This window comes from Canis lupus, chromosome 16 (assembly GCF_011100685.1).
Source record: "Canis lupus familiaris isolate Mischka breed German Shepherd chromosome 16, alternate assembly UU_Cfam_GSD_1.0, whole genome shotgun sequence".
Taxonomy (NCBI): domain Eukaryota; kingdom Metazoa; phylum Chordata; class Mammalia; order Carnivora; family Canidae; genus Canis; species Canis lupus.
In genome coordinates, this window is record NC_049237.1 from 13,295,235 (window position 1) to 13,417,130 (window position 121,896).

A 121,896-nucleotide genomic window follows, 5' to 3' on the forward strand; every position below is an offset into this window, starting at 1 on the left:
AAGTTAGGGATCTCTTGTCTCTCACCGCTTTAAGGATTTTCTCTTTATCTTTGGAATTTGCAAGTTTCACTATTAAATGTTGAGGTGTTGAATGGTTTTTATTGATTTGGAGGAGGACCTCTCTATCTCCTGGATCTGAATGCTTATTTCCCTCCCCAAATTAGGGAAGTTCTCAGCTATGATTTGTTCACATATGCTTTCTGGCCCTCTGTCCCTTTCAGCGCTCTCTGGAACCCCAATTTTTAAAAATATTTTATGTATTTATTCAGGAGAGACAGAGAGAGAGGCAGAGACACACGCAGAGGCAAGAGCAGGTTCCATGCAGGGAGCCCGATGCAGGACTTGATCCCGGGACTCTAAGATCATGCCCTGGGGCTGAAGGCAGGCACTAAACCACTAAACCACCCAGGGATCCCCTGGAACCCCAATTATACATAGATTTTTCCTTCTGAGGCTATCATTTATTTCCCTTAAACTTTCCTCATGGTCTTTTATTTGTTTTTCTTTTTCCTCAGCTTCCTTCCTTACCATCAACTGGTCTTTTTTGTCACTCACTCACTCTTTCTTCCACCTCATTAACCCTCATCATTAGGACCTCCAGTTTGGATTGCATCTCATTTAATTGATTTTTAATTTGGCCTGATTAGATCTAAATTCTGCAGTCATGAAGTCTCTTGAATCCTTTATGCATTTTTCCAGGGCCACGAGTAGCTTTATAATTGTGCTTTTGAATTGGCTTTCTGACATCGAATTGTAATCCAAATTCTGTAACTCTGTGGCAGACAGTACTGTTTCCGATTCTTTTGTGGTGAGTTTTTCCTTCTAGTCATTTTGATCAGTACAGAGTGGCTGTATGAGCAGGCTGCATCAAGAATATCAACCACAACCTATGTAAATTTCACCCTAGATGATTCTGACAGGTCAGAGACCAAAAATTGAAAACAAAGATCAGAACGAAATAAAAGATAAGGACCACTAAAGTGAAAAACAAAATTTAAAACAAAGTAGTAATAAATAAAAGGCCAAGAATCCCAAAGGAGAAGATAAAAGAAAAGAGAAAAAAGCAAAAGTAAAGAGGGGGGAAAAATGAAAAAAAGGTGAAGAAAAAAAAGAGGGGGGACTGGGAGATGGTGTTGGTGAGAAGTTGTAATGGAGGGAGAATGTAGTCTACCTGAGGCATCTTAGGGGGTGATCCTCTTGGCTCTGAGTGTATTTTTAGTTCTGTATGTTAGAAGACGCTCAGTCCCAAATTTATATAAACCAGAAACACTTGTAGAGGGTCCCAACATTGACCACCAAAACATAAACGAGATAAAAGAGGGGGACAGAATGGGAATGAAGAGAGAATATAATCTCACAGAATGAACCAGCACGGTATTCCACTTGGTTCTGGGTGCGTGCTGGTCATGTTTTATTTTTTTAATAATAAATTTATTTTTTATTGGTGTTCAATTTGCCAACATACAGAATAACACCCAGTGCTTATCCCGTCAAGTGCCCCCCTCAGTGCCCGTCACCCATTCATCCCTGTGCCCCATCCTCCTCCCCTTCCACCACCCCTAGTTCGTTTCCCAGAGTTAGGAGTCTTTATGTTCTGTCTCCCTTTATGATATTTCCTACCCATTTCTTCTCCCTTCGCTTCTATTCCCTTTCACTATTATTTATATTCCCCAAATGAATGAGAACATATAATGTTTGTCCTTCTCCAATTGACTCATTTCACTCAGCATAATACCCTCCAGCTCTATCCACGTTGAAGCAAATGGTGGGTATTTGTCGTTTCTAATGGCTGAGGAATATTCCATTGTATACGTAAACCACATCTTCTTTATCCATTCACCTTTCTATGGACACCGAGGCTCCTTCCACAGTTTGGCTATTGTGGATATTGCTGCTAGAAACATCGGGGTGCAGGTGTCCCGGCATTTCATTGCATCTGTATCTTTGGGGTAAATCCCCAACAGGGTCATGGTTTAGAAGGTATTTCCTTCCACCATTGTAGAATGAAACAAGGCAGAGAAAACAAAAAACACAAAACAAAAACTTATATCTTGTATATCTCCCAAAACTAAATTGAGTATGTTGAAGGGAATCCAGAAGTGGAAAGTATACCTAAGACATATAATAGTAGAAATATGAAAGTCAAAAAGGAAGAAACTTAAAAATGAAGAGGTGGTAAAATATTGTGGTTAAGGTGGCAAAAGAGAAAAAAAATGGAAATTTATAGTCTGATATAAAAACGACTTGTATGGAAAAAGGAAAAAAAAAGGAGGGGTACCCTCTGGTTCTATATACTGTAAATCCCTCGACTTCCCCTGGAGCTTTCCAGGGCTACTCGGTCCAGAACTTGCTCTTCCCCTGTCCTTCCAGCTGGTCTCTGGGGGAGGGGTTGCTGTGCTCTCAGGTGTGTGCACCTGGGGGAGCTGCCCTCCCCCCGTTGGGTGCTGGGCTCAATGGGAGTTGTTTATCCCGTGAGGCCCCTGTTCCCTGGTGGCACCCAGTCTCCCAGGCACAGGGTGACACCAGGAGGGACAACCACACTGGTGGCGGTCAGGTCCCCAGCCCTGAAGTCAGCTCCTGCAGTAACTACCACATCTCCTAGTCTACAGGGGCCTGGATGCTCCAGGGGCGGGGGGCGCTGACCTGCACAGCTCGGGGCCACCCGGTGGCAGGAGCGTCCTGGCTGTCCTGGGCCCTCCCACCTCGGCCTGTCCCCAGGGGGAGTGCAGGATCCTGGGCTGTATCCCCCGGCGCCCTGGGCTCCGGGGCCTGCGCGCTGGAATCACGCTCCCAGGGCCAAGGCTCCCAAAGGCAGCAGGGTGCAGCCCCCTCTGCCTGGAGCCCCCGCCTGACCCACAGCTTCTCCCGAGGCCCCGCCAGGTGGGCTCCAGCCCCTTTACCGATCTCGGCCCTCCATGCGTGGTGCACTCTCCCTTGGGTACCCCTCCTCTGTTAGTGACCCCGGGAGACTGGGGGCTCCACTGCCCCCCTTGCGATCCTGCCCCAGTTCCTTACTGAGCACCTTTCCGTCCTGGAAGAATCTGGTGCAGATTTTTTTAAAGTTCCTGCATCTCTGGGAAGGGGCTTTCCTGCTCCCTTAGCCTGGCTCCTCGGGGCCCCTCCCCCACTTGATTCTTTTTTTTTTTTCCACCCTCCTACCTTGTTAGAAGCAAAAACCCTTCTCTCTGTAGCATTCCAGCTGTTCTCTCTTTAAATCTCAGGTCGAATTTGAAGGTTTTCAGGATGGTTTGAAAGTTACCTAGGTAAGTTGGTGGGGACAGGTGAGGTGAGGACCCGACTCCTCCGGTGCTCTGACTCCCACCTTATCCTTTCTGAAAGCAGATTTTCAGGAAATGACAAAACCTAATTTCACACTCTGAATTCCAGGTCACCTTTTCCATAAGTAACCATGAGCTAACCCAGTATCAGAGACAGAAATATATATATATACTTAGGCATCACATATGATAACATATATATACACATATACATACGTATATATGTATGTGTGTGTGTGTGTGTGTGTGTGTGTATATATATATATATATATACATACTCTAGATGATTCTGACAGGAAACTGTCAGAAACTTGTGCCCAGGTTCACACAGCACTCGCCCACAGAGCTGGGAAATGCAGAGCAGGAGATTATATATATATAATATATACATATATATTATATATATATAATCTGTCCATTGCTGTGAGTGAGGTGTTAAATCCCCTATATTATTGTTGATGTGTTTCTTTAATTTTGTTATTAATTCATTCAACATCTGCCAATCAATCAATGTGATACCTCACATTAATAAAGCACAGAACAGAAGATGGCAGAAGAAGAGGGGCCTCTCATTTCATTTGGTCTCTTGAAGTGAACTAGATATCTACCAAATTATTCTGAACACTTGTGAATTCAACCTGTGATCTAAGAAAAGAATTGCAGCAATTCTTCAAATAGAAAGTAAACCATTTTTTTGCAAGGTAGGAGGTGCAGGGGAGTGAATCTGAGGGCCTATATCAGAAAATAAGTCTAGGGTGGGAGGGAACCTCCTTAGCCAGCTACCAGGAAGTGATATAGCAGTGGAGTGCAAAATTGGAACTTTTAGAAGTCTGCTCTCATGAGGGATGTCCCTGCCTGAAAGGTGATCAAATGTGGAAGTGGTGGGGATCCTAGGTGGGACACTGTGATCTCAGGATCCCTGAGGTCACAGAAAGAACAGGGGGTACCTGAGTGTGGTTGAGTTCCCAAGCATTGGAATGGGGAAGCCGCTGCAATTAGTCAGCCCGGAGTGGCCTCTCAGCTAGGTGTTACATAAAATGTGAACCACAGCACCATCTGGGGACCACTCCCCAAGCAGAGGACCATTGAGCAGTATGGCAGAGGTGAAACCACCCTTCCTCCCCTGGGATGATTGATGCAGGTGGGTGCTGCAAGAGTCTGTGCAGTTTGGCACACCCAGAACTGACTGACTACATTACCCTGAGTGTGTACTGAAAAGTGGGGGCCAGAATCACTCAGCTCCAGGGCTGGAGATCGGGGCTCTACCATTTTAATTTTTTTCATCCTCTAAAGTGTAGAAAAAAGTCTTCAGGTAACAAAAGCCACATGGAGCAACTTGAAGCAGCTTACACTGAGCCAAGGGCCCCTGACAAGGGGCACAGCAACTCTGCAAAAAGGACAACTGAGAATCAGTGCAATAAGCTCCTCTCTCAGAAGACCAGCAGGAGGATCAGGCTAATACCAAGTTTACAGATCACACAGAACTGAAAAACTCTGCATTATGGGAAAATAATATATAGAATTTGAGGGGTTTTTTTCTCATGATTCTTTATTCTTTCAGTTGAAAATTTTCTGTTTTTTTATTTTTTCCTTTTATCAACTCTTGTCTTTTTAAGTCTTTATTAAATTTTCATTTTGACATTTACATTTTATAGATATATTCATTGTTGGCTTCTTTTCACTGAATTCAAATTTATTTTTGTATATATAAGTTTTTCATTCTTTTCAATCTGGGGATCTAGTGTCTGATAGATTACGTTCTTTCTTTCTCCCTTCTTCTTTTTCCTTTTTTTTTTTTTTTTGGTTTCTGATCTCTTTGGATTTGTCTAGTGTATATTTCACTGGAGTCATAGTTGAAATTTTTAATTTATTTCTTTTGTTCATCTATTCTTCTCTGGACAAAATGACTAGAAGGAGATATTTACAACAAAAGAAAGAACCAAAAGTAATACTCTCTGACATAGATTTAATCGATATGATTATAAGTAAAATGTCAGACTTAGAATTTAGAATAACAATTGTAAATATACTAGCTGGGCTTAAAAATGCATAAAAAAACACTATAGAATCCCTTAGTGCAGAAATAAAAGACCTAAAATCTAATTAGGCTAAAATTAAAAATATTTTAACTGATATGCAGTCTAAAAAGGACATGCTAACAGCTAGAGTAAGAGGCAGAAGAGAGAGTCAGCAACAGACAAAATGATGGAAAGTAAGGAAGCTGAGGAAAAGAGATAAAAACAACTAATGGATCATGAGGGGAGGCTTTGAGAAAACATCAATGCCATAAAGCAAAACAATATTAGAACTATTGATTCCAAGAGGAAGAAGAAAAAGAAAGGGGGACAGAAGGTATCCTGGAGCAAATCATAGTTGATAACATTGTTACAGTGGTAAAAGAAACAAACATCTAAGACCAGGAGGCACAGAGAACCCTACTAAAAATCAATAAAAGATAGAACATTGGGCAGCCTGCATGACTCAGTGGTTTAGCACTGCCTTCAGCCCAGGGTGTGATCCTGGAGACCAGAGATCGAGTCCCATGCTAGGTTCCCTGCATGGAGCCTGCTTCTCCCTCTGCCTGTGTCTCTGACTTACTCTCTCTCTCTCTCTATCTCTATCTCATGAATAAATAAATCTTAAAAAAAAAGATAGAACAACACCCCAACATATAAAAGTAAAGCATGCATATCTAAGAGATAAAGAGAAAATCCTGAAAGCAGCTTGAGAGACAAGAGGTCCTTAACCTACAAGGGTAGAAACATTAGACGGGCAGAAGACCAAACCACTGACAAGGGGCACAGAAACTCTGTGCAAAATGGACAACTGAGAATCAGGGCAATAAGCTCCTCTCTCAGAATACCAGCAGGAGGATCAGGATCAGAGACCTGGCTGGCCAGAAAGGACTGGCATGATATATTCAGAGTATTAATGAGAAAAAAAATGGAATCAAGAATACTTTATCCAGCAAGCTGTCACTCAGAATGGAAGATGAAACTAAAAGCTTCCAGGAAAAACAGAAACTAAGAGAATTCATGATGACTAAACAAGCCCTGCAAGAAATCTTAAAGGGGATCCAAAAAGCAAAGAGAAAGCCCAAAAGTAACATAGACCACAAAGAAACAAAGACAATCTACAGAAACAAGGACTTTATAGGTAATACAATGGCACTAAGTGCATACCTTTCAATAGTTACTCTAAGTAACTATTGTAAATGGGCTAAATGCTCCAATCAAAGCACACAGGGTATCAGATTGGATAAAAAAGCAAGACCCATCCATATGCTGTCTACAAAAGACTCATTCTAGACCCAAAGACACCTCCAGATTGAAAAGGGGGGATAGAGAACCATTTATAATGGCTAATGAACATCAAAAGACAGCTGAGGTAACAATCCTTATATCAGACAAATTAGATTTTAAAACAAAGACTGTAGTATGGGATGAAGGGGAACACTGTATAATACTTAAAGCATCTATCCAACAAGAAGATCTAACAATTGAAAATATTTTTGCTCCTAGCTTGGGAGCAGCCAATAATGTAAACCAATTAATAATCAAAATAAAGAAACACACTGATAATAATACAAGAACGGTAAGGGACTTCAACACTCCACTCACAGCAATGGACAGATAATCTAAGCAGAAGAGCAAAAAGGAAACCAGGGTTGTTGTTTTTTTTAATTTTATTTATTTATTTATTTATTTATGAAAGTCACACATAGAGAGAGAGGCAGAGACACAGGCAGAGGGAGAGGGAGAAGCAGGCTCCATGCACCGGGAGCCCGACGTGGGATTCGATCCCGGCTCTCCAGGATCGCGCCCTGGGCCAAAGGCAGGCGCCAAACCGCTGCGCCACCCAGGGATCCCGAAACCAGGGTTTTGAATGACACACTGAACCAGATGGACTTCATAGATGTATATAGATTATTCTGTTCTAATGCAACAGAATACACACTTCTCTTGAGTGCATATGGAACTTTCTACAGATTACATACATACTGGGCCACAAACCAAGTCTCAATTGGTACCAAAAGACAGGGATTATTCCCTGCATATTTTCAGACCACAATAATTTAAAATTTGAACTCAATCACAAGAAAGCAGTTGGAAGGAGCACAGATACTTGGAGGTTAAAGAATATCCTACTAAAAAATAAATGGGACAACCAGGAAATTAAAGAAGAATTTTTTAAAATTCATGGAAATGAAGATCAAGGTAAGATGGTGAAAGAGTAGGGGTCCTCAACTCATCTGATCCCACAAACTTACCTAGGTAACTTTCAAAACATCATGAACACCTACAGATTTGACCTGAGATATAAAGAGGTTAGCTGGAATGCTACAGAGAGAAAAGTTTTTTGCTTGTAACAAGGTGGGGCCTTGTTACAAAGATCTCATAGGATAAAGACCTCATACTGAGCCCAGCACCCAGGCAAAGACACATGAGAATCAGCACAGCAGACCTCTCTGCCAGAATAAATGCTGGAAGAACAAGGGAAAAGCAAGTTTACTGAAAAAGCAGCACTGGAGAGTTACAGGACTGAGGGAAAATAATATATAGAACTAAAGGGTTGTTTTTGGTTTTGTTTTTTGTTTTTGTTTTTGTTTTCATTACAACTCGTTTTTATATCAGGTAATAATTTCCAATATTTTTTCTCTTTTCCTGCCTTAACTACAATGTTTTAACAACTCTTTGTTTTTAAGCTTTTTTCTTTTTGACTTTCATATTTCTATAATTACATGTCTTAGATATATTTTTCACTTTTGTTTTTTTATTATTTTTTTATTGGAGTTCAATTTGCCAACATATAGCATAACACCTAGTGCTCATCCTGCCAAGTGCCCCCCTCAGTGCCAGTTATTTTTCACTTTTGGATTCCCTTCAATATATTCAATTTAATTTTGGTAGATACATGAAATATGGGTTTTTGCTTTTTTGTTTTTTTCTGAATCGTTTTGTTTTACAATGGTGGAAGTTAGTACCTTCTAACACATGGACAAAAATACACCCAGAACAAAGTGGAACACCATGTCGGTTCATTTTGTGAAACTATATATTCCCGTCCTTCCCATTCTGCCCCCTTCTTTTATCTTCTTTATGTTTGGGGGTTATGTTGAGTCTTTATATAAGTTTTGCTGGTTTATATATAAATTTCGAATTGAGCATCTTCTAACATACAAAACAAAATACACAGGAACCAAGAGGATCACCCTCTAGGTCCCTTCAGAGACTATATTCTCTCTCCACCACCACTTCCTTACCACCACCAACACACTTTTTTTTTCCTTGTTTTTTATTTATTTTTTTTTATTTTTACTATATTGTTTAAATTTTGATTTTCATTGTAGTGGTCCTTTTGTTTTATTTTGTTCTATTCTGCTTTTTCTTTTATATTCTGGTCTCTGACCTTTTCAGAATCATCTAGGGTATATTTTACTTAAGTCATGGATGATATTTTTGACTCTTATCACTTATACAGCCACTGTGCACTGGACAAAATGACTAGAAGGAAAAATTCACCACAAAAGAAAGAACTGGAAGCAAATAATCTCTGCCACAGAATTGCTGAATGTGGATTTAAATACCATGTCAAAAATTCAATTCAGAAGTACAATTATAAAGTTACTGGTGGCAATGGGAAAAGCATAAAGGACTCTAGAGACTCTCTTACTGCAGAAATGAGATCTAATCAGGCCAAAATGAAAAATACTTTAACTGAGATGCAGTCCAAATTGGATGCTCTAACTGCTAAGGTTAATGAGGTAGAAGAGAGACTGAGTGACAAAAGACAAGTTGTTGGAAAGGAAGGATACTGAGGAAAAAAGAGAAAAACAATTAAGAACCCATGAAGAAAGGCTTAAGGAAATAAATGATAGCTTGAGAGGAAAGAATATATGTCTAATTGGGATTCCAGAAGAGGCTGAGAGAGAGAGAGAGAGGACCACAAAGTGTATTTGCACAAATCATAGCTGAGAACTTCTCTAATCTGGGAAAGGAAACAGGCATTCAGATCCAGGAGATAGAGAGGTTCCCCCCACCCAAAAAATAAATAAAAACCATTCAACACCTCGACATTTAATAGTGAAACTTGCAAATTTTAAAAATAAACAATTCTTAAAGCAGCTCGAGATAAGAGATTCTTAACTTATATGGGAAAAAATGTCAGATTAACAGCAGACCTCTCCACAGAATCAGGACAGAAAGGGCCGGCATGCTATATGAAGGGCACTAAATTAGAAAAACATGCAGCCAAGAATACTTTATCCAGCAAGGCTCTCAGTCAGAATAGGAGAGATAAAGAGCTTCCAAGATAGGCAGAAACTAAAAGAATGTGTGACAACCAAACCAGCTCTGCAAGAAATATTAAGGGGGACCGTGTAAAAGAAAGATGAAGCCCAAAGAATCAATCCACAAAAATAGGAACTGAATAGGTAATATATGACACTAAATTCATATCTTTCAATAGTTACTCTGAATGTGAACAGGCTAAATGATCACATCAAAAGATGCAGGGTATTGGACTGGATAAAAAAAGTAAGACCATCTATATGCAGTCTACAAGAGACTCATTTTAGACCTAAGGACACATGAAGCCTGAAAATGAAGGTGTGGAGAACCTTTTACCATTCAAATGGTCTATCCAAGGGTCTATCCAACAAGAAGACCTAATAATTATGAATATTTATGCCTCTCAATGTGGGAGCAGCCAAATATATCAATCAATTAATAACTAAAGTAAAGACATACTTAGATAATACACTAATAGTAGACTTCACCACAGCACTCTCAGCAAAAGACAGACCTAAGATGTCTTTAAGACATCTTAAGACATCAAAAGACAGACCTAAGACTGTCTTTAGACAGTCTTCTAAGCAGAACATCAAGAAAGAAACAAGGACCTTGAATGATACACTGGACCAAATAGATTTCACAGATATATACAAAACATGCCATCATAATGCCACTGAATACACGTTCTTCTCAAGTGCACATAGAACTTTCTCCAGGATAGATCACATACTGGGTCACAAATACGGTATCAACTGATACCAAAAGACTGAGATTGTCCCTTGCATATTTTCAGACAACAATGCTTTGAAACTAGAACTCAATCACAAGAAGAAACTTGGAAGAAGCTCAAACACATGGAGGTTAAAGTGCATCCTGCTAAAAGATGAATGGGTCAACCAATAAATTAGAGAAGAATTTAAAAGATTCATGGAAATTAATGAAAATGAAAATACAACTGTTAAAAATCTTTGGGATATAGCAAAAGTGATCCTAAGAGGGAAATACATTGCAATACAATGTATTTCTCCTCAAAAATTGGAAAGAACTCAAATACACAAACTATCCTTGCACCTAAAGGAATTGAAGAAAGAATAGCAAATAAAGTCTAAACCAAGCAGGAGAAGAGAGATAATAAAAATCAGAATGGAACTCAATGAAATAGAGACCAGAAGAACTGTGGAACAGATCAACAAAATCGGGAGCTTGTTCTTAGAATTTATAAGATAGATAAACCATTAGCCAGCCTTATTAAAAATAAAAAAGACTGGGATCCCTGGGTGGTGCAGCGGTTTGGCACCTGCCTTTGGCCCAGGGTGTGATCCTGGAGACCTGGGATCGAATCCCACATCAGGCTCCCAGTGCATGGAGTCTGCTTCTCCCTCTGCCTATGTCTCTGCCTCTCTCTCTCTCTCTCTCTCTCTGTGACTATCATAAATAAATAAAATAAATAGGGATCCCTGGGTGGCGCAGCGGTTTGGCGCCTGCCTTTGGCCCAGGGCGCGATCCTGGAGACCCGGGATCGAATCCCACGTCGGGCTCCCGGTGCATGGAGCCTGCTTCTCGCTCTGCTTCTCTCTCTCTCTCTCTCTCTCTCTCTGTGACTATCATGAATAAACAAATAAAATCTTTAAAAAAAATAAATAAATAAATAAAATAAATAAATAAAAAATGAAAAAGACTGAAATTAATAAAATCATGAATGAAAGAGGAGAGATCACAGACAACACCAAGGAAATACAAACTATTAAAAAAAAACATATTATGAGCAACTATATGCCAATAAATTTGGCAATCTAGAAAAAATGGATGCATTTCTGGAAAACCACAAATTACCAAAACTGGAACAGGAAGAAATGGAAAACATGAACAGGCCAATAATCAGTGAATAAATTGAAACAGTCATCAAAAACCTCCCAAGACACAAAAGTCTAGGGCCAGATGGCTTCCCAGGGGAATTCTATCAAACGTTTAAAGAGGAAATAATACCTATTCTACTAAAGCCACTTCAAGGATAGAAAGGGAGGGAATACTTTCAAACTCATTCTATGAGGTCATCACCTTGATCCCCAAACCAGACAAAGACCCCACTAAAAAGGAGAATTACAGCCCAATATCCCTGATTAACATGGGTGCAAAAATTCTCACCAAGATACTAGCCAATAGGATCCAACAGTATATTAAGAGGATTATTCACCATGATCAAGTGGGATTTACCCCCACAATGCAAGGGTGTTTCAACATTCATAAATCAATCAACGTGATAGATCACATCACTAAGAGGAAAAAAAAAGAACCATATGATCTTCTCAATAGATGCAGAGAAAGCATCTGTTCAAAATACAGCATCCTTTCTTGATTAAAACTCTCCATTGTAGGAATAGAGGAAATATACCTCAATATCATAAAAGCCCAAGAAAATACCATTCTCAATGGAAAAAAACTGAAACCTTTTCTCATAAGGTCAGGAACACAACAGAAATACCAACATTCAATAGTACTAGAAGGCTTGGCTTCAGCAAACAACAAAAAGAAATAAAAAGAATTCAAGTTGGCAAAGAAGTCAAACTCTCACTCTTCACAGATGACATGATACTTTATATGGAAACCCAAAAGACTCCACCCTAAGATTGCTAAAACATACAGCAATTCAGTCATGTTACAGGATACAAAATCAATTCACAGAAGTCAATTGCATTTCTATACTCTAACAATGAGACAGAAGAAAGAGAAATTAAGGTATTGTTCCGATTTAGAATTGCACCAAAAGCTACAAGATACCTAGAAATAAACCTAACCAAAGTGGTAAAGGATTTGTTCTAAAAACTACAGAACACTTATGAAGGAAATTGAGGAAAATACAAAGACATGACAAAACGTTCCATGTTCATGAATTGGAAGAATAAATATTGTGAAAATATCTATGCTACTCAGAGCAATCTACACATTCAATGTAATTCCTATCAAAATGCCATTGACATTTTTCACTAAGCAGGAACAAATAATCCTAAAATCTGTATGAAATCAGAAAAGACCCTGACTAGCCAGAGGAATGTTGAAAAAGAAAACCAAAGCTGGTGCCATCACAATGGCGGACTTCAGTATGGTACTGGCATAGAAACCGACACATAGATCAATGAAACAGAATAGAGAACCCAGAAATGGACCCTCAGTTCTAGGGTCAATTAATCCTCAACAAAGCAGGAAAGAATATCCAATGGAAAAAAGTCTCTTCAACAAATAGTATTGGGAAAATTGGACAGCCACATGTAGAAGAATGAAACTGGACCATTTTCCATCAAACACAAAGATAAAATAGATGAAATGCCTAAATGTGAGACAGGAATCAATCAAAGTCCTATAGGAGAACACAGGCAGCAAACTCTGTGACCTCAGCCATGGGAACTTCTTGCTAGACACATCTCCAAAAGCAAAGGAAACAAAAGTAAAAATGAACTATTGGGACTTCATCAAGATAAAAACTTCAGCACCGCAAAGAAAACTGTCAACAAAACTGAAAGACAACCTATGGAATGGAAGAAGGTGTTTACAAATGACATATCTGATAAAGGGCTAGTATCAAAATTAGCAAAGAATTTATCAAACTCACATCCAAAAAGCATGCAGTCAAGAAATGGGTAGAAAATATGAACAGACACCTCTCCAAAGAAAAAGAGATAGAAATGACCAACAGACACATGAGAAAATGTTCCTCATCACTTGGCCTCAGGGAAATACAAATCAAAACCACAACGAGTTACCACCTCACACCAGTCAGAATGGCTAAAATTAATAAGTCAGGAAATGACAGATGTTGGTGAGGATGAGGAGAAAGGGAAACCTTCTTACACTGTTGGTGGGAATGCAAGGTGGTACAGTCACTCTGGAAAACAGCATGGAGTGTCTTCAAGAAGTTACAGTAGAACTATCCTATGACCCAGCAAATACAATACTAAGTATTTACTCCAAGGATACAAATATAATTATCTGAAGAGGCACATGCACCCCATTGTTTTTTTTTAAGATTTTATTTATTTATTCATGAGAGACAGAGAGAGAGGCAAAGACACAGGCAGAGGAAGAAGCAGGCCCCATGCAGGGAGCCCAACATGGGACTCGATCCCATGCTCCAGGACTATGCCCTGGGCCAAAGGCAGGCACTAAACCACTGAGCCACCCAGGGATCCCCAGCACCTCAATGTTTATAGCAGCAATGTCCACAATAACCAAATTATGGAAAGAGTTGAGATGTCTATCAACACATGAATGGATAAAGAAAATGATTATATATATATATATATATATATAATACCTCAAATGGAATATTACTCAGCCAATAGAAAGGATGAATACTTACCATTTACATCGACATGAATGGAGCTGGAGGTTATTATGCTGAGTGAAATAAATCAGTTAGAGAAAGACAACTATTATATTGCTTCGCTCATATTTGGAATGTAAGAAACAGTGCAGAAGAAGATCATAGGGTAAGGGAGGGAAAACCAAATGGAAAGTCATCAGAGAGGGAGAAAAACCATGACAAACTCTTAATTATGGGAAATAAACTGAGTTTTACTAGAGGGGAGGTGGATGGGGGAATAGCGTAATTGGGTGATGGGTCTTAAGGAGAGCATGTGATGTGATGAGCACTGGGTGATATATGCAACTGATAGATTATTGAAAACTACATCTGAAACTAATGATGTGCTATATGTTGGCAAATTGAATTTAAATTTAAAAAACAAAAAATGAATAACACTTATGAAAGAAATTGAAGAGGACACAAAGAAATGGAAAAGTATTCCATGCTCATGGACTGGAAAAAAAATATTGTTAAAATGTCTATGTTACACAAAGAAATCTACAGGTTCATTGCAATCGCTCTCAAAATACCACCAGCACTTTTCACAGAGCTAGAATAAATAATCCCAAAATTTATATGGAATGGCAAAAGACTCTGAATAGTAAAAAAAAAAAAAAAAAAAAAAAAAAAAAATCTTGAAAAGGGAAAGTAAATCTGAAGGCATCAATATTCTGGACATCAAGCTATATTACAAAGCTGTAGTCATGAAGACAGTATGGTACTGGCACAAAAACAGACACATTGATCAATGGAACAGAATAAAAAACCCAAAAAGAAACCCACAGCTGTATGGCCAATTAATCTTCAACAAAGTAGGAAACAATACCCAGTGGAAAAAAGGACAGTCTCTTCAACAATAGTGTTTGTAAAAATGGGCAGTAACGTGCAAAAGTAAGAAACTGGACCACTTTCTTATACTATACAATGGAACAGAATAGAAAACCCGGAAATGGACCCACAGCTCTATGGTCAACTAATCCTCAACAAAGCAGGAAAGAATTCTCAGTGGAAAAAAAAGAAAATCTCTTCAACAAATGGTGCTGAAAGAACTGACAGCAATATGCAGAAGATGAAACTGGGCCACTTTCTTACACCATACCCAAAAATAAGTTCAAATGTATGAAAGACCTAAATGTGAGACAGGAAACTATCAAAATCCTAGAGGAGAACACAGCCAGCAGCCTCTTTGACCTTGGTCTTAAAAACTTCTTACTAGACACATCTCTGGAGGCAAGGGAAACAAAAGCAAAAATGAACTTTATAAAGATAAAAAGCTTCTACACAGTGAAGGAAGCAATTAACAAACTGAAAGGCAATCTAAGAAATAGGAGAATATGTTTGCAAGTAATATATCTGATAAAGGGTTAGTATCAAAATCTACAAAGAACTTATCAAACTCAACACCCACAAAACAAATAATCCAGTTAAGAAATGGGCAGAAGCCATGTGTATTAACCATCTGGATATCTTCTTGGGAACAAGATATATCCAGATGACTAACAGACATATGAAAAGTTGCTCACCATCACTCATCACCAGGGAAAAGCAAATCAAAACCACAATGAGATTACCACCTCACACCTGTCAGAATGACTAAAAATAGCAACACGTCAATCAACAGTGAGGCTGCAGAGAAAGGGGAAACCTCATACTGTTTGTGGGAATGCAAACTTGTGCAACCACTGTGGAAAAGAGTATGAAGTTTCCTCAAAAAGTCAAAAAATAGAACTGCTCTATGATTTAGTAATTGCACTACTAGGTATTTCCCCCCAAATACAAAAATATTAATTCAAAAAGGCGCATGTACTCCAATATTTTTAGAAGCATTGTCCACAATAGCTTAATTATAGAAATATTCTAAGTGTTCGTTGATTGATGATTGGACTAAGAAGATGTGGTATATGTATGTACAATGGAATATTACTCCTCCGTAAGAATGAAATCTTGCCATTTGCAATGACATGGATGGAGCTAGACATATTATGCTATGTGAGATAAGTCAGTCAGTGGGGAATCCTGAAAATGCCTCTATTCTGTGAAATCAGTGTCTATGGCAAACTGATGGGGATGAAAAGGCAGGCATCATCTGTACAGTCTGCAGTGAAATGCCCTCGGTGCTTCACTTACTGTGCAGAACTTTGGAAATCTGCTTTTAGCTGACTTTGTTTCTTCTGTTCTTTTCTTTTATCTCTAGATGTATAATGTAATAATCATTTTAAAGACTTGTATTGAAATACGAATCATATATCATATAATTCACCCATTTAAAATATATAATTCAGGGATTTTTTCGTGTACAATCATCACTGCAATCAACTTTAGAACATCTCCACTAACCCAGAAAGAAACCATGTACTCCTTAGCTATCACCACTCAGTCCTCCCACCCTGATGGCCAGCTCTAGACAAACACTGATCTACTTTGTCTCTTTATAGATTTGCCTATTCTGTACATTTTATATGAATGAAATTATATAATTTGTGATTCTTTGTGCCTGGCTTCTTCCACTTAGTATAAAGTTTTCCAGATTCACCCATGTTTGGAACATATCAATACTTCATCTCTTTTTATGACTGAATACTATTTCACTGTATGGATAGACCACATTTCATTTATCCATCAGGTGAGATATAGTTGAATTTTTCCCACTTTTTGAAAATTATAAATGTTATGATGTTATTATGCTGTTATGAACATATACGTACAAGGTTTTTATTGGTGAGCATATGTTTTCAGATCTCTTGAGTATCTACCTAGGAACTGAATTGTTGGGTCATATGTTATCTCTATTTTTGTTTGTGAAATAGCATAGTATTTTCCAATGTGGCTATAGCATTCTATATTCCCACTAGCAGTGTATGAGGGTTATAATTTTTCCACATCCTCACCAACACTTGTTAATATCTGTCTTTTTTATTATAGCCATCCCACTGTATGTGAAGTGGCATCTCATTGTGGTTTGATTTGCATTCCTCTGGTGGCTAATGATATTGAACATCTTTTCATGGCTTATTAGTCATGTGTACACCTTCTTCAGAGAATGTAATAGTCTTTTGTTAACAAATTTTCTCTTTTTCTTTTAGTAGTTAAGCACAATCATGTCCTTTTCAAACCTTATCTGAGAAAGTAATACCCTAAAATAACACATCAATAATGAAATGAAACAAAATTCCAAATAAATCTACTAGTGCTGTTCTTTGCGCTCTGAAGTGCCAGTGTTCTTTGAAGGTTTAGAAACACTATACAGTGAAATGGAAAAAACATGAGAAGAATATGTATTTAAGTCATATTGCATACTCAGTTTTGCAATGGGTGACAAAATAGTTTTTCATCTTCTTGAGGGAAGTATAAAGCAAAAGACAGGCCAGTTTCCCAACAGATTGGCAAGTTGAGCTTGCTTTAGCTGTCAGGTATCGTACAGAACTTTCATAAGAGATTACAGAAAATTACAGTTTCAAAGCCAGCAACGGGAACTATCCACAGCCCTTTTTGGAGAGAAATTTAAGTTTTCCTGTTTGGGCAATCAATTTTTAAAACCGAATAGGTTGCAATACCATATGCATTTTTAAAGGAAAGCTAACTAAGGGCAGTGGAAGAAAAGCCTGGAAAAGAAAGCAAGCAACTGAACAGCATTCTAAAGTAGCTCTTTCTTTTGATGATGTATTTCATAAGAAAATAAATATCCAAAAAATAAATAAATATCCAGAGGACTAAGAATGTATTGAGTGAAATCAAGCATAAGAAACAAGAGAGTTATTTAGTGGTTATAGAGTTTCAGTTTGAGGTGATGAAAAAATTCCAGAGACTGATAGTGGTGACGGTTGCATAACTTTGTTAATATAGTTAGTGCTACTGAATTGTACACTTCAAAGTGGTTGAAATGGGAAAAAAAGTTAATAAATTCTATATTATGTATATTTTACCACAATAAAAAATTTTTGAGAAATAATAGAATGCATTTTAAAAGACAGTGTTAATGCCAGAATTGAGGCTAAAGGAAGAGCTGAAATGCAGCAAAGATGAGATGATGCAAAATGTCCTTCCACTGGAAATGCCTACCATGAACACTAAGCATGACTAAGATGGTCACATTCTTCAGTGTATGATCCTTGATCACAGGCTTTGCACATTGTAAATGGGAAGAAGTGGAACAAACCCAGCCAATTTAACCACAGACCAAAGCTTTTGTGTTGGATGCATCCATTTTTTAAAAAAAATAATTACTTATTTATTTGAGAGAGAGAGATAACAGGGAAGGGGCAGAGGGAGAGAGAGAGAGAGAACCTTAAGCAGGTCTGTGTGACACAGGGGTCCATCTCATGACCCTGAGATCATGACCTGAGGAACAATCAAGAGTTGGATGCTTAACCAGCTGAGCCACCCAGGTGTCCCTGAATATGTTCCTTTTAAAAAGCAGACATTTTTATTTCTGGGGAAGATAGAAGAGTAGGAAGGTCCTAAGCTCAACCCATTCCACAGATAAACCTAGACAACAACCACATCAGCATAAACTAACTCAGAAAGAATCTAGACACAATCCAAAGATTGACAGAACCGGCACCCCATAGCTAATCGGGGAGGAGGTCGCACTGAAAATGGCAAGAAGGGCAGAGACATGTTCAGAACCAAACTAACCTATGAGACTAACCATAAAAGGGAAGGACACTGCACGTGTGCAGAAGGGAGAACAGACCCCACAGCGGGCATCCCAGACACGCTGGAAAGATGAATCCCCATCTGAAAAACAGATGACTCTGTTTGACTCTGAAAAAACAGAGGGGCTTGATTTTGTGAGTTTTTATAGCCAGTGGGGCTTAACACTGGGAAATTCAAAAATTACAGACTCCTCTCTGGGGGAGCCAGAGGGCAAGAGGAAACAATCTCTGTCCTTAAAGAGACAGCATAACAAATAACTCTGCTGAGACACAAAATAGAAACAACTGTTTGAAAAGCACCTGGTATATAAGGGAAGATTTATTTATAAATCCCGGAACATATGAGGGAAGAACAGGGATCTTCAGGAGAGTTCTCCAAGAACAGGAGAGCTGGCAGGTGACTTTTTTTTCTCCGCTAACTCCCCACCAGCCTTGATATGTAGATATCTGTAGGAACCAATTTACTAATACTTTGTGCCTTGTCCCCAAATGCCCTCTGTGGATCCAACCCAGCTGACTTATCAGGAGTTCCTAGGAAGTGGCTGCAGGTCTCTTCATGCAAGCAGACAAGTATATACCTTGCTAAAATAATGCCTTTATTCCATGCTCTCTTATTGATTGCCCCATCCAACCAGCCCCACTTGACCAAAGTCCCCCCAAAATGGCTTCAGGTCACATCCCTCAAGCAGACCTGCACAAACCTAAATAAAATCAGATGCCCTGCTCCCATGTTCTCATGTTCTCCCAACTAAAAAAGAGGATTTAAAATTTTTTAATTTAAATTCAATTTAGTTAACATGTACTGTATTATTATTTTCAGGGGGTAGAATTTAGTGATTCATCAGTTATATATAACACCAGTGTTCGTTAGATCAAGTGCCTTCCTTAATGCCGATCACTCAATTGATGTAAAAAAGAAAATTTCAAAAGCAGCAAGAGAAAACAGTTAAATATAAAGCAAATCCAATAGAACTATCAGCTGATAGCTTTGTGGGCCACAAGAGAGTGGCATGATATATTCAAATGATAAAAAGAAAAAGCTTGTAACCAAGAATACTCTATCCAGCAAGGGTATCATTCAGAATAGAAGGAGGGAGAAAGAGTTTGCCAAACAAATGAAAGTTAAATGAATTTTTTACTGCTAAGTGATCTGTACAAGAAATGTTAAGGGAGATTCTTTGAGTAGGAAAGAAAAAAAACATAAGTAGAAGAAAAGTAGGAAAGAAAAAAATTTCCCAGGTACTATATACATACTAAAACTAGATTAATCACTTATAAAACCAGTACAGATGTTAAAGCACAAAAGCTGTAAAATAAATTATATCTGTAAAAGTCAATCAATGGATTCACAAAATAAAAGGATGTAAAGTATGATGGTATTCACCTAAAATAGGGGAGAGTGTAAAAATTTAGTGCTTTTAGAATGGATTCAAAGTTAACCATCAACTTAATATACCCTGCTATATGCATAGGGTATATAATAGTTATATAAAACCAATGGTAACCACAAACCAAAACCTGTAATATATATGCAAAAAATAAAAAGAAAGGAATCCAAGCATTAAAGAAAGCCATCAAAGCACAAGAGAAGAGAGTAAGAGAAGAGGGCAAAGGGAAGACCTACAAAAACAACCTTACAAGTAACAAAATGGCAATAAGTACATATTTATCAATAATTACTTTGAATGTAAATGTACTAAATGCTCCAATCAAAAGTCATAGTGTTCTGCTGAAAATAATAAGGCACATAGGAACAAATCTAACCAAAGAGATGAAGGACCTGTACTCTGAAAATTATAAAATGCAACTGAAAAAATTAAAGAGGACACAAAGAAATGGGAAGACATTCCATGCTCATGTATTGGATGAACAAACATTGTTAAATCATCTATACTCCCCAAAGTAATGTACACATTTCATGCAATCCCTATCAAAATACCACCAGCATTTTTCACCACAAAAGATCTTGAATAGCCAAAGCAAACCTGAAAAAGAAAAGAAAAACTGGAGGTATCATAAATCCAGATTTTAAGTTATATTACAAAGCTGTAGTAATCAAAACAGTATTGTACTAGCACAAAAATAGACAAGTAGATCAATAGAATGGAATAGAAAAGTCAGAACTAAACCCACAATTATATGGTCAAATAATCTTTGACAAAACAGGAAAGAATATCCAATGGGGAAAAAAGTCTCTTCAACAAACGGTGTTGGGAAAACTAGACAGCAACATGCAAAAGAATGAAACAGGACCACTTTCTTACACCATACCATACACAAACATAATCTCAAAATGGATCAAAGACTTAAGTGTGAGACCTGAAGCCATAAAAATCCTAGCAGAAAGCACAGGAAGTAATGTCTCTAACATGTTACTATATAACATTTTTCTAGATATGTCTCTTGAGATCAGAAAAATAAAATTAAAAAATAAATGATTTAAGCTACATCAAAAATAAAAAGCAAAGCAAAGGAAACAATCAACAAAACTAAAAGGCAACCTACTTGATGGGAGAAGATATTCACAAATAACATATCTGATAAAGGGTTAGTATCCAAAATATGCAAAGAACTGATATAACTCAACACCTAAAAACCAAATAATCCAATTTAAAACTGGGCAGCCTTGTATCTTTTATTAACTTTACTAGTGACAGCACTTTGGGAATATGAGAACCTCTGGAATCACTTGGCTTAGTAGCTGATCTCTCCAGCCTAAGAACAACCATGCCTTGATCCCACTGTCCATCCTGTGTGAGATTTCCTTTCCTCAACCTTCCTTGGTCTGGTGCTCAGTCTACAATCACACTCAGGTGCTTTCGACCCTTAATACCTCAAGACCAGCATCCCTCTCACATCCCACTGGGGCATATTCATTCTTCCAGTTAAAAATGAACATTGATGACAATTACAGTGATTAGTGGGTTTAGCTTTAGTTCAGTTCATATTTCAGATCAAGTATTTGGAGATTTAGTTCAGATCATAATTCAGCCAAGAAGTGCTATATCCAGCCCACAAAGAAGAGAACCCCATACCCTTCTTCCATCTTCCCAGCCAAGGCACTGAGTAGTTGGAAGGGATTGGAGTCTAATGGAAATGGTCCCTTGACCTCCCTTTCAAGGAGCAGACTTGTTGTTGGGAATAGTTGACACCTCAACCCAGAGTCATTGCCCTGCATCCAGGTGGTTAATAAATGCTCAGCTTAATAGAATGTGAGCAGAAGAGCTGCCTGTCACCCCCTGAAGGGAACAGTGGAGATGCAGGTGGATGCCTCAGGTTGGAGTAGGATGGATTATAAGGAATAATAAGGGGAGCTCAGGGGGCCTTACTGGAGGAGAGGGCATGTTTATCAAAATTCATCTGCTTGCATGCATTTTATTATATGTAAATCATATCTGAATAAAGCTGATTATAAATTAAATAAAATAACCTGGCCAAAAACAAAGTTTTACAAACGCTAAAGTGCTATGGAAAGACAAAGCAGTGATTTGAGATCAGTCCAGCTGTACAGTGTGAGTGTAGAATTCTGTAGAGCCTGGAAGAAAGACAGTCTCTTCAATAAATGGTGCTGGGAAAATTGGACATCCACATGCAGAAGAATGAAACTAGACCACTCCCTTTCACCATACACAAAGATAAACTCAAAATGGATGAAAGATCTAAATGTGAGACAAGATTCCATCAAAATCCTAGAGGAGAACACAGGCAACACCCTTTTTGAACTCGGCCACAGTAACTTCTTGCAAGATACATCCACGAAGGCAAAAGAAAAAAAAGCAATAATGAACTATTGGGACTTCATCAAGATAAGAAGCTTTTGCACAGCAAAGGATACAGTCAACAAAACTCAAAGACAACCTACAGAATGGGAGAAGATATTTGCAAATGACGTATCAGATAAAGGGCTAGTTTCCAAGATCTATAAAGAACTTCTTAAACTCAACACCAAAGAAACCAACAATCCAATCATGAAATGGGCAAAAGACATGAACAGAAATCTCACAGAGGAAGACATAGACATGGCCAACATGCACATGAGAAAATGCTCTGCATCACTGGCCATCAGGGAAACACAAATCAAAACCACAATGAGATACCACCTCACACCAGTGAGAATGGGGAAAATTAACAAGGCAGGAAACCACAAATGTTGCAGAGGATGCAGAGAAAAGGGAACCCTCTTACACTGTGGTGGGAATGTGAACTGGTGCAGCCACTCTGGAAAAGTGTGGAGGTTCCTCAAAGAGTTAAAAATAGACCTGCCCTACGACCCAGCAATTGCACTGTTGGGGATTTACCCCAAAGATTCAGATGCAATGAAATGCCGGGACACCTGCATCCCGATGTTTCTAGCAGCAATGTCCACAATAGCCAAACTGTGGAAGGAGCCTCGGTGTCCATCGAAAGATGATGGATAAAGAAGATGTGGTCTATGTATACAATGGAATATTCCTCAGCCATTAGAAACGACAAATACCCACCATTTGCTTCGATGTGGATAGACCTGGAGGGTATTATGCTGAGTGAAGTAAGTCAATCGGAGAAGGACAAACATTATATGTTCTCATTAATTTGGGGAATATCAATAATAGTGAAAGGGAATATAAGGGAAGGGAGAAGAAATGTGTGGGAAATATCAGAAAGGGAGACAACATAGAGACTCCTAACTCTGGGAAACGAACTAGGGGTGGTGGAAGGGGAGGAGGGCGGGGGGTGGGGGTGAATGGGTGACGGGCACTGAGGGGGGCACTTGAGGGGATGAGCACTGGATGTTATTCTGTATGTTGGCAAATTGAACACCAATAAAAAATAAATTTATTATAAAAAAAAAAAAGAATTCTGTGGAGCTTCTCAGACATAGGAGTTTATCCTGGAGCCTAGACCAGCAGCAAAGGGCTTTACCTCAGGAGAAGTCCAAGGCCTAGCCCAGAGGACCAGAGGAATTAAGCATGGACAGTGCGGGGAAGTAAGGTAGACTTTGAGCACAAGTGGTGCTTAGCTCTCTTCCCTTCTCTGGGTGAGAAGTCAGAAGGCGCCAGTGCAAATAGAAGTGTATTTAGGGTGTGGCGTTCTCTCGATTACAGCAGGATAACAGAGTAGCTGCCTGGGTAGGTCTCCACTACCTCTCTATTTAAACTCCCTCCTTGTCCCATCATTCTGCTGTCTTTTCACCTGCACCCTGCAGTCTTGGAGAACCTTCCAGAATGGAAACCTAACCCCAGTCCTACTCATGTGCTTATGCTGTGGCTCTGCTCAGCAGATTCCACCTCAACCAAGCAATCAAGGTTAACACCAGCAGCAATACAACACATAAACATCATATACCTCCTGTAGGACCCACTGAGAAGAACACAATAATGCTGTGGGATTCTTGCCAAAATGTGCAAACTTGACCTTATGATGAGAAGACATCACACAAAGGAAAAATCCCAGGACTGTCACAGATCATAGGAGTCTGAAGAGACATAGCTATTAAATGCAAAGAATTGGTTCCTGGACCAGAAAAAGGACATTAATAAAAATTGGTGAAATGTGAAGATCTATTAGTTAATAGTATTGTGTTAATGCTGATTTCCTGGTTTCAGTAATTGTAGTGTGTTATATAAGATGCAAACACAAGAGGAAAGTGGATGAGGGGGTTCTGGAATTCTCTGTGCTATTTTTGCAACTTTTGGTAAGTCTAAAACTATCTTGAAATATTATGCTGAGTGAAATCAGTCAATCAGAGAAGGATGATTATCATATGGTTTCACTCACATGTGGAATATAAGAAATAGTGCAGAGGACCATAAGAGGAGGGGAAACTGAATGGGGGAAAAAATCAGAGAGGAAGACAAACCATAAGAGACTCTTAACTCTGGGAAACAAACAGCGTTGCTGGAAGGGAGGTGTGGGGTGGGGATAGGGTAACTGGGTGATGAGCGTGAAGGAGGGCACATGATGTGATGAGCACTGGCTGTTGAATGCAACTGATGAATCACTAAACTCTACCTCTGAACTAATTATACACTAGATGTTAATTAATTGATTTTTTTTTTTAAAGAATGAATGTGTTGATGAGGTACCACAAGATGCCTTTCTGGAGGCTTTTCTTTTGATGCATTGTTAGCAAGTCTGGACAATAAAGACACACACTAGTTTATACCTTTAAAATTTTTTATTACAGAAAACTCCATTCTTGCAAGTCCAGCTCAAGGCCCACCTTATTTACCAAACCTGAACTTCTGTGCATGTTGGATTGAATAGCTTTCTTGCTCCTCAGGTCTCTGATATGGAGTCAAAAGCTCTGCTTTCAATTGCAGGTTCTCTGGGAATGGGGACTAGGGTTCCGTAGCTATTTCATTCTGAACAAGGCTATGAGACATCTGGTCAGTGGGAGCACCAAAAGCATTATGTCTCTCCCCAAGAGGTTAGGCAAGGGAGACTGCCAGCCTTCAGCAACCCCTCTGCACCCTTCTTTGGGCCCTGTGGATAATGTCCCTGTTGGACCTGTCACCAGAGCCAGGACAGTCACGGAAGGGTCAACACAGGGCTTTACAGGCACAATTGGGCATGCCCTCAGTATGTGGGTGAGAATGGGGGCGTGTTAGTCCCCAGAAGTGCAGGGCTGTAGGCAGAAAATGCCAACAAGGTGAAAAGGTATGTTTCTCAGAAGTAAGGTGGGCAGAGTTTAGGGGAGTCCTGGGAGCCACACACTAAGGTGCACAGATTTCAAATGCAAGGGACTGGGAAGTGGTGATGGACAGCAGCTCAAAGGAACCTATCAGGACAGACTTGGCCAGCCTTTAATAATGGAGAAAAATGTGGCTGTCACTGAGCTTTGCCAGGAGGGCTGTGGCTGCAATTAACTGAGCAGTTAAATAGGGGGAGGGAGGGGCAGTTGAGGGCAGGATGGGTCTCAGAGCAGCAGCCTCAGCAGGAGGAGGCTGCCAAAGGCTGCAGGAGTGAAGGAGACTCTGGAGCCCGAGTCCAGGCTGGTGGGCTTATTGGAGTTGGGTGCTGAAGAGGTGCTGGAGTTGCTGACAGGAGGGTTGGTTGGGGGGTAATTACGAATGGCAGTTGAGGAGGCGCTGAAACCGTCTACACACTTAAACTTTCGGAAGATGATTCCTCCAATTGTCTGGTTCTCAGCAGACAGGAACTGACAGGTGGAGTTCCTGATTTTGGAACAGCCTTTCAGCACGAGCTTCTTGGTCTCTGTGAATGTAATGCGAACAGTAAGGACTTCACAACACTCTTGCCCTTCCTCCTTAGGCCTGTTTTAGGTCTGGTTCAGCAACCTGTTTTACGTCTGGTTCTAAAACAGGAGCCTGGAGGAAGGAGCCCAGGATCAAGAACACCACACAGTAATGGCAGAGGTACCATGGAGGTCAGCACCCAGACACTCTCCCCGATCTAAACTCAAAAGAAACAGGCTCCAGAAGGTGGATGCAAGCCCGAGCTCACAGATGAAGGCCAGAAATGGGCCTGGGACCCAAGTCTCTGGTGTTTCCCTGAGGGGCTGGCAGGTGATTAAAAACCCAGGAGATGGGCTCAGAGAGCCCTCTCCTCTCAATCCAAGAAGGACTCCTCCCAGGCTCCTGTACTATGAATTCCGTTTTCTATCCTCACTCTTCTCTGGACCTGAGTTCTCTCTGCCTGAGTTTTATCTGAATAGAGGAAAAAAATAGCTGGAGGTGGTCTTCATTCTAAATCTGAATTATATTATGTTTAATTCTGTTAAAAGGTGTAGGTCCTAGGAAAAGGCCAAGAGGATTTGCAAAGAAAATGTGGCTGTGACTGCAGCCACCTTTATTGAGCTGCTACTATGTGCCAATTGCTCTATGACTTAAACAGGTCTGAAGGACAGGCAGTTACACAGGAAGGAAGTGGAGGACAAGTGGCTACTTATCAGAAGGGCTATTAACTTGTTCTGAGAAGGAAAGAGAAATCTCTACATCCCTTGGAAGAAAATAATTAATTCCTTTTTTATAGCAAATAGCAGTGCTGGAGATTGAATTACAGTAAGCTAGAGAAATGTGTTGCTTGGCACATGTCTATAATATTGAAAAAAAAGTGATCTTGGGCAAAAATAAATAAAGGAAAAACCCCCACATGTATGATGGCTTTGATCTATCTGGCTTCAGATTAAATCAAAGGAATATTTTTAAAATTCCATCCTTGACATCAGAAGACACCTGGGAACAAAGTGAGCAGAAAGAGAAATTGTTTCAGATGTTATTGTTAACCTCAGACATAGCTTAAGAATTAAATATCAGAGCTGCGTAGACATCCTAGAGATTTTTTTAATTAAAAAAAACTTTAAGTGCATATAACTAAGTGAAAGAAGTCAATGTGAAAAGGCTACCTTTTTATGATTCCAAATATATGATATTCTGATAAAAGCAAAACTATGGGGAGAGTACAAAGATCAGAGGTTAAAAAACAAAACAAAACAGAAACAAAACAAAACAAAGATCAGAGGTTGCCAGAGGCTACAGATTAATAGTGCATAGAGGATTTTTAAGACAGTGAAGCTATTCTGTGTGATGCTATAATGGTAGATATACTTCATTATACATTTGTTACAACTCATAGAATATGCAACCTAAACAGTAACCCTAATGTAAACCTCGGACTCTGGATGATAATAATGCATCAGTGTAGGTTCATGGATTCATGAGGTACCATTTTGGTGGGGAATGTTGACAGTGGGGGAGGCTGTGTGTGTGGGGACAGAGGTATGTGAGAAATCTCTTTACCTTCCTCCCAGTTTTACTGTGAACCTAAAACTGTTCTAAAAAATAAAATTTATTTTTTTTTAAATAAAAAGAAAAAAATAAAATAAAATAAAAATAAAAATAAAAAGAGGTTCAGGATACTTGTGATGTTTGGCCTCACTTCTCAGCCTGCAATTACAGTTAAGCATGGATTTCCAGTACTATAATTGCCATTAGTAAAAGTTGAAATCAAATTGTACCTGGGTATTGGTGCTCTTAAACTGTTATTAAGCTGAGCCATATTGTGGCAGAGACTGGCTGGCTGTTCATTTTAGCTTCATGTCTCTTCCTTTCTTGCTGGACCACACTAGACACCATGAGACTGCATTTCCCAGCCAACAGAATGTGAGAGAGAGTGATGCATGCACTTCCAGGCTTTGCCTATAGAAATCCTCCTGCCTCCCTCCACTCCCTGTCTTCCCCGAACTGCTGATGAGAGACAAAGAATACAGCAGGGAGCTGCTACGTCCTGGGTGGCTGGGGACCAGATCCTCTAGATGAAAAGGACAACAGGCCCCAGGACTCTGCAATGAACTGCCATATGAGCAAGAAATAAATATCTGTTACATTGATCCTGAGGATTTAGAGGTTGCTTTTTAACAGTAACGAACTTATCCTTGCTAATAAATGTATTATTCTTTAAATATTCAGATGTAACATCTGCCTGAATATTTAAAGCATAATATACGTATCAGTTTTCTATTTATAGTGGTTAATTTGATGGTTAGTATCAAATTACTTCTGTAGGAAAGAACAATTGGTTGGATGTTAAAATCCAATTTGACTCTTCAATCAGGTGACCCAAGTTGTCATAAGGCAGCCCCTCTCAGTGACAGATAGAAAAAAATGTAGGTATAAAAGGAAATAAAAGACAAATCCCACACACACCCACAGAGCAATGCAATCTGGTAAAGAAGTAAATGTCAGGAATAGCATGATGAGCTTAAATGAGTCTGGCTTGATTATGAGCCAGAAGAGAGCAGGGTTCAAGAGATGTACAGCCCAGAAAGAATGGTTCTGGACTAAGGAGGCAAAATAGCAAGCAGCTCAGGGCTACATTAACAGCCTCATTATGTCAAAAGCATTCTGACCTTATTCTTTTAACCTCCCCCAGCCTCCTTTTGTTAACTCAGAACTTATTACCCAAGGCTTAATATGTTTTCAACTCCAGTCCCATAAAAGGGAATTGAAACCCCAAGACAAACCATTCTTAAATTCCGCAACTAGATCGACACACTGTTCTTCTTTATGACATTTCCTGGATTTCACACTACAGGAACTTTCATTAGATCCATAACATGCAGGACATTCTATGTTGCTGGATGAATCTTCTAGTGGAGGAGCTGGATAGAATAAGAGCCATTAATTTAGAACAAGGTTGTAATATAGAACATGGTACTGCCTTGTACTGAAGGGGACAAGCAAACAAAGATGCTAGCCAGAGGGATCTTGAAAATGGGACAATTGCATAAAGACAGCAGTCATCCTAACCTCATATCCCACCAAAATAGTTACAGCACACAACCTCACAGACCTTCCCTTACAAGCCATCCAGTCTTCAAGGACTGTGGTCAGTGGGTGTGTTGGGCTGAGAAGGGAAACATAAGATTTTGATCTAAAACCAAGCAATGTTGGGGCACCTGGGTGCCTCAGTGGTTGAGCGTCTGCCTTTGCTCAGGTCGTGATCCCAGGTCCTGGGATCGAGTCCCACATCAGGGTCCCCACAGGGAGCCTGCTTCTCCCTCTGCCTATGTCTCTGCCTCTCTCTGTGTGTCTCTCATGAATAAATAAATAAAATCTTTTAAAAAAAAAAAAAAGAAAAGAAAACCAAGCAATGTCAACATTAGCCAGCTATTCTGAACATCGGCCAATAGATGTGTAATTATTACTAAATCTTTCTCTGAATAAATGATCGTGCCCCTTTATTTAACATTTAATACAAAATTATATTGAGATACAGCTGTGCTACTAATGACTTATACTCTAGAACGATGCCTTTTTGGCCATGGTTTCTTCTCTTCAAAAAGAGAGCTTTGGTATAAACCAACAATTTTCAATATCAATTTGTGGTCCAGGAACTCCTGGGAATCCCAAAGAACCATTCAGGGAGACCACAAGGTCAAAACCATTTTCATAACAATACTAAGATGTTCCTTGCCTCTTTCACACTCTTTCTTTCATGAATGTACAATGGAGTTTCTGAGAGACCACATGACATAAGAGATTGTAACAGACTAAATGCACAAGCAAATTTGAGAATCCAGTTGTCTTCTATTAAGCCAGAAACTAAAGGGCTTTGAGAAAATATGTAACAATGCCGCTCTTCTCACAAAATATTTTTTTGCTTTGGAAGATATAGTTATTTCTATGCAAAAATGTTATTGTTAACATGTAATGGGTTTATGATTTCTTAGTGAACTATAAATAAAGATTTTAAATTTGTTTAGAAATTCTTTGAATTTTTAAAATTTCTGAGTGTAAATATTGATAGTATGATTCACATAAATCAAATTTCTCTAGTCCTCAATAATTTTTAAGATTTAGAGTCTTAAAAGAGAGCCTGAAACCACAAAGTTGGAGAAATACTAATAAGCCTCTAATTTTATGCAACATGGAGTACTATGATTTCTGTCTGTTCTGATAAAGAGGAAAGCATGAAAGTAGTGATGATTTTCCCATTTGTTTTTCAAGTAATTGCTGTAAGTCAGCTGTTGATGTTACCCAGATATGCAGTGAAGTGCTTGGACTTGAGATGTTCACCAGAAGGTGAGGACTACAGGTGGCAAAGGAAAGGAGAGAGCTGAAAGGCCAGAGGGAGGATGGCACATTGCCAGCACCCACCCTGAGCATTACTGGTGTCATTGCACTTCTTTCCTTGGCAGCACTGGCTTGTAAAATGGAAGTATTCTGTATCGGACACACGGACAATGATGGTTTCAACCATGTCTCTCTCTTTTAGGCAGTTGTCCACAGAGCAGGCCTTATCCTGGTATATGTGGTCTGGATCTATTAAAAGGCAAACAAAGACTGTCAGTCCTGGGTGTAAGGCTTGGGAAAGGGTAGAGACTCTGAATAGTGACTGCTTCAGGCAACAGCAGAAAACACACCCCCAGTTCACTGTGATTTCAGAGACACTGAGGAGGGTTTCCTTGCAAACAGAAAAATCTTCCTCGTGAGGTAGTTCCTTCTTTTAGCAGGAGATGAGCAGAGATGCAGGCTAAATTTCAGATCAAAGATTGATGGGGAGCTTGGAAATGGTGGTTCAGGCCAACATCCAAAGCCACTGATCAGTCTTAGCATCTCTAAAAACAGCCAAGCAGAAGATGGTCCCACGTGCAATAGGATGTTAAATCTGAATACAGTCAAGCTTCTAGATCAGAGCTATCTGATATGGTAGCCAGTAGCTATATGTGGCTATTTAAAATTCAGCTCTTCAGTCATATAACTATATTTCAAGTGGCCAATAGCTACATGTGGCTACTGTACAGGACGGCATTGATATAAACATTTCCATTTTTTGAAAAGATTTTATTTATTTATTCATGAGAGACATGGAGAGAGAGAGAGAGAGAGAGAGAGAGAGAGGCAGAGACACAGGCAGAGGGAGAAGCAGGCTCCATGCAGGGAGCCCAATGTGAGACTCGGTCCCGGGACTCCAGGATCATGCCCTGGGCCAAAGGCAGACACTGAACCACTGAGCCACCCAGGGATCCCCAACATTTCTGTTATTGAAGACAGCTCTATTGAGCAGTATGGGTCCAATTTACAAGGAAACACCAGGAATATGGAAACAAAGAAATGACACCACAAGAAAATAATCAGCCAAAGCCAGAATATGGGATAGCTAGCTATAGGACAATTGGCCCAATTTATCCAACAAATCAATGGGATTGAACCAAAAAAAAAAGTGATGGTAGCTATTATAAAACAAATTTGACTTAATAGACCTAACAGCAAAATGCTATGTGGGGTTTTGTTTGTATCTGAAATCTAACACATTGGCTATAACACAACATCTGAAACAACTAGGATATTTCTAAGATGGCCTGGGTATTAGAAGAAATTAAAGAATCACAGTTAATTTTCTTAGGTATACAGTGGTACGGTAGTTATGTAAAAAAAAAAAAAAGTCCTTATTAAAGATGAATAATGAAGTATTTTCAGGAGAAATTACATGATACCTAAATTTGCTTTAAAATACCATTGCAGGGGATCCCTAGGTGGCTCAGCAGTTTAGCACCTGCCTTCAGCCCAGGGCATGATCCTGGAGTCCCGGGATCGAGTCTCTCATTGGGCTCCCTGTATGGAGCCTACTTCTCCCTCTGCCTGTGTCTCTGCCTCTCTCTCTCTCTCTCTGTGTCTCTCATGAATAAATAAATAAAATATTTTAAATAAATAAATAAATACATACATACATACATACCATTGCAGGAGTGCCTGGGTGGCTCAGTTGGTCAAGCATCAGACTTTGGCTCACATCCTGATCTCCAGATTCTGGGATAGAGTCCTGTATGGGGCTCGACACTCAGAGAAGAGTGTCTGATTCTCTCTCTCCTTCTCCCTCCTCCCCTCCTCCCAGCTTGTGCTCTCTTTCTCTCTCTCAAATAAATAAATAAAATCTCAAAAAATATAAAATACCATTAAAAAAAGCAAAATGATCATTGTTGACACAGGATAGTGGTTACATGGCAATTCATTTTATTCTTCTTGCTTCTGTGCATATTTGAAAATGTCCATTATAAAACGTTAAAAAGAAATCTAAGTGCTGTGGGAAAGAGGTAAAAATCATGCAGCAAATCACCCTGGGTGCAAGCGTGTTGGAGCTCGAAAAGGAAGGAGCAGTGAGGAGAGGAAAGGAAGCCAGAAAAATGGAAGAATGCAAGCACCCAGAGCAAACTGCCTGCTTTGTAATTTAACTAAGAGCTGCCCTTGCTTCTCACATCCACCAATATAGGTCTAGAATGGGATTTTAGACAGGAACAGCAATTCCAAGAAGTCACGAGAGCTTGTCAGCTTGCCCCACATTCTCACCTGACTCCTGCATGTTGCTTTTTCCAGAAGAGTCTTCATAACCCCATCTGTCTCCTTGCACAGCCCAGCCCTTTCTCAGCCTTCCCTTCCTCCCTGGCTACCCTATCCAGCTCCTGCCCTGTGCAAAACCCAGAAATGGGGGTTATGGCATCCCAGGCTCACCTAGAGAAAAGCTGGCCACCAAACTGGTACAGCTGGCATTGGCATTGCCGGGACACTGAGAGACGCTGCTGTTTTCACAAGGGTTTGTCACTGAATTACACTGCACGCAACTTAGGGATTCTGGTGAGACAAGATGGGCAGCACTGTCAACATTCAGGGGACACTTATAGACTGTACTCTGGACAAAGCACCACATCCACACCCTCCAAAGAATAGTGGGGATGGCATCCCTTCCCTCTGGGACCCCCCAAACTTGAGGCTGTGAGATGGAGCCACCTCCATTACTTTCTCCGCACTGTGCACCATTTCCCAGTGGGAAGACCCATAGCACAGAGAGGCTCCTCTGAGGGCAGTGTGCCCAGAGGGGTCTCATATTTTCCACTGACCACACCCTGACATGAAATGCCATGGGACAGGACCCCAGAATACCAAGAGTGAGAAGACTTTGATACAGTGTGTCAGAAAAGGTCTTCATTCCCAAAGGGTGTCAGTGGTTTCTCTCACCTACAGCTGCAACAGCAAATGCTGTGATGATAACAGCAACAAGGATGCCCTTCATGGTGCAGGACCTGGTGTCTCCCAAGGAAGAGGACTGTGGTGCAGAGCCTTATGCCTGAAGAGACACAAAGAAGGCAGTCTGGGGGCTGGCAAGGGTGCTGGGGCACAACATCCCATGTTACAGAAAAAATCAGCATTCTCAGCTGGGAGCACAGAACTGTGATGCAGTTTCTATGCTGCCCTTTCATCTGTGCCAGTCTGAGTTTCCCCCAATCCTGGATGCCTGCACATCTACACACAGCTACAAAACACAGCCTGAACATTCCCCACACCACAGCCACTTCAGATACAACATGGGCAGACAGATGATTGCCAGCCCCACTGGGGATGGGGTCCAAGAATAAAGTATAATGTAGTCCTCTAGCTAATATCTCACCACATTCACATAATTCACTTAGGAGCTCTGTCGTTGTCATCACCACACCTATTGAGCACGTACTCTCTTCCACGCACTTTATGTTCATTAATTCATGTGTTGCCTTCACCCTAACAAGCAGGTGCTATTATTAGCACCACTCTCATTTCATAGGGGAAATCAAGTCCCAGAGAGATCAAATAAACCACTCAAAGTCAAGATCACATTCCTAGGAGGTATTAGAGCTGGGGTTGGCCCAAGCACCTAACCACGACCCACACTGCCTCCAACAGATGGGACTCCCAGAGCCCCAGGCCTGGACACACTCAACCTGCAGGACAGAACCAGAGGCCCCAGCACACCTCCAACTGATGAGTCTCCAAATCTTTCTGTGTCGACAGTCATCTGATAGCTAAGGTTTGCTGTATTCATTAGGATCCCGAATCAGAGCTCCCAGGATTTCAACTTGCCCATGTATCAGAGCAGCAGGGAGTAGAAGTATCTGTCTCTGCCCTGAGTCCTTCCTAATTGTTAGTTCATTGATCCTATAAATGGTAGCCACAAACTGCATGTGGCAGTCATTGAAGGAATGAAAGAAAAAAACATTCTATTTCTAAGACTCACCTGGCTAGCTACTACTTATTGGCCAGCACAACTTTGGAACATTCCCTTCATTACAGAAAGTCCCAGGGCATAGTGTGGCTTACTGTCCCACTCAGCAGGTGAGGAACCTGCCAATGGAGAGATAAGGGAAGCTGCCCAAATTCACCGAGCTCATGAGGCCAAAACTGGGACTTCATTCTGCATCCTTCCAGCTCATGATAGCTGCTACTTACCAAGACAACTGACACCTGAGGCTGCAGTCAGTCCCCCACCTCTCATCTCAGCACACCACAACCACACACACATACCACTGCAACTGTGATCACTTAGTTGACTTATTAGAGGTTGGCAAAAAGGAAGAGACACTAGTTCAATCAGGGTAGGTAGAGGGGTATATCTATTACGTAAGGGCCACATAGTACAGAAATCCAAGGAGAGAAATTAAGTATATCTGGTTTGGAACTTGTGGCAGATGTTCCATACCTTGCACCCAACATGCCCCCACGCCTGATCACCCCTCCAGGCCTGAAACCCCAGTACAGAGACAGGCTCAGAGGTCGAGCCTCCTGGGAAGGGCCTCTCAAGCCTTGTAAGTATGGAGAAGGGAAAAGGAAAGAAAGAGATGAGGGTAAGGAGGTCACAGCAGCCATGTCAGATATATCAACCACTTCTTCTTGTGTTATACCCCTGATTATTAGCCTCATCTTCAGAGGGAAATAAAGGAGGCCCACAGAGATCAGGATCTGACCTAGAGACACACAGCAAAGAGAGCCTAGAAGTGGCCCTGATCACCACCTCTAAAGAGAAACCAGGGAGGTGGCCGTTGGTGCAGGAGGCCTCATCTGCAAAATAAGAACAAGTAGCATCTGAAAAACCCCTTTGAAAATTCCTTCCCACTCATCTATCATTGGATATTTTCTGAGTGCATCCTATTACAACTCCTTTCATGTTATACATAAGCAAGTTCAGAGCAGCTATGAAAAGGACAGCTAAAACAGAGAGCAAACCCCAGGCACAGAGCTCTCCCCTCCAGACTTCCTTCCCCTGAGCACTGCTAAAGGAGCAAGGGCCATGATAATGCCCTGAACTCCAGCCATCCCACATTGGCCTTCTCTTGGTTTGAGCTTTTTAAAGCTGGCGCCCCCACCACAGCTTGGCTTCAGCCCCTCACCTTCAGAGTCTGGCCTGGAGACTGCTCTCCCGAAGGTGGATCCCAGTACAGGATAAGAGCATGTGTGTGAAAGGCCTTATATAGCAGGTGACTGAACAATCAGAAAGCACCACTGCCTGCAGGGAGGGGTTTCTGGATCAGCTCTGCCAAAGCCAAAGAGCCACAGGCAGCTTAACCTTTTGGCAGCTGTGCAGTTGGTCAACTTTCTTAGGCCTCCAAAAATCGGGTGCAACTTTGGTTAAGGCCTGCCTTTGGCAAAACATGCAAGAGAACAAGGTGTGTCCTTGATGTTGTCTCATGTTGGCTATGCACACTGAATGTATTCTAGTATCTATTAATAAATCATAAGCATCACTTTATACCAGCCTGATAAAGAAGTCACCTTGATTAGACCATTTACAAATGAAACCAAGGCACAGAAGAGAAACATATGAGACTTGCCCAAGCTCACACAGCTCGGATAGTCAGAACTCAGAATCATGCCACATGGGGTCCTTGCAGCTCAGGAAAGGGGGTCAGGCCCCCTGGAGCAACTGTCTTAACCAGGATGAGAGTAAACCCACGATACAGCCTCACAGGGCAGAGAGGCCATGAAGCCCCTGCTTGCAGCATGTTCTACATACCAACATGAAGGGCCCACACCATTGCTCCTGCCACCTCCAACACTCCGGGCAGTTCATCTGGCCTGGCTGTCTGGGAAGCTACTGTTGGGGAGAGCCTAGATCAGCCCCTCCCAGCACCTTCACACTAAGCCCTAGGTACCTCTGGCATTGAGTGTAAACTGGACTTCCCTGGCCTTTCCATCTTTCTGCATTCATACACACTCAAACATGTATTCACATACATCATAAAACATACATGCACACACACACACACACACACACGATTGGTGGAGGAGGACCAAGGAAACAGGGGTTGGGGGATATATCAGGCCAGCACCCCCTGCCTGCAGTTAGACTTTGGTTCCCTGCTCTTGAAAATACCCCTTATACACTTGCTGCTACTCTGCCCTAGTCTGTGGCTCAACTCTCCTTCCTTTCCCAAACTCACTCATTCATCCAACAAACATTTGTGAGTTTTTTGTTTTGTTCATGCATTGGGTCTGCCCAGGCATTTGGGAGGTATCTGAGCAAAGAGACAGAGACTGCTCTCCTGGAATGTAGTCCAGAATGGGAGATAGACAACATAAATAAAGTGATAAATAAGCAAATTATAGAGTAGACTGGAATGTGGTAATTACTCTCACAAAAAGAGAAGATGCAAAGGTGAAGGACCAACCATGCTGGGGGAAATAAGATTCAATTTTAAATAGATCTGCATTGGTCTTGTGGAGAAGACGAAATTTGGGTCATTTTATTATAAGCAGAGCCTCTGGCCATCTCTCATTTTCTCTTCATTTCCCCTTCTGTCCTCAGGCTGACAACAGATTTTCCTAAACAAAGGCAATTCCCTCCCTAACAGAATTTTGTTATGTCTTTCTTCCAACCACCTGGGATAGCCCAATGGGAGAAGTGGCAGCAGAAGCCACAACAGGATGTGTGTGAGAGAAAGGTCCCATGCACTGGGCTTTCCCCAGCCAAAGATGGAGGACTTCAAAGACACAGTAACAGCCTCAGGGGCCACTCTGGTAACACACTGAAAATTGACAGTAGACTCAGGCTAATCTTTATTAATCCTTCTCAGAAGGCAAATGGACCAAAGGCAACAACTTCCTGAATCCAGTCTTTGCCCCTCATAAATAAGTCACTTATTAACCTGGCTCACTGGGCCTGAGCTCCCCTCTATAAAATGGGAACATCAGACCCTGAGGAAATGGTTGCTGGTTGTTTATTTCCTCCTGGAGTCTTCACCCCACCTCACTGTATTGTTTCCTAATGTCATGTAACAACAATGGTATGGGAGGTGGGAGTTGATCATGTGTGATGTGGTTGCTATACACAGCCACTCACAGTAATCCTGAATTTGTCCATCCTGAGGTCTAGACAGTGTGCAGATGGGTATCATAAACTCTCCTTGACAGATGAGGAGGCTGACCTCAGAGAATTCTCTCCTCTAGGCCTTAAGACACCTAGGCCAACTTCCTTCCACTCCAACACAATTCATGTAGGGGCCCGCCTCTGTCCAAAGTGTTGGGAATACTGACCCACTTTCCTCCTTCCTGCTCCTCTCTGTAGTCAGCATGGGACTATGGAGCCAGAAGCTGGGATCAGTCATAAGGCATTATAAAAGAAAGTATCCCCTAAAGCAGATTCTCCTTCTCACTAGCCAAGAAGTCCAGGGATCCAAGAGAAGCAGGATCTCAATACACTAAGTTTTGCTCTTAAACTAAGGATACTTGGCACATTTAAGGCACTACGGCTGTATTATCCCCTTATAAGAGAACAAGGATGGCTGTCCCCATGACCATTCAACAGGTGTAAGCTAAAACTTACCCAGATATTGGAGAATCTGGGCTGAAACCCATGCGGGAAATAGGCTTCTCCTGAGTTTCCCTAAACTATCAGTAAAGCTTAGAGGTGAGTTCTCAAAGGAATCCATTCCATTTTGGAATAAATATGCAGAGGTGAGCAGGGTTGGGGCAGGACAGTAAGAGCAGATACTCCAATAAATTCCAATAGGTGTCCAAGCCAAAAACTCAGCTAAGTGTCCCAACTGAGAACATCCCTCCATCTGTGTTTACTTCGGGGAGCTATCCCTGACTGGCTTGTTCTTCCAGCTTGGAAATGTGAAAATAAGCTGAAGATACTGTTCCCAGTATTCCTGACCTGCAGACACCACTCAGGGAAAATGTGAGTGCTCTGAGAGATAAGCCTGCCAATAGTCCATGCCCTGTGCCAGTTAATGAACCTCTGAGTCTTGGGTTCCCCATCTGTCAAATGGAAAAAGCAATGCCACCCACTTCTTAAGAATTGTTCTGAGGGTTAGAGGAGACCACTTAAGCAGACATTAGTATGTACTTATCATATTGTAAGAGCTCCAAAAATAATGGTTCCCACTCTGAGCTTACACCAGTGGCACCACAGCCTGGGGAAATACACAAAGCCCAAGAATTAGGCTAAGAATTTAGCCTAAGAAAATTTAGCTATTTTTACCCTTAACTCAGTCACTGGCAGTTTACCTGGGCTTCCTCTGTGGCAGGGGAGATGTCTAGTACTAAATCAATCATCATCTCAGGAAATTTTAAATATGACCATTTTCCTAAAAACTCTAGGCACTAAATACAAGGCATATTTGAAGAATTGTTGCATCCAACATTATAAAACCAGTTTGTTTGCATGATCTACTATTGTGGACCTTCACTGGATTGGTAAGGAAAAACAAAAACCAACAGACAGGTCTGGCTTGACAGCTGGCTACACCAGTTATTAGCTCTGTAACCTGGTTTAAGATTCTGAGCATCCAGGGGATCCCTGGGTGGCTCAGCAGTTTGGCGCCTGCCTTTGGCCCAGGGCACAATCCTGGAGTCCTGGGATCGAGTCCCGCATCGGGCTCCAGGCATGGAGCCTGCTTATTCCTCTGCCTGTGTCTCTGCCTCTCTCTCTCTCTCTCTCTCTATCATAAATAAATAAATGTTAAAAAAAAAAAAAAAGATTCTGAGCATCTGCATCAAAACAAAAAGAAAACAATGCTATTTCATGCAGATGCTGGCACACAAAAAGCACTCCCTGAAAATGACTATTTCTTTCCCCTCATCCTTTCTCTGCCAATATAGACCTAAATGTCTTCAGGATTCAACAAATATTGTTACTGCCTTTAGGGTAACCTCACTGGGTAGTGGGGTCACAAAGTTAATGAGACAGATGAGTTCCTTGCCCTAAGATTTTAAGCTGACAACTACAAACAAACAAGGAAACATTTTAAAAATACGAGTAAACAGACAAGATAATCGCAAATTGAAGAATTGTAATGGAAACAAAATGGCAGCTGAGAAAGGAAAGAAAGACAGTAAGGCAGGGAGATCTCTCTAAGAGATGAGAAGAGACCAGACAAAGGAAGGAGATCAGATGGCTCCCTGAAGAGGGCAAAAAGCATGAGCAAAAAAGGCTCATTGGTGAAGAACATGCCTTGCTTAAGGAACTGAGTAAAGGAACACCAGTTTATGGGAAAATCACAAGGTCAGTATTCACACCCTCCTCAGCTCATTTCAACATTATGCTGCTATTTCTCACAAGCGGCTTAGGTGAGGTACAAAGAACACTGTGTCTGTTGGCAAAAGTGTTTTAGTTTTGCAATTTACTAGCTTTGTGTTAACTTTTCTCCATGAGTCACAATTTCCTTATCTATAAGATGGTAAAATAGGTAATATTTATCCAGAGAAAATAGGTGGTGACTTCCTGCCCCTTGTCTACAAAACATAATGAGAAATAATCAATTTTCCACTGGTTACATTATTTCTAATGAATGTGATATGTTAGTAGGACTAACCAGTACCCATTAAACATTGTGCCAAGGTTATTTTGTCCATGTGGAGCAGAGTCAAAGTCATGTTGACAGGAAGATGTGCTTTCTTGATATAAGACTGAATTACATATGTTGGGAAAACTATTAACACTCACTTTTGCCTTCTGAGTAATGAGCAAGGTAACCTGCAGGTCTTTTCACTCCTAAGGAGTCTGAATTGAATCTGTTTACTTATCTTCCACTCACCGTCCATTCATCAGATCCACAAACCCTGGACAGAAAACCACCTCCATTAGCAGCTGGTCAGAGCCCAAAGTGCTAGTCCTGGGGAAACTCCAGAAGTAAATAAATGATGAGGCTCTGTGTCCCTTGGGATACAGTGGAGTTGAGTTTCTCTGGGGAATGAGAAGAAGGTAGAGGAGACATAAGAGTGGAGGCTTCAAAAAAAGATACAGAGGGATGGAAATCAGGGAGAACTGGGGCAGAGGAGAGGTAGAAGCAGAAGAAGGAAGGATCTTTTAGGACCTTCCTTCCCTCCTGCTTCCTCTGTGAGACCCAGGACAAGAGTGAGTTGACTCAGTCTCTTTCTTGATATAGTTGTCTGCTCCATCCCACTGACCTGTGACTGAATGCTCTTTCACCAGGAGGCAAGACTGGCCTACCTCAGTGAGGTGCAACAAATAATTTTCAATCACTCTGATGGTGATGATAAACAGTAGTGCTGGTTTTTGCTGGTTTTTGTATGTTTTTCTTTTACTATATTTTTGAAAATAAAATCTAGAAACTATGGAAATTTCAGATATATGTTTGGGAACCCCTAGGGCATAGACCTCATTCTTTTATTCAGTTTGTCCTAAAGACAGAAACTAGAATGGGGAAGAGTTAAGAAAGATTGTCAGGCCTAAAGGAAGAAAAAACAAGAAAAGGCAGCTGAAAACAGACAACTAATGAGACTACTTCCTGCAGGTTGCTTCCAAAGCTCTGTCTATTGGCTCATGGGTATAAGAACAGGCTTCCTGGGACACCTGGGTGACTCAGTGGTTGAGCATCTGCCTTTGGCTCAGGTCATGATCCTGGGGTCCTGAGATCAAGTCCCATATCAGGCTTCCTGCAGGGATCCTGCTTCTCCCTCTACCTATGTCTCTGCCTCTTTCTTTGTGTGTCTCTCATGAATAAATAAATAAATATTAAAAAAAAAAAAACGGATAGGCTTCCTATGTTTCTGTGACTCATTGAAATGGAATTTTCATTTAGAAATATAATGTCAGAGGATCCTTGAGTGGCTCAGCAATTTAGCACCTGCCTTCAGCTCAGGTCGTGATCCTGGAGTCCTGGGATCGAGTGCCGCATCGGGCTCCCTGCATGGAGCCTGCTTCTCCCTCTGCCTGTGTCTCTGCCTCTCTCTCTCTCTCTCTCTCTGTGTGTCTCTCATGAATAAATAAATAAAATCTTTAAAAGAAAAGAAAAATATAACATCATTTCAGACATACTAAATGACTTATTAAAGGGTGAAACCGTTAAGGGCCTATATTGATGCTGGTGGCAATAAAAGATATAGAATATAGAGCTGGTTTTTATTTCTGGTTTTCATAGGCTGTATGACTTTAACCCATATCCTTCCTCTTTTTCTACCCCAGGAAAGACACCATAAGTGCAGAATTCAGTCTAGTTTTAAGTGTATTATTCCAACAGAGCTAACTGCTCTGGGGCTTCAGTCCCAGAGTTCAGGTCTCTTTTCTGAGTCCAAATACAGTCATTAAGATTAGGCAGGGGTGAGGAGCTAAGATAGCAGATCAGCAGGGGGACTCTATGCTTGCCTTGTCCCTCAAAGACAACTAGATAAATATCAAAACATTCTGAACACCCAAGAAATTGACTTGAGGACTGAGAGACCAGACTGCACAACTAGGGACAGTGAAGAGACCACATCATGGAAGGTAGGATGTGCAGAGATGTGATTTGGAGAAGAAAAGAATCATTGGTGCTGAGGAGGGGAGGGAGCCCTGGTCACAGAGAGATGAGGGGGAGAGAGAGAATAAGAGAGAGAGCAAGAGAGCAAGTAGTGCACAGGGGATCACCCAAGAAAAACATTTTCCCAAAACCATTCACCAGGAAACAAGAGAGGTTATCATCAGATTTTACAACCACCAGATGTCAAAGACTAAAGTTTCAGAAGTCCATAGTGTGGCTGTGGCTGGTGTGGAGCCCAGCAAGTGCAGCGGTGCACCTGTGGAGAAAGAGAACAGAAGCCCGAGAGCAGATGGAACAATTTGAAGATCCCCTGAGACCCATGGAGAGAGAAGTCTCCCCCTCCGTGAAGTGCATCTGACAGAGGTGGCACCACCTCTCCAGGGACAACAGAGCTGCAGGCACCAGTGTGCTGACCAGTTCCTTAGCATAGGGACAGAGACACCTGCTGAAGGCAGCTAACCTGGACACCAGTTTTTTGCTGTGCTTTACTCTAAACTCCAAGTTCCTGCTGGTTGGTGCGACTTCCCTTCTGGGACAAACTGGCACCAGTCCCAGCATGATAAGACCCTCTCGCAGAGGATCAACATGAGTCCACTCCTCTCCCAGTCCCTAAAGGTTGGAGTTTTAAAACCCAGCCAGTGTGCCTGATATAAAACACAGGTGCACTGGGGTATGTGGTGAGCACATAGCCTAGATACAGATAAGGTAAAGGCAGGATCTGAGGAACAGAGACACAAGAGGAGAAACTGTTTGCTCTTCTGTGAGGACTTCTCAGATAGTGATAGATATGAACTCCTCTTTCCAGGAACGAGGTAAAGAGCAGGTGCCATTTATCTCCCCCACCCATCAGCATGGACTGACTTCTGTGAGCAGCACAGCACCCACAGGAGAGGCCTGAGCTGCTTACACCAAACCCCAACCACCTATGCTCAGCAGATGATAGATGCTTCTTTCCTAGGGCAAGTATGCCTGAGAACCACAGAAGCAAATCCCTCCCCCAGAAGACCAGCACAAACTCCACATGCACCAAGTGTACTGACCATCCAGTGCTGCAAAGCTTTAGCTCTGGTGGAAATAGGATCAGATCTCTTTAGTGAGCAGACCAGAGCACAGCTGGTTAAAACTTGCCACACACTGGCCAAGGTCCAAGCACTCCTCATTGCAGGAAATGAGAAACTCTGCAGAGGACTGACCTGAGGAAAAGAGCAGCCAAAACAGCAGCAGACAGCATACTCCAGAAACACCTCATGAAATGTTATTCCTCTTCTTTTTTGGGAAGGGGGTAGGGTCAAGGTTCTAATTTTTATTTATTTTTTTTATTGGAGTTCAATTTGCTAACATATAGCATAACACCCAGTGTTCATCCCATCAAGTGCCCGTCTCTGCCCACCCAGTCACCCCTCACCCTCCGCCCACCTCTCTTTCTACCACCCCTTGTTCGTTTCCCAAATTTAGGAGTCTCTCATGTTCTGTCTCCCTTTCTGATATTTCCCACTCATTTTTTCTCCTTTCCCCTTTACTCCTTTTCACTATTTTTTATATTCCCCAAATGAATAGACCATATAATGTTTGTCCTCCTCCGATTGGCTTTTTTTTTTTAATTTTTATTTATTTACGATAGTCACACACAGAGAGAGAGGCAGAGACATAGGCAGAGGGAGAAGCAGGCTCCATGCACCGGGAGCCCGACGTGTGATTCGATCCCGGGTCTCCAGGATCACGCCCTGGGCCAAAGGCAGGCGCCAAACTGCTGCGCCACCCAGGGATCCCCTCTGATTGACTTATTTCACTCAGCATAATACCCTCCAGGTCCATCCACATCGAAGCAAATGGTGGGTATTTGTCATTTCTAATGGCTGAATAGCATTCCATTGTATACATAGACCACATCTTCTTTATTCATTCGTCTTTCGATGGACACCAAGGCTCCTTCCACAGTGTGGCTATGTGGACATTGCTGCTAGAAACATCGGGGTGCAGGTGTCCCGGCGTTTCACTGCATTTGTATCTTTTGGGTAAATCCCCAGAAGTGCAATTGCTGGGTCGTAAGGCAGGTCTATTTTGAACTCTTTGAGGAACCTTCACACAGTTTTCCAGAGTGGCTGCACCAGTTCACATTCCCACCAACAGTGTAAGAGGGTTCCCTTTTCTCTGCATCCTCTCCAACATTTGTGGTTTCCTGCCTTGTTAATTTTCCCCATTCTCACTGGTGTGAGGTGGTATCACATTGTGGTTTTGATTTGTGTTTCCCTGATGGCAAGTGATGCAGAGCATTTTCTCATGTGCTTCTTGGCCATGTCTATGTCTTCCTCTGTGAGATTTCTGTTCATGTCTTTAGCCCATTTCAGGATTGGATTGTTGGTTTCTTTGCTGTTGAGTTTAATAAGTTCTTTATAGATCTTGGATACTAGTCCTTTATCTGATAGGTCATTTACAAATAACTTCTCCCATTCTGTAGGTTGTCTTTTAGTTTTGTTGACTGTTTCTTTGCTGTGCAAAAGCTTCTTATCTTGATGAAGTCCCAATAGTTCTTTTTTGCTTTTGTTTCTCTTGCCTTCCTGGATGTCTTGCAAGAAGTTACTGTGGCCAAGTTCAAAAAGGGTGTTGCGGTTCTAATTTTTAAAGATTTTATTTATTTATTTGAGAGAGAGAGAGTATGTGTGTGCACAAGCAGGGGAGGGGGTTGGGGGTGGAGGGAGGAACCAAGGGAGAGGGAAAAGCAGACTCCCTGATGAGCAGAGAGCCTGAGACATGGGGCTCAATCCCAGGACTCTGAGATCATGACCTGAGCTGAAGGCAGATGTTCAACTGACTGAGTCACCCAGGCACCCCTCAAGTTTCTATTTAAATTCCAATTTGTTACATATAGGGTAATATTCGTTTCAAGAGTAGAATTTACTAAAAAAAAAAAAAAAAAAAAAGAGTAGAATTTACTATTTATCACTTACATCACAAGTGTCCTCCTTAATACCCATCACCCATTTAGTCCATCCCAAGCCCACCTCCCTCAGTTTGTTCTCTATCATCAACAGTCTCACAGGTTTGCTTCTCTCTTTCTTTTTTTGCTCTTTCCCTATATTCATCTATTTGCTTCTTAAATTCCACATATGAATGAAATCATATGATATTTGTCTTTCTCTGACAGACTTATTTCACTAGCATAATGCACTCTAGCTACATCCACGTGTTTGCAAATGGCAAGATTTTATTCTTTTTGATGGCTAACTTATACACACACACACACACATACCACCTCTTCTTTATCTGTTCATTAGTAAATGGACATTTGGGCTCTTTCTATAATTTGGCTATTGTTGATAATGCTGCTAGAAACATCAGGATTCGTGTGCCCCTTCAAATCAGGAATTTTGTATTCTTTGGGTATATAAATAGTAGTGCAATTGCTGGTGTGAACTGTTCTTCATAAAGCCTCAGGATCAGGAAACATAAAGGCTTACCTAACATAGATAAGCAGAAATTTAGACAAAATGCCAAGAGGGAAGAATTCATCCCAGAAGAAAGAAGAAAAGGTCATAGCCAGGGATCTAATCAAAACAGATATAAGTAATATGACTGATCCAATTTTTAAAACAAAAATCATAAGGATACTAGCTGGGCTTAAGAAAAGCATAGAAGACACCAGGGAGTCTTTTCCTGCAGAGATAAAAGACCTAAAAACAAGTCAGGTTAAACAAAAAATGCTATAATTGAGATGCAAAACCAACTGCATGTAATATCCACAAGGATGGAAGAAGCAGAGGCACCTGGGTGGCTCAGTTGGTTAAGCATTTGCCTTCAGCTCGGGTCATGATCCCAGAGTCCAGAGATCCAGCCCTGCATCAGGTTACCTGTTCAGTGGGGAGCCTGCTTCTCCTTCTGCACCTCCCCACTGTTCTCACAGTCTCTTTCTTTCTCTTGCTCTCTCTCAAATAAGTAAGATCTAAAAAAAGAAAGAAAGAAAGAAAGAAAGAAAGAAAGAAAGAAAGAAAGAAAGAAAGAAGAAAGAAAGAAAAGGTTGGAAGGAGCAGAAGAATGAATAAGTGATATAAAAAATAAAATTATGGAAAATAACAAAGCTGAAACATATGAAACATAGAGGGAAAGAAAGATGTTGGATCACATATCTAGAGTTAGGGATCTGAGTGACTCTATAAAGCATAATAATATTCATATCATGGGAGTCCCAGTAGAATAAAAGAGAAAAAAGGAGCAGAAGATTACTTTGAACAAATCATAGCTGAAAACTTTCTTAAACTGTGGAAGGAAACAGACATCCAAATCCAGCATGCACAGAGATCTCCCATCAAAATCGACAAAAGCAGGCCAACACCAAGACATATTATAGTTGAATTAGCAAAACATAGAGATAAAGAAAAAATCCCACAAGCAATAAGACAAAAGAAGTCCCTAACTTATAAGGGAAGACAAATAAAGTTAGCAGGAGACCTATCTGCAGAAACTTGGCAGACCAGAACAGAATGGCATGATATATTTAATGTGCTGAATAGACAAAATCAACAGTCAAAAATACTTTATCCAGCAAGGCTGTCATTCAGAACAGGAGAACTAAAGAGTTTTTCCCAGAGAAACAAAATCTAAGGAGTTTGTGACCACAAACCAGCCCTGCAACAAATATTAAAGTAAATTATTCCGGGGAGGGGTGGGGTAGGGTGAGGGGAGACCAATAGTAACAGAGACTAGAACAAAACAGAAAATCTCCAGAAACAATGACTTTACAAGTAATATAATGTCACTAATTTCCTATCAATAATTATTCTGAATTTAAAAAGACTAAATGCTCTAATCAAAAGGGTATCAGAATGAATATAAAAAACAATATGGCAAATTGAAGACCAATAAAAAAATTATTTTTTCCAATAAAAAATTTTTAAATAAATAAATAAAAGTACCTAAATGTGAAAAAAAAAAACAATATCCATCTATATGCTGCCTACAAGAGTCTCATTTTAGAACTAAAGATACCTGCAAATTGAAAGGGAGGGGATGGAGAACTTTTTTTTTAATAAATTAATTTTTTATTGGTGTTCAATTTACCAACATACAGAATAACACCCAGTGCTCATCCCGTCAAGTGTCCCCCTCAGTGCCTGTCACCCATTCACCCCCACCCCCCGCCCTCCTCCCCTCCCACCACCCCTAGTTCGTTTCCCAGAGTTAGGAGTCTTTATGTTCTGTCGGGGGATGGAGAACTATTGATCACATCAATGAACATAAAAAAAAAAAAAAAAAAAAAACAGACAAGCCATACTTCTATCAGACAACCCAGATTTTATTTTTTTTAATTTATTTTTTATTGGTGTTCAATTTACTAACATACAGAATAACCCCCAGTGCCCGTCACCCATTCACTCCCACCCCCCGCCCTCCTCCCCTTCCACCACCCCTAGTTCGTTTCCCAGAGTTAGCAGTCCTTACATTCTGTCTCCCTTTCTGATATTTCCCACACATTTCTTCCCCCTTCCCTTATATTCCCTGTCACTATTATTTATATTCCCCAAATGAATGAGAACATATAATGTTTGTCCTTCTCCGACGGGCTTACTTCACTCAGCATAATACCCTCCAGTTCCATCCACATTGAAGCAAATGGTGGGTATTTGTCATTTCTAATAGCTGAGTAATATTCCATTGTATACATAAACCACATCTTCTTTATCCATTCATCTTTCGTTGGACACCGAGGCTCCCTCCACAGTTTGGCTATCATGGCCATTGCTGCTATAAACATCGGGGTGCAGGTGTCCCGGCGTTTCATTGCATTTGTATCTTTGGGGTAAATCCCCAGCAGTGCAATTGCTGGGTCATAGGGCAGCTCTATTTTTAACTCTTTGAGGAACCTCCACACAGTTTTCCAGAGTGGCTGCACCAGTTCACATTCCCACCAACAGTGTATGAGGGTTCCCTTTTCTCCGCATCCTCTCCAACATTTGTTGTGTCCTGCCTTGTTAATTTTCCCCATTCTCACTGGTGTGAGGTGGTATCTCATTGTGGTTTTGATTTGTATTTCCCTGATGGCAAGTGATGCAGAGCATTTTCTCATGTGCATGTTGGCCATGTCTATGTCTTCCTCTGTGAGATTTCTGTTCATGTCTTTTGCCCATTTCATGATTGGATTGTTTGTTTCTTTGGTACAACCCAGATTTTAAACCAAAGAATGTAACACTAGCTGAAAGGGGGCATTATATCATAATTAGGGGTCTATCCATCAAGAAGATAATTGTAAATATTTATGGCCCCAACTTGGAAGTACTCAAATATATAAATTGGTTAATGATAAACATAAAGAAACTCATGGATAATAATACAATAATAGTAGAGAATGTTAACATCCCACTTATAACAATGCACAGAATCATCTAAGCAAAAAAATCAACAAGGAAACAAAGGCTTTGAGTGACACACTGGACCTGATGGACTTAAGACATACATTCAGAACATTTCATCACAAAGGGGCAGAACACACATCCTATTCAAGTGCACATTGAACATCCTCCAGAATAGATCACACACTGGGTCACAGATGAGGCCTCAACAAATACAAAAAGATTGAGACCATACCATTCATTTTTTTCAGCCTACAATTTTATGAAACATGAAAAGGTTTCACAAAATTTGTGAACCACAAGAAAAAATTTGGAAAGATCATCAATACAGGGAGGTTAAAGAACATCTTACTAAAGAATGACTGAGTCAACCAGAAAATTAAACAAGAAACTTTTAAAAATAATACATGGAAACAAAAGAAAATGAATACATGATAGTCCAAAGTCTTTGGCATAACAGCAAAGTGATCATAAGAGACCTATATACTGGCCTATCTCGAGAAACAAGAAAAATCTCAAATATATGACCTAACCTTATACCTAAAGGAGCTAGAAAAAGAACAGCAAATGAAGCCTAAAGCCAGTAGAAGGGAAACAATAAAGATTAGAACAGAAATAAGTGGCATAGAAACCAACCAACCAAACAAACAAACAAACAAACTATAGAACAGATTGATGAACTAGGAGCTGATTATTTGAAAGAATTAATAAAATTGATAAGCTCCTAGCCAGACTTATCAAAAAGAAAAGAGAAGGATACAAAATCAGGAATGAGAGAGATCACAACCAACATTGCAGAAATATAAACAATTATAAAAGAATGTTAGAAAAACTGTATGATGATCCAAACTGGGCAATGTGGAAGAAATGAATAAATTCCTAGAAACATATAAACTAGCAAAACTGAACAGAAGAAATAGAAAATATAGGAATAAAGGGGAAAGGAGAAAAAATGAGTGGGAAATATCAGAAAGGGAGACAGAACATGAGAGACTCCTAACTCTGGGAAACAAACTAGGGGTGGTGGAAGGGGAGGTGGGCGGGGGGTGGGGTGACTGGGTTATGGGCACTGAGGGGGGCACTTGATGGGATGAGGACTGGGTGTTATTCTATATGTTGGCAAATTGAACACCAATAAAAAATAAATTTATAAAAAAAATTTTTTAAAAAAGAAAATCTGAACAGACTCATAATCAGCAAAGAAATTACAACAGGAATAAAAAGTTTCCCAAAAAACAAAAGTCCAAGGCCTGATGGCTTCCCAGGGGAATTTAATCAATTTAAAGAATGCCTATTCTTCTCAAGCTGTTCCAAAAAATAGAAATGGGAAGAAAACTCTCAAACTCATTCTATGAAGCCAACATTACCTTAATTTCCAAAATCAGACAAAGACTCCAATAAAAGGAAAATTATAGGCCAATATCCCTTATGAACATGAACGAAACAATTCTCAACAAAATACTAACAAATGAAATCTAACAATACATTAAAAGAATTATTCACCATGATCAAGTAGGATTTATTCCTGGGCTCTAAGAACGGCTCAATATTCACAAATCAATCAAGATGATACACCTCATTAATAAAAGAATGAACAAGTACCATATGATCCTCTCAACAAATACAGAAAAAGCATTTGACAAAGTACAACAACCTTTCTTGATTAAAAAAAAAAAAATCATCCACAAAATTGGGATATAGGGAACATACCTCAACATCATAGAGGCCAGGCTTAAAAGACCCATAACTAATATCATCCTCAATGGGGAAAAACTAAGAGCTTTTCCTCCAGGGTCAGGAACAACAGTGTGGAGGCCAAGAAAAATCAAGGCCATTCCACCTCAAGTTTAGCATTAGCAAAAGTACAGCCATCTTAGGCCCCAGTGAATAAGAGCTGAAATTTGTATTACTTCAGTTACAGGAAGAAAACAGCTAAGAACAGAGCCCAAGCCAAGGGCAGGAAGCCTCCATTAGAATAAGAATAGAGCTCAATACCCTTGAAAGCCCCATATCAAAATGTAAACAGAACTTGAGAAATCCCTCCACCCCTTCTGAAAAATCTCCTAGACCAACCTATAAAAAACTGAGCTGAAACCCACCTCAGGGTCCAAGTCTCTGCTCCGCTGTGTCGGGTATACTTGGACCCAAGCTCGAGCTTGCAAATAAACCCTGGTGCGCTTGCATCCGTGTTGGCTCCTTGGTGGTTTCTCGTATTTGCAATCTTGGGCACAAACACAGGGATGTTAACTCTTACCATTATTATTTAACATAACACTGGAAGTCCATATCTTCAGCAATCACACAACAAAAAGAAATAAAAGGCATCTGAATTGGCAAGGAATAAGTCAAACTTTCACTATTTGCAGATAACATGATATTCTAAAAACAAACAAAAAAGCGCACATGATATTCTATGTAGAAAACCTGAAAAGACTTGTGGAGGCCGAGAAAAATTAAGGCCATCCCACCTAAAGTTTAGCATTAGCACAAGTACAGCATCGTAGGATCATTGTACGTTCATCGTAGGATGAACGTAGCATCGTTCATCCCATAAAGCTGAACTTTATGGGAAAACCTGTAGAATGTCCTCAATGTCCTCGGCAGGTAATCCCATATCAGAAAGACAAGAGAGCCCACACCCCTGGTAGAAAGTCCCATATTAGAATGAGAACAGAGCTCAATGCCCTTAAAAGCCCCATATCAAAATGTAAACAGAACTTAGAAATTCCTCCACCCCTTCTGAAAATCCCCTAGACCAGCCTATAAAAAAACCAGCTGTAACCCACTTCGGGGTCCAAGTCCCTGCTCCGCTGTGTCGGGTATACTTGGACCCAAGCTCGAGCTTGTAAATAAACCCTCGTGTGTTTGCATCAGTGTTGGCTCCTCGGTTCCTCGGTGGTTTCTCAGATTCGCAATCTTGGGCACAACAGACTCCACCAAAAAACTGTTATACAAAAACCTGTTATACAAATTCAGGGAAGTCACAAAAAACAAAATCAACACACAGAAATCTGTTGCATTTCTATATACTAATAATGAAGAAGCAGAAAGAGAAATCAAGGAATTTATCCTACTTACAATTGCACCAAAACCAGTAAGATATCTAGGAATAAACCTAACCAAAGAGGTAAGAGATCTGTACTCTGAAAACTATAGAAATTTATGAAAGAAATTAAAAAGAACACAAAGTAGGAAAATATTTCATTCTCATGGATTGGAAGAACAAATATTATTAAAATATCTATACTACCCCAAGGCAATCTACACATTTCATGCAATCCTTATAAAAATACCATCAACATTTTTCACAGAGCTAGAACAAAAAAAAATCCTAAAATTTGTATGGAATCACAAAAGACTCTGAGTAGCCAAAGCAATCTTTTTTATTTCATTTTACTTAAATTCAATTAATTAACATATAGTGTATTCTTAGTTTCAGAGGTAGAGTTCAGTGATTCATCAGGTGGGTACAATACCCAGTGCTCATTACATCAAGTGCCCTCCTTAATTCCTATCATCGATACCCCACCCCCCCACCCCCTCCAGCAACTTTCAGTTTGTTTACTATAATTAAGATTCTCTTATGGTTTTTGTCTTGCTCTCTGTTTTTACCTTATTTTATTTTTTTCTTCACTTCCCCTATGATCCTGTTTCTTAAATTCCACATTTAAGTGAAATCATATGATAATTATCTTTCTCTGTTTGACTTCTATCACTTAGCATAATAACCTCTAGTTCCATCCATTTCGTTGAAAATAAATAGTAAGATATCATTCTTTTTGATTAGCCAAAGCAATCCTGAAAAAGAAAAGAAAAGCTGGAGGCATCACAATTCCAGACTTCATGTTACATTATTACAAAGTTGTAGTCATCAAGACAGTATGGTACTGAGACATCTGGATGACTCAGTGGTTAAGCATCTGCCTTTAGCTCAGGTTGTGATCCGAGGGTCCTGGGATCAAGTTGGGCATCTGCCTATGTCTCTGCCTCTCTCTGTGTGTCTCTCATGAATAAATAAATAAAACTTAAATAAATAAATAAATAAATAAATAAATAAATAAATAAATAAGACAGGATGGTACTGGCACAAAAACAGACACATAGATTAACAGAACAGAATAGAAAACCCTGAAATGGACCCTCAACTGTATGGTCAACTAATCTTCAACAAGGCAGGAAGGAATATCCAATGGAAAAAAGTCTCTCCAACAAATGGTATTGGGAAAACTGGATAGTAACATGCAGATGAATGAATGAATGAAACTGGACCACTTTCTTACACCATACACAAAAATAAATTCAAAATTGATGAACAACCTAAATGTGAGATAGGAACCATCATAATCCTAGAGGAGAAATAGGCAGCAACCTTTTTGACCTTGGCTATAAAAACTTTTTACTAGACATGTTGCTGGAGGAAAGGGAAACAAAAGCAAAAAGGAACTATTGGGACTTCATCAACATAAAAATCTTCTGCACAGCGAAGGAAACAATCAGCAAAACTAAAAGACAGCTTACAGAATGGGAGAAGATATTTGCAAATCACATACCTGATAAAAAGTTAGTATCCAAAAACTTCAAAGAACTTATTAAACTCAACACCCAAGAAACAAATAATCCACTCAAGATTTTGGCAGAAGATACGAATAGACATTTTACCAAGGAAGATGCAGATGACTGACACATGAAAAGATGCTCAATATCACTCTTCATCAGAGAAATGCAAATAAAAACTACAGTGAGATATCACCTCATACCAGTCAGAATGGCTAAAATTAACAACACAGGAAACAACTGATGCTGGTCAGGATGCAGAGAGAGGGGAACCCGCTTACACTGTTGGTGGAAATGCAAACTGATGCAGCCACTCTGGAAAACAGTATGTAAATTCCTTTAAAAAGTTAAAAACAGGGATCCCTGGGTGTCTCAGCGGTTTAGCGCCTGCCTTTGGCCCAGGGCGCGATCCTGGAGACCTGGGATCCAATCCCACGTCGGGCTCCCGGTGCATGGAGCCTGCTTCTCCCTCTGCCTGTGTCTCTGCCCCTCTCTCTCTCTCTCTCTCTCTGTGACTATCATAAATAAATAAAAATTTAAAAAAATTTAAAAAAAAAAAGTTAAAAACAGACCAGTAATTGCACTACTAGGTGTTTATCTGAAGGAAACAAAAATACTGATCAAAGGGCACATGCACCTTGATGTTTATAGCAACATTATCAACAATAGCCAAATCATAGAAAAAGCCTAATGAATTAATAAAGATGTGATACATATATATATTCATATATATATGAATATTAGCTATCAAAAAAATAAATGAAGATGTGAGATATATATTCATATATTTATTAATTCATATATTTATTAATTATTTTAATAATTTTTTGCCTTTAATTTTAATTTAACTTTTTTTGCCATTTCTTCCACTTTATTTCATATTCCCACCACAATAATGACTCCTTTAATTTAAACTAAAAACCATAGAAGGTTCCTGAAAGGGTGGCAGCAAAGGATTGGAGATGTCAAAGCCTGAGGGACAGGTAGGGTGGGGAATCAGCGAATAGTCTTGACTGGGCTCTTGAAGTTGCTGGTGGCTTGGAGCTGCAGCTGGTAGGCCATTGGATGGCTCTTGAAACCATAGAGCCTGGGCACAAACTGGTTCGCGGGCCGCTTGGGCTGGTACTCGGGGTGCACCATGAAGAGCATGTGAGGGAAACCGGTGCCGAAGTAGGCGCCATCCGTGTGATGGTGCCTCGATGACTTGGGTGTGTACACGTCCATGCACTTGGGGCAGTAGAGCTTCACCATGGCCTCACCTGGGATGTCCGAAAGGCTGATGGAAGCATTGGATGGTTCTCACAGTACACACGGGGACAGTAGCCAAAGTCTGCCTGCTGGTACTTTTCCAACATCTGGGCGATGCCACGTTGGTGAGGATATAGCAGGCGTGGATCAATCCATAAAGCATCTGGGCTGCCTGCTCAATCAGGTCGCTCTGGTTGGGGTTGTCTCCCAACTCTTCATCAGGCTCCAGGTCCAAAATCATGTCTAGAGCTTGTCGAGTTTGTCGTTCCACTGTCAAAAAGAATAAAATCTTGCCATTTGCAGTGATGTAGATGGAGCTAGAATGTATTATACTAAGTGAAACTTGTCAGAGAAAGACAAATACCATATAATTTCACTCATATGTGAAATTTAAGAAACAAAACAGATAGGGGAGAGAAAAAAAGGAAGAGAAAGTGGCAAATCATAAAAGAGACTCCTAACTATATATAACAAACTAAGGGTTGCTGGAAGGGAAGTGAGTGGGAGGATGGGGTAAGTGGGTGCTGGGTATTAAGGATAGAACTGGAGGGTATTATGCTGAGTGAAGTAAGTCAATTGGAGAAGGACAAACATTATATGGTCTCATTCATACAGGGAGTATAAAAAAAATAGTGAAAGGGAATATAGTAGAAAGGAGAGAAAATGAGTGCGAAATATCAGGGAGGGTGACAGAACATGGGAGACTCAACTCTGGGAAACAAACAAGGGGTAGTGGAAAGAGAGGTGGGCGGGGGGATGGGGTGACTGGATGATGGGCACTGAGGGGGGCACTTGACAGGATGAGCACTGGGTGTTGAAATATATGTTGGCAAATCAAACTCTAATAAAAATACATACAAAAAAATAAGGATGCTGTGATGAGCATGGGTGTTATATGTAAATGATGAATCACTTAATTCTACTCCTGAAATTAATATTACACTATATGTTAACTAACTAGAATTTAAATTTAAAAAAAAAAAACTAAAAATAAATAAGAAAACATTAAAAAATAATTCTGGACTAGAAACACATGGTAATTTTTTTTCTCTTTCTTTTAATTACTAAACTTTTATTTTTTACTTTAGTTATTGGGTGTCAAATGTGTTGTTGCTATAAATGATCTAATCTTTTCAAAAAGTATGTGGGGTGTAAATTATATATAAAAATAAAGACTATGATTGTACCTAAAAAGAGAGTGAAAGAGAGAAAGATTAGGCAACCTGGCATTAGTGTAGACCATGTGTGAACCGATCACACAAAGCCTTTTAAAACTATCTCATGGGTTTACCAAAAGACTCCACCCCAAGATTCCTAGAACTCATACAGCAATTTGGCAGTGTGGCAGGATACAAAATCAATGCCCAGAAGTCAGCGGTATTTCTGTACACTAACAATGAGACTGAAGAAAGAGAAATTAAGGAGTCAATCCCATTTACAATTGCACACAAAAGCATAAGATACCTAGGAAGAAACTTAACCAAAGAGGTAAAGGATCTATACCCTAAAAACTACAGAACACTTCTGAGAGAAATTGAGGAGGACACAAAGAGATGGAAAAATATTCCATGCTCATGGATTGGCAGAATTAATATTGTGAAAATGTCAATGCTCCCCAGGGCAATTTACACATTTAATGCAATCCCTATCAAAATACCATGGGCTTTCTTCAGAGAGTTGGAACAAATCATCTGAAGATTTGTGTGGAATCAGAAAAGACCCCAAATAGCCAGGACAATATTGAAAAAAGAAAACCAGAGTTGGGGGCATCACAGTGCCAGATTTCAAGTTGTACTACAGAGCTCTAATCATCAAGACAGTGTGGTTCTGGCACAAAAACAGGTACATAGATCAATGGAACAAAATAGAGAACCCAGAAATGGATCCTCGGCTCTATGATCAACTAATATTCGACAAAGCTATACAGGAAAAAGGAAAGTCTCCTTAATAAATGGTGCTGGGAAAATGGAACATCCACATGCAGAGAAGAATGAAACTAGACCATTCTCTTACACTAGACACCGAGATAAACTCAAAACGGATGAAAGATCTAAATGTGAGACAACAATCCATCAAAATCCTAGAGGAGAACACAGGCAACACACTTTTTGAACTTGGCCACAGCAACTTCTTACAAGTTACACCTATGAAGGCAAGGGAAACAAAAGCAAAAGTTAATTATTGGGACTTCATCAAGATAAGAAGCTTTTGCACAGCAAAAGAAACAGTCAACAAAACTAAAAGACAACCTACAAAATGGGAGAAGATATTTGCAAATGACCTATCAGATAAGGGCTAGTATCCAAGATCTATAAAGAACTTATTAAACTCAATAGCAAAGAAAAAAACAATCCAATCATGAAATGGGCAAAAGACATGAACAGAAATCTCAGAGGAAGACATACACATGGCCAACAAGCACATGAGAAAATACTCCACATCACTTGCCATCAGGAACATACAAATCAAAACCACAATGAGATACCACCTCATACCAGTGAGAATGGGGAAAATTAACAAGGCAGGAAACCACAAATGTTGGAGAGGATGTGGAGAAAGGGGAACACTCTTACACTGTTGGTGGGAATGTGAACTGGTGCAGCCACTCTGGAAAACTGTGTGGAGGTTCCTCAAAGAATTAACAATAGATCTTCCCTATGACCCAGCAATTGCACTACTGGGGATTTACCCCAAAGATACAGATGCAGTGAAACGCCGGGACACCTGCACCCCGATGTTTATAGCAGCAATGTCCACAGTAGCCAAACTGTGGAAGGAGCCTTGGTGTCCATCGAAAGATGAATGGATAAAGAAGATGTGGTCTATGTATACAATGGAATACTACTCAGCCATTAGAAATGACAAACAGGGACAGCCTGGGTGGCTCAGTGGTTTAGTGCTGCCTTCAGCCTGGGGCCTGATCCTGGAGACCAGGAATTGAGTCCCATGTCGGGCTTCCTGCATGTAGCCTGCTTCTCCCTCTGCCTGTGTCTCTGCCTCTCTCTCTCTCTCTCTCTCTCTCTGTCTCTGTCTCTCATGAATAAATAAATAAAATCTGTAAAAAAAATAAAGAAAGAAAAGAAATGACAAATACCCACCATTTGCTTCAACGTGGATGGACTGGAGGGTATTATGCTGAGTGAAGTAAGTCAATCGGAGGAGGACAAACATTATATGGTCTCATTCATTTGGGGAATATAAATAATAGTGAAAGGGAATAGAGGGGAAGGGAGAAGAAATGGGTAGGAAATATCAGAAAGGGAGACAGAACATGAAGACTCCTAACTCTGGGAAACGAACTAGGGGTGGTGGAAGGGGAGGAGGGCGGGGGTGGGGGTGAATGGGTGATGGGCACCCAGGGGGGCACTTGATGGGATGAGCACTGGATGTTTTTCTGTATGTTGGCAAATTGAACACCAATAAAAAATAAATTTATTATTAAAAAAAGAACATTGTATGGTTTCATTCATATGGGGAATATAAAAAATAGTGAAAGGGATTATAGGGGAAAGGAGAGAAAATGAGTGGGAAATATCAGAGAGGGAGACAGAACATGAGAGATTCCTAACTCTGGGAAACAAACCAGGGGTAGTAGAAGGGAGGTGGACAGGGGGTTGGGGTAACTGCAAGACTGGCACTGAGGGGGGCACTTGATGGGATGAGCACTGGGTGTTATACTATATGTTGGCAAATCGCACTCCAATAAAAATATACAAAAAAAACAAAACTCTCTCATGGGTTTAAATGTGCCTAAAAATTTCATAAGGGAAGAATATAGACAGAATTCCTGATCAAAAAATAAAATAAAAAATAAAAAATCCTAGTCATAGAAAATCTCCAAAATATGTTTTACTTCAGGAATGGCAACATTAGGAGGTCTGTGGACCAACACCCCAGTGAAACTGGCAAAAATTCTTTTAAAAACAACCATATAGAAAACATCTGCAATTGTGCTAGGGTCATGCAGCAAGAGACTATTTATTCATGAAAAGCTACCAAAGATGGACCAAATCTACTAATCTACTAAAACCATAAGAATAGCAAATGTCTTCAACATTTGATCTGCAGCATACTTGCTTCCCCCATCCCAAGTTCAGCATGATAGAGACGTTCTTTATAGATCTTGGAAAATAGCCCTTTATCTGATATGTCATTTGCAAATATCGTCTCCCATTCTGTAGGTTGTCTTTTAGTTTTGTTGACTGTATCCTTTGCTGTGCAAAAGCTTCTTATCTTGATGAAGTCCCAATGGTTCATTTTTGCTTTTGTTTCTCTTGCCTTCCTGGACGTCTTGCAAGAAGTTACTGTGGCCGAGCTCAAAAAGGGTGTTGCCTGTGTTCTCCTCTAGGATTTTGATGTAATCTTGTCTCACATTTAGATCTTTCATCCATTTTGAGTTTATCTTTGTGTGAAAGAGAGTTTCATTCTTGTGTATGGTGAAAGAGAGTTTCATTCTTCTGCATGTGGATTTCCAATTTTCCCAGCACCATTTATTGAAGAGACTGTCTTTTTTCCAGTGGATAGTTTTTCCTCCTTTATCAAATATTAGTTGACCATAAAGTTGAGGGTCCACTTCTGGACTCTATTCAAGGTTGGTGTGACCAGAATACAGGGTTTCTATTACCGTCCAGGACCCAGTGGAGGGCTATGGTATCTTTCTGGGAGGGGCTTCTACCAGCATTTCTCATTCCAGGACTAAATTTACCAGGACTAAATTTCAGGCAGATGCAGCCTTTGACCTAGCTACTAGTGTCTACCTAGTGTCTACCTAGTGTCTACTCATGCACCAACAATATCAAGAGTAACATTATATAAACAATCCAATCAAAAGGCAGAGATTTTCATAGTGGAGTAATAAAAATACATCCAAGTATCTGTTGTCTAAAGGAGAAACGCATCAAGTTCAAATATACAAATTGAAAGTAAAGGACAGAAAAATATTTTTATGTAAATAGCAACCATAAGTAAGCTGGAGCTATCCTAATACCAGACAAAAGATACTTAAATTTTTTTAAGTTATATATACACATGTATACTATGGAATATTACTCAGCCATTAGAAATGACAAATACCCACCATTTGCTTCAACGTGGATGGAACTGGAGGGTATTATGCTGAGTGAAGTAAGTCAATCGGAGAAGGACAAACATTATATGTTCTCATTCATTTGGGGAATATAAATAATAGTGAAAGGGAATATAAGGGAAGGGAGAAGAAATGTGTGGGAAATATCAGAAAGGGAGACAGAACATAAAGACTTCTAACTCTGGGAAACGAACTAGGGGTGGTGGAAGGGGAGGAGGGCGGGGGGTGGGGGTGAATGGGTGACGGGCACTGAGGGGGGCACTTGACGGGATGAGCACTGGGTGTTATTCTGTATGTTGGCAAATTGAACACCAATAAAAAATAAATTTATTATTAAAAAATAAAACAAGAAAAAATATAAAGATGAATTAAAATACTTAATGATTCAAAAATTAGTAATATACTTCTAAAGTAACTTTTGAATCAATCCAGTCATTCCATTCCCTAAGTATATATGCTAAAGAAACAAATGCATGTTCATCAGAAATATGTTCATAACAGTTTGTGTATAATAACCTTAAACAAGAAATAAACCAAATTGCCACCAGTAAAAGAGTAAGTAAATCATGATATATTCATATGATGGAATTCCAAACAACAATAAAAAAGAATGAAATATTGTTAAACAGGACATGTATGACTCCTACAGATATTAAAAGTCAAGAAAGTCTGACACATAGAGTACATGCTGGATGATTCTGTTTATACAAATGTAAAACTTGTCTCTGATAATGCAAATCAATCTAGTGGTTATCTCTTGGAAGTGGTATATGATGTGAAGGGGCACAAGAGAACTCTGGGGTGATGTAAATGTTTTATATGTTGATGGTGGTTACACAGACATATGGATATGTAAAATTCATCTAGAGGTATTAAAAGTTGTGCATCTTAGAGTGTATAAGTTAGGCCTTGTTAAAGAAATATTTAAAATAAAGGAACTGAAATAATTCAGTGCCTATAAAAATAAAAAAATGAAATACTTCAAAAACAATTAGGACAAGATCAAATTTATAGCTTTGTATTCTTTCTTTGTTAAGGGGTAATAACTATAAATAAAGGAATTTAATATTGATCTTCAAATGTTGTAAAATGATAAAATAAGAAAAAATTATCAGAGGTAAAAGTTAATAATGATAAAAAGAAATAAAAAGTAAAGGTATAAAAAAAAACCACAATGAGATTTCAATTCACACTCATTGGAACAGTTATTATCAAGAAAACAAGAGATAGGGGGACACCTGGGTGGCTCAGTGGTTGGGCATCTGCCTTCAGCTCAGGAGGTGATCCCGGAGACCTGAGATCATGTCCCACATCAGGCTCCTTGCATGGAGCCTGCTTCTCCCTCTGCCTGTGTCCCTGCCTCTGTGTCTCTCATGAATAAATAAATACAATCTTTAAAGAAAAAAAAGGAAAAGGAAACAAGAAATAACAAGTGCTGGCAAGTATGTGAAGAAAAGGGAACTCCTATACTGTTGGTGGAAATGTAAATTGGTTCAACCACTATGAAAAACAGTATGGAGTTTCCTCAAATGATTAAAAATACACCCACCGTATAATCCAGCAATTCCATTATGGGTCTATACCCAAAGGAAATAAAAACAAGATATTGAATAAATATATAAATTACCCTGTTTATTGGAGCACTATTCACGATAGCCAAGATATAGAAGCAATTTAAGTGTCTAACAACAGATGAATGGATAAAGCAGAGGTTTGAATGTGTGTATGTTCAAATAGTATTTGAAATATTATTTAGCAATGATAAAGAAGGATAGATAACCTGCCATTTGCAACAGGGACAGACCTGAAGAGTGTTATGCTAACTGAAATAAGTCAGAGAGACAAAGACAAGTACTGTATGATATCACTCACATGTGGAATTTTAAAAAGACAAACTTAATTAAAAAAAAAAAAAAGCCAAACTTGTAAAAATAGAAAATAAAATAATGATTACCAGGGAAGAAGGGTGGGGAGACAGGATAGATACTGTTTAAGGGTAAAAATCTACAAGTAGTAAATAACATTAGAAATATAATCCACAATACCATGAATGTAGACAACAATATTGTATTATGATCATCCAACTTGCTAAGATACTAGACCTTAATTATTCCAACTACTAAAAAGAAAGGATAATTATGTAATGTGAGGGGATGGTAATTATCACTACAATGGTCATCATACAATAATATGTAAATGTAACTTATTGTACACCTTAAACTTACACAAGGTTACATATCAATATATTTCAATTAAAATAAATGAGTATCCCAGTTATGTCAGGTGCTAGCTGTGTGACTTAAGGGCTTTGTACCTCAGGCACCTGCTCAGGGGTAGATATGAAGATTAAATGAGGAAATACACAAAGAGCACTTAGACTGAGCTCAACAGTGAGGGATATGTACATGTTTGTACTAATTTGTACTAGCTTTCTCAAAGTTAGTCAAGACACACTATATTGATTTCATGACCCAGTAACAAGTCAAACCCAGCAGTTAAGAAACATAGCTATGCTATAACCTAGACTGTATCCTTCAGATCACAAGCCACACAGCACTCAAAAGGCAAAGTGCCTATAGCCTGTATCAGCAGGCTCTCCAAGCCAGCAGCTGGCACAGCAGGAGCCTGATGCACAGACAGTGATGCCATGATGTCTGCACCCCCACCATAGTACTCTCACCAGGACACCTTAAGAACTGCTGTATCTAAGTGCTTGCCCACAAGGAGTCTGTTCTAGAATGGAAAAGACGCATCCATGAGAAATATGTTGCTCCTATGACAACATAAAAGGGGTTATGTTGATGGTAAGATTTCCTTCTTCTGCCAATTATGGCCAGAGACAGGGAATTGGGAGCCTGTTGCCAGGGGAGAAGAGGTCTGCTGAAATGCTCCCCCTTTCTTTCTAAGAAGAGTGCCTAAACACAATGGGAAAAGAGGGCCATCCTGCAAAGATTCCCTGATCAAACTCCAGCCAGGTTATTCTGAGCCCTCTTCTGGACTGACCTCAGCCCTGGCCTATAAAGACTTGAACAAAACATGAACATAATCCCTAAAAATTCAAGCCTGTATTGCTAGAATAACCCCAAGCCCCTTAAAATGCCTTCCTGAGAAAACTTAAGGCTGCAAAGGAGTTGATGGTTTGTGGCAGTCAGCCAGCCTGAAGCTAGGGCCACTATCCCCTCACCTCTATGGGAGAAGCCTTTGCCACATGCACTAGTTAGCAAACTCAGGTGGCTTTAATGTGGATCAATGCCCTCTTCCCTATTTGTGTAAGTTTTCACTTCCCTGACTCTGTTCAAGTCCCCCATTTCCCCTCCGTACTCCTTCAATTCTGTTTTCAAAATGCCCAGTCACCTCTGCACAAATCAAACTTGAGTTCAGTTCATACCGGACTATTCCCTATTGCAATAGAATATTACTGATTGAAATCTGTCCTTACCACTTTAACCAATATCCAGTTTTCTTTAATTTTGACATCCCTACCTCCTGGGAATCAAATCAGGGCCCTTGCTAATTGCAATAAAATACTAGGAAGGTTCTAGGGCATTTAACTCTGCTACCAGATCAGGTTTCCATATCATATTGATCAGGCCCTTGAATACACAATGCTGGCCAGGAGAACACAGCTGGGGGAAAAACATTGTAAAACAAACAATGAGAACAGCGTGGATTTTAAAAGTCTTACTGAAATGCATCTAGTGGAGATCACCTATAGAAAATGATCCCAGAAATGAACAAGGGGTAATGGAAGGGGAGGTGGGCAGGGAGATGGGGTGACTGGGTGATAGGCACGGAGGAGGCACTTGGTGGGATGAGCACTGGGTGTTATACTATATGTTGGAAAATCTAACTCCAATAAAAAAAATATAGAAGCAAGCAAGCAAGAAAGAAAATGATCCCAGGACTATAGCTATTACATAGGATGCTCTTTCTGCTTTAAAAGGTCTGTAAGATTATAGTACGATGGGGAAGAGCAAGAATAGTGGAATTCCTAAGAACTGAGAGAGGCAAACCCTATGAAAAAGTAAACAGTTGTCAATCACTTGCATTAGAACAGTCGGAAGTGCTGCTGTCTCCATGCTGGTGAGCTTTGTAATCCTGGAAAATGCTGTGTGCCTTCTTAGTGCACTAAAAGATTAAAGTATTTCATGAGAAGCTGATACATCCAGGCATTAATTCTAATTCAATATTTAGAGGTGCTTCGTTAATTTTACAATTGGAAAAAATATTCCATGCTCATGGACTGGAAGAATTAATATTGTGAAAATGTCAATGTTACCCAGGGCAATTTACACATTTAATGCAATCCCTATCAAAATACTATGGATTTTCTTCAGAGAGTTGGAACAAATCATCTTAAGATTTGTGCGGAATCAGAAAAGACCCCGAATAGCCAGGGGAATATTAAAAAAGAAAATCATATCTGGGGGCATCACAATGCCAGATTTCAAGTTGTACTACAGAGCTGTGATCATTAAGACAGTGTGGTACTGGCACCAAAACAGACACATAGATCAATGGAACAGAATAGAGCATCCAGAAGTGGACCCTCAACTTTATGGTCAACTAATATTTGACAAAGCAGGAAAGAGAAAGAGTATCCACTGGAAGAAAAGACAGTCTCTTCAATAAATGGTGCTGGGAAAATTGGACATCCACATGCAGAATAAAGAAACTGGATCATTCTCTTACACCAGACAACAAGATAAACTCAAAATGGATGAAAGATCTAAATGTGAGACAAGAATCCATCAAAATCCTAGAGGAGAACACAGGCAACACCCTTTTTGAACTTGGCCACAGCAATTTCTTGCAAGATATATCCATGAAGGCAAGAGAAACAAAAGCCAAAATGAATTATTGGGACTTCACCTAGGTAAAAAGCTTCTGCACGGCAAAAGAAAGAGTCAACAAAACTAAAAGACAACCTACAGAATGGGAGAAGATATTTGCAAATGACCTATCAGATAAAGGATTGGTATCCAAGGTCTATACAGAACTTCTTAAACTCAATAGCAAAGAAAAAAAAACAATCCAATCATGAAATGGGCAAAAGACATGAACAGAAATCTCACAGAGGAAGACATACACATGGCCAACATGCACATGAGAAAATGCTCTGCATCACTGGCCATCAGGGAAATACAAATCAAAACCACAATGAGATACACCTGTGAGAATGGTGAACATTAACAAGACAGGAAACCACAAATGTTGGAGAGGATGTGGAGAAAGGGGAACCCTCTCACACTGTTGGTGGGAGTGTGAACTGGTGCAGCCACTCTGGAAAACTGTGTGGAGGTTCCTCAAAGAGTTAAAAATAGATCTTCCCTATGACCCAGCAATTGCACTGCTGGGGATTTACCCCAAAGATATAGATGCAGTGAAACGCCGGGACACCTGCACCCCGATGTTTCTAGCAGCAATGTCCACAATAGCTAAACTGTGGAAGGAGCCTCAGTGTCCATCGAAAGATGAATGGATAAAGAAGATGTGGTCTATGTATACAATGGAATATTACTCAGCCATTAGAAATGACAAATACCCACCATTTGCTGCGACGTGGATGGAACTGGAGGGTATTATGCTGAGTGAAATAAGTCAATCGGAGAAGGACAAACATTATATGTTCTCATTCATTTGGGGAATATAAATAATAGTGAAAGGGAATAGAGGGGAAGGGAGAAGAAATGGGTAGGAAATATCAGAAAGGGAGACAGAACATGAAGACTCCTAACTCTGGGAAACGAACTAGGGGTGGTGGAAGGGGAGGAGGGCGGGGGGTGGGGGTGACTGGGTGACGGGCACTGAGGGGGGCACTTGACGGGATGAGCACTGGGTGTTATTCTATATGTTGGCAAATTGAACACCAATAAAAAATTTATTATTAAAAAAATAAATAAATAAAATAAATAAATACAAATAAAAATTAGTGAAAGGGAATAAAGGGTAAAGGAGAAAAAAAATGAGTGGGAAATATCAGAAAGGGAGACAGAACATGAAGGACTCCTAACTCTGGGAAAAGAATTACGGGTGGTGGAAGGGGTGGTGGGCGGGGGATAGGAGTGACTGGGTGACCTGCACGGCGGTGGGCACTTGACGGGATGAGCACTGGGTGTTATTCTATATGTTGGCAAATTGAACACCAATAAAAGATAAATTTATTTTTAAAAAATGTAGGGTTGTTTGTTCCAGCTCTATAAAAAACGCTAATGCGGGCAGCCCGGGTGGCTCAGCGGTTTAGCGCTGCCTTCAGCCCAGGGCCAGATCCTGGAGATTCGGGATCGAGTCCCACATCGGGCTCCCAGTGTGGAGCCTGCTTCTCCCTCAGCCTGTGTCTCTGCCTCTCTCTCTCCCTCTCTGTGTATCTGTCATGAATAAATAAATAAAACCTTTTTAAAAATGCTAATGGTATTTTGATAGAGATTGCACTGAATGTGTAGGTTGCTCTGGGTAGCAATAGACAATTTTGGGGGTAGCATTAACAATATTTGTTCTTCCAATGTATGAGAATGGAATGTTTTTCCTTTTCTTTATGTCTTCCTCAATTTCTTTCATAAGCATTCCATAGTATCCAGAGTACAGATCCTTTACCTCTTTGGTTTATTCCTAGGTGTCTTATGGTTTGGGGGACAATTGTAAGTGGGATCCATTCCTTGATTTCTTTCATCTGTTCATTGATAGTGTATAGAAATGCAACTGACTTCTGTGCATTGATTTTATATTCTGCGATTTTGCTGAATTCCTACATCAGTTCTAGCAATTTGGGGATGGAATCTTTTGGGTTTTCTATATAAAGTATCATGTCTACAAATAGTGAAAGTTTGACTTCTTTGCCAATTTGGATGCTTTTTATTTCTTTTTGTCTGATTTCTGAGGCTAGGACTTCTAGCACTATGTTGAACAGCAGTGAGAGTGGACATCCCTGTCTTATTCCTGACCCTGGAAGAAAATCTCTGTTTTTCCCTGTTAAGGATGATATTCACTGTGGATTTTTTGTATGGTTTTTAGGATACTGAGGTAAGTTCCTTCTATCTTTATACTGCAGAGAGTTTCAATCAAGAAAGGATGCTGTATTTTGTCAAATGTTTTTTCTTCATCAACTGAGAAGGATCATATGGTTCTTATTCTTTCTTTTATTAATGTTGTGTATCACATTGATTTGCAGATGTTGAACCACCCTTGCATCTCAGGAATAAATTCCTCTGTTCATGGTAAATAATCCTTTTAATGAACTTTTGGATCCAATTTGCTACTATCTTGGTGACAAATTTTGCATCCATATTCATCAGGGATCTTTGGTCTGTAGTTCTTCTTTTTGGTGGGGTCTTTATTTGGTCTTGGGATCAATGCTGGCCTCATAGAATGAGTTTGGAAGTTATTCTTCCATTTCTATTTTTTTGGAACAGTTTCAGAATAGGTACTAATTATTTAAATGTTTGGTGGTATTCCCCTGGGAAGCCGTCTGGCCCTGGACTCTTGTTTGTTAGGAGATCTTTGATATCTGATTAAATTTCTTTGCTGGTTATGGCTCTGTTCAGATTTTCTATTTCTTCCTGTTTCCATTTTAGTAGTTTATATATTTCTAGGAATGCATCCAAATTGCCTAATTTGTTGGAATATAATTGCTCACAATATTCTCTTATAATTGTATTTCTTCAGTGTTGCTTGTGATCTCTTTTTCATTCATGATTTTATTTCTTTGAGTCCTTTCTCTTTTCTCTTTTTAATAAGTCTGGCTAGGGATTCATCGATCTTATTAATTCTTTCAAAGAATCAGCTCTTGATTTCGTTGATCTCTTCTGGGTTTTTTTTTTTTTTCCCCATATCATTGCCTTCTGGTCCACTCTCTATGATTTTTCTACTCCTGCTAGATTTAGGCTTTATTTGTTGTTCTTTTATCAGCTCCATTAGATTTCAGGTTATGCTGTGTCTTTGCAACTTTTCTTGTTTCTTGAGAAAGGCCTGTGTTGCTATATACTTCCCTCTTAGGACCACCTTTGCTGCATCCTCATAGTTCAGGGGACATGTCTAGAAAAATGTTGCTACAGGAATATCTGAGAAATTGCTCTCTTCTAGAATTTTTATAATTTCAGATCTCACAATTAGGTCTTTGATACATTTTGAGTTTATTTTGTGTATCATGTAAGAAAATGGCCTACTTTCATTGTTTTTGCAAGTAGCTATCCAGTTTCCCAACACCACTTGTTGAAGACTTTTTCCCACTATTTTTTCCTTCTTTGTCAGAGAGTAAATGATCATATAATTATAGATTTTTTAGTGTTGTTTTATTAATCCGTGTCCATTTTATACTAACAGTATACTGTTTGAATTACTACAGCTTTGTAATATAACTGGAAGTCTGGAATGTATTACCTCCTGTTTTGTTTTTTCAAGATTGCTTTGGCTACTTGGGGTATTCTGTGGTTCCATATAAATTTTAGGATTGTTTTAGCCGTGAAAAATGCTGGTGATATTTTGATAGGAATTGCATCCAAAGCGTAGATTTCTTTGGTTGGCATAGACCTTTTAACAATATTTGGCCTTCTCATCCATAAGCATGGAATGTCTTTCCAATTGTGTCATCTTCAACTTCTTTAATCATTGTTTTATAGTTTTCAGAGTATAGGTCTTTTACCTCTTTGGTTAAGTTTATTCCTAGGTATTTTAATATTTTTGGTTCAATTGTAAATGGAATTATTTTATTAATTTGTCCTTCCGCTGTTTCATTATTAGTGTATAGAAATGCAACAGATTTCTGCGTGTTGTTTTTGTATCCTGTGACTTTACCAAATTTATTTATCAGTTCTAGAAGGTTTTTGAAGGAGTATTTAAGGTTTTCTGTGTGTACTATTATGTCATCTGCAAATAGTGAAAGTTTTACTTCATCGTTGCCAATCTGGATGCACTTTATTTCTCTTTGTTGTCTGATTGTTGTGGCTAAGATTTAGAGTACTATGTTGAAGAGAAGTGGTGAGAGTGGACATCTTTGTATTGTTCCTAACCTTAGGGGGAAAGTTCTCAGTTTCCTCATTGATGATGGTGTTCTCTGTGGGTTTTTTACATAAGACATTTATTATATTGAGATACGTTCTCTCTAAGCCTACTTTGTTGAGAGTTTCTATCATGAATAGATGCTATACCTTGTCAAATACTATTTCTGCAACTATGAAATGATTATATGGTTTTTATCCTTTTACTGATCTGACGTATCATGGTGGTTGATTTGCAAATATTGAACCATCCATTTGATTGTGGTAAATGATTCTTTAATCAATGTGTTGTTTGTATTTTATTGAGAATTTTTGCTTTAATATTCATCAGGGATATTGATCTGTAGTTCTCTTTTCCAGTAATGTCTTTATCTAGTTTTGGTATCAAAATAATGCTGGCCTCATAGAATAAGTTTGGAAGTTTTCCTTCTTTTTCTATTTTTTTGGAATAGTTTGAGAAGAATAGGAATTAATACTTCTTTAATGTTTGGTAGAGAAGAGTTAAGATGGAAGAGTAGTATGGGGATCCTTGGCTTTCCTTATCCTTTGAACATAGTTGTATTGAGGTCAGATCACTTGTAACACCCAGGAAATCAATCTGAAGATTAGAAGAAGGATTTCCACGGCTGGAGGGAGACAGCATGGCAGCTGCAAGATGTGTGTGAGTGAATTAGGGGAGAGGAAATCTGCCCTGCTGCAATGGGGAAGGATATCTTTCCCCAGGGAAAGGGGAAAGAGGGAGAGACGGGTTGAGAATGTGCAGCATCAGGTTAGCACAAGAAGAAAACTTCTTGGACTATTGACTGGGAAGCCAGAGGAACTGAGTGGTATAGGTTATTGCAAACAGTGAGTGGAGCTCAAGTTCAGAGATTTTGGAAGTGCACAACTTTCTCCAGAGGAAAGTTGTACTGAATATGCAAACTGGCATAGCCACTGTGGAAAACACAGTATGGATGTTTCTCAAAAAGTAACAAATAAATCCATCCTACCACCCAGCAATTGCACTCCTAGGTATTTATCCAGATATAAACATAATGATTTGAAGTAGCTCATGCATCCTAATGTCCACAGCAGCAATGTCCACAATAGTCAAAATACGGAAAGAGCCCAGATTTCCATCAATATATGAATGGATTAAAAAGAAATAATATATATATATATACCATTGTTATGTATATATATCACAGAATATTACTCAGCCATCAAAATCTTGCCCTTTGCAATGACATGGATGGAACTAGAGGGTTTTATGCTAAGCTAAATACGTCAAGTCAGAAAATGACAAATACCATTTGATTTCACTGATATGTGGAACTTAAGAAACAAACAAAAAACCACCCATGAACATAAGGGAAGGGAAGAAAAAAATAAAATAAAAATGGAGAGGGAATCAAACCATAAGACACTTCTAACTATAGGGAACAAACTGAGGGTTACTAGACAGATGGTAGGTGGGGGGATTTTGTAATTTGGTGGTGGGCATTAAGGAGGGCACTTGATGTAATGAGCACTAGATGTTATATGCAACTGATGAATTACTAAATTCTACCCCTGAAATTAATGCACTATATGTTAACTAATTTGAATTTAAATAAAATCTAAAAAATAATTAATTAAAAAATAAATGTTTGGTAGAATTTGCCTGTGAAGCTATCTATCTGGTCCTGGACTTTGTTTGCTATGAGGGTTTTGATTACTGATTCAATTTATTTGCTGGTTATCAGTCTCTTCAAATGCTCTATTTATTTCTGCTTCTGTTTTGGTAGTTTATATGTTCCTAGGAATTTATTGTTTCCAAGTTGTACAATTTTTCATACTATTCTCTCACAATACTTTGTATTCCTGTAGTGTTGGTTGTTATTTCTCTTCTCTCATTTGACACTTTTTTTGAGATTTATTTATTTATATGAATCTAGTGAGAGGTTTTTATTGATTTGTTCAAAGAATCACCTCTTGGCTTCATTGATCATTCTATTGTTCTTTTTTAGTTTCTATACCATTTATTTGTGCTCTAATATTTATTATTTCATTCCTTCTGCTGCTTTTAAGGGGTTTTTCTCTAGCTTCTTTAGGTATAGGGTTAGTTTGATATTTTTCTTGCTCTTTTGAGCTAGATCTGTATTGCTATAAACTTCCCTCTTACAACCACTTACTATATCCCAAAGTTTTTGCACTGTATTTTCATTTTCATTTGTTTCCATGTACTTTTTAATTTCTTCTGTTTCCTAGTTGATGCATTCATTGTTTAGTAGCATGTTGCTTAACCTCCATGTATTTATGGTCTCTTTAGATTTTTTCTTGTAGTTAACTTCCAGCTTCATAGTACTTTGGCCAGAAGAGAAGCATGGTGGTGAGCCTGGCTGGCTCAGTTGGTGGAGAATGGGACTCTTGATTTTGGGATCATTCAGGCCCCACATTCAGTGTAGAGATTACTTAAAAATAAAATATTTTTTTTAAAAAGGTATGTATGGTATGACTTCAATCTTCTTGAATTTTTTGAGGTAGGTTTTTAAAGCTAATATGTAATCTATTCTGGAGAACTTTGGACAGGCCTTCTTAACTCATTTTGAGCATGGACTCCTCTAGCCATTTTGTAAAAAGACTTCAGAAATGTGCTTGTATGCATAAAATGAGGTACAGAGCCTCATAAGGGAAATCAATTATATTAAAATACAGTAATAAAGATAGTAGAAATTTTAAAACCCTACAAAAAATAGTTATGTGTACTTCTTTATTAATTTATTAAAGCATTAGCCTGCCTGAAGATCTAATAACCACAGCTATTTTCAGGTTGTGGTGAGTATAAATAAAATTTTGAATTGTTTGTTAACAACTATGGCATAATATGACCTGTGGTTTCTCTTGGCATCCAATGCACTGGTCTTTCTAATCCTTCTCTTTCGTTGGCTCCATTCATCATGGAAGAGAAAGCAATGATTCTTGTAAGGTCTGGGGAAAATAAATAAATACTTTTAACCATCCACATTAATTGACCCCTAAATGTTGTTCATAGACTGGAAGTCTGTAGAACCTAGGTAAAGAACTTCTGAAGAAGCAGCCTACATGGGCTCAAGGAATCTTTACTGTACTCTGGAATTCCATCCACAGCATCCAGTAGATGGGAAGTAAAATAAAAGAGCTCCAAACATCAGGACTGGAGTCAGACCACCACCACCACCACCACCCCCTTGGAGTGCAAATGGCCATTCCTGGAAGAGAGCAATCAGTAGGTGCAGTCATCTGACTGGAAACTATGGACCTGTAAGTCATAGTCCATGGACAACTTGATGCAGCTGCAAATGGGTGGCCAGTGTGTTAACTGAGGTTAATAGTCCCTAGATTCAGGGCATGGAAGAAGGGACTGCTAGGCAGACATAGGCAGAAGAAAAAAGGTGAATAACTGACTGCTCATTTCCTCTGGGAATGGTGAGCTCTGTAATTGGGCTTCTTACTTGCCTTATCTACTGCTGTTGCCACAGTGCCTGGGCAAAAGCAGGCATTAAGAAGATACATATTGAATAGAATAATAAGCTTTTCTATCTGAGCAAGATCTTTGAAATCATCCTATTCATGTATTTTTCTTTTCTAGGTAAGTAAACAGACCTCATTTGGTTCCCACAACCACAACCATAAACTTGGGAAGAGAAAGACTGGAAGGAGCTTATGCTTCCACCTCCTGACTTTTTCTGCCACCCATTATGGCCCTGACATATTTCTGTCATAAAATCTACCTATATGTAGAGCTGAGCAGGATATGGGAATTTCCAGAAGTCTGAGGACAGTGTTAAGAGCTGTTCCTGGGAACCCTGGGTGGCGCAACGGTTTGGCGCCTGCCTTTGGCCTGGGGCGCGATCCTGGAGACCCGGGATCGAATCCCACATCGGGCTCCCGGTGCATGGAGCCTGCTTCTCCTTCTGCCTGTGTCTCTGTCTCTGTGTGTGTGTGTGTGTGTGTGTGTGTGTGTGTGTGTGACTATCATAAATAAATAAATAATAAATAAATAAATAAATAAATAAATAAATAAATAGCTGTTCCTGACTCAGGATCTGTATACCTGACTCAGGATCTGTGTACTGCAAAGGGAGAAGTTTCAAGTGAAACTAGGCAATGATGTAGGATTCAGACTAGGTTCTCTGGGCAGAAAAGAACAAAGGAAGTTTGGTCTCTGTCCACCAACTAAAGTGTCAAGGGTAGAAGGACATCCACATTCAAAGAGACTGCAAGATCCATCTCTGAGCACTCAAAGATCCTTATATCCACAGATGCTTGCTTCCCGGGAGATCGGAAGCCCAGGTTTCTTTCTGCTCTGGTAGCAGTCAGTATGATGGGCCATAGGCATAGAAGGATCCCTGGAACCTATAACCTTTTCCATGCCACTACCTAGCCAAGGGTGGGCAGAGAGGCTCAAGATAGAGAATGAGGAGGCACAGTGAACTTAGTCCTCTTCTGGAGTCCAGGACTGGGCTCCTCACTGGAACCTCTTATACTTGATCGCACTTACTATAATCAACATAGAACTGATGTGTAGGATGGCAGTTAGAACTAGGCTTAGGTGACAGACTAGGGTAGGAATGCCATGAGTTAAGTTAGGGTGGAAGGAGAGGTCACCATGAATGTGTCAGTGACTGAGGAGGTGACTGTGTATGTGTATGTGAGAGTCACCTGCCATCTTCTATATCTGGAAGGCAGTTGGAAGGAAGACCCTTTCTCCCTACATACCATCCTTTCCCACATACATAATTGTAATGGGAACATGGTGGTTTAGTTCTGAACTTAAATGTAATCAGCATGTCCTGGCTCCAACAAGCTTTGGGGACTCCTGAGACCAAATTAAAGTGGCATCCTAGTGAAAGTTCCACTTTTAGTACATTAGTATGAAAAAACTCTGTAGACCAGTAAACTAGTGAAAAAAATTTAAGTCTGTAAATTGTTCATAAGGGCATATAGTAAATAAAAAGTTATTCAGGAAGTCTACTATATTTAGTAAAAAAATAAATAAATAAAAGAGAGAGAGAGAGAGAGAGAGAGAAAGTCCCAACATTACTTGAACCAAGATCCATGCCTTGTCCCTATTCTAGCTCAGCAAGATGGAATTTCCCCTCGCCATTGGTACAGCCAAGAACACAGGGCTCCTTCTCACTCCTGCCTCTAGTCAGAGGGCTCTCTTCCTAGGAAAGACAGAAATCAGCACAAGAGCCATGGCTCAGACATTTTTTCAGTGGAGAGAAGCAAACCATAGAACAGAGAGTTCCAATTTTCCCTCCAAAGGAAATGACCTCATTTGCAATAGGTTGTAAAAAATAGTCAAACCTAAGAGAGCTCTAACACCAGTGAAGCCTGTGTAAAATGCAGTTGGGAATCAATTGATGCATTCATCAAAGATACAAGCTAAACTTTAGGCCAGTTAGTTTGCCAGAAAGAAACAGGAAAACAGGGATCCAAGAATCTTCCTGGGATCAAAGCAAATTTCAAACACTAACTTTGAAACTTATCTCTTCAAAGGAGCCTGAATTTGGTTAATTTGGGGGCCAGAGGTTGAGGACTCTTCTCAAATAATGCAGTTTCAAAATTCCCAAGGGCAGACAATGACCCATAACTAGCACTAACAACATCCTAAGACTAGGTACATGGGTACATGACTTAATAAATAGGTAAGAATGATGTTTAACTTACATTATCAATTATTGAGAATTGAGTGCCCCTCCACAGATCAATAAAAGAAACTAGAAAGGCCAGAAATAAACCCACATTTATACAATTAATCTTTGACAAAGGAGGAAAGAATATGCAACAGGAAAAAGATAGTCTTTTCAACAAATGGTTTTGGGAGAACTGGACCACTACATGCAAAGGAATGAAACTGGACCACTGGTTTACATCACACAAAAAATAAACTCAAAATGGACTAAGGATCTCAAATGTGAGAGCTAAAAACTACAAAAACCCTATAAGAGGGTGCAGATAGTAATTTCTCTAAAATAGGATGTAGCAACTTTTTTCTAGATATGTCTCCTGAGGGGATCCCTGGGTGGCGCAGCGGTTTGGCGCCTGCCTTTGGCCTAGGGCGCGATCCTGGAGACCCAGGATCGATTCCCACATCCGGCTCCCGGTGCATGGAGCCTGCTTCTCCCTCTGCCTGTGTCTCTGCTTCTCCTTCTCTCTCTGTGACTATCATAAATAAATAAAAATTAAAAATTTTAGATATGTCTCCTGAGGCAGAGGAAACAAAAGCAAAAATAAATTCTTGGAACTTCATCAAAATAAACTCTGTACAGAGAAGAAAACAATCAATAAAACTAAAAGGCAACCTACAAACTGGGAGAAAATATTTGTAAATGACATACTTGATAAAGTGTTAGTATCCAAAATGTATAAAGAACTTTCACAACTCAACACCCAAAAAACAAATAATCCAATTAAAAATGAGCAGATGAATAGACATTTCTCTAAATAAAACATCCAGATGGACAACAGACACATGAAAAGATTCTCAACATCACTCATCATCAGGGAAATGCAAATCCAAACTACAATGGGATATTACCTTACATCTGTCAGGATGGCTAAAATCAACAACATAAGAAACATCAAGCATTGGCAAAGATGTAAAGAAATAGAAACTCTTGTGCACTGTTGTGGGTGCCAACTGGTGCAGTCACTGTGAAAAACAGTGTTGAGGTTCCTCGAAAAGTTAAAATTAGAACTATCCTATGACCTAGTAGTTGCACTACTGGATATTTACCACCCCCCCCAAAAAAAACCCAATAATACAAGGAGATAAATGCATCCTGTTGATTGCAGCATTACTTATAATAGCCAAACTACTGAAACAGCCAAAATGCCCACTGATTGATAGACAAATGGATGAAGAAGTGAGATATATATATAGATACAATTTAGCTATAAAAAGAATGAAATCTTGCCATTTGCAACAACATGGACAAATCTAGAGAGTATAATGCTGCATGAAATAAGTCAATCAGAGAAAGACAAATATCATATGATTTCACTCATATTTGGAATTTAAACAAAACAAACATACAAGGAATAGAGAGAGAAACCAAGAAACAGACTTAATTATGGAAAACAAAATGATGGTTACCCGAGGTAGATAGGTTAAATAGGTGATGAGGATTAAAGAGTATACTTATCATGATGAGCACTGAGTAATGCACAGAATTATTGAATCACTACGTTGTATACCTGAAACTAATATTATATATATATACATATATATAATATATTATAATATATATATAATATAGTATGTTAACTATACTGGAATTAAAATTTAAATGTTAAGCAATAAATAAACAAATTTTAAAAAAGAATTGAAATACTCAAAGAAAACCATTGTTCTCTTGAATAACCTAATTCTAATGTTTACTTATTCAGCAAATCCCTAAATCTCTAAATATTTTAAACTTTAATGAAAGTAAGAAAGGAGGGAACGGGATGTAGGAACAAAGGGAGAAAGAGAAGGGAGAGAGGGAGGAAGGCCTCTAAATGACTTCCTCACCTCTAATCTTGCTTCTCAGATATAATCACATATAACACATTATGATTTTTTTAATAAATTAATTTTTTATTGGTGTTCAATTTACCAACATACAGAATAACACCCAGTGCTCATCCGTCAAGTGCCCCCCTCAGTGCCCGTCACCCATTCACCCCCAATCCCTGCCCTCCTCCCCTTCCACAACCCCTAGTTCATTTCCCTGAGTTAGGAGTCTTTTTCTTCTCCCTTCCCTTATATTCCCTTTCACTGTTATTTATATTCCCCAAATGAATGAGAAGATATACTGTCCTTCTCCGATTGACTTAGTTCACTCAGCATGATACCCTCCAGTTCCATCCACGTTGAAGCAAATGGTGGGTATTTGTCGTTTCTAATGGCTGAGTAACATTCCATTGTATACATAAACCACATTTTCTTTATCCATTCATCTTTCGATGGACACCGAGGCTCCTTCCACAGTTTGGCTATTGTGGACATTGCTGCTAGAAACATCAGGGTACAAGTGTCCCAGCGTTTCATTGCATCTGTATCTTTGGGGTAAATCCCCAACAGTGCAATTGCTGGGTCGTAGGGCAGGTCTATTTTTAACTCTTTGAGGAACCTCCACACAGTTTTCCAGAGTGGCTGCACCAGTTCACATTCCCACCAACAGTGTAAGAGGGTTCCCTTTTCTCCGCATCCTCTGCAACATTTGTAGGTTTCCTGCCTTGTTAATGTTCCCCATTCTCACTGGTGTGAGGTGGTATCTCATTGTGGTTTTGATTTGTATTTCCCTGATGGCAAGTGATGCAGAGCATTTTCTCATGTGTATGTTGGCAATGTCTATGTCTTCCTCTGTGAGATTTCTGTTCATGTCTTTTGCCCATTTCATGATTGGATTGTTGGTTTCTTTGGTGTTGAGTTTAAGAAATTCTTTATAGATCTTGGAAAATAGCTCTTTATCTGATATGTCATTTGCAAATGTCTTCTCCCATTCTGTAGGTTGTCTTTTAGCTTTGTTGACTGTATCCTTTGCTTTGCAAAAGCTTCTTATCTTGATGAAATCCCAATGGTTCATTTTTGCTTTTGTTTCTTTTGCCTTCATGGATGTATCTTGCAAGAAGTTACTGTGGCCAAGTTCAAAAAGGGTGTTGCCTGTGTTCTCCTCTAGGATTTTGATGGAATCTTGTCTCACATTTAGATCTTTCATCCATTTTGAGTTTATCTTTGTGTATGGTGAAAGAGAGTGGTCTAGTTTCATTCTTTTGCATGTGGATGTCCAATTTTCCCAGCACCATTTATTGAAGAGACTTTCTTCCAATGGATAGTTTTTCCTCCTTTATCGAATATTAGTTGACCATAAAGTTCAGGGTCCACTTCTGGGTTCTCTATTCTGTTCCATTGATCTATGTGTCTGTTTTTGTGCCAGTACCACACTGTCTTGATGACCACAGCTTTGTAGTACAACCTGAAAGCTGGCATTGTGATGCCCCCAGCATATGGTTTTCTTTTTTAAAATTCCCCTGGCTATTCAGGGGTCTTTTCTGATTCCACACAAATCTTAAAATAATTTGTTCTAACTCTCTGAAGAAAGTCCATGGTATTTTGATAGTGATTGCATTAAACGTGTAAATTGCCCTGGGTAACACTGACATTTTCACAATATTAATTCTGCCAATCCATGAGCATGGAATATTTTCTCCATCTCTTTGTGTCTTCCTCAATTTCTTTCAGAAGTGTTCTATAGTTTTTAGGGTATAGATCCTTTACCTCTTTGGTTAGATTTATTCCTAGGTATCTTATGCTTTTGGGTGCAATTGTAAATGGGATTGACTCCTTAATTTCTCTTTCTTCAGTCTCATTGTTAGTGTATAGAAATGCCATTGATTTCTGGGCATTGATTTTGTATCCTACCACGCTACCAAATTGCTGTATGAGTTCTAGCAATCTGGGGATGGAGGCTTTTGGGTTTTCTATGTAGAGTATCATGTCATCGGCGAAGAGGGAGAGTTTGACTTCTTTGCCAATTTGAATGCCTTTAATGTATTTTCGTTGTCTGATTGCTGAGACTAGGACTTCCAGTACTATGTTGAATAGCAGTGCTGAGTGGACATCCCTGTCTTGTTCCTGATCTTAGGGGAAAGGCTTCCCCATTGAGAATGATATTTGCTGTGGGCTTTTCGTAGATGGCTTTTAAGATGTCGAGGAATGTTCCCTCTATCCCTACACTCTGAAGAGTTTTGATCAGGAATGGATGCTGTATTTTGTCAAATGCTTTCTCTGCATCTAATGAGAGGATCATATGGTTCTTGGTTTTTCTCTTGTTGATATGATGAATCACATTGATTGTTTTACGAGTGTTGAACCAGCCTTGTATCCCGGGCATAAATCCTACTTGGTCATGGTGAATAATTTTCTTAATGTACTGTTGTTGTATCTTATTGGCTAGTATCTTGTTGAGAATTTTTGCATCCATGTTCATCAGGGATATTGGTCTGTAATTCTCCTTTTTGGTGGGGTCTTTGTCTGGTTTTGGAATTAAGGTGATGCTGGCCTCATGGAACGAATTTGGAAGTACTCCTCTCTTTCTATCTTTCCAAACAGCTTTAGTAGAATAGGTATGATTTCTTCTTTAAACGTTTGATAGAATTCCCCTGGGAAGCCATCTGGCCCTGGACTTTTGTGTCTTGGGAGGTTTTTGATGACTGCTTCAATTTCCTCCCTGGTTATTGGCCTGTTCGGGTTTTCTATTTCTTCCTGTTCCAGTTTTGGTAGTTTATGGCTTTCCAGGAATGCGTCCATTTCTTCTAGATTGCCTAATTTATTGGCGTATAGCTGTTCATAATATGTTTTTTAAAATCGTTTGTATTTCCTTGGTGTTGGTAGTGATATCTCCTTTCTCATTCATGATTTTATTAATTTGAGTCTTCTCTCTCTTATTTTTAATAAGGCTGGCTAATGGCTTATCTATCTTATTAATTCTTTCAAAGAACCAACTCCTGGTTTTGTTGATCTGTTCCACAGTTCTTCTGGTCTCGATTTCGTTGAGTTCTGCTCGAATCTTAATTAACTCTCTTCTCCTGCTGGGTGTAGGATCTATCTGCTGTTTTTTCTCTAGCTCCTTTAGGTGTAAGATTAGCTTTTGTATTTTAGTTCTTTCCGGTTTTTGAATGGATGCTTGTATTACAATGTATTTCCCCTTAGGACTGCTTTTGCTGCATCCCAAAGATTTTGAACGGTTGTATCTTCATTCTCATTAGTTTCCATGAATCTTTTTAATTCTTCCTTAATTTCCTGGTTGACCCTTTCATCTTTTTGCAGGCTGGTCCTTAACCTCCACGTGTTTGAGATCCTTCCAAACTTATTGTTGTGATTTAGTTCTAATTTCAAGGCATTATGGTCTGAGAATATGCAGGGGACGATCCCAATCTTTTGGTATCGGTTCAGACCCGATTTGTGACCCAGGTATGTGGTCTATTCTGGAGAAAGTTCCATGTGCACTTGAGAAGAATGTGTATTCAGTTGAGTTTGGATGTAAAGTTCTGTAGATATCTCTGAAATCCATCTGGTCCAGTGTATCATTTAAAGCTCTCGTTTCTTTGGAGATGTTGTGCTTAGAAGACCTATCGAGGGTAGAAAGAGCTAGATTGAAGTCACCAAGTATAAGTGTATTATTATCTAAGTATTTCTTCACTTTGATTATTAATTGATTTAAATATTTGGCAGCTCCCACATTCGGGGCATATATATTGAGGATTGTTAAGTCCTCTTGTGGGATAGATCCTTTAAGTATGAGATAGTATCCCTCTTCATCTCTCACTACAGTATTCGGGGTAAATTTTAGTTTATCTGATATAAGGATGGCTACCCCTGCTTTCTTTTGAGGACCATTTGAATGGTAAATGGTTCTCCAACCTTTTATTTTCAGGCTGTAGGAGTCCTTCTGTCTAAAATGAGTCTCTTGTAGACAGCAAGTAGATGGGTCCTGTTTTTTATCCAGTCTGAAACCCTGCGCCTTTTGATGGGGTCATTAAGCCCGTTCACGTTCAGAGTTACTATTGACAGATATGAGTTTAGTGTCATCATGATATCTATTCAGTCCTTGTTTTTGTGGATTGCTCCATTGAACTTCTTCTTAAAGGGGAATTTTAAGAGTCCCCCTTAAAATTTCTTGCAGAGCTGGTTTGGAGGTCACATATTCTTTTAGTTCCTGCCTGTCTTGGAAGCTCTTTATGTCTCCTTCCATTTTGAATGGGAGCCTTGCTGGATAAGTATTCTTGGTTGCATGTTCATCTCATTTAGGACCCTGAATATATCCTGCCAGCCCTTTCTGGCCTGCCAGGTCTCTGTGGAGAGGTCTGCTGTTACCCTAATACTCCTCCCCATAAAAGTCAGGGATTTCTTGTCTCTTGTTGCTTTAAGGATCTTCCCTTTATCTTTGGAATTTGCAAGCTTCACTATTAAATGTCGAGGTGTTGAACGGTTTTTATTGATTTTAAGGGGGGATCTCTCTATTTCCTGGATCTGAATGCCTGTTTCCCTTCCCAGATTAGGAACGTTCTCAGCTATGATTTGTTCAAATACATATTCTGGCCCTCTGGCCCTTTTGGCACCCTCGGGAACCCCAATTAAACGTAGGTTTTTCTTCCTCAGGCTGTCATTTATTTCCCTTAATCTGTCTTCATGGTCTTTTAATTGTCTGTCTGTTTTTTCCTCAGTTTCCCTCTTTGCCATCAACTTGTCTTCTATGTCACTCACTCATTCTTCCACCTCGTTAACCCTTGTTAGGACTTCTAGTTTGGATTGCATCTCATTCAATTGATTTTTAATTTCTGCCTGATTGGATCTAAATTCTGCAGTCATGAAGTCTCTTGAGTCCTTTATGCTTTTTTCTAGAGCCACCAGTAGCTGTATAATAGTGCTTCTGAATTGGCTTTCTGACATTGAATTGTAATCCAGATTTTGTAACTCTGTGAGAGAGAGGACTGTTTCTGATTCTTTCTTTTGAGGTGAGGTTTTCCTTCTAAGTCATTTTGCTCAGTGCAGAGTGGCCAAAAACAAGTTGTATTGGGAAAAGGAGCAAAAGAGAGGAGAGAAAGAAGGAAAGAAAGAAGGAAAAAAGAGAAGAAAAAGAGAAAGAAAAAGAAGAAAGGGAAAAAAAGGGGGGTGGGGGAAGCAATCAGAAATCAAAAACAACAACAACAACAACAACAACAACAACAACAACACGGGGGAGTATCTTCTGATTCTGTATACTTTAAGTCCCTTGACTTCCCCTGGAACTTGTCCGTCTAGCTGGTCTTCTGGGGGAGGGGCCTGTTGTGCTGATTTTCAGGTGTTAGCACTTGGGGGAGCTGCTCTGCCCCCTGCCTAGTGCAGGGCTCAGTGGGGGTTGTTTACCCCGTGAGGCCCCAGGAGGAACAACCCCAGTGGCTGCGGCAGCTCTGGAAACCTGGATTCAGCTCCCGCAGGAACTACAGAGCTCTCTGTCTGCAGGGCCTGCAGGCTCCGGGGGCCCACTGATCTGCGCAGCTCGGGGCAGGAGCGTCCTTGCTGTCCTGGGCCCTCCTGGCCTCTGCCTGTCCCCGGGGGGAGGCCGGATCCTGGGCTGTGTCCCAGCGCCCTGTGCTCCGGGGCCTGCGCTGTTGGATTCCCGCTCCTGGCCGCGCAGCCCCCTCCGCGGAGCAGCCGTCCGAGCCCCCTCTGAGCTGCTCCCGGAGCCGTGCAGCCCCCTCCACGCAGAGCTGCCGCCCGAGCCCCCCCGAGCTGCTCCGGGTCCCGCCGTGCGCGCTGCAGCCCTTTAGGGAGCTCAGCGCGCTCTCCCTGGGGTGCAGGTATCTGTTAGTGTCCCAGGGAGCCTGAGGGCATCCCCGCCCTCCTGGGGTGCTGCTCTAACTCCCTGCGGGTGCCTTTCCGCCAGGGGAGATTGGTGGAGCTCCTATTTCTCCGGGACGGGGCTCTCCTGTCCTGGGGATTCTCGCCCCGGCCTTAGCCTGGCTCCTCGCGGGGCCCCTCCCCCTTGGAGGCCTTTTGTTTCTTTATTTCTTTTTTCCTGTCTTCCTACCTTGATAGAAGCACGAACTCTTCTCACTGTAGCGTTTCAGCTGTTCTCTCTTTAAACCTCAGGCCGAATTCGTAGATTTTCAGGATGATTTGAATGTTATCTACGAATTCGTAGATTTTCAGGATGATTTGAATGTTATCTAGGGGGATCCCTGAGTGGCGCAGCGGTTTGGCGCCTGCCTTTGGCCCTGGGCGCGATCCTGGAGACTCAGGATCGAATCCCACGTCGGGCTCCCGGTGCATGGAGCCTGCTTCTCCCTCTGCCTCTGTGCTGTGTGTGTGTGTGTGTGTGTGTGTGTGTGTGTGTGTGACTATTATAAATAAATAAAAATAAAATAAAAAGAAGGTTATCTAGGTAATTTGGTGGGGACAGGTGATTTGGGGACCCTACTCTTCTGCCATCTTGCCCCTCCACACGTTATGATTTTAATTCTAAAGTCACTTCTACATCTTTTGGTAAAGTTTTCTTTTTAAAGATTTTATTTATTCATGAGAGAGACAGAGACACAGACGTAGGAAGAGGGAAGAGAAGCAGGCTCCATGCAGAGAGCCTGATGCAGGGACTCCAACCAGGGACTTCAAGATCACACCCTGAGCCAAAGGCAGACGTTCAACAGCTGAGCCACCCAGGCATCCCTTTTGGTAAAGTTAAATCACTATTTCTTGATTAATTTTAGGCATTGTTTATGTCCCTATTATGATACATAAGGTTCCTATTATGATAGATTAGGTCCCTCTGCCACTACCACCTGCTTCTCAATATAGTTCTATCAATATTTTAGCTGTGTTTTTAATTATATGTAACTGCAACAATAATTAATACACTTAAATCCTTCCACTAACTGTAAACCATATCTCTTAGCTCCTTACTATACAAGTGAAAGTGTTGGCATCTTCCCCTTCTCTCCACCTCTTTTCTCTGTACCATCTCAAAAAGAGTCTGAATTTAGTCGGATGAGTTTATGGGTTAATTTAAGTCCAAGGCATGCTGAAAAAATAGAGTAAGCAGCTTGCCATAGCTGAGTATAGTCAGGAGAAGAGATAGTAAATAAAGACCTGCCAAAACCACTGTCATCTCAAGACTATGGGCATACACAAGGTGCATATACATAATGTCCTCTGAGCACAATTATTTGAGGCTTCCCACTGCAGAGGTGGGGAAGAATAGTCGGGGGAGATGGGTGGAATAATAGATACAATAAAGGTAAGCCAGCCAACTATTACACAAGTAAGCAGGCAAATAATAAGCCCCAGAGTGAAGTGAGGACTACCCACAGTTGCTATCATATATTATCTAAAATGCATAGTTTCCAACAAAAAATTGGGAGATATGCAAAGAAAGGAGAAAATGTAACCCATATACAATAGAAAAAGCAAGCAATAGAAACTATCTATACGAATGGTGTGTTAGGGTTCTCCAGAGGAGCATAACAAACAGATGACATATATTTATTTCAAATATTTGGCTTATGGGATTACAGGGGCTTCACAATTCCAAATCTGCAGAGCAGGCCACTAGCCAGAGACCCAGGGAAGGGATTGCAGTTCAAGTCCAAAGGTGATCTGCTGTCAGAATTTCCTCATACTCCTGGGGAGGGGGTTGGTCTTTCTTCTATTAAGGTCTTCAATTAGTTGGGTAAGACCTACCTACATTACAGAGAGTAATCTGCTTTATTCAGTTTACTAATCCTTTTTTAAAAGACTTTATTTATTCATGAGAGACACACACAGAGAGGCAGAGTTATAGGAAGAAGAAGCAGGCTCCATGCAGGGAGCCTAATGTGGGACTCAATCCCAGGACCAGGATCAGGCCCTGAGCTGAAGGCAGACGCCCAACCACTGAGCCACCCAGGTGTCCCTATACACATCTCTTTAAATCATTCTAAATCTCCAAATAAATCAAGAACAAGGACACAGTTCTACCTGACATGATACAGCTATTCTACATACAACTGAAAACACAGAGGCCATTCTCCAGAGAAGAATGTAAAGTCCTTGGGTGATGTTTACTTGTCTTGATGTTTCATAAAGTAAATACTATGATGTAACATTAACAATATGTAAATACTATGATATAAAGTCAATACTTCTGAGACTATGGGGCAAGATGGCTGAATTAGGAGGACCTTGAGTTCACACCATCCCACGTTTACAACCAGATATCATCTATCTCCATGTCAATAAACTGGAGAACAATATGAAGAATGACAGAACAAACTCCACAAGTAAATATAGAGAAGAAGCTGCAACTGAAAGATAAGGAAAGTCAGACAGAGGATGACTGCCCACAAAGGGATGTAGCTCCACATACTGAGAGGGTAGAGAAATGGACCCTCACCCCAGGGAGCTCACAATGGGAAGATTAATCCTTATAATATTTGGCTTCAAAAACCAGAGAGGCTGAAATCCATGAGTTTGTAAAACCAGTGGGACTTAGAGCCTGGAGCTTTAAAAATCTGCTGACTCAATCCTGGGCAAGATGGGAATGCACGTGATAGCTGTGTCACTGCCACTAGAGAGATGGCAACCTGCATGGGGAGGCAACTAAAAGCTAAAATTGGCAGTTTACACAATGTTAGGGGCAAATGGGAGACAGATCTCTTCATATTGATTTTGGAACATGTTGAGGGATATCCTTGAAAATGAGAAGTTGGCAGGCATCATTTTCCTAACTCAAACTCACCACACAAAGCCACCTACAGGAAGTGGAGCTGCACAAATACTTGTAGCTTCCACCCAGAGCTCAGATCACATTTGGTTAAAGCTGCATACACACCACACCCTGCCAGTCACTGGGTACACAGCTGCCAACTTGTACTCAGCCCAACCTCACGTCCAGACACCACTGCATGCCATGCCCACTGCTGCCACTGTGCCACATACAGCTGTACCTAGGGATCCCTGCTTGCAGCCTCACATCTCCAGCTACCCCAGCATGCAGGCCCCAGTCACTTCAGTGCTTCTGGGGATCCAGCATAGGACTAGTGGCCCAACAAATTTGGCTAACAATGTTGACCCAAGTTCTCTGGAGGGAACGGCCCCTCAGAGCTGGCCTGTCTGGATCCTACTGACACCACAGAGAACAAGCATAGCCCAGAATAGGCACACAAGCAGTGCAGATGACTGTACTGAAAGGAAAAGTGCCTCAGACACAACAGCAGGGTGTAAGCAACATACATAGAATACTCTCCTGAAGTGCAAGATTCTGTTGAACAGTGGACACTGCACTACAGAACACTCCATGACCACCTTTTCATAAAGTCACTACACTCAATAGCAGAAGGCACCTGGCTTTACTAACACACAGAAAGAGACACAGAGAGGCAAACACAATGAAGAGACAGGGAAATTTATTCCTAATGAAACAACAGGACAAGGCCACAGAGTTCTAAGCAAAACATATATAAATAATTACATGTGTGATACAGGATTTAAAGCAATGATCATAAGGATACTCACTGAACTTGAGAAAAGTGTAAAAGACGAGCGAGACCCTTGACACACAGAGATCAGGAATAACATGGCAGACATAAAAGGCTCAATAAATGGGATCAGAAATATGCCTGATGGAATGAACAGGAGGATAGAAAAACAGAGGAATAAATGAGTGCCCTAGAAGACAGAGTAATGGAAAGAAATCAAGATGAACAAAAAAGAGGGGGGAAATGCACAAAATAAGAACAGATTTGGGGAACTGAGTGATTTCATCAAACATAATAATGTTCCTATTGTAGGAGTCCCAAAAGAAGAGAGAAACGAGGGCAGAAAATGTATATGAAGAAATACTAAATGAAAAGTTCCCTAATCTGGAGAAAGAAACAGATATCCAAATCCAGGAAACACAGAGAAATCCTACCAAAATCAACAAAAGCAGACGCATACCAAGACATATAATAATTAAAGAAAAAATCTCAAAAGCAGCAAGACAAAATAAGTCAGTAACAAGGGAGCCCCATGGGGTTAACAGGAGACGTTGCAACAGAAATTTTTTAAGCTCAAAGAGAGTGGCCTGATATATTGAGTTCTGAATAGGAAAAATCTGCAGCCAAGAATACTCTATCCAGTAAGGCTATAATTCAGAATAGAAAGAGATGGAGCTTCCCAGACAAAAAAAAAAAAAAGTTTAATAATTAAATTAGGGGATGTGTGGGAGGCTCAGCAGGTGAGCGTCTGCCTTTGGTTCAGGGCATGATCCTGGAGACCTGGGATTGAGTCCCACGTCGGGCTTCCTGCGTGGAGACTGCTTCTCCCTCTGCCTGTGTTTCTGCCTCTCTCTCATGAATAAATAAATAAAATCTTTTTTAAAACTTTTTAAAAATTAATTAGAGTGTGTGTCCACTAACCAGCCTTTCAGAAAATATTAAAGGACTTTTTTTTTTTTTTTTTTTTTTTTTTAAGTGGAAATGAGAGGCCAAGAGTGACAGTATAAAGATAGGAAACACAAAAGTAGTAAAAACGAAATTTCTGTAAAAAATGAGTTAAAGGACTCACCAAAACAAAACAAAACAAAAAAAGATATAAAATATAACAATATATACCTGAAATTTGAGGAAGAGAGAAGAAAAGACTGAATTCAATTTTGTTTAAAGATTTTATTTATTTGAGAGAGAGAAGCATGAGAGAGAGATCACAAGCAGTGGGGAGGGGCAGAGGGAAAAGCACACTCCCTGCTGAGCAGGAAGCCCAATGCAGGACTGGATCCCAGGATCCTGGGATCATGACCTGAGCTAAAGGCAGATGCATAACCAACTAAGCCACCCAGGTATCAAATTGGGTTCAAACTTAAACAATAATCAACTTAATATAGATGGCTATTTGCAAAAGAGGTTACATACAAACTTAATGGTAACCATATATTAAAACCCACTAATAAACATGCAAAGAATAAGGAGAAAGAAATCCAAAAATATCACTAAAGAAAATCATCTTAGCAGGAAGACAAGAAAGGATCTGAAAAAATCTTCAGAAACAACCACAAAACAAGTAATAAAATGGCAATAAATTCATCTCTACCAATAATTACTTTGAATGTAAATGGACTAAATGCTCCAACCAAAGGACATAGGGTGACAGAATGGAATTACAAAAACACCCCATCTATATGCTGCCTATAGAGACTCATTTTAGGCCTAAAGATACCTATAGATTGAAACTGAAGGGATGGAGAAACATCTATCATGCAAATCCATGTCAAAAGAAAGCCAGCATAGTACTACTTATATTGGACAACATAGATTTTAAAACAAAGACTCTAAGAAGAGATAAGGACACTATGTAATAAAAAAATGGGGGGACAGTCCAACAAAAAGTCATAACAATTATAAATATTAATGCACCCAACATAGGAGCCACCAAATACATAAAACAGGTCATAACAAACATAAAGAAACTGATTGATAATGAGGCAAAAATAGTAGAGCATTTTAACATCCTACTTATATTACTGGGTGCATCACCTAAACAGAAAATTAACATGGAAACAATGGCTTTGAATAACACACTGTAACAGATGGATTTAACAGATGTATTCAGAGCATTCCAACCTAAAACAGCAGGATACGTATTTTTTTTCAAGTGCACATGAAACATTCCCCAGAATAGATCACATCTTAGCACACAAAACCAGCCTCAAAAAAATTCAAGATTGAAGTCATATAACATGCATCTTTTATCGCCAAAACCCTGTGAAACTAAAAGTCAACCACAAGAAAATATCTGGAAAGACCAGAAATGCTTGGAGGTTAAAAAATATGCTACTAAACAATGAATCAGTCAACCTGGAAATAAAGAAGTTTAAAAGTACATGGAGACATGGGACACCATGGTGGCTGAGTGTCTGCCTTTGGCTCAGGGCGTGATCCTGGGATCCGGAATGGAGTCCCACATCATGCTCCTTGAAGGGAGCCTACTTCTCCTTCTGCCTATGTCTCTGCGCCTCTCTCTCTTTCTCTGTGTTGCTCATGAATAAATAAATCCTTTTAAAAAAGTACATGGAAACAAACAAAAATGAAAACACAATGGTCTGAAACTTCTGGGATGCAGCCAAAGTGGTTCTAAGAGGGAATTTTATATCAATACAGGACTTTATCAAGAAGCAAGAAAAATCTCAAATAAATAACTTGACATTAGAGGAGTTAAGATGGCAGAGAGGTAGGGGGACTCTAGGCTTTTCTCATCTCTCAAACACAGCTGTATTGACATCATTGAAACACCTGAGAAATTGATTTGAGTACTGGGAGAAGGACTTCATGGTTGGAGTAAGATAGCTGTCAAGTGCAAGGTGCTTGGAAGTAAATTGGGGGAGAGAAAAACTAAAAAGAACTTATCAAACTTAATATCCACAAAACAACTAAGCCAGTTAAGAAATAGGCAGAAGACATGAATAAACACTTTTCCAAAGAAGATATCCAGAAAAAAACTAAATCTACCCTATCAGTGATTTGGCAATTGCAGTACTAGCTATTTACCCATAGGATACAGAACTACAGCTACATGTGCTCCCATGTTTATAGAAACATTATCAATATTAGCCAAACTAAGGACACAAAGAGATGTAAAAATATTCCATGCTCATGGATTGGCAGAATTAATATTGTGAAAATGTCAATGTTACCCAGGGCAATTTACACGTTTAATGCAATTCCTATCAAAATACCATGGACTTTCTTCAGAGAGTTAGAACAAATTATTTTAAGATTTGTGTGGAATCAGAAAAGACCCCGAATAGCCAGGGGAATTTTAAAAAAGAAAACCGTAGCTGGGGGCATCACAATGCTAGATTTCAGGTTGTACTACAAAGCTGTGGTCATCAAGATAGTGTGGTACTGGCACAAAAACAGACACATAGATCAATGGAACAGAATAAAGAATCTTAAACTCAACACCAAAGAAACCAACAATCCAGTCATGAAATGGGCAAAAGACATGAACAGAAATCTCACAGAGGAAGACATAGACATGGCCAACATGCACATGAGAAAATGCTCTGCATCACTTGTCATCAGGGAAATACAAATCAAAACCACAATGAGATACCACCTCACACCAGTGAGAATGGGGGAAATTAACAAGGCAGGAAACCACAAATGTTGCAGAGGATGCGGAGAAAAGGGAACCCTCTTACACTGTTGGTGGGAATGTGAACTGGTGCAGCCACTCTGGAAAACTGTGTGGAGGTTCCTCAAAGAGTTAAAAATAGACCTGTCCTACTACCCAGCAATTGCACTGTTGGGGATTTACCCCAAAGATACAGATGCAATGAAACGCCGGGACACCTGCACCCCGATGTTTATAGCAGCAATGTCCACAATAGCCACACTGTGGAAGGAGCCTCGGTGGGTATTATGCTGAGTGAAGTAAGTCAATCGGAGAAGGACAAACATTTTATGTTCTCATTCATTTGGGGAATATAATAGTGAAAGGGAATAGAAGGGAAGGGAGAAGAAATGTGTGGGAAATATCATAAAGGGAGACAGAACATAAAGACTCCTAACTCTGGGAAACGAACTAGCGGTGGTGGAAGGGGAGGAGGGCGGGCGGAGGGGGTGAATGGGTGACAGGCACTGAAGGGAGCACTTGACGGGATGAGTACTGGGTGTTATTCTGTATGTTGGCAAATTGAACACCAATAAAAAATAAATTTATTATTAAAAAATATATATTAGCCAAACTACAAAAGAGCTAAAATGCCCAATGCCTGAACATAGTGTATATATAGTATGAAATACTACTCAGCCTTCAAAAAGAATGGAATGTTGCCATTTGCAACAATGTGGATGGAACTAGATTGTATTAGGTATCCTAAGCAAAATAAGTCAGAGAAAGACAAATACCACATGAGTTCACTCATATGTGGAATTTAAGAAAAAAGCAGATGAACATAGGGAAAGGAAAAGTAAACCGGAAGACTCTTAACTATAGAAAATAAACTAAGGGTTGTTGCAGGGGAGGGTTGTTGCAGTTGTCAGTTGTGCTAAATGAGTTATGGGTATTAAGGAGGGCACTTGTTGTGATGAGCACTGGGTATTATATGTAAGTGTATATATGTAAGTATTATATATATGTAAGTAGAATCACTAAATTCTATACCTGAAACCAATTTTACCATATATATTAAGTAGAGTTTTTTTTTATTATAAATTTATTTTTTATTGGTGTTCAATTTGCCAACATATAGAATAGCACCCAGTCCTCATCCCATCAAGTGTCCCCCTCAGTGCCCGTCATCCAGTCACCCACACCCCCTGCCCTCCTCCCCTTCCACTACCCCTAGATCGTTTCCCAGAGTTAGGAGTCTCTCATGTTCTGTCTCCCTCCCTGATATTTCCCACTCATTCTTTCTCCTTTCCCCTTTATTCCCTTTCACTATTTTTTAAAAAGATTTTATTTATTTATTCATGAGAGACACAGAGAGAGAGAGAGGCAGAGACACAGGCAGAAGGAGAAGCAGGCTCCACGCAGGGAGCCTGATGTGGGACTCGATCCCAGGTCTCCAGGATCACGCCCTGGGCCGAAGGTAGGCATTAAACCACTGAGCCACCCAGGGATCCCCCTTTCACTATTTTTTATATTCCCCAAATGAATAAGACCATACAATGTTTGTCCTTCTTCGATTGACTTATTTCACTCAGCATAATACCCTCCAGTTCCATCCACGTTGAAGCAAATGGTGGGTATTTGTCGTTTCTAATGGCTAATATTCCATTGTATACAGAGACCACATCTTTTTTATCCATTCATCTTTCGAAGGACACCAAGGCTCCTTCCACAGTGTGGCTATTGTGGACATTGCTGCTATAAACATCGGAGTGCAGGTGTCCCAGCATTTCACTGCATCTGTATCTTTGGGGTAAATCCCCAGCAATGCAATTGCTGGGTCGTAGGGCAGGTATATTTTTAACTCTTTGAGGAACCTCCACACAGTTTTCCAGAGTGGCTGCACCAGTTCACATTCCCACCAACAGTGTAAGAGTGTTCCCCTTTCTCCACATCCTCTCCAACATTTGTGGTTTCCTGCCTTGTTAATTTTCCCCATTCTCACTGGTGTGAGGTGGTATCTCATTGTGGTTTTCATTTGTATTTCCCTGATGGCAAGTGATGCAGAGCATTTTCTCATGTGCTTATTGACCATGTCTATGTCTTCCTCTGTGAGATTTCTGTTCATGTCTTTTGCCCATTTCATGATTGGATTGTTGGTTTCTTTGGTGTTGAGTTTAAGAAGTTCTTTATAGATCTTGGAAACTAGCCCTTTATCTGATACGACATTTGCAAATATCTTCTCCCACTCTGTAGGTTGTCTTTGAGTTTTGTTGACGGTATCTTTTGCTGTGCAAAAGCTTCTTATCTTGATGAAGTCCCAATAGTTCATTTTTGCTTTTGTTTCTCTTGCCTTCATAGATGTATCTTGCAAGAAGTTACTGTGGCCAAGTTCAAAAAGGGTGTTACCTGTGTTCTCCTCTAGGATTTTGATGGAATCTTGTCTCACATTTAGATTTTTCATCCATTTTGAGTTTATCTTTGTGTATGGTGAAAGAGAGTGGTCTAGTTTCATTCTTCTGCATGTGGATGTCCAATTTTCCCAGCACCATTTATTGAAGAGACTTTTTTCCAGTGGATAGTCTTTCCTCCTTTGTCGAATATTATTTGAGTTTAAATAAAAACTTTAAAGAAAAAGAATTCATATAACACCCAGTACTCCTCATCACACACTGAGTATTATACACAACTGATAAATTATTGAATACTACATCTGAAACTAAGTATGTACTGTATGTTGGCTAATTGAATTTAAATTTTTAAAAAGGAAAAAACTAAGAAAAAGGAAAAGAACTTATTGTCTCTCCTTATAAAAAGAAATTCAACTAATTAGGCTTACTGAATATGTTATGTTACATTGTTAAGCACAGAAGGGTTAAACCTTCTTGATGTTGTATTTATACAGTTATATGTAATGTGTTCCAGAAATTATATGGAATTCCTGGAAATCTGTTATGTCCTGGTATCATGGTATCAGTCATAATTCTAGTTATTATCTTAAAATGTTGTATATGTACAGAAATAACTATATCCTTATCAAATGAATTCTCATCAGATCTTTAATAATGGAATCTTTTAGTCCTTTGTCATTTACAGACAGGTATTGGGGTTTTTTAATAATGTTTTTGCAAAAGTGAGACTCCTGGAAAGGACTTTACCAGGCGCTCTTGACCACAAACATTGTGAAACTAAAGAAACTACATATCTCACAGCTGAAGAAGTCAGCTCCACCTGACATCTAGTCCTGTGAAATGCTAGAGACCTCCAACTCAAATTGATAAGGAAGAGAATTATCTGACATAGAGGGAGATTGCTTTCTCTAAAGATGACAAATCAAAGCATTCCACTTAAAAAAAAAAAAAAAAGCATTCCACTTTAACTATCCAACCTTTGGGGCACCTGGGTGGCTCAGTTGATTAAGCATCTGACTTAATTTTATCTCAGGTCTTGATCTCAGGGTTGTGGCATGGAATCTGCTTGAGATTGTCTTTCCCCCCCATCCCACCTCCTTTCCTCCCTCCTCTCACACACTCTCCTCTCAATAAATAAATAAAATCTTTATAAAAACCACGAAGTCCTTTCTTTTTTCCTTTACTCTGACATTGGCTTGAAATGATAATGCCATTGTGCATATCTTCCAGGCCCGCTAAAGAGGATAATCTTTCAGACTGCCTGATTTGTCATCAGAAACTCCAATCTGTCTAGATCTACCCCTACGTCTTTGCAGAATTATTTACAACAACCGGGTTATGGAAGCAGCCCGAGTGTCTATCCACAGATGAATGGATAAAGATGTGGAGTGTGTGTTTATACACACACACACAAATACAACTGAATATTACTCAGCCATAAAAAAGAATGAAATCTTGCCATTTGCAGCAACATGGATAGACCTAGAGGGTATAATGGCAAGTATAAGTCAGTCAGTCAGAGAGAGACAAGTACCATATGATTCACTCATTTGTGGAATTTAAGAAACAACAAATGAACAAAGAAGAAAGAGATAAGCAAACACACACACACACACACAAACCAGACTCGAATACAGAGAACAAACTGGTGGCTGTCAGAGGGGAGATGGATGAGGGAATGAGTTAAGTAGATGAAAGGAATCAAGAGTACACTTATCTTGGGAAATACCAGAAAGGGAGACAGAACATGAAGACTCCTAACTCTGGGAAACGAACTAGGGGTGGTGGAAGGGGAGGTGGGTGGGGGGTGGGGTGACTGGGTGATGGGCACTGAGGGGGGCACTTGATGGGATGAGCACTGGGTGTTATTCTATATGTTGGCAAATTGAACACCAAAAAAAAATAAATTTATTAAAAAAAGGAGTACATTTATCTTAATGAGGACTGAGAAATGTATTGGACTGTTGAATCATTATATTGTATACCTGAAACTAATTTAACACTGCAAGTTAATTATGTTTCAATTAAAAAAAACCCTGAGATCTATGATGCTAGAGATCCTCTGGTCCTACCTGTGACCAATTTTTCTTCTATCCTCAATGTCACCTTAAACTTCAATCAACTCCTCTTATAAGTCACTTATAGACTTGACCTTTATGATCAAAGCACACAAATACTTTGATTTTACCTTTCCCCAACTAAATCTATTGTACTTGACCAGTTAGACACAAATGCCTACACAAATGATAGTAAATTTGCACTCCAATGTTCATATCATTATCTAAACTGGACTGTCCACAATCATGAAAATATCTTTCTAGCAGTACCCATTTTTGCAAAGAATTTAGAACCCTTTATCTCAAGCTAGGAGATTCATTTCCTGAATGTGCTGAAAATATAACTCCTGGCTTGAATGGGCAAATCTGCTGTGCACACATCTATTATAGTGCCACCTTAGTGGGAATGGTTTGTGCTCCAACAGGATTTATCCTCGTCTGTGGGTTATCATTCTTCTTTGGCCTATGAATACCTACAAGGCTGGCACATAACTTGACAATGCCTTTTACGTTATCTAATTGTGCGCCTAACCGTCCACAATCAAACTGAGACACTTTGTTGGTACATTCCCCCAAATTTATGTCACCAAGTTAGAAAAGACCTACCAGGAGATAGTCATAATTCAGGATTTGCTTCCTTGGTTAGGAGTAGGAATGAGCTCTAATCAGGAACCTTTCAACTCTTGAAGACATTGCAGGTGCTGTTAAAGCAATTACTGCCCAACAAAATTCTTAGACTCTCTGGCCAAACACTTCATGATGACAGGACAGTTCTTCACTATCTTTTAGTGGAGCAAGAAGGCATCTGTGCTATAGCTAACACCACTTGCTGCATCCAAATTAACACTTCTGGTGAAGTTAAAACTTAGCTACATAAGATCACTATGCAAGCCACCTGGCTTAAGAAAGTGACTCCTTTGGGGGGGGGGGGTCTTTCTTTGATTTAATCAATCTTAATTCACTTGAGTCTTGGGGACCGGGGCTCTAGAGTGCACCCCAGACATTGGGAATTAGCCTTATAGTAATCATAGCAGTCTCCCTGGCATATTGTATTCTCTCAAAAGCTTTCTATGCATGTTCACCACCACTAACCAGCAAACAAATGATCTAAAACTAGAATGTCAGAAAATGAAAAGAATGACTCATTTAAAAAATCTTAACCTGAAGTTGTGACCTACGAATACCATGCAAAAACTGTGAGAACTTCAGCTGGGAGCAGCACACATGGTTTAAATTTTGATCAGTTAAGGAGGGAATTGTTAGTAATAAAATGAGACCCAAAATAGAGTGACTTACATTAGTCCCTCAGCAAACTGAGACTCACTACTTAACTGCACTTTCAGCCTATCCCAAAAATGGAATCTTAAACCAGTCAATCAGCACTAATGAGGTAATGGGCAGGACAGATCCCTGCCATCCCCTAAGGATGACCTTGACACAATCAACCCACTTTTGTTAGTATAGCTTCCTTGTCCTGCTCCATTCTGCCTATAACATTCTTTCATTTCATACAGTTCCTCAGAGCTCCTTCCTATTTGCTAGTTGGGATACTGCCCCACTCATGAATCACTGAATAAAGCCAATAAGATCTTTAAAATTTACTCAACTGAATTTCATTTTTTTAACAGCTCACAGGATATGACTTATTAGATGTTACTGTTGGAGCCAACAGAGGGTGAGGCATGTCTGAAACAAGGATTTTCCTGATATCAGAGCCATAAATGTCTAGCTGACAGTCAGCTGCAGAATGCAGGCAGCTCCAAGGAATAGCCCCCACACCTAGCAATCTTTCTTTGTTTGTTGTTTCAAGTTTTTATTTAAATTCTAGTTAGTGGGCAGTCAGGGTGGCTCGGCAGTTTGGCGCCGCCTTTGGCCCAGGGTGTGATCCTGGAAACCCAGAATCGAGTCCCGTGTCGGGTTCCCTGCGTGGAGCCTGCTTCTCCCACTGTCTGTGTCTAAGCCTCTCTCTGTCTCTCTCATGAATAAATAAAATCTTTTTTAAAAATTCTAGTTAGTTAATATAGGGTAATATTGGTTTCTGGAGTCGATATTAGTGATTCACCACTTACTGACAACACCCAGTCCTCCTCACAAGTCCCTCATAATACCCACCTCCCTTCATCATCCCTGCTTGTTCACTGTAGTTAGAATCTCTTATGCCCCATCTCATTTCTTATCCCTCTTCTCATATGTTCAACTGTGTTTCTTAAATCCCACCTACAGTGAAATCATATGGTACTTGTCTTTCTCTTATTTCTCTTAGCATAATTCTCTTAGCTCCATCCACATCACTGTAAGTGGCAAGATATCATTCTTTTGGTGACTGAGTAATATTCCATTGCATATCTATACTATCTCCTCTTTATCCGTTCATCTGTCGATGGACATCTGGGCTCTTTCCATATTTTGACTGTTCTGGACATTGCTGCTATAATAATATTGTGGTGCAGGTGCCCTTTCATGTTACTATGTTTGTATCCTTTGGATAAATACCTAGTATTGCAATTGCTGAGTCATAGGGTAGTTCTATTTTTCACTTTCTGAGGAACCTCCATACTGTTTTCCAAAGTGGCTGCACCAGTTTGCATTTCCACCAACAGTTTGAGAGGGTTCCCCTTTCTCTGCATCCTCGTCAAAATCTGTTACTTCCTATGCTGTTAATTTTAGCCATTCTGACACATGTGAGGGCCATACCTAGCAACCTTGAGACAGGTCAAGATAAGGGATGCCTGGATGGCTTAGCGGTTGAGCATCTGCCTTCAGCTCAGGTTGTGATCCCAGGATCCCGGGATCAAGTCCCACATCGGGCTCCCTGCAGGGAGGCTGATTCTCCTTCTGCCTCTGTCTCTGCTTCTCTGTGTCTCTCACAAACAAATAAAATCTTAAAAAAAAAAAAAGTGGGGGTAGGGAAAGAACTATAAAATTTACCTGGACTCGATTATTAATGTCCAGGTACCTCTGAACATCATTTCTGCTACTGGCTCAGTCACCTGGGAGAATTTTCCTCTTATCTCCAGTCCTTCCCTCCAGCTGACAACATAGATCTTCATGTCTCTCTTCCTCTCTTCTCCACTCTCTCCAATCCCTGTGGTTCCTCTAGTTGCAGTGTTTTCTCTCATCCCTCTCCCAATTTTTATGCTTCTAGATCGATTTGCCTGTCTTTTGAGATTGTCTTCTTGTCTTGCCACTTTCTCCCTGGATGGATCTTTAACATTGTTTTAAAGAAAAACTAATTCAATTCAGAAAAGAAAGAAGAAAAGAAAAAGAAAGAGAGAGCGCGCGATAGCATATCCAAAGTGGCAGATGAACACACCTCACTGCATTTTTTAATTATATTTGTTGGCGCCGTGAAGACATAGCTTCCCCCTTTCTAAAGGAAACCATGCTAAGGCCTCATGCCCTCTCTTGTCATTGGCAGGTCCCCCTTCCAACTGGGTAGCTTTATACAGTCTCTTCTGTTAAATGCAATTGTTTGAAAAAGAAGGAAGAGTTTCTGATCGGGGGTTTAGGAAATAGTGTCCAAAGTGGAATTGGTGGTTGGGTAAAGATCAGCTAGAGGAAGACCAAGTGTGAGAGTCGAAAATGCATCTTCCTGCCCTGTAATGCATGGGCAGGTGCACTTCTGGCCTCTTTCTCCAAGGAGAATTGAAGGCTGAATCCACAACAGTGCCACTGAGATTTAAAGGAGAAGGAAGGGGTGACTTTAAATGAGAGACACTCATTCTCCCCTAACCAGCAGCAGCCCCTGAGAGTCCTGCATCTCACGGAGCCTCATACCACGAAACCCTCAGCTTCCACTATTTCCTCCACTCCCCTCTCAGTCTCCCAACTCCTGTAAGAAGAGTTCCTGCCTCACCTCAGGAGGACAGGCCCCATTGGGTGTAGAGAGGACCCTGCCTACTTAGCATGTTACTGCAGAAATCACAAGGAGCGAGGAAAAGGGGATACCACAGCAACCAAGAAAGGATGCATTGTCCGCTCTTGACAAACTACACAATCCTAGTTTCCATCCCAGCCTAGATCAGGATGTTCCTGTCCCAAATGGGAAAGAAACTAATTTTTATAGCCCCTCCTCCCAGTGATGTTTATGAATAAATCAGCTGGATTATCTCCACTGTGTGGTGGTAACCGCCTGCCTGCTCTGAGGAAGGAAAACTCACTGCCAAGTCCTTCACCACCTCATATCCAAAGCAGAAATGTCTAGCAGCTCTTTACTGCCTCTAGGCTGGGCCCTGACCAAGCCCGGTCTTGAAGTCCTCATGCTATGACCCATCAAGATAAGCCCTCATGCTAAGACCCATCATCTTCTACAAACACATCTACCATCTAACCACCTTCACCAAAATACCTCCCATGGGCCCCAACCTCCTCCACCAGCCATAATTTAGTGCTTTGATAACCTGAGATGTTATCCACCGCATCTGGCTCCCCTTCCTGACCCAGGAACACCAAAACCCAGAGGAGCTGACAGCCTCATCCATAAGCACACATGCTTGCATGGCAGAGGCAGACCAGTGACAGCTCTCTAGATGGTGCAGTCAGTGCTTTTCAGTCCTGACTTGCATCTGCCACTGCCTTTCACACTCAAGTGTCCCAGTTTAGACAATACATGATCACTCTATTTTATAGGATGTCTATTGTACTATGTTAAGTGTTGAGTGGGATGGAGTCAGGAATGACACCGAGCCAGGCTTGTGACAAGTCAAAGGAGCCCAGAGGATTTGGTCCAAAGTCCACATGAGCTGAGCCTCAAATCACAGGCAGAAATCTGATGGGTTATGCAGGGAGAGAACTTGTGCCAGGAGCAGCACAAGTATAAGCAAGTCAACGGACGATGTCTGCTGAAGAGTGCTGTCTCACACCCTGAGGACACCAAGGCCACAGGCCCAGACCAGATGAGCACAGGACAATTTCAGAAGAGCAAGGCATGGGGGTAAGACGACTGGCAGAAGAGAGTGTTACGGGAGGAATCTGACCACCACCTCTCCAGCCTGAGGGCAGGGGCTGGTCCAGAGCTTCAGAGAGTAGTTTCCTGCTCAAAGCCTTTCCTAACCTCCCAGACCTCCCCTTGCCTGCAGCCCTCTTAAACATCTATTCATTTGGGGCATCTGGGTGGCTCAGTCGGTGTAGTGTCCAACTCTTGGTTCTGGCTCAGGTAATGACCTAAGGGTCATGAGACTGAGCCCTGGTCGGGCTCCAAGCTCAGCAGGGAGTCTGCTTGAGATTTTTTCTCTCTCTCTCTCCCCCTCTCTCTCCCCTGCTCTAAAACAAATAAACCTTAAAATATCTGTTTACTGTCTTGTATCACCTGTTACCTGTATCCACCTGTGTTTCTCAATGGGCTATCCAGCCCCAGTATTATACTTTCTGGCATTCCTAACAGGTGCTACCAGTGCTAAATATTTAATAAACTACATGCCCTTTTGCCAGCCAGCCAAATGGTCCTCTGGTTCCTTTAATTCAAGGTACGGTGCAGTGTGGCAGTCTGGGGCCAGGCAGGGATAGTGGACAAAGGGGAAGCCAAAGGCTCAGGAGTGGTGGTAGAGGGAAGCCAAAGGGACTTCCCAAGAGGGGAATATGCAAGGAGGCTGAGGAAGCATAGGGTGAAAAGCCACCAAGGAGGACAAGGAAGGAGGCCAGTGCTGAGGAGAACAGGGCATCAAGAAGCACAGAACATATGGTGTCAAATGACCTGCTGCCCCACAGACCTGAACCAGCTTTCACACACAACAGACCATCCCAAGCACATCTGGGGTACAAGAAGCCCAGGTGGGGATGGATGTGGTTAGACTCTAATTCATACACCCCATCTTCTACCCCTCCAGGGTCCCAGGATCACCTGCCAAGCGTCAAGGAGACAAACCCAACAGGCCAGCAGGAAAATCAGGACCAGGATCAGCCAACCCAGGTTTCGCTCCACCCACTTTCTGGTGGCTGCTGCCCTCTGCCGACCAAGCAGGACCATGACAGCCTGAGAAGCCCATCCTTGCTGCACTTGCTAGGTCAAGTTAAAGGGCGACTACCAAAACTACATCCAGAGTAAGAAGTAAACCCAAACTTCATCGGGGCCTTTATAAAAAGCCTCCTTCTCTAGCACAAGACAGAAGGAGGCCCTCCTAATCTGGAATCTGCAGAGAACTAATTCCAGATCATGTGGCTACCACCTGGCATAGCTTTAGGCATACCCACGCTTTCTCATTTTACAGGTAATTAAATTGGAGCCTAGAGAACTCCCCACCTGAAGACATGGAGATATAATCCTAGGACTGTGGATACAGATGCTGACCTCCTAACCATGGTCTAACAAAGTAACCTAGCATAGATTTGGACTGGGGGGAGGAGGGAGATGCAAAAGTATGTTTCCTAAACATTTAAGTGCCAGACATGTATTAAGTGTTGGGGAGACTGAGGCCCAGCTGCTCACTTGGGGAGGATATAGTTCAGAAGACTTTATTACCACTCAGTAACATGGGTAACATGACATGGCACAGGAATGGGGGAACTTTCACCCTGTTTCACCACCTCTTGCTCATTTTAGAACAAAATTCCTTGACTCTCCTATTTCTTAGCTCAGTTCTCCTCCCCCAGGAAACTTTCCTAAGAGGTAAATACGTCCACTCCACTTTCTCACCTATGGTTCCTGTGCACTCAAGTCCAAACACTTCCATTACCTTCTACTAGGCTATGGGCAAACTAAGCATCCCCACTACACCTGAATTCTCATCTTTGTAAAGGCAATCATGGTGCTACCCACCTCATGAGGCTGTTGTGGAAATCGGCAAATACATACACCTGGCACATGAATACAAGACACCGTTAGGAGAGGGTTGGGGGGCATATTTGCTGTGGCCATTTTCTTCCACGTGGAAACAGCACCATTAGCTCTTAACTCTATTAGATGTCCACTCTTGCCTTATCTAGGAGGTGATTTTGTGAAGAGAAACAGGGTGGGCACAGCCAGCCCTTCTTCTGGGGATTCCTTCACACCAAGAGACTTGCAGGTCCTGAAGCAATGATTGGGTGGGGAAGTAGGACCCTGGAGTGTCATCGCAGAAAGCCTACTTGCCCAAGGACGTAAGCCATGCATTCTCACAACTTTTCCAGGAATAAAGGGAATATTCTGGCACCCATCTGCCTTACCACACTTCACTCCTCAATTAGGAAGAGAGGTCAGAGGCCATTCCGATAAGCAACGGTAGATTAAATCCAGTGATGTTGCAATGGAAAGAAGAGAATCAGATACCACTTACATTGTTCATGGTGATGACTTGCTTTTGTGCTGTTATGGACTAAACTGTGTCTCCCTCAAAATCCATAGGCTGAAGCTATAACCTAGTCAGAATGTGACATTTGGAGAGAGCGTCTTTGCAGAGGATACTTAGGTAAAATGAAGTCACGAGAGTGAACCCTGATCCTATATGACTAGTGCCCTTATGAGAGGAATTTGAACACAGACCTGTACACAAGGAAGATGATGAAGACACTGGGAGAAGATACATCTACAAATGAAGGAAAGAGACTTGGGACAGATCCTTTCCTTTCAACCCTCAGAAGGAACTAATCCTACTGACAGCTTGACCTTGGACTTATCCTCTGAACTGCGAGAAAGATAAATTTGTTTAAAAAGAAAGCCAGGAAAAAAAAAAAAAAAAAAAAGAAAGCCAGGGCGGGCAGCCCCGGTGGTGCAGCGGTTTAGCGCCACCTGCGGCCGGGAGTGTGATCCTGGAGACCCAGGATCGAGTCCCACGCTGGGCTCCCTGCATGGAGCCTGCTTCTCCCTATGCCTGTGTCTATGCATCTCTCTCTCTCTGTGTGTCTCTCATAAATAAATAAATAAAATCTTTAAAAAAAAAGAAAGAAAGAAAGAAAGCCAGGGGATCCCTGGGTGGCTCAGTGGTTTAGTGCCTGCCTTTGGCGAGGGCATGATCCCAGGGTCCTGGGATCGAGGCCCACGTCGGGCTCCCTGCATGGAAATGGAGCCTGCTTCTCCCTCCACCTGTGTCTCTGCCTCTGCCTGTCTCTCATGAATAAATAAAAATCTTTAAGATAAATAAACAAAATAGATTTAAAATATAAATAAAAAGCCAGCTTGAGTAAGGCAGTCTCATACCTGGACAGTACCTGTCAAAAGATACGCAGTGCATGCTCACAACACAGTGGCTCCAGATGGCCCATATGCCACCTGAGATCACCAGGGTCACTGCTGTCCTGTCCCAACTCTGGCCTTCCCTCTGCCCCTTGAGGGTCTTCAGGTCACCCACTTCCCATCAAGGTTCCAGGGGGGGTCTCCTAACCTCCTCCCTTGCAGTGCCTTCTCCATCCCTTGGTGTATCCCTCCTGACCTGCCTCGAAATGCAGGCGCACCTCTGGGGCTGAGGCTGAGGCTGCTCAATCCAAAACTTTCACTCTACACATCTACACCTCCTGAAGTTCTCATCTCTCTCCAACCTAATGCCACCAAGTATTTCACAGACTGTGGGTCCAAGCACAATCAAATCCTTTCCACCCCACAAAAGGTTAAGTCCCGACTTGGGTGACAGCTTTCATCTATATTAATTTTATTTATTTATTTATTTTTAAATTTTTATTTATTTATGATAGTCAGAGAGAGAGAGAGAGAGAGAGAGAGGGGCAGAGACACAGGCAGAGGGAGAAGCAGGCTCCATACACCGGGAGCCCGACGTGGGATTCGATCCCAGGTCTCCAGGATCGCGCCCTGGGCCAAAGGCAGGTGCCAAACCCCTGCGCCACCCAGGGATCCGCTATAATATAGCGTGGAGCCTGCTTCTCCTTCTGCCTGTGTCTCTGCCTCTCTCTCTCTCTCTCTGTGTGTGTGTGACTATCATAAATAAATTTTAAAAATTTTAAAAATAAAAATAAAAATAAATTTTAGATAGCAACAAAAAACTTAGTATAAATATGCCCTAAACACTGCAGGAGGGAAAATTATCTGAAATTTCAGTCAGACAGCCTGAGATCTGTCCCTCCCCTTTCCTCAACACATGTCCAGATCGAGGATCGGCATCCTCATCCCTTCTGGAATACCAGTGGCTGACAATGTCCTCATCTCCCTGCCTGGCAGGTAGGAGGGAGGTCTCCCCCGCCCTGACCAAAATTAAGACCCCCCCGCCCCAACAGGGACAGCAAACGTTAACTGTTACATAAACTATTTTATTTAAATAAAATCAGGGGCATACCCTCTTCTCTCACACTCACTCTCTCACACACACATACCCCCAGCACATGCACACACGCATGCCCATGTTTCCCTCCCTCTCCTCCCTCTACCCATGGCCACCTCAAACCCAGTGGTTCTCATAGTGACCATCTTAGCAAAGGGAGACACCCTCCATATGAAAGCCCACTCCTCCCAGGTGATGGCAGCAGCACAAAGGCCTAGGCACCAGCTGTCCTGCCTAGAGTCCAGCTCTCAGACCTCTTAGGGTGGGAAAGGAGAAAGGACCAGTTCTCCCAAGGAACCCAGATCCAGGTGTGGCTTCCCCATAGAGCCTGGAACACTACCAAACACCCAGAGCTGCTCCCCATGGAGGGTGGGTTCCCTCACCCCAGGGCAACCCCTCCCTGCATCAGAGAAGGCTCTGCAGCCAAACTTGAGCATCTCCTGCAAGGGATCCTGGAGTAGGTATTGTTTGGTTTGGGGAAGAGAGAGGGACAGCAGCTGAGCACCAAATTCCCTAACTCCACCCTGCAGGAGGATGCTGAGATTCAGCTCAACATCCTATACCCAGAAAAAGTAAACCCAACTCTGCAGCAGGAAAGGCAAGGGCCTCCACCATCTGGACCTCATTCCACATCTACCCCCCAACACGGACCCTGTTAGAGACTTACTAGCACCTCAGCAATGTTAATGACCCAGCCCAGCTGGGGAAAACACCATGCACATGGGAGCCTAGTGGAGTTGGTGGTGTCCTCCCATGTTGACAGGGGGTCGGGTTTCACCTTCTCTGACACTGGTACCCTTCAAGTCCTGCTCTGCGGCACACATAGCAAAGTGGCTTGGGTCATGATGAAGGGGCACTGAAGGAATGGGTAGTGTTTTCCAGAGGCACAGTCCTACAGTGCATTTTACAGGTTCCACATGGACAGGCTGGGACAGAGGCCTCTGCAGCATCCTTAGACTCCCTCGGGAGATGGGGAAGTGGAAGGGACACGTGTCTACTTCCTCAAGCTAGGGGGCCAAGCTGCCAGGACTCAGGTCCCACACCCACCTTCTCTGATGGGATTCCCTGTGCCTTCCAGACCAAGTTCCCTGAGGGGAAAACCAGACAGAGGGAAGGAAGGCAGAAAGGGGGCAGCAAAGGGCATCAGACCATGAGGAGCCAGCAGGGAGAGGGCAAATGTGAGAGCCAGAGAAAAGCCTTCTGAAAGGATAAGGCAAAGAGAGCTGCCACCTGCAAGGAGGGACCTGGAAAGGCGAGGACGGGGAGAAACCCACCAGAGACAAGAGCCAACCTGACCTCTCCAAGGGAAGCAAGAACCTGAGGAGAGGGAGCTTGGAGCCTGTCTGGTCCTCATGGGTCAGCGGTGGTGAAGAGGAACAAGCCACCCTGAGCATGGACTACAGGCTGATGCTGCGCTGATGGCGGCCCCCACGGCTCCCACCATCACTACCCCAGCGTCCCCCACTGCGGGGACCCAGCTCCTGGCCATCCAGACTGGTGTGGTCAGAGAGGCCCCGCAGGTGCTCCACAGAGTCACACTTCTGCAGGTCTGAGGCCACGGTGCGCAGGCTCAGCAGGCTGAGCGTGTCTGTGTCAGGGGCAGGACCAGGCCCCAGGCTGCTGCCCTCTTCCAGGCCCCCGCCTTCAGCCCCCTCCATGATCCCACTGTCCCCATCCTCCCCACCATCAGGCCCAGCCTCTGCCCCCACAGGGGAGGATCGCCGCTGGCCTGGGGCATGAGGGGACTGGCCCCGGCGTCGTGCATGAATCTGCTCGCTGATCTGCTCCAGGTTGCGCAGGGCAACTGAATAGCGAGTCTTGGCCTGGGCCACCTGCTGCTCCAGCTCTGTCACCTTGGCCTTGTGCTCCTGCAGAGTGAGGAACAGAGTGAGGTGACCCAGGGGGCAACTCTCCGTGTTTCTGGAGCTGAGTCGCTTCAGCCCCACTAGCACTCTACCTGTCTCTCCTTTTCCAGACCCACGGGCAGCTCCCCACTCAACACATACCTACAGCACTACACCCCCAGCCAGCCCCTGTCCACTCCTCCTCTTCCCCAGCAATCCTGCCCTGCTCCTCGCCTAAGCCTTCTACCCAGGTCTTCAATCCCACCCACCCCTCCTTGTCCCACTGTTCCCTTTCCCTATCTGGCCAGTTCCTTATCCCCAATCTCCCTGGTTTCCCGATTCCCAATTTTCCTCATTTGCCTCCTTTCAACTCCATTCTCTGCCAGCACCTATTCCCCAAGCTGCACTCCCACTCCTATGGGTCATTCTAAGCACATGTACTGCCTACCTGTCCCACCACACTGGTCTCTGAGATGGCCCAAAGAGGCACCAGCATCCCCTCTAACAGCCCTCACTCTCTATGCCTGCCCCCTTCCTGCCTGTTCACATACCTTCCCACTCCCACTCCCCCTCCCCTACCTCCAGAATCTGGCTGAACTGGGCCTTGAGTTCAAAGTAGGGGCGGCTCTTGCCAATGGCCCGCCGGAGCGTCTTCTGCAAGGCCTGGACCCGAGCTTCAGCCTGCTGGCACAGCCGAGTCACCCGCTGATGCTCCCGCTCACCACGAAGCCGCTCCTCCTCTGCTTCATTCACCTGGCCCAGATGAGGCAGAGAACATATACATCACTGATCTAGGACCCACGCTCTTATCTCTTAAGACATGACCATCCTGGGGCAGCCCAGGTGGCGCAGCAGTTTAGCGCCGCCTGCAGCCCAGGGCGTGATCCTGGAGACCCGGGATCGAGTCCCGCATCAGGCTCCCTGCATGGTGCCTGCTTCTCCCTCTGCCTGTGTCTCTGCCTCTCTCTCTCTAGCTGTGTCTCTATGAATAAATAAATAAAATCTTAAAAAAAAAAAAAAAAAAAAAAAAACATGACCATCCTTCAAGAGGTGACATCTGTTGCTAGAGACTAAATGTTTGTATCCCTCCAAAATTCGTATGTTGAAATCCTAACCCCTAAAGTGATGGCATTGGAAGTGGACCCTCTGAGAGGTGATCAGGTCTCTAAATGGGATTAGCACCCTCATAAAAGAGGTCTTAGAGAGTTCCCACTTACCCCTTCCATCTCATGAGGACTCAGTGAAAAGACCACCTGCTATCTAGAAACCAGGAACCAGGCCCTCACCAGACACCCAAATCTGCCTGCACCTGAGCTTGGACTTCCTAACCTGCAAAACTGTAAGAAATAAACTGTTTCTTAAACCACACAGTCTATGTTATTTTGTTGTAACAACCTCAATGGACTAACTTCTTTACAAGGTGAAGGTGGCAGACTGGAGCTGATGCCAGGGATCCTCCCACTCTCTACTCTCCTTTGAATAGCTGAGAAACAATACACAAATTACACTTAAAAAATCAAAGTATACTAACAGAGGCCAAACAGGGCAGAGAGGAAGGAAGAGGTTTTGCTTGAAACAGAATCAAAGCTGAGGAAAGGTTGGAGTGAGGAAGAAAGGAGGAAGGAGGAAGGAAGATGATGGGATGAAAGCACAGCAAAGGAAGTAGCAGAACCTGTTGGCACTGACTGGCTCACCTTACAGGTGGCGTGATTGAGCATCTCCTGCCATGTGGGGTCCAGCCGGTTCTTGTCTGCCATGACACCCTGCTCAGCCACAAAAACCATCTCCCGGGCAGCATTGTGCATGCTCACGGCCCGCTCATACCTCAGCGCTGCCTTCTGGGTCTCTTGCTGGGCCTGGGAAGAGAGGGCTATTCAGGATGGGGAGCCCCAAGGAGCTCCACCTGCCCATGGAGACCCATCTTGGATGACGACAAGATAAGGAGGAAGGCCAGTGCAACATCAGCTTTGCTTCCCAAACTGCGCTAAGGATAAATATCAAATAAGTAGCATTCTATAAAGAATATTTTGTAAGGATATGACTTAAAAGAAGTAAATGTAGAAATAAAGATTGGAAAATGCTGCTGCTAGAGGGTAAGAGCGTGTGAAATCAGCACTTACAAAGGCCACTGGCCTTTTGCCCTAAGGGGAAAAAAGAAAAATCCACACCACTTCAGCTGCAAGGTGGTTAGTGACACAGACCAAATCTTACAGAAAGTACACCCCTGAGATCATCAATTCCAATTCAGCAGGTAAGCTGAAGGAAGTAAGACAAGTGCTCAACAATATTCATCAGTCATGCTTACAAAACAAAACAAAACAAAAAACTGGAAACTTTAACTTTTCAGTTACAGAATGAACAACAAAGTAATAATAAGGAAATACTAAGCAATTCTTAAAAATGACAGCAAGGTGGGACGCCTGGGTGGCTCAGAGGTTGAGCATCTGCCTTTGGCTCAGGGCGCGATCCTGGAGTCCTAGGATCAAGTCCCACATTGGGCTCCCTGCATGGATCCTGCTTCTCCCTCTGCCTGTGTCTCTCATGAATAAATAAATTAAAAAAAAAAAATTGACAGCAAGGATGTATACTTATCAACACAGAATTATGTCATAATTAAAAAATAAAAATAGCACATGTCATCTCATTTTGGCAAAATACATACAAAAAAACTAAGAGGCTATCTGTGCTGTATTAATTGTAATCTCTGTATTTTACAATGCTTTGACATCTTGGGGGCCTCATGACCCTCCTGGGCTAAGTCCCAGAGATAGTAAACTCCTCTATGAGCACACTTTTCAAATGCAAACCAACCAATCCAAATCCCCACCACTCCCTTTATCTAACTCTCACACCACACCAGTATTTCTCACACCTGCTCTACGTTACTCCAGGGCCAGGTACCAAAATATAGAGACCACCCCTCACCCAGAGCTCACAAATATTCAAGCTAATTCCAAATTTGCTCAAAGTTACCTTTGAGGTAACTCAAAGTGCCTTACCCACTCCTTCCCATGGTAAGCACAATAAAGGCTCTGAGCCAAGCTTCCCTCTCAGTTCTTCTGGCTCCTCACTGACCCAGGTGCCTCGCCACGTGGCCCTACATGGTGTGGTATGCCTTTCCTTCTTGAGAATTTTAAGTAATACAGTCTCCTTTCAGGGCAGCTCTCTCTGTGTCTGTCACCTTACCATATTTGGTTAAAACAAATCCTATGATGGATAAAGAAGATGTGGTTTATGTATACAATGGAATATTACTCAGCCATTAGAAATGACAAATACCCACCATTTGCTTCAATGTGGATGGAACTGGAGGGTATTATGCTGAGTGAAGTAAGTCAATTGGAGAAGGACAAACATTGTATGTTCTCATTCATTTGGGAAAAATAAATAATAATGAAAGGGAATATAAGGGAAGGGAGAAGAAATGTGTGGGAAATATCAGAAAGGGAGACAGAACATAAAGACTCCTAACTCTAGGAAACGAACTAGGGGTGGTAGAAGGGGAGGAGGGCGGGGGGTGGGGGTGAGTGGGTGATGGGCAGTGAGGGGGGCACCTGACGGGATGAGCACTGGGTGTTATTCTGTATGTTGGCAAACTGAACACCAATAAAAAAATAAATTTATTATTTAAAAAAAAAAACAAATCCTATGTACAAAAAACATGAAACATGTACATGGTAGGATTTGGGGTGATTTTGATTTTCTTCTTGCTTCATATTTATAGTTACATTACAGTCTTCCAATAATGAACACATATTATTTATGTTTAAAAAAAAAAGGGAAGGAAAGGGGTAAAGGAATGGAGGGGTGGGCAAAGAAAAGAAACATGAACCAAAAGGAAGAGACAGAAGAGAAAAAAGAAAGGAGAAAGTGTTTTGTCTCACACAATTCATACAGAGATAGAAGAGTCCAGGGCCAGGCTCTGCATGTGGCCCTCCTGGAATGCATGTCAGCTGGCCATACCTCCTTAGCAAGCCGCCGAGCCTCATAGTAAGGCCGAGCCTTCTCAATGCAGCTCCCCAAGTGGGAGCCCTGCGTGTTGAGCTTTCTTGCTGACTCCTGGAGGATCCTCCGATAGGTGGTCCTGGCCTCCTGGCAAAGGGAGAGGGACGTGAGCAGAGGGAAGGCATAGGTGTAGGTCCCAGCCCCTCTTGTTTTTCATACATGCCCCTTCCCCTGCCACCATATTGAACAGGGAGAGAAGGAGACACCTCCAGAGACCAGCTCAAGGGGGTGAAGAAAAGGAATAACACTCACATCCAACTGCAGCTCCACCTGGTTGATCTCCTCGCTGGCCTGGTTCAGATGCTCTAGCTCTTCCTGCCACAGAGAGGGGCGAAAAATGAGAGCAGTGGAAAGTAGCCTCATGTGAACAACGTGGAGTGGGAGCACAGCCCACAGAGGGAAGGTCCACCTGACTAGAGAACGGAAGAGATGCAGGAGGTTCTGTGGATGGCTCCTGGTAGGAGACCTAATAACATAGTCTCCTGTAATCCTCCCAACTCCACCTCTGCATCAGGTTGTTAAACCCCCATTTTAACAATGAGTAAATCAATATTCAGGGAATGAAACACGCTCAGTGGCAGCAATCTGCCCTCTCTTCATCAGACAGTGCCACCTTCTCTTCATATTCCAGCCAGGAGGAGTCTCCTTAGAGCTAGTCTGTGTTTCTAACAGTACTATCACGTGGCCATCACGTTTTCTACATACACTTCACAGCTCAGCACACCTGAGATCCCAGAATTCAGAAAACAAAGAGGTAGGAGCTCATGGCCTAGTAAGTAAGCAATAAGTTCTCAGCACTGCAAGCAGCTGTAAGAGGTAGGCATGGTGGGGGCAGCAGGGTCACCTACCTGGGCAGAAAAAGCCAGCTCAGGACACCCACAGTACTTGCTCCTGGGCTGGGCTTTGATGGATACATAGAAAAGCACCAGTGAGGAGGGGACTAGGAATCAGGAGAGCAGGTGCCTGGGACAGGCAGCTTGTCAGGTGAGAAGCCAGTAAGGCTGGGGCACAGAGAAAGGATACCATAACTTTTCCCCAATGGCAGGGGGAGCCCCTCAGAGCCTGGCACCACCTTGTCTGTGGCTTAGGAAGGCGGATCTGAGCAATATGTGGGAAGTTTACAAGGGCCGAGGGACAAAAGTGGAGGCTGTCTGCAGTATGCCAGGTAGGAGAGGACAGGGCAAATGCCAGACAAATGCAGGATGCAGCAGAATCACGAGGGTGTGGTAGACAATTCAGGTCAAGATGGGAGAAGATCACATGGCTCAAGGGCTTCTAGGCCTGCTTGGGCAGTAGATGGACAGAGACCCCAGGTCTTCACACAACAGATTCTGTGGCAGGGAAGGAGAACCTAAGGGAAAATTCATGAGCCCACCATGCCAAGGACACTCCTGAGGAATGAAATACCTGACACTCAGCTCTGGGATGCTCTCCCAGGAGCCTTACAGCCCCTGGACAGGGTAGTGGAACCGGCCTGTGTCTGCCTGCTGCCCATAACCCAGACACGACCTGCACTTGGCAGTGAGTGATGCTGCCATTACTGGCTCCCACACTTCATTTGGCCCTTCTAACAACCCAGTATATGATTTTCTTTTAGTCTTTTTATTTGTATACCTGTCCTCAAGTCCTAAAAAATTTGAGTCAGCAAGTAAGAATACAGGAAGCCAAGTTATATGGCCAAATGTTAGTGAAAGAAAGAAACATGTAACAGAATCAGGAACAAGGGTATGAAAATATGCACACCTACAACAATGCAGCCCCTGTCCCAAAGAAGACCATAAATTTGGCTCTAAAGTTTACAGAGCAGAACCGTCCAACAAAACTGTGAGCCTCATATTGAACTTTTAGTTTTTGGCAACCATTTAAAAAAATGCAAAAGCAAACAGATTACATTATTAACAATACATTCCATTTAATCCACTATATCCAAAATATTATAATTTTAACATGTTTATCAACATAAATCATAAAAGAATTTTACATTCCTTTTAACCTATGCCTTTGAAATCTTCATGTGTTTGACCCTTAGGACACATCTCAACTTGGCCAGTGGCATGTGGCTCCCATACTGGACACTGTGGGTCTAGGAGTTGGTGCACATAAGCAATTTCATTAAGCACAATCCCAGTTTATCACAATAAAACACTGTGGAACCATAAAAAGTGACACAGTTCACAGGACCTCAGAAGAGGCCCAGGGGCAGAGCCTGCCCACCTGACACACAGAGCTCAGATTTTCACAGTGCCTTCCTACCTAGGACATCACCTTCAGTTGATGGAATTCTTCAAGGGTCCTCAAAAAAGGGAATTCTTGTCAGGATAAGAGACCACCTCTCCCACTGTGGACCTAGTCTCCTCCAGCTTGATGAAGCCTGTGGTGGGTTTCAGACTATCTGGGAGGGGAAGTAACAGTGCTTTCAGCAGCTCCTGTAAGAACATTCTTTCTCAGCTCATTCAAATTTGCTAGATAAGAAACAATGAAGTGGCGAGTTAGGGGCAGAATTGAAACTAGATTTAGGACCTGATGTGGAATCCAGCTTTCCTGCTATTGTGACCACCATCCTAGGACTAAGCATATCCTTGGATGGATGCCTCAGAGAAGACAGGAGTACAATCACCTAGAAAAACCACAGTCCTGGTAGAAAGAGGACATGCCCCTTAGGAGGCAATACACGGATTCTAGAGAAGAGGAGGTCACTAAAGGCCATCCTGCAACACTGCCATAGGCAAACCAAGGTTCAAGACTGGATCCCACTCAGTTCCACAGCCCAAAGTGCTCCCAGATCCTAGCAAGATCATCACAGGAGCTGACGGCTCTACGTAAGTCTCCCCACAGGAAAAAGGATGTGAATGGCTCCAGATATCAGCTAAGGGCAGGAGCAGGTACTTCTTTCTATAAGGGACCTTGCATCCACACAGCACTTCCAGCAATTAAAATAATCTTAAAAAAAAAAAAAAAAAAAGATTTTATTTATTTATTCATGAAAGACACAGAGAGAGAGTCAGAGACACAGGCAGAGGGAGAGGCCCCAAACAGGGAACCCAATGTGGGACTTGATCCCGGTCTCCAGGATCATGCCCTGAGCCGAAGGCAGGGGCCAAACCACTGAGCCACCCAGGGATTCCCCCTAAAAAAATCTTTTGATCACAAAGCTACAAAGCTCTTTCTAACATGACCAGGATACTGGGAAAGAGAATAGGCTAGAGGGCAGGGTGAACAATCAGGCTGGGACAAACCCAGGACAAGGCTGAGTGGGAGTCAATGAGCACTCAGGACTCTGTGTTGGGAAGTTGGCAATACATTCCATTTGGCCTGCTCTACCAGGGACTCCTGGCACCCGGATGAAACGGAATTTGAATATGATGAAGTCTGAGTCAGCATACATCATCCATCAGTGAGCCCGCAACCAGCAAGGAGGGTGACCTTCCCAGGGCACACCGGGCACATTCCAAAGATGCCAGGCCACTGAGTCAAAGGCATGGGTGCTCAGCGGACAGATGCTCCTGCCCACCTTGTGCGGGCCATTAAAACACATAAGCCGATGGTGATGCAGGGCCAGGGTGATGCACGGCCCAAGAATTGAGAATAAGGAAAATAATGACTGTCCTGTGAGAACTAAACTGATACTTCAGATGAGGACAAAGAGGTTGCAAAGTCACTCTGAAGAGTCTAGGGAGAAGGTAAGGCACTATATCCACTCACCTGAGAATGAATGTGCCCATCACAAAGGGAACTGAGAAAGTCACAGGGCAGGAGACCCAGGACCATCCTAGCACCACCCTCCTTCATTTCTTCCCTCCACTGGGACCCTGTCAGAAAGCTGAAGACCAGCCTGAAGGCCTCAGAGAACTACTACACTGAGGTCAAGACATGGAGACTAAGACATGGCCTTCCCTGGGGGACAGCAAACTCCAGGTAGGCCTAGAGCTGGCCTCCAACCAACTTCCAGAGGCATCCTACCAGAAAACAGGGACATGAATTGCCTGCCAAGAAACCCCCTTTCCCTATTGAGTACAAGCCTTGCCTTAGGGGCAACCATTTTTCGGAGTTCCAGAAAATACCTGAACACAGTCCCTGGCCTTTGGGATATCCTTGGCTCAGTGAAGACATGTGGGCTGCATGTTAGAACCACTTCTCACCCCACGGAGACCAGAATTCGCATGTCTGAGCATGGCTCAGGAATGGGTGTTTTTATTTATTTTTTTTTTAATTTTATTTATTTATGATAGTCACACAGAGAGAGAGAGAGAGGCAGAGACATAGGCAGAGGAAGAAGCAGGCTCCATGCACTGGGAGCCCGACATGGGATTCGATCCCGGATCTCCAGGATCGCGCCCTGGGCCAAAGGCGGGCACTAAACCGCTGCGCCACCCAGGGTTCCCTGGAATGGGTGTTTTTAAAACTTGCTGGTGGATTATGATGGATCTGTTGGCGGAAACCCACAAAATATACTGAAAATCCCTTTAAAGCACTGAAACACAGTTATCAGGATACTATGGTCTCATGCATCATCAACACCAACAGGGAGCTCAAATGACACATGCCTCCATCTCCTCCTTATCTAGAGGAGCCAAAACACAGAAGGGCTGAATCCTACTAGCTTTCTCTGTGAGAGGTGCCCCTCACATCGGGCTACCTCTCTCACATGGCAAGACGACACAGAGGCCCTGATAAGGGCAGAGCACTGGCCCAGCCACAAGTGTGCCATCAAAGGGGGAAGCCTCTACAAGACCTTCCTCCCTACATAACCCACTCTGCTCCACAATGTGCCTCCTGGTTTAACAAGAGTGACTATGGTTTGCTTGTTCTTCTCATTCCAATAACACTGCAAACTCCCTGGATTCAAGGCAAATCTTATGCCTGCTTGGTACTCTGTGACCCTCACAGAGCTCATCCAATAGAACTATGATGATGGAGGTGTTCTACTTCTGCAATACGAACAGCAGCTGGAAAACTGCATTTTAATTTTTTAGTTTTTAATTGATTTTACTTAAGTAGCCATACGTGGCTCACAGCTACTTTACCAAACAACGCAACATGAGAGTGTGACTCTTCACACTATGGCCTTTGCCTGTGTGGGCACTGGAAAAACACACAGGAGCAGGAGAGATTGAGCAAAGAAACCACCCATGGTAGATTCTCACCTGGAGGAGACTAAGGAACACTGGAAAGAGATGTATGAAGTGCATCACACAGCCCTCCACACCACAGAACAGATACGGGACTCTTTCCCCAAGCACCACCTACAAACTTTTACCAAGAGCTAAGCCAAAGAGCTGTGATAGGAAAGAACTATAAGACTATGTCAAGGGATCCCTGGGTGGCGCAGCGGTTTGGCGCCTGCCTTTGGCCCAGGGCGCGATCCTGGAGACCCGGGATCGGGTCCCACGTCGGGCTCCCGGTGCATGGAGCCTGCTTCTCCCTCTGCCTGTGTCTCTGCCTCTCTCTCTCTCACTGTGTGCCTATCATGAATAAATTAAATAAATAAATAAATAAATAAATAAAAAAGACTATGTCAAAGTACAGCAAGGAGTTGTGCTCACAAATCAGCAAGACCAACCCCTCATTTTATAGATGAAGGTGAAACTCAGAGATTACATAACTTGCATGGAAATCACCAACAATGGAGCTGGAGGTTGCTTCAATCTCAGCCCAACCGCGTTTTTTCACTACAACTTATTTCCTCAGTAGATAACAAATCCAAATCCATGGAATTAGCAGAAGACACTCAGCTGTTTTCAATGCAACACCCATGACACGTGGAAGAAATAAACTGACCCACGCCAGTAAACGAATGGCTTACTGCAGCTCCAATATAAGCATGGACACAGTTCCCCCACCTCAACATCCAGGGAAGCTCCACCAAGAGGGTGGAGAGGATACTCGGACCAGACCTGATCTCCTCTTGACTCACAGAACCAATCTAATAAAGGTTGGCTGGCAGAGAAGGCTAGGAATGCAAGCCCTGAGATGCTCCTGCTCACCTAGAGATGTATGTGCATCACCGCAACGTCAGAATCTTGGAGACACTGCCAGACCTTCTGGCAGACTCAGCCCCCAACATACAACAACTTCCTGCCCTCACCTGCCCAAGCAACTTTCCCAGTCAATGCCCGGAAACAGTAAAACTCCACCTTGGCCAACCGTGCATCTCACCCGCATGGTGCTTGTCCTCCTCACCCACTGCTCTGAGGCCGCCTTCCAAGATCTGCCCATCCTACCAACTACTAGCCTGTAAATACTCCAAGGCAATAATAAATCAGCTTTCCCACTCATTGGATACAAGCAGCACCCTCAGACCTGGGAACTTGTATTATTAAGAACTGGCCATGGCTGGTCAACTCCCTAAACACATGGGATTTCCTTACAGGCCTCAATCTGTTGAGTCCTTACAAGCTGTGAAACGTGTGCATCCCTGGAAGGCACCGATGAGGAGAGAAGGAAGGGAAGGTTCCCTACTACCTCCCAATCTCCAAATCCCATCCTCTCATATGGCACCTCTCAGCCAACAGCCCCTTACTTGGAAAGGAGAACAACAGACAGTTCTACTCTCCACTGACCTAAACGAGGCCCTGCATCTGATGCTAATTTGCTGCTTCACTTGTCTGCGAAGCCTTGAGAAACACAGCCCAGGCGTGGGGCAGGCGGCTCTCTCCATGGCATCACGATCTACACTGCTGCCATGATCACCGCCAGGCTGGTTTTCCTTCCTGCTCCTGCCCACCAGACAGAGAGAAAGTCTAACTCTTCGCTGATCCCACAGCTCTTCAGGAAAACCGGAATCTGGGCTCCCTGTGTGTCTCCCTCCCTCTTGGTCTTTTTTTTTTTTTTTAAGATTTTATTTATTCATGAGAGACACAGGCAGAGGGAGAAGCAGGCTCCATGTAAGGAGCCTGATGCAGGACTTGATCCCGGGACTCCGGAGCCCAATGTGGGACTCGATCCCAGGACTCCAGGATCACGCCCTGGGCCAAAGGAAGACGAATAGCTGCTGAGCCACCCAGGTGTCCCCCTCTTGCTATTCTCACCTGAATTCGAGGATCCAGTTCCTCCTCTTCTCTGGGAGACAGCTTGGCCTCAGTGCTGCCGCTCCCGCTTCTTGGGGGCTCCTCCGAGACCGGGCTCCGAGGGCCTTCATCCTCTACAACCTCAGCTCGAAGCTCCCCCTGCGGGGTCTCCCGCCCCCCCGGAGCCGGCCTGAACTCAGCCATGCTGATGGGGAGGGGGCACAGTCCTATGCACAAGAGAGGACTGACATTTTGGGACCAGGGCCCCAGCGTGGGGCTTCCTGGGCTCCGGCCAGCGAGGAGGAAGGGCTTCTCTTCTCAAACGGCGGGAGAAGGGGCACAAGTATGACCTGACGCTGGGTTAGAGGCCAAGATTCACGAGGTCGGCGGGGCTCCTGGAGCTGCAGCCCGGTCTGCGGTAGAGGTCCACCGTCCCCGTCACGGGGCGTCCGGCAGGAGGGACCCGGGGCTCCGGCTCCAAGGCAGGGGGTAGAGGGGGCGTGGATCCCGGGCCGAGGCCTGCGAGGAGTAGCACCATTCGGGAGGGCGGAGGCAGGCGCCTCCAGGCTGTGGTGGCGGCTGGAGAGATAGGGCTGGCCCCCGAAGCTGCGGAACGACGGTCTCCGGAGAGCTGCACGGACAGCAAGGCCCAGCGCACGGGCAGCATGAGGACGCACGCGGGCCGGCGGCCCCTTCCTGCCCCTCGGCCTCCGAGCCCCGCGCTCCCGGCCGCCACGCGTCCACCAGACCCCGCCGCAACCACTCTCCTCAGCCCTTCGGGACCGCCCGCGCCCCGGCCGCGCCTTCCGCACTTCCCCGCGAGCCCCTACCTTCCCTACGCCCGCCCGGGCTCCACCCCCCACCCGGGCGTCGCAATCCACTCCTTAACCCCAGCCCCGCCCCACCTCTCTCTGCAAACGCGGGGATGACCCCGCACCCTCCCTCAGTCCTGAACAGCCTGCCCCCAGGACTCCCACACGCCCGGGCCCCCCGACACAGAACCTTACCTCAGTTTACCTTCCCGCACACTAAGCTCCTCCACCGCAAACAATCTCCCCCCTCCCTCCCCACAACAAGCCCGTCCAACCAAAACGCGACGGGGCCGGGCGGAAGCGGAAATACGCCTCCCGCACACGACGCCTTCCTGACCTTTCGCCCCGCCCCGCGCTCTCCGGGAGGCGGGGCCGCGGCTAGGCACCCACGTTTCCTCCGCGCCGGTCTGCCCTGTCAGTGCTAGTCGGTGCGGCTCGGCGCTCTTGGGCGCCGCCGTGCGTGGACTCCAGCTCCGCTGGGTGGAACTGAGACATGAGCGTGTTCTGCTGAGAAAAGCAGGGTCGGCGATGCGAGTCGGGAGTCCCTGGCGCATAGGGAAGGGGTCCAACTAGAACGAACTCGGCACAGTCGCCTCGGAGAGAGCGCCGCCATCTTGCTCTGCGCGCCGGGGCGCTGGAAAGTCGCTTCCGGCCTCGCGCGGGAAGGCCGGGGCGGCGCCTCAGGAGGAGCGGCGGCCGCAGTCTCGGGACAGCGTCCTGGGAGTCGGGCGTCAGCGCGTCTTCCGGCCGTCACCGGTCCCTCCGCCAAGCCAGCGATGCCCTTAGTAACGCGGTCCAGACGGACAGTTCTCACAGGCCAATGTGCTCCTCGGCGCGGCGCCCCGCAAGCCCTTCTCCAGCCCGGCCTCCCCTCACCCACCCGGGCCTCTCCCCCCCCGCCCCCCCCCCCGGACCCGGTTGCCCGGTGAGCACTGACCAGAACCCCAGGCGCCCGAACTCGGTGTGTCGCGCTGCCACGCGTGTCCGTGAGAGGACCTGACCTCGGCGACCCGCTCCTCACCTTGTGTCACAGGCACAGCCTAGGGGGAAGACAGGAGGATTCAGGTTTTATTTTTGCAGAAGACCTAACTTACTGAGCGCCACCTCAAGGTTGACCCTGAGGCAGGGAAGGCAAACGCGCTGAATATTCTTTCTTCTCTTTGGATTTCCTCCATTCCCTCACCACAGGAATAATCACACACACACACACACACACACACACACACACCAAAAAAAAGAAAAACTTTTTTAAGAAGTTGAGCCAAGTATATTCCTTTAAAAACGACTTGAGGGGTTGTTTTGTCCACAAAGTTAGTGACTTCTGCAGTGAGTCAGTGGGAGTCCGACTTAAAGCGTCTACGTAGACAGAGCTTAGGGACGCTGACACCTGTCTCCCACCGCATTCCTTCTCGTTACTGAGAGAGCCACGTTCGGAAACCGGATATAGTATCTATTACCTTCTGGTAACTTTAATTATTAGACCTGGAATTTCCCTGCAGGGATGCCCCACTTGACGCTGCGTCTCCGTCTCGCCGAGCCCGAACTCCCCAGCACGAAGCCTCGTCTGCCGCCCCAACACCTTGTCCCGCAGCTCCATTCCCTGTGCATTCAGTCGTTAGCAAGGCTTGTCACATGGTTTTGCGTTGGCTGGGATGACACGAAGACCTGTTTTGCCCAGACTCCTCCTGGGTCACATCCTGAAGTTCGGTAGCCTCCCTGGTACCCCCCCGGGCCTTTTCTAGGGTTAACCTTCACTGAGACACGTAAAGTTACATTTATTGATTGTAATAGCTCCAGCAGTTTCTCTGCTATAGTTGGATAATGTTTCTGGTAGGAGAAGTTTGGGAGCAGTGCTGGCTTGTCCTGTGGGGCCAGGACAGGCACGATGAACTAAAACTTTCTCCTAGAACTGCACTCTCCAATAGACTGTCTGCAATGTTGGAAATTTTCTGTCAGCTCCGAGGAGTGGTAGCCACCGGCCGCATGTGGCCATGGAGCACTTGAAATGGAGCTAGTATTCTGAAGGAACAGCTTTTTTAAATGTAATGCTAATTTAAATCTCCACCTTTGGCAAATGATTCCATTATTGGGCAGTGCAATTCTACAGCTTGCCTTTCCTATATCTCTTTCAGAGACATACTGAACTTTCACAATTTCAGTACAAAACCAGTTACTCCATTGTCCTATGTGTCCTTTCTACTCCCTTCCCATTTACTTCTGCAGTCTAGCTTCTGTCAATCCACAGAAATTGCAGATATGAGGTGTCATCCATGCTCTGAATATCACCAAATGACTGACACCTGATATTGGGCTATTTATTCTCTCTCTTCCTTCTTTACCTTTTGAGTCACCCTTGTCCTGGGTTTCCCTTACTTCTCTGGCCTATTGACTCATTCCTTCATGCATTATGTCTTTACTGAGCTACTATGTGCCACAATTTTAGGTAATGAGGAAAAAGACACTTGTTCCAGTTTGCATGTAGCTTATAGTGTGCAGTACTCACTTTATAAATCAGTTGACATTCAAACATATAGGACCACAACCCAAAAATGTTTTACCTTGTAACAAGTGTACATATATTTGTGTAAAAATACAAAAGTTTAAGGAAAAGATTTTTTTTTTAAGGAAAAGATTTTTACTCAAATTCTATGCAAAGCATACTCTTGCTTTCTATATATATATACTGGTGGAGACCATTGATTTCATTACCCGCTCATGTTTGAAAACCTTACCCTGCATGCCTGGACTTCTCAGGCTCTGATGCTACACTATGACCACCTTATATGTCATGCAGCCTACTTTCTGTGAGAGCTCTTGCCAAAGTGCATGACCCCTACCTCCACTCAAACTCCCCTCAGATCACATTCTGAGATCCAGCAGCTTCTCAGACCTCTGGCCTGTGCAAGGGTTGCCTCTCCCTGAGTTTAGATCTGATTTCCACTTCCCAATCCTACTTCTTCTATATTTCTTTTCTTGGTGAATGGTTCTACCATCCACCCATTTACATAGGGAAAAACCTAGAAGACCTCCTAAATGAATCCCCCTATCTTCACTCTGCAGTACATTAAGTATCTTAAGAGATCCCTCCTCTCCATTACATTTCCATTGCTCCAGTTGAGACCCTCCCCACCTCCTTTGTAGATCATGTACCTCAAGAGGCTTCTTAATCAACTCTGTCCACTAGAACTTTCAGCAGTGATAGAAATTTCTGTATCTGCAATGTCCAATATGGTGTTCACTAGCCATGGGTGGGACACTCAGAACTTTAAAGTGTGGCTACTGCAACTCAACTAAATTTTAAATTAAGTTTAAGTAGCCATATGTGGGGGCGCCTGGCTGGCTCAGTCAGGGTAGTGTGCAACTCTATCTCTGGGTTGTGAGTTCAAGCCCCATGTTGGGTGTAGAGATTATTTAAAACATAAAATCCTTAAAAAATAATAAATAGCCATATGTTGTTAGAGGCTAATGCATTGGACAGCACAGTATACATGATCTCTTTGCCACAAGTGTGCCTTCTTCCAAGCCCTGACAGATAAACAACCTATCAACCCTGTTGACTGAGTTAATAAATGAGATGTAAAAATATGAAAGCCACATAAAGATGTGATACTATCTAGTAAATTGACAGTGTTAGTGACAAGTCAACTCTTCATCAGTGAAGTAAAATTTTTCTCAAGTTTTTATTTTTATTTTATTTTTTAGAAAGAGTGCAAGCTGGGGTGGGGAGGGGCAGAGGGAGATAGAATCTCAAGCAGGCTCCACACCCAATGTGGAGCCCCATGCAGGGCTCCATCTCATGACCCTGAGATCATTGCTTGAGCCAAAATCAAGAGTAGGAAGTTTAACCAACTGAGCCACCCAAGCACCCCATCAAGCTTTTATTTTTTTTTTAAAGAAATTTTGGGTTTTTTTTAATTTTTTATTTATTTATGATAGTCACAGAGAGAGAGAGAGAGAGAGAGGCAGAGACATAGGCAGAGGGAGAAGCAGGCTCCATGCACCGGGAGCCCCACGTGGGATTCGATCCCGGGTCTCCAGGATCGCGCCCTGGGCCAAAGGCAGGCGCTAAACTGCTGCGCCACCCAGGGATCCCCCCATCAAGCTTTTATTGGTAACTTTTTTTTTTTAATTTCTTCACAGAAATACTCTAAATTACCTTCATCTTTAAAAACTCTTCTTGTAGTTTGTTTTTTTTCCTACCAACAAAACTACCTTTCTATGGTCTTTTTTTTTTTTTCCCTACCTTGAGTCAAATATTTTAATACATACCACCGTCTGGTAATGAAACATAATTGATTACTAATGTATAGTGACAGAAGGCAGATCAGTGGTTGCCAGGGGAAAGGAAGGAGAGAGGACAGACTGATAACGCAGACTTGCAGGTAGTGGATGTGTTCTCTATCTTGATTGTAATGAGGATATGATCTGTATATACATATGTTAGGACTTTTCAAATTGTACATATCAGCACAGAGTATTAACCACTGTAGGATCACGGTGAACTATCAGGCACCTGTCCAAACTGTACATTTCAATATAGAGATTCTGTATGTCAATTATACTTCAATAAGCTTTTTTAAAAAATTGGTTGGAAACTTGCTCTGAGAAATATATGATGTAAAGTTTGCTAATAAATGTTAATTAAAGGGACAACCTATATTATTTAAAATACCTGAATTATTTCTACTCTTGTTAAACCTGCTAGATTTTTGAGAAATAAATTATTTTCCCCTTAGCTTGTCATCTTATTGAATCATAAAAACAGTGAACACATATGCGGTGTTAACTCTCTACCAGGAACTGTTCTGCGTGAGTTTGTATCTATCATTTTTCCTCATGACAACTAACTGGAGTATACTGTACCTCCACTTTACAACTGAGGAAATTGAAGAACTAGAGGTTAAATAGCTTGCCCACGGTGATACTGCTGGTAAGTGACAGCACCAGTCATGAAGTCAGTCTAGGGCCTCAACTAAGCTTTATACAGAAAAGTATTTAACATTATTTAAAATATTTTTAGTGACATCATATGTTTAGTTTAAATGTACCTACTTTAATTTTAAATGCCTCAAAAGCTGTGAAAGGAACCAAAATCAAAAGATTTTCTAAAGATGCTACAAGTTTGCACGTGATACCAGTATTATTTACACTACTGCTCCTAAAATGCCTTGAAAGTGGTTTCGATTATTATGTTGAGCAAAATAAGTCAGAGAAAGACAATTATACATTTTTGCTCGTATGTGGAATATAAGAAACAGTGCAGAGGATCATAGGGGAAGGGAGAGAAAACTGAATGGGAAGTTATCAGAGAAAAACCATGAGAAACTTAATGACAGGAAATACACTGAAGGTTGCTAGAGGGGAGGTGGATGTGGGGATGGAGTAACTGGGTGATGGGCATTAAGAAGAGCACATGATGTGCTATGCAAATGATGAATTATTGAACTCTACATCTGAAACTACTGATGTATGTATGTTGGTTAATTGAATTTAATTTTTTAAAAAAGTGATTTCAATCATAGTGATTTTATTCTTACCATGTATTTTACTTTAATTCTCCCCTAAAAGTTATATCTCATATTTTAAGCTCATTTTCCAAATATTTTGTGAACCAGTGATTCCTACATGTCAGTTTTGAACATATTTTTTATTTTTATTTTTTTAAATTTTTTATTTTTTTTTAAGATTTTATTTGTTTATTCATGAGAATACACAGAGAGGAGAGAGACAGAGAGAGGCAGAGACAGGCAGAAGGAGAAGCAGGCTCCATGCAAGGAGCCTGACATAGGATTTGATCCCCGGTCTCCAGGATCAGGCCCTGGGCTGTAGGCGGCTCTAAACTGCTGAGCCACCAGGGCTGCCCAAACATAATTTTTAAAAAAAGATTTGACTTATTAATCCAGGAGAGACACAGAGAGAGAGAGAGAGAGAGAGAGAGAGAGGCAAAGACACAGGAAGAGGGAGAAGCAGGCTCCATGAAGGGAGCCCGACCTGGGACTCCATCCTGCATCTCCAGGACCACACCCTGGGCTGAAGGCAGTGCTAAACCACTGAGCTACCCGGGCTGCCCATTGAACATAATTTTTATCTGGTAGAACTTTTATTTCTTTTTTTTAATTTATTTAAATTCAATTTTGTTAACATATACTGTATTGTTAGT

At 41.8% G+C, this 121,896-nt stretch overlaps 2 protein-coding genes and 1 pseudogene across 6 annotated transcripts; all 3 read right to left on the reverse strand.

Moving 5' to 3' along the window:
* Window positions 1-24,724: 24,724 nt before the first annotated feature.
* LYPD8 (LY6/PLAUR domain containing 8) lies at window positions 24,725-35,368 on the reverse strand. Of its 2 annotated transcripts, XM_038559481.1 has the most exons (7): window positions 35,226-35,264; window positions 34,803-34,896; window positions 33,043-33,151; window positions 32,539-32,658; window positions 30,187-30,351; window positions 28,551-28,688; window positions 24,725-25,783 (listed from the first exon to the last, which is right to left on the reverse strand). In XM_038559481.1, exons 3-7 carry the CDS (start codon window positions 33,095-33,097, stop codon window positions 25,485-25,487), a joined length of 777 nt encoding a protein of 258 aa, XP_038415409.1. In that variant the 5' UTR covers window positions 33,098-33,151; window positions 34,803-34,896; window positions 35,226-35,264; the 3' UTR covers window positions 24,725-25,484. The 2 variants fall into 2 exon arrangements, with proteins under 2 accessions (XP_038415409.1, XP_038415408.1); XM_038559480.1 differs by lacking the exon at window positions 34,803-34,896 and having other exon boundaries at window positions 35,226-35,368.
* A 17,968-nt stretch (window positions 35,369-53,336) lies between these two features.
* LOC119869571 lies at window positions 53,337-101,030 on the reverse strand (annotated as a pseudogene).
* A 1,982-nt stretch (window positions 101,031-103,012) lies between these two features.
* Window positions 103,013-116,357, reverse strand: SH3BP5L (SH3 binding domain protein 5 like). Of its 4 annotated transcripts, none has more exons than XM_038559483.1 (7): window positions 116,074-116,357; window positions 114,946-115,555; window positions 108,170-108,232; window positions 107,876-108,004; window positions 105,607-105,768; window positions 104,492-104,665; window positions 103,013-103,936 (listed from the first exon to the last, which is right to left on the reverse strand). In XM_038559483.1, exons 2-7 carry the CDS (start codon window positions 115,126-115,128, stop codon window positions 103,466-103,468), a joined length of 1,182 nt encoding a protein of 393 aa, XP_038415411.1. In that variant the 5' UTR covers window positions 115,129-115,555; window positions 116,074-116,357; the 3' UTR covers window positions 103,013-103,465. The 4 variants fall into 4 exon arrangements, with proteins under 4 accessions (XP_038415411.1, XP_038415410.1, XP_038415412.1 ...); XM_038559482.1 differs by lacking the exon at window positions 116,074-116,357 and adding an exon at window positions 115,932-116,062; XM_038559484.1 differs by lacking the exon at window positions 116,074-116,357 and adding an exon at window positions 115,755-115,778.
* Between the last annotated feature and the right edge of the window lie 5,539 nt (window positions 116,358-121,896).

Coding starts and splice junctions, on each gene's coding strand:
- LYPD8 (XM_038559480.1), bottom strand. CDS start 33,097: ATGAAGGGCATCCTTGTTGCTGTTATCATCACAGCATTTGCTGTTGCA. Junction 30,352..32,538: donor GGTGGCCAGCTTTTCTCTAG/GTGAGCCTGGGA, acceptor GCCTTTTAATAG/ATCCAGACCACATATACCAG. Junction 28,689..30,186: donor TGACACCAGTAATGCTCAGG/GTGGGTGCTGGC, acceptor TATTCTATCCAG/CTCCTCCACTAGAAGATTCA.
- SH3BP5L (XM_038559483.1), bottom strand. CDS start 115,128: ATGGCTGAGTTCAGGCCGGCTCCGGGGGGGCGGGAGACCCCGCAGGGG. Junction 104,666..105,606: donor TCAATCACGCCACCTGTAAG/GTGAGCCAGTCA, acceptor CATCTGGGCCAG/GTGAATGAAGCAGAGGAGGA. Junction 103,937..104,491: donor AGTTCAGCCAGATTCTGGAG/GTAGGGGAGGGG, acceptor CTCACTCTGCAG/GAGCACAAGGCCAAGGTGAC.